Genomic DNA, 144,179 nt, shown 5'->3' with positions numbered 1-144,179 from the left:
GAAGGAGAAGAAAAAGAAATGACAGAATGCCTCTATAAGGCTCTGTGTATGCCTATTTACTCCTGTGTCCTAGCACAGCTCTCTCCAGATTTAGCCCTCCCTTTTAGTCACCCTCACGACTGGCAGTACACCATTGATGCATTTCTACCCCTCCACTTCACCTCATGAAAAGGAGGATCTGAGTGGAGTGACGTCATCATGGTAGCAAGAGTTGTGGCGACGTCACCGCGAACAAGCTTTGACCTGTAGCTGAAGACTCCGAGTTCTCTCAAGTCAGGTGTCTTGCGTCATAACACACTGTCGCATTCCTTTACAACACCAGATCGGAAAAATACAGCTTAGCTCGCAAAGTCGCTATTTTTTCTGCTGACATGTACACGTCTCCACATTTACTGTGGTCAGTACACCTTCATCGTACACATATTTCAATCAGGGTGCGGATATTTGAATTGCACTTAAGCTTTTTAGTTTTTGAGTTTATGTCAACTCCACGTTCGAATCCTTAGGAGTGGCATTTACTCTGCTCTCCTGTGGCTGAAGTACCCCCTACAAGAGTTAGCCAAGGAGGTTAGATAGACGACAGCTTAGCACACAACATGCCTAGACTCAGCTAAAGACCATCACGATTTCACCAATGCAGACACAACAACACACGTTGCTCGACTTCTACCTAAGGCAAGGGTGCCCCTAGAGGATCGTTACTCTTCTAGAACCCCACCACATCAGAATAAAGTGTCCTACAAGAGTTGGCCAAGGGAGGATAGATAGACAACAACTTAGAATACATCATGCCTAGACTCAACTAATGACCCCTAGTTCGCTAACCCATGCTCTCTCAAGTCAGACGCCCCTTCGACAGTATTTCATAAGATAACGGCATCCTATTGTCTGAAGGTGTCAGAGGACGTAACGCGTGGCTAGAGGTAAATTGCGCGTCGCGGCCATCTTGCGCAGTAGCCCCTGGGCCAGCTCCGCCTATTATTCCCTACTCAGGGCATTTGGTATTTTATGAGCCCAAGCAGAAAAGGTTTTCATATTTGTTTTGTCGCGTTTTTCACATCTTTTAAAAATATTTTCCTCTCATCTTTAGATAGGGTAGATATAGTTTACACTGTACCCGCGGATACACAACGTAAAGTGCCCTCATGTCGGAAAGAGTCGTATTTATTGTTTCTATATCCTTGTTGGATAGTTTTTATTCGTATATTCAGTAGTACGTTTCCATGCTCAACACGTTATTTTTTGTTGTCCCCTGTAGGGACGTCTTAAACAGGTTTTTCTGTCATAAATGTCATAAAATAATATTTAAACTACACAATTCACAATTCATAAAATGAACACACCCGTAAGTTCAATTAGTAAATTTTAGAAATAGTCCAACCTATTTGATGCCAAATTTTATCCAGTTCTTTAAAGGAATATGTTAGGAGGTTCCCCCAGCTGTACTCAACAACAAAATTGAATTTTGCAACAGAACCAAGGATTCTGAATTAGAGGAAAGTAACACACAAGTAACATAAGAGACATATATGCTAACATATCAATTTCTCAAACAATATATATAATAAGTGATGGGAATCCGTGTGATGATGAGTAGCAAGAGAAAGATGTGCCTCAAAGTGTTCAACAGACTTGTGCAGGCCGCAAACATGGCACGTAGTCTTCAGGATTTTCTTCCGTCACGAAGTGATGTGCCAGAATCTGTGTTAAATTCACGTGCAGTGCTTGCTGATTGCCATGAATATTCGTTTGTGTCTGGAAACTTCTAATTATAACATTAATACATATATACACAAACACTGCTTCCTACCGAAAGAGACCGGAATATACTTCTTATCTCTAACATCCTCTATTTGTTTCTCAACTTCATGACAATAATTTTAAGGCCCATCTACAGATGACATATGTGTTGTGTTTGAGTCATCAGTCCATAGATTGGTTTTATGCAGCCCTCCATGCCACCCTATCCTGTGCTAAACTTTTCATTTCTACGTAACTATTGCATCCTACATCTGCTCTAATCTGCTTGTCATATTCATACCATGGCCTACCCCTACCGTTCCTACCACCTACACTTCTGTCAAAAACCAACTGAACAAGTCCTAGGTGTCTTAAGATGTGTCCTATCATTCTATCTCTTCTTCTCGTCAAATTTAGCCAAATCGATCTCCTCTCACCAATTCGATTCAGTATCTCTTCATTCGTCATTCGATCTATCCATCTCACCTTCAGCATTCTTCTTTAACACCACATTTCAAAAGCTTCTATTCTCTTTCTTTCTGAGCTAGTTATTGTCCATGTTTCACTTCCATACAATGCCACGCTCCACACGAAAGTCTTCAAAAACATCTTTCTACTTCCGATATCAATGTTTGAAGTGAGCAAATTTCTTTTCTTAAGAAAGCTCTTCCTTGCTTGTGCTAGTCTGCATTTTATGTCCTCCTTACTTCTGCCATAGTTAGTTATTTTACTACCCAAGTAACAATATTCATCTACTTCCTTTAAGACTTCATTTCCTAATCTAATATTTCCTACATCACCTGCCTTCGTTCGACTGCACTCCATTACTTTTGTTTTGGACTTATTTATTTTCATCTTGTACTCCTTACCCAAGACTTCATCCATACCATTCAGCAACTTCTCGAGATCTTCTGCAGTCTCAGATAAAATGACAATATCATCGGCAAATCTCAAGGTTTTGATTTCCTCTCCTTGGACTGTGAATCCCTTTCCAAACTTCTCTTTGATTTCCTTTACTGCCTGTTCTATGTAAACATTGAAAAGGAGAAGGGACAAACTGCAGCCTTGCCTCACTCCTTTCTGGATTGCTGCTTCTTTTTCAAAGCCCTCGACTCTTATCACTGCAGACTGATTTTGTTACAGATTGTAGATAATTCTTCGTTCTCGTTATCTGATCCCTATCACCTTCAGAATCTGAAATAGCTTGGTCCAATCAACATTATCGAATGCCTTTTCTAGATCTACGAATGCCATGTACGTGGGCTTGTCCTTGATTCGATCCTCCAAGAGCAGTCGTAAAGTCAGGATTGCTTCACGTGTTCCTACATTTCTTCTGAAGCCAAATTGATCTTCTCCCAACTCAGCTTCAACTTGTTTTTCCATTCTTCTGTAAATAATACGTGTTAAAATTTTGCAGGCATGAGATACTAAACGAATGGTGCGATAGTTTTCACACCTGTCAGCACCGGCTTTCTTAGGAATAGGTATAACAACATTCTGCCGAATATCGGATGGGGATTCTCCTGTCTCATACCTCTTCCACACTAAATGAAAGAACCTTGCCATGCTGGTTTCACCTAAGGCAGTCAGTAATTCAGAGGAAATGTCATCAATTCCAAGTGCCTTGTTCGTATTTAGGTAATTCACAGCTCTGTCAAACTCTGACCTCAAAATTGGGTCTCCCATTTCATCAGCATCAACAGCCTCTTCATGTTCCAGAACCAAATTATCTACATCTTTACCTTGATACAACTGTTGGATATGCTCCTGCCATCTTTCTGCTTTGTCTTCTTTCCCTAGAAGTGGCTTTCCATCTGAGCTCTTAATATTCATACACCTAGATTTCCTTTCTACAAATGTTTCCTTGATTTTCCTGTATGCAGCATCTACCTTTCGCAGGATCATACAGCCTTCGACATTCTTGCACTTCTCCTTCAGCCATTCTTCCTTAGCTACTTTGCACTTTCTATCCACTTGATTCTTTAATCGCCTGTATTCTGTTCTGCCCTCTTCATTTCTAGCATTCTTGTATTTTCGTCGTTCATCAATCAGGTCTAGTATCTCCTGAGTTATCCACTGATTCTTAGTTGATCTTTTCTTCCTTCCTAAAATTTTTTCAGCAGCACTACTGACTTAATTTTTTATGACTATCCACTGTTCCTCTATAATGTTTCCTTCAGCCTTTATATTTAGTCCTTGTGCAACATGTTCCTTGAAACAATCCCTCACACTCTTTTCTTTCAACTTGTCTAGATCCCATCTTTTTGCATTCTTTCCTTTCTTCAATTTCTTCAACTTCAGATGGCATTTCATGACCAACAAGTTGTGGTCAGAGTCCACGTCTGCTCCTGGGAAAGTTTTGCAATCCAACAGCTGGTTTCTGAATTTCTGCCTAATCACAATGAAGTCTATTTGATACTTCCAGTGTCTCCAGGTCTCGTCCACGTATACAGCCATCGTTCGTGGAGTTTGAACCAAGTATTGGCAAGGACTAAATTATAATCAGTGCAGAATTCAACCAGCCGACTTCCTCTTTCGTTCCTTTGTCCCAGTCTAAATTCTCCAACTGTACTACCTTGTCTTCTTTGGCCTACCTCTGCATTCCAGTCTCCCATCACAATTAGATTCTCGTCACCTTTTACATATTGTATTAAATCTTCTATCTCGTCATATATTCTTTCGATTTCTTCATCATCCGCTGAACTAGTATGCATATAGTCCTGCATTATTGTGGTGGGCATTGGTTGGTGTCTATCTTGACGACAATAATTCTTTCACTATGGTGGTCGTAGTAGCTTAACCGTTGCCCTATTTTCTTATTCATTATTAAACCAACTCCTGCATTTCACCTTCTGTTGATAATTCGGTAGTCGCCTGACCAAAAATCTTGTTCTTCCTGCCAACGTACTTCACTTATACCAACTACATCTAACTTTAGCCTATCCATCTCCCTTTTCAGATTATCTAACCTACCACAACAATTCAAACTTCTAACATTCCACGCTTCGACTCGCAGTGTGTCAGTATCCATCTTCCTGATGATCGCCCCCTCTCGTGTAGTCCCCACCCGGAGATCCAAATGGGGGACTAGTTTACCTCCGGAATATTTTACCCGGGAGGAAGCCATCATCAGTATATCATTCATACATCTACGTTAAGTGTCCACTACAGCAATTACCTCAGTACTGGTAAGCATCATTTAACTGTGCTCTTCTTCTTCTTGTTATGCTACCAACTCCTCCACATTTCCTTCCTCTGCAGTTATCAAAGAATCCTCCCCAGAAAAGAAGTCCTCAACAGTGCAGTTTGACTACAACATTCTCCATACATCAGGAAGCAGGCCTCCTTCTTTCACTGGCAGGCAAGAGTTGAAATTGTAGTCTGCTTCACAACTTTCCAAGACTTTTGAATAAAGTGAAGCGCACCCAAGGTTGAAACTTAAAAGGGTAAGGATTTAAATATGCTTCACCAGGTTCTCGCTATAGAATGACTTAAATCCGGCTCACTTCCAGGTGGGGAGCGATTTCCATGATTGAAGAAAATGTTTAATTACTTTCGTAGAAACCATGTTACACTAAAACGAACTATAGAAGGGCCCTAAGATAAATATCTATTTGAATATAGTGTATTTAATAGTTGAAAATCCTATTTTAATTTTTCAATCCTTTACGCAAGAGGTTCCAAGAGCTTTCACACTGTGATACAGAGCTTGTGTCTCCCTAATAGTTGAGATCTGGTTTCTTTAAAATAGTAACTCATACCTAAATATTTTAGGCAGTTTACTAACAATCCTTGCATGGAAATAAATTTTATGTACTTGTAAATTGTAGATTTACAACATTTACATGTTCTTAAAGGGAATGAATTATAATAGTAACGGCATTTTCTATGTTGGCTAGCGCTTTTGAGGCATCCAATTCATATAGGCCTACCTACAATTCATAAGTGACATACACGGACGATATTATACTACATGTAATACTTACAGTATTTTCAGTCTTCACAGTGTTATATCTTTTGCAGCTGTTCATTATGATACACACAGAAGCAGATCATGTTCATCCCGATTTCGCTATATTTGTATGATTCCATTCCGAAGCACGGTCGTTTCATTGGTACGTGAACTTTCCACCCTGGCAACCATTTCCATAACAAGAGATTCTCATCAACTGACACTTTGCTATCAGGAGTATAAGCTTACAAACATTTTTTACCAGGTGGTTAAATACTGGCCTTATCTTGTATATTTGGGGAGGAATTTGTCCATTATACGCCTCATTGTCAGAGAAATGTAAAAATGTTGTGAAGGAAAATATTATAATAATAATGTTATTGGATGAAATTACCTACCTACCAGCACACTGACAGACTCACAGACATGAACAGGAAAGGCCGGCTAACTTTCTATGGGCACATACACACAGTGGATAATAACAGACTTACAAAGAAAAGCTTTGATGTGGTTCAAGCAAAAAAACAAATTCGTATCATGAAATAGCGGATGTCTTAAGGCAGGTGGAGATCAACAATAACATAATAGGAGACAGAAAATAATTTAGAAAAAATATGAGGGATACAAAATTTATAGTAAATGAGAAGAAGACAGGGATATTGAGGTCAGAACAAAGGAATTAGGAGCATAGCCAAAGGATGAAGAGATTTGGGGAAGAGAAGATGAAGAAGGGAAGGAAGTGAAAATTGTGTCATCATGAGATATTCGCGTTCAAACTCTGTCCATAAGAGCAAAAATGATATGAATGAATTGAATAATGTTATTGGCTATACGTTCCACTAACACTAGATCTACGGTTTCCTGAGACGTCAAGGTGCAGAATACGGCCTTAAAAGTGTTGTTTCGCATGCCAGTAAATTTACCAACACGAGTCTGACATAATTGAGCAACTTCAAATACCACCGGACTGAGCCAGGATCGAACCTGCGGTAAGAAGGCCGGCCAGCGTCTCAGCGCCTGAGCCACTAAGTCCAGTGAGAAAAATCTATTTGTGTCATCAGCTCATAGAAAATAAGCGTAGTCAAAAACCGATTGCGAGAAATATAATGTCCCAATTTAGGTTTCTGTAAAAACCCCTGCGGCAACGGTATGCCCACAAGAAGCTTTATTACGTACTTATTTATCCGGACCCGGTATTAATGTTGACTCCTTCATTATATCTTACTAGCCTGGGTTTTCTGTGTGATTTTTTTTTCAAGGCATCTTCTGTATGTTCAGCTATGTTCTGGTATATCTCGTCATAAAAAAATAATTAAAATATTTCACTCAGTTTGCTTTTCCGTAGAAACTCTCCCTTTACATCATGATGGAATTTTGGATAAAAGCGGGACCTTCTTCGTCTATTTTCATTCCAGGTTGACGAAGAAGTTTAATGTGATCGGTATTATCATTAACACTGTCATTGTCATGGTCGCTACAAGATCTGGTACCTAACACGTTTTGTCTGTTTTGCGACGGCGGAATATTCGCATCAGCTGGGCCCGAATCCTCCACACTCGAGCCTGCAGTACTAGTTCCAGGTAACTTCCTCTAACTTACGAATTCCCCTTCTGTAGAACTTATTTCACTAAGATCACTATCCTCCCCACTAAATTCCAACATTTCGTTTATCATGACCCGTAAATATTCTTTGTCTAATGGTGGGGACCTGTAATTAATTTTAGAAATTTTAGGGGAAGAAATATAAGAAGAAGAATAGAATAGAACCCGGTCTCTGCAGTTTGGTAGAAAGTCATTAATTGTGCCTGTATTACGGAACAAATGCGTGGGATATTAAATGCTCTGTAACTCGCTGTAAACACACTAGAGTCGTGAAGGACGAACTCAATACCAGGGATATTATATCAGACCAAAGTTCTAATGTGTCATGAGAATGGTCTGTGTAACATCATAATCTCCAGACATCCCTTCTACAGCTGTAGTATTGCTTCCAAGGGACGATTAGGCGATGACCTAAAGCTTCAGCCCGAGGCTATTAGGATTTAGGTCGTTCTTGTCTGGACGTAAGTTGCGTTCTTTTATGATGCAAGCAATACGTGGGTGACACATTGGTATTGGGAGGACATAGTTGAAAACATTCACCTCAGAGGGAAGACTTATCCAGAATACACTGCTGAAAAAGTATTAAACATCTGCAGCAAGGCAATGCAGAAAAAATACTAATTAGAATTGGCCGATATATCTACGTACCCAGCCGTGCAGGCGACTTGTAGAAACGGATCTCACCGAATCGCCCACCGAATTGGATAATAATAATACACCTGACAGGGGCATGATTCACAGACCTTTGGTCAAGACTAGTCATATAAGTCGCAGACGTAACGCTATTTTGAGAAGATATTTTTTAAGAGATAAAACAACCCTTCAAATTTTATACTTAAATCTTTCTGTAGTTACGATCTGTTGCACAACCTTTTCCTTGTCTAGCAGCAGGTACTAGTCGAGTGGGAAATGTAAACTGTTTCCAATCGGAATATGGGAGCGTTATTTAAAGCCGCATTGTGAACTTGATTGCCTACGCCGAAGGAACGAATGAAATTCATATTCCAGCATTGCTTTTCGATCGAGAAGATCTGGTTATAATTGGAGCATTTATTTAGGGTATGTGGTGCTTTTTATGTTAATAATTTACTGATAGAGAAAGAATAGTTGGTTATATAACCATGTAAAAAAACTGGCAGCCATCTGGCATATTTCTTCACACGTCATCTACACGGAGATTCACCCGAGGAGGGGAGAAACCAAGGAGAGATATTTATTAATTACGACAGATCCCACGATCGGATTTCGCACGGATATGTCTCATGTACATCAGGTGAATACTGGTCACCTAATTATCTCACTATTTTGTTTCTGTTAGGCCATATTCGAGTTTTGAGTGGGGATAGCCTCTTAGTTGTTAGAAGGTTGCAGAAGCGTCAGCCCAGACACTTGTACCTTTTGTTTCACCAGGGGCGGACGTATGCCAGGCGAGCTCCCAGTATCCCCTTGTTCTGTGAACTGTTGTTTCAAAATAGCGAATAAACTGATTAATTCGAGTGAACTGTGCGCTGTATGGATGCAAGAAACTTCAATGAATGAGTGATACAACCGTGTTGAGTTTTAGAACACTTTACGTAGCTCGTAAACTTTTATCATTATTATTACAGCCCAACTGCGGGTATCCGTGGTTGTAAATGAACTATTCCAGTAAAGACACAGGGTAACTCAGTGTTGAGTCGTGGATTCTCTTGTGCGGGCTGTATCGCAATACCTTGTATCAATATTGTTTGACTCAGGACTTGCTAACCCTTTCATCCCAATGTTGCTTTAGTTTAATATCATGTTCAGTACATACATGCACCTAGATAAAAAAGTGCCAGTGGTGTACTGCATGGTTATGGAGGATTATATCTTGTTGTTTAATTTCTACGTTTTATAAGTGAGAGTATGTTGCATTAGGAGTGTATTTATTTTGTTTGGTGTAAAAAGCTTTAAAAATACCATGTGCACCAGATAAACTTAAATTTAGAAATATTATTTTGTTATAAATAGGTTTGATGTTGTTGTTAATCTAAAGCAACATTGGGACTCAAGGGGTAAACTGTGTTACCATATCCTAACGTCAAAACAATACTGAGATAAAATTAAGCATTTTGGAAGGAAACGGAAAGAGACAGAAATTGAGTATATTCTTGAGAAGCTTGTTGACGGGACAATGTCTGACTTCGAAGATAGTGATTCGGCTGTTCGGTAGGAAGGCCATTAACTTTATTTCTACATATATATAGGTCCAGAATATAAAACAGAACGATGGAGCCAGTCGGAAAAGAAAACTGTGGAAACTGACTGTCCCCAAGCTGTGAAATAGTATAATCTGTTCATAGGAGAGTAGATCTGGCAGATATGTTGCTTGAGCTATACAGAATAGACATTAGATTGGTCAAGTGATATATGTGAATTAGTGTTGCAGTAATGAATGGTTATCTACTGTAACGTAAACATAAAATGCAGCGAGGAGAAAAATGCATGTATCCCCTTGTACAATTTCAGTTAGAAATGTCTCATGCACTGACCAAGACAGAGAAGGTTCTGAATCGGAAGCGTGGGTGACCAAATGGCGGTCCAATTTCGGAACCCAGTCGAAAAAATGTTGCTCCAAGCCCAGTCGATGATGTCAGGTATGATGCATATGGACACTGGCCTCCGTATGAAACGAAGAAAGGCCGATGTAAGTTTTGTCCTAGTGGAATTATCCAGATGACCTGCTCTAAATGCACAGTTAATTTGTGCTTGACAGGAGCCAGGAACAGGTTCATAATTGAATAAACTATATATTTTGATGCACGATGTACTGCTTTATTCGCTTTTGTGGAATTATATAATGAGACAATATTAGATATAGCTTGTTTTGTTCGCTAGATGTAATTTGCCGTACAGAAGAACACCATGTAAATTGCTCTGTGAAATATGTATGTCGCATTTCAAAGTTACCACAGGCTCCCACTGTTAACAGAGAGCAACATGCTGGATTTTCTAAATTTATGTGGGAAATTTTGATCGTTGTTTACAAACATGATCTCTGTGTTCTAAAACAACTGCTCTAAAGGAGAAAAAATTCTTCCAAAGATAATAATTTTGGACTGAAAGGGTTCTAATCAGAGAACGCGTCGCGTCATGCGCGGTGAAGCTGACGTGCGTAACGTGGGTTAAACATGTGCATACCTGGAGAGTCGTCACCAACCAAGGACAATGGAGAGTCAACCTAGCAGTCAGCGACCATCTCAGTGCTGATGGATTGGCACTAAACCTCAAGATAGCTGATGAAGGTGTCTCGAGGAATTTGAGGCTGAGTACCCCTGTCTCGAGGAATTTGAGGCTGATTACCCCATATTTTCTTATGCATGATTTTTGGAAACGGGAATTATTTTACGTAAAACTATAGCTATTGATATTAGGGATTCAATTATATTTAAACATAAATGTGCCGAAGTAGAAGAAATAATCTTTCCTTTGTAATAAAACTGAGTGTCTTTAATTGTAAATATGGGGAAAATGATATACGGAAAAAGGAATTTTATTTTCCATACCGTGTGGGGAGTTTACGGTATATTATTGTTTTATAAGATCAGTAGATTTGATAGATTCTAGGTTTAATAATGTAGGATAAGCTGGTATTGGACCGGCGTAGTTAGTTATGCATGCGTAGTGATATTATCGGAGGATAAGATATTTTGACAAGAGAAGCAACTACAAGAGATGCCCAGAGGACTGAAAACAAGCCCTCTAACAATATACTTAGCTAAGGACTGTTTCATTTTATTTGTGGCATTTTAATCGGTGCGTGTCTTGCTTTATTAACACGTGTGTTGTTTTAATTACCGTGTGTGTTGCCTTATAGACACGTGTGTTGTTTTAATTAACGTGTGTGTTGCTTAATTAATGCGTATGTGAAAGATAAATCACGTAGGCAGGTCAGAGGGAGTGTAGACCCATTTGAAAGCATCATTAATAACATTAATAATATTAACAATGACGATAATAATAGTAATAAGAAGAATATGCATACTAGAAACCGGTGTCTTGATGGTCAGAGGATCTTGTCATATTAACTACCATCGTATCAGCTGTTTATGAAATTATGTGCGGAGATGAGGTTTACAAAGTCAGGATAATTTGAAGACAGGTCTCACATGTAGAGATTTATGAATGAAGAATTGGCCTGATGATTATAGCGATATGCTGCGGTAATGTGATGTGTATTTAAAGGGACGATGTTTGTTCTTTGGTTTGAGGTTCATAGCCCCGCCCGCTGGCCTAGAGCCGAGTCTTGTGTGCTGTATTCTTTTGTTTGTGAGTACTTCGATCCAACGGGAGTCTTTTGCCTGACTGAAGTTTTGTTGATCACGTTGATAGATTTATTGGTACAGCTGTTTTAAGTCTATTCCGGTAATAAGCGACCCGGTGACCTATATTTAATATTTACTTTATTATTGTTTCTTGCATTTAAATGAAGAGTAGAGTTTTCAGATTCCCCGGCGACATTGTGGTTACTAGGTCGGTCCTGCAGCCATTCCACAGTGTTGATGTGTGTATATAAAAATGTTCGTTGTGTTCCATGCATTAATTGTATCTGTGTTTCGCGTCGACAATGGTTCTGACACATTGGTGCTGCGAAATTGTGTGTTTAAGTGAAGTTTCGATCCAAACCCAAGACGTTAGATCCTCGTACAGATTGTTTAACATTATGTTGATTTATTCCATAGGGTAACAAATTTGTAGTAGAAGTCACTCAGACTTGCTTACAATGTGTGTTTAACTTATTTTTCCCAGTGATATGGGAATAGCTTCAGTAATTTATGGTAAATGTTTCCGTACAAGTTAAGGCATACATATTTGCATTGCGAAGGGTTAGTATTCGGTCTCTTTCCTCAAAATCAAATTATTATTATTATTATTATTATTATTATTATTATTATTATTATTATTATTATTATTATTGTTACGGAGATAATCCGTGGTAGTTAGAGGTGAAAGAAGGTGCGGGGGTGAACAGGTCTCAGGCTACGAAATTAAAGTTGATTTAAAATTTAACAAGGTTATATTTTCTTTGCAAAATCAAGAAATAACAATAATGGCAGGTACAGAGTAGCAGGATAACAAATTACACTTACGGTATTTACAGGATTTGAACTTCGAGCCCCGAACTCACAATTCTTGAGCAATTAGCCCAACTTTACCCCAAAACAAGTTTTAACAGAGGGGCAGAAAACCCCATTCATGACCAGGAGCACTTGCTCCAAATTACACAGAAAAGCCTCCTTGAGGCATACAACACTCAATTTTCAAGAAAGAGCCACTCGCTCTCAACATTTAAGCCAATCAAAGGCCACACCAAACTCGACCTTCAAGCTGTCCTCTAAGGACATAACACAGGGGTAAAATACCCAACCTACTGAGGCCTATTAAGTAAGAAAAGGTTAATTACATGGCCTCTAAAATACCAATTTGAGAGGAGGCGAACTGCACTCCTAATACTTTTTGTTTAAAACCTAATCTGGCTCTAGGCCGCTAATGCAAGGGCTAATCCCATACTAAAGAGGTGACTTTAGAAAGAAACAATTTACATTACGTTCAGGAAGAATTGGTTGCGAAAAATAAGTTCACATCAAAACAATATGAGTGAGAGCTCGAGAGGGTTAAGCACTCTCTATCCCAATATGTAGCTTAAAAGAGAATAGATACTAAGTGTCTTTACATTTTAAAGAAAAGTTACATGGTGGAAAACTTCGGACCCGCCCCGAGAGTTAAACTGCTGAGCTAGCAAGAAAAGAAGTTATTAAACGGCCATTACCTTGTTGTTGAACTGCTGCCCGAAGAAAGAGGCGCTACCCGCCCCCTGCTATGTACATTACACACTGAAAGATGTTACTGAAGTGGCCCGGAGACCCTAAAATCAGCAGTTTATATACTCTCGCGGAAAGTTCGAGGCGTTTTTGGAATGAGAACACCCTCCCACAAAACTTTATTGGCTAGGGTTAAGCAATATATCCCCTTTGGGGAAGATACACCTGATTGGTTATAAATTAATTAAAGAAATTCGGGATTGGCTAAATTCAAAACAAGGGGAAAGAAAGGGTTATACAGCTAACTTAAACAATAACAGAAAGAAATTTAACAAGAAACAAACTTTTGAAATAAAAATTTCTCCAAAAAACAGTTCTTTCACTTCGCACTAGGGTGCACTATTGTAGTTCTTCAGTAGTGTCCTCTAGAAGAGAAAGTTCACATTTCTTACTACAGGTAAAACAAAAATACATCAAAACGACCCAGTTCAGAAACTTCAAAATTTCCAAGTAGTGACATCTTCTGAGAAACTTGAAAATTAACACCTTAGATAAGGTTCAGACTTCCTCCAGTAGGGGAGTTTCAACTGGCGCAAGGTTTGAATTAGCGGCGTGGAGGTGTACCGCCCGGTACAGACCTCCCCCCCCCAAAAGTCCCTCCAGGGGTGACGCATGAAATTTGTTTGAAAACAAGGTCCAAGTTATGATGTTGATATGGAGATTAATTGCAGAAGTATTTATAAAAATTTTCTAAATTTGGTCTGATCCAGTTTTCAGAATTCATTATAGTAACTGCTGATGTAATGTCTTTATGTTTGTAGAAGTAGAATTCAGAAGGAAAATTTTAGTTTTTAAAGTTGAGGAAAAATTTTCTAAGTCCACCAGGTATTGCAGTAAAATCCAAGAAAATGTAGTAATGTTGAACTGGAATGTCCATATAGCTGGATATGTACTTTAAACGATGATAATTTTGGCGGCCAGACCAGCCGCCGCTGCTTGGGTTCAGAGGAGGCCGCTCGGACCCCTCAAGTACCCTGAGATACCGCTCGCCCGCACTATGAGAGGAGTAGAGGAGTTGAAGCACGCCGCGCCCGCGGCGAACATGCAGGTCGCGGGCAAGTTGCAGGTTGTGCGCCGCACCTCAGCCTTGGCCGGGAGGAGGACTCCGACTCGCCGTACACAGGTTGGCCTCACTGGGGAAGGGCGGGCCCATACCCTTTCTCAGGAGCGGTACTGCGCCGCGCTGCTGCGGGGGCACTGAAACATTAAACCTCGGCGGCAGAATATTGTTGGACCATCATCTTTTTTGAGGGCACAGGCTTAGTGGAGAGGTTGAGGGGCCAGCGGCGTGCAGATATTCATGGCATTTATAAGCCACTGTGTGTTGTGGAGCAGGAGACGGGAGCGTGGTAATGGCCGTGGCAAGGACAGGATGGCAGTTTAACAGTGCAGGGAAGGTTTACAATGAATAATTACACACAATGAAACAGATTCCAAGAGCAGAAGGCCTTAAAAGTGAAACCCCTCAAACAAAATATAACCTTCATATTTCCTTCAAGATTATATGAAGCAATTTAACACAGAAATTACACCGGTTTCACCTGTGACAGGTGAACCCTAAATATCCTCTCGGTGGCTGGATTACTTAACAATAAGGTAACGGGAGCAAGGAAATCAAGAATGATACACGGCCCATGATATCTGGGGGCAAGCTTGCCCGCTGGAACAAAATTCTTGACCATCACCTGGTCACCTATCTTCAAATTGGTGGGTCTCCGTCTCCGTCCACGATCATATCTTTCCCTAACCTTTTCATGAGACACCTTAAGATTGGCTTTAGCCTTCTTCCAAAGATCTTTAATGTTATCTGGGTCTATTGTCTCAGGTAGAATGTCACTCAGAGACCAGAAGTTAGAGAGCGGCGTGTTGGGAACAAACTTGAACATCGGCGAAGCTGGCGTAAACTTATGAGATTCATGAACCGCCGAGTTCAAAGCAAAAGCTAACCAATGCAGGGACGTGTTCCACCGGGAATAATCTTCATGATGATAGGCAATAAGCGCGGACCTGAGATTACGATTAACCCGTTCAGCCAGAGATGGTTGAGGGTAATAAGCAGAAGTTGTCACATGAGATATGGACAGGTCAAAGCAGAATTTACGAAATAAATTAGATGTAAAAGCCTTAGCATTATCAGATACAATATATTGACACGGACCAAACGAAGCAAAGATAGAATTTAGACAAGTAATGGTGGACTGAGCGGTAGCCAGCTTAGTCGGAAATAACCAGGAAAATCTTGTAAAACCATCTACACATACAAAGATGAACTTGTTGGCATTTCCCTTCGACTGGGGGAAGGGTCCTACATAATCAATATACAGACGTTCCATAGGGCGCGACGCTTGGTGAGAAGACAACAGGCCTACCTTGGTTGACATGGTGGGTTTACTAAGCAAGCAGGATTTACAAGCCTTTACTAGTTCACGGATTTCACCGTCCATACCCTTCCAAATGAACCTTTCACGAATCTTCTCACGAGTTTTAAAGATTCCTAGATGCCCCCCTAATGGGGTCTCATGATAGTACTTGAAGATCATTGGTACAAGAACCGCTGGAACTACAACCTTCATCATCTTATCATGCCTCGAAGGGCAACATAAAACACCATTCCTCAGTACATAAGGGACGACATGTCCCCCAGAAGAAAGGGTTTCCATTATCGGAGCCAGCGTCGGATCTTCACGTTGGTATTTCTCGATATCCCTAAAGAGCATGGGAGCATCTGTTAAGATGGCATTAACGTCAAATAGTATGGACTCGGGAGGTGATGAACTATCGACCGGTTCGTGGGTCTCACCGTCGTTGGAAAACATACGGCTGAGTCCATCAGCAACAACATTTTCGGTACCTCTGATATGCCTGACATCGAATTGGAAGGCAGAAATACGGATGGCCCAACGGGCTATACGACCAGTACGACGCGGCCTACCTATAAGACCCAGCTTAAAGCTTGATTATCTGTCTCCAGGTCGAATTTGACATGTTCCAGATAGAGACGGAACTTTTCTAAGGCAAATAAGACTGCTAAACCTTCGAGCTCATAGATGGAATACTTGGCTTCTTGAGCCGACACAGTCCTAGAGGCATAGGCGATGGGTCGCCTCCCTAGTTCAGTCTCTTGAAGAAGGACTGCAGCTACCGCTGACGACGACGCGTAGGTTTGAATGATGAATTTCTTCGAGAAATCAGGCATAGCAAGGACAGGGGCATTACAGAGAGCTAATTTAAGATCTTCAAAAGCGGCTTGTTGAGAAGGTCCCCACTCGAATTTGATGCCTTTCCTACGAAGAAGGTTCAAGGGTGCTGCTCTATTAGCGAAGTTAGGAATAAACTTCCTGAAGAAATTCACCATACCAATGAACCTGGCGATACCTTTGACGTCCTTGGGAGGTTTAAAATCATGGATGGCCTGTGTTCTAGAATGATCGACTGCAACACCAGCAGGAGACACAATATGCCCTAGGAATGACATGGAGGGCTTAGCGAAGGCAACCTTGGACAACTTAACAGTTAACCCAGCCTTGCGAAGGCGATTAAGAACTTCTCGCAGATGATCTAGATGTTCTTCAAAGGTCTCCGAAAATACGACGACATCATCCAGGTAGTGATATAAGTACTCAAATTTGATGTCGGAGAAGACCCTATCTAGCAGCCTAGTGAGTACAACTGCTCCCGTGGGGAGCCCGAAAGGCACGCGGTTGTATTAATACAAATTCCAATCCGTGGCAAACGCTGTAAGATGTTTAGACTCTTCGGCAAGGGGAATTTGATTGTAGGCCTGATTCAAATCCAAGATGGTGAAGAACTTTGCCTTACGGAACCATGAAAAACAAGAATGGAGGTCGGGAAGGGGTACAGATTGTAACACCACCTTCCGATTGAGAGCCCTATAATCAATGACAGGCCTGAAGCCCCCTTGGGGTTTCTGGACTAGAAAAATAGGCGAAGAATACGCCGACTTAGAAGGCCTAATAATACCATCCTTCAACATCTGATCGATGATTTCTTTCAGAGCCTTCATTTTAGGTGGAGATAGCCTATAAGGTGGAAAACGGACAGGAATCGAATCCGTGACCTCAATTTTGTATTCAATAAGGTCAGTAACACCAAGAGTATCAGAGAACACCTCTGGAAATGACTGACACAACTTACGAATTCTATCAGCCTGCTCCTCAGGTAGATGTCTAAGGTCTAACAACATCTCATCCTGGGTAGGCGAAATAGATGAACAAGATGCAGAATTACATATCAATAATGGGATTTTACAATTAGACGCAAATTTGAAAGTGCACGACCTACTCTGAAGATCGAGCACAAGACCAGTGTGAGAAATGAAGTCAGCTCCCAATATAGTGGGGCAAGACAAGTGCTTAGCCACAAACAATTTGATTTTCCATGTAAATTTAAAAATACGAATTTTGACATGAAAAGAACCTAGAATTTCTAAAGGAGATGAATTAGCCGAAACATATTGGATCGCAGACAAACAATAGTCAGGAAGCTTACAAACGGATTTCAATTTTGAATACCATTCAGCCGAAATAATCGAACAAACACTGCCTGAATCTAATAGAGCTGTTATAGGCTCATTATTTAACTCAATTTTAAGAAAAGGTACGGGTGCGGGGGTATCCGCCGCAATCCTAAGACACTCTTTGGGGCATTCAAAAGATGAATGTGAAGACTGAACGTTCCCTGAATTTTCGACCTGTTTACCAGGGGCTGAGCCTCGGAAAGATGGATTAGTCGACTCAGCCGAAGCCGCTAGTCACTTATTATTATTGACATTGGTGGAAGTTGCACCAGAAGTTGAGCAGGAGGGGGTGCTATTTGAATTTGGGCAATTCTTGGCGATATGTGAGAAAGCCCCACATTTAAAACAGCCTTGTGATGAACCAGCTCCATTATTTTCCCTACTCGATTTGATCAATGGACACTTGTTCCGAAGATGGTCAGGCGACCCGCAAGCATAACATTTACGAGGTGTGACTGGTCGGCGGGGTGGAGGCCCAGGATTACTAAAAGGAGGGGGTTCTCTCGCGACACGCAAAGAATCGGCGTATCTAACTCCTTCCGCTGAAACAGCCAATGCTTCAAGTTCAGAGAAGGTTTGCGGGCACGCCGCGAAACATAAATATGACCTATAGGATGGTGAGATACCTTCCACAATAGCTTGTACAATTTGATCCTCAGGAAAGTGAAGAGCAAACACCCTAGTATAGAACTTAATATCTTGGATGAAGTCTGCCAAGTTTTCATCCAAGCGCTGTACACGATAATAGTACTTCTGAATAAGGGAGGACCTTGCCCTAGCCGGGATGAAGTTAGCTAGCAAGTGGGCGTGGAAGTCTTCAATAGATGATTGCTCGGCAATGGCTCTTACTATTTTGTCAGAGAGAATACCAATTGCATAGGGATAGATGATTTGCAAAATCTGACATGGAGAAAGAGAAAAAACAAGAGCATGATCCTGAAATTCAACTAAAAACCTTAAGAAAGAAATAACTTCACTGGTAGTGTTAACAGAAAACTTCGAGATACCTCTGAGTAACATTGCCAATGGATGAGGCAAGCTGCTGAACCCAGGTGACATAGTAGGTAAAGGTTTAAGTGGCAAGGACGTTAATTCAGAACGTACATTATTCAACGAGGTTCGGCGTTCAGACTCGTTGTCCAATGGGGCAGAGGTTGTTTGAGTTGCAACGGTTTTTCTATTGACGTCTCCCTTAGGAGGCTCTTCCTCGCTACCTACATTCACCGTGACGGGTTGATCAGTTTTGGGAGGAACTTCCCCAGTTAACAATTGGGTGACCTTACTAGATAATTCAGAAAGATTGTCGAGAACCATACTAGCTTCCTTCCTCTGAACGTCATTCAACTTTAGAGATAACAGGTCGTTAACTCTATTTGAAAAATGAAATAGCCTGGCCTGTACACGCTTAATTTGATTAGGCGAAGGATCATTTTCTTCAAAAAAACTAACAACAGATGCTAGCTCAGTAGCATTATCAGTGATCGTGGAAAGAGAGTCGTCTATTTCTTTCTCTCTCAAAGTGGGGATGGAAATGGGCAAATCAAGGGACTCTCTAAGCTTATTTGTGTCTACCGCAACCGTGCCTCCAGATTGCACATTTCTAATAGTTAACTCATAGATCAACTCCTCCTTGCGCAAATAGTTGAGATGGAGAACATCGCGAGGGCCGGGCATGATGACAGAACAATTTTGAAGAAGGAAAAATAAAAAAATTCTAGCAACTGAGAAAATTGTTAGAGTTCGGATTAAAGCAATGTTTAGCCGTCAACAGGGGCTTAATTGAGACCCATTCAACCACGCTCTGTTACCAATTGTTACGGAGATATTCCGTGGTAGTTAGAGGTGAAAGAAGGTGCAGGGGTGAACAGGTCTCAGGCTACGAAATTAAAGTTGATTTAAAATTTAATTTTAAATTTTAATTTAATTTTCTTTGCAAAATCAAGAAATAACAATAATGGCAGGTACAGAGTAGCAGGATAACAAATTACACTTACGGTATTTACAGGATTTGGGCTTCGAGCCCCGAACTCACAATTCTTGAGCAATTAGCCCAACTTTACCCCAAAACAAGTTTTAACAGAGGGGCAGAAAACCCCATTCATGCCCAGGAGCACTTGCTCCAAATTACACAGAAAAGCCTCCTTGAGGCATACAACACTCAATTTTCAAGAAAGAGCCACTCGCTCTCAACATTTAAGCCAATCAAAGGCCACACCAAACTCGACCTTCAAGCTGTCCTCTAAGGACATAACACAGGGGTAAAATACCCAACCTACTGAGGCCTATTAAGTAAGAAAAGGTTAATTACATGGCCTCTAAAATACCAATTTGAGAGGAGGCGAACTGCACTCCTAATACTTTTTGTTTAAAACCTAATCTGGCTCTAGGCCGCTAATGCAAGGGCTAATCCCATACTAAAGAGGTGACTTTAGAAAGAAACAATTTACATTACGTTCAGGAAGAATTGGTTGCGAAAAATAAGTTCACATCAAAACAATATGAGTGGGAGCTCGAGAGGGTTAAGCACTCTCTATCCCAATATGTAGCTTAAAAGAGAATAGATACTAAGTGTCTTTACATTTTAAGGAAAAGTTACATGGTGGAAAACTTCGGACCCGCCCCGAGAGTTAAACTGCTGAGCTAGCAAGAAAAGAAGTTATTAAACGGCCATTACCTTGTTGTTGAACTGCTGCCCGAAGAAAGAGGCGCTACCCGCCCCCTGCTATGTACATTACACACTGAAAGATGTTACTGAAGTGGCCCGGAGACCCTAAAATCAGCAGTTTATATACTCTCGCGGAAAGTTCGAGGCGTTTTTGGAATGAGAACACCCTCCCACAAAACTTTATTGGCTAGGGTTAAGCAATATATCCCCTTTGGGGAAGATACACCTGATTGGTTATAAATTAATTAAAGAAATTCGGGATTGGCTAAATTCAAAACAAGGGGAAAGAAAGGGTTATACAGCCAACTTAAACAATAACAGAAAGAAATTTAACAAGAAACAAACTTTTGAAATAAAAATTTCTCCAAAAAACAGTTCTTTCACTTCGCACTAGGGTGCACTATTGTAGTTCTTCAGTAGTGTCCTCTAGAAGAAATAGTTCACACTTCTTACTACAGGTAAAACAAAAATACATCAAAACGACCCAGTTCAGAAACTTCAAAATTTCCAAGTAGTGACATCTTCTGAGAAACTTGAAAATTAACACCTTAGATAAGGTTCAGACTTCCTCCAGTAGGGGAGTTTCAACTGGCGCAAGGTTTGAATTAGCGGCGTGGAGGTGTACCGCCCGGTACAATTATTATTATTATTATTATTATTATTATTATTATTATTATTATTATTATTATTATTATTATTATTATTATTATTACAATCTACCACAACATAGAGTCAATCCTTGTATATCATTTCTATACATGTTTCATTCCCCATAATCATCAGTATTTAATAAACTCATTCGATTTAATTTAAAATTAATAAGTATGTGTTCTCATTCTAGTTTAGTTATGCCACCCGTCTTTTCCTAACCTGTATGCCACTATGTCATATTATGTTTTACGCCCACTTGATTATAATCCGTTAGCGACCCTGTAGATTTATCGCCGGAGCCCATAGGGTAGGGGGCGGGTGCAATATATGACAAAATAATTTGTTTGTTAGGTGACTCCTTGGCAGGTAGTAACTTCACAACAGACCGACTCATCCTGTAACACAAACAGAGTTAAGTACAGGATAAAAGTCTTAAACTGACTCCAGAAATACTGTAATAAAATTCTAGCATGCGTTATTTGTGCAACAATTATCCATAACACGAAAATTGAATATATTAAGAATAATAATACCATTGATAGTAATATCCACCGAATAAGCCTGCTAGTTTCACTATGGAAAAGAAAAAATAATATTCAGTCCACTGTAAATTCAGAACTTCTCACACGGACAAGGAAGAAAGCAGATAATTATCCCTTGGGTTCAAATTGGGGGACATGTCTGAGAAACAAATTAAACTCCTTTACACCGATGTATGCCACTTTTATCACAGCCATTACATAAGATACACATTACTTAGAGAAACCAACGTTATAATATTTTGCTTCCGAGTGTAGAAGCTCCTACATTCAGCTGGAAATATATCACATGCAATATGCTTCAATGTAGTAACAAACAAATGTACTGAAATGTGGATTTGTGACAAGTAGACCTACTTTCTATAGAGTACTTGCAGTTACCACGCTAAGTCTTAAACGTATTACCACATTATAACTTCAATATTAATAGATCATGGCAGAGGTTACTTTAGTCACGTACTTCAACAGCTGAGTTGTCCTGAGTTCGGGATACAAGTTGCTACAGAATAGGTGCGGGCACCTCAACAAAATTTTGAGTTGTAGAGCTCCCTGTGAAAAGCCACTGCAGTGAGCTCAGAGTTTGATCAACGACATTCTGTGAGTAAGAATTCCTGGACCACACTATCTCTACATCGTTCGGTTTTTACATCAACTTTGCTGCATGGGAGTAAATGCTGGGTGGAACTGGGGGTATATTATTTATGAGTTACAAGTAACAAACCTGAAAGTAGTGAGAATGCCTGCTGGTACAAACAGATGGAAACAATGGCAGGAGGGTGCTCAGTATAAGGGAGTTCAAAGCCAAGAGATGAACGAACTCGCACAATGAATCCGCTAATTTAATCTGGCTTTGGTAATGGGGTCATGTGAGGCAAGTGGCGGAGAATAATGTACACTGCCATAGAGCGTAAGAGAACTAGAGGGAGGACCAATACGATGATGGTTAGTCTCAGTTCTTAACGAGTTAAGGATGAAAGTAAATAAAACACAGAGGGTTGCAGACTGAACGCAGAAGGCGTGATATTTGGAAATTAAAAAGTACTTCTAAAGACACACTTCCCGAGTCTTTGACAGTAATTTGTGTTTGTATCAAGCCTGTCCTTATTCCGAATATTCCTCCTTCCAAGATGCGCAGGGATGAAATGACGCCAGATGCCACTAGTTGCAGGAAAAGATGGCCGATACAAAACTTGGTCACGTGTCACAGCTTATACCTTCTCTCAGAATACCTGATGAATTCAGACATGTGGACAAAACAACTTTAGGAGAAAAGAACTATCTCGAAATTTATGAAGTATCTAGAGAAACATAGTGATTACAGGTGGTTAACGATCTTTTGCATTATTTTGGTTACGTAACTGTGTGTGGCCATGTGAACTATTTTCCTTTACTTATGCGATTTTCATCTCCGCGGGATGGTTGTTTCAATTCATGTACCTCGCCCGAGTTCCCCATTTCCTTTTTCCCCATTATGGGGCTCTTTCTTTTTAATGCTCGCCACCTCTTGTTATTGTTATTCGAACTTTGTATCTGAGATTCCATGTAAGATTCTTTTCCAAGTAATATGTGGCTGGTACACTGCACCTTGGCCAGTGATTCGTTTTATTAATGTTATTCCGTGTTGCTCTCTTAACTCGGTCCTCTGAATTGTGTATTTAATTCTTGGCATAAGTACATGTTATACGTTGAGTTGTTTGAAATATTTGTCTACTATCTTTTGCCAATAATGTACTTTCCTAAGAAAACCTCTGGTTGCCGAAATGCTTCCACGAACCTAGTTAATTCCTGTTATTATTGCTTTTTGTCGGTTGGTCATTAGTTTTTGTATTAATGTTCGTGAGTATTATTATCATTATAGCCAACTTGCTTGAGCTAAAGTCAACATGCCACAGATTATTAAACATTTGATACCTAACCTAACACATAACAGCCGGAACACATATCTATGTGCCCTGGTACAGCAAGTGTTCGCTTCACAACGGTCGTTTGGAGATTGTTCCTTTCCCCGGATCTCACACCTGTTGCTGTCTACATATGGGACATGCTGAAAGCATGTGTTCTCCGCTCAGTCTAATAGTATACATGAAGAATGGGTGACATAGGAATGGGATACAATTGGGGAGGGAAGATATGGGACCGTGTAAAAAGGTGGTCCAATACAACGAAGGAAAAACGAAAGGACAAAATGTACTAAATAATTCAAGAGAATGAGTAAAAATATGGCAGCAAGGACTAAAATGTTAACGAAAAAGGAGATGAGAGGAATAAAGCTGTAAGACAACAACATCCGGAAATTTGATGCATTTAATGCTATAAAGGTACGTAAGTGGCTCATTTACTAGAAGACTGTAAGGAGAAAAAGAAAGATCATAGTGAAACGTGGATGAGAGGGAGATAGGTAAAATCGAAAACGAAGCTAAACTTAACACTCTCGTTAAGGTATTAAACAGAGAATGATGACACCAGCAAAACGATGTACTATTATGATAAGAATATGGGAAAATAAATTAAAAGAAGGTTAAAACAGAGAAGATATATGCAGCTAGTAGTAAGGTTAAGCATGCGGAGGTATCCTAGACGCAATGACGTAGTTAAAGACTGGGAATTATCTCAAATACTAAGTTTATATAATGACAAGCAGATGTATCCGTGCTTCCCTACGATATTCTACATTGTGAATGGATTTCTCCGTAAATTACTGCGAAGGCAGTTAGTAAGATTATATTAAATTTCATGTCTCTTAGCGATATCTGAGAAACAAAACTGGGAGGACACCATACGTTTTTTCCGATGTAAGGTAGGCATTGGGGAAGTTTTGTTGATAATGGCAGGCCACATGTCCTACTGCCAATCACAATCCAGTTCGGTAGTTTCTACTATAATGAGAGTCTCACTTGGCAACTGCCATTCGCAGTAGAAATGGAGAGTTTTCGTTATAAAAACAAGCCCCTTTTCGTAATGCCAGTCACAGTCGAGTTGGAGAGATTTCATTATAATCGAGAAGTGCAGCGCTGGAGACACGACAATAAATCAAAGGACCAATGTTGTAGATCTATCCGAATTGAACGGCGATTGTGCTATCTGTTTTGTAATACGCCTTACCGTATAGCCACCATCTACCCAGAATTGAAGGTCTGCACGGTTCAGGAAAGAAATAACAAATAAAATCTTGGGTAAAATAAACAATACTGAAATTACAGGCAAGCTATGAACATCAAGATCATTGTGACATGAAAGGTGACCACGGAGTCACATATCTATGCACCTTGGTCCTTTGGAGACTGTTCAGTTCCCCGGATGTCAAACCTGTAGATGGGCACATATGGGGCATATTGAAGGAATTTGTTTTCCAGTCAAGACGACTCAATCTAGAAATGTACATGAATTACAAGAGAAAACTGTCTGCAGCAACCAGTATTCAGAGATGTGTCTGACAATCTACAGGAATCTTATGATCAATGCATGACGCATTAGGCCACTCATTTTGACAGACTTGCACAGCAAAGTACATACCAGCTCGTGCCAGTGCTTCAAAATTAACACATTGCGCACTGCCTACACAAACATATGAGGAAACGGAATAAGCGAAGGAGACATCAGACAGTTATCCAACGAACATTTGCGGGCGTTTTTACAATTCTCTACAAGTCTTTAGTGGAAAGCTCCCATAGATAGGATCTCAACCCCATTTTGCTAATTATCATGCTTCTCAGTGTTGCTGTCAATCTTCATACATCAACAGCGATTTCACTCAGACCGGCTACTTCATGCCAGGGAAAGGCTGAGCATTGTAAGCTTCAGTTTGTACCTGTGAGATCATGTGATTCCTATGGGAGAAGTTGAGGCACGTAGAGACAAGTGTTTATGAATATCTGTGACCAAAAGTGCTTCCTCTGTTTTCTCGTGTGAGCTGTATTGTATATGGCAACTATTTCCAGGTATTGGGGAGACTCACTTCACTTCATTACACGCCTAGGCTCTTCTCAAAATCTCTAAAATTATCATTATGAAGGATGCACACTGGTACCAGTCATGCTTAAAGGGGAGTGTTTACATATAAACCTCAACATAAAAATACTAACTATGATTACAAATAAATAATACATAACAATAGTTCGATATGGACAAGGAGAATATTTCAGTGATGTATGTAACATAAATATTACATACTTTCGTGATTTGTGTTGGTTGTGGCAGTGAATTTACAGACGAGGAGGTGACAAGAGTTAGTTTATACACTTAATGAATTATTTTACTTTGTTATACGAGTTTATTGAGTTGAGTTTTGAAAACTGACCATGTACGTCAAAAAATATTTCTTTCAATTTTGTTATACCCATTTCCTTATTTCAATTGCATTTGTGATACTTCAGAAAACGTGATACCGTAGTTAATTGTTGCAGTAAATTAAGTGAAAATTATAATCAATTCATTACGTGAATTAGAACAAAACATAAGTCATACATCCCGCAGTCTTGTACCTTAATTACTGTATCTTAATCTCCCCTATTGAGGAAACTGACAACAGACCCGCATTAATCGCTTGATGCCGACATCCATACATCATATAGGACTCCTTTTCTTCACACGCTGCCGACCTCCATACGTGGTATAGACACCTGCAGGCCTAACTTCATTTTGTTGAAGCTCCTAAAGTAATAAATGTTGTAGAGATGGAAAAGGTACATCTTTGACTTAAAGATCTCTTCCTTCCTTCCTTCCTTCCTTCCTTCCTTCCTTCCTTCCTTCCTTCCTTCTATGTATGAATCATCTCAAATCAGTGTTTCTGTCATTCTCTCCGAAGTGTTTGAAATAGTCTGACCCCTATCCTCTTTAGAGCACGAAGGCTTAAATTTCTGCTGGATTCTAGCAGATGTACGTTTCATTATGGGATGTTTCCTCATGCAGATTGATAGTAGAAATCGCCATCTCTTCACTGATATTAATGTTGACATCATCTGGTGAATTCGTATAATTTTTAAAAGCCTTGAAATCTCCTACTTGAGAAAAATATATGTTAACCAACCAATCAATACCGAAGTCAACATGGCCAATATGAGCTGATTACTTGTTATCATAATTAATTGATTCGCTGTCAATTTGAAATGACATTGCGTGGCGCAGAAGGATGGCACGGTGCTGTTTGAATGAAAGGGAAGTAATTAAGTTTTAATAAATCAGACGATGACAGCACTACACCAAACATTAACATAAGAAATGAGAGAGCATGGTGCGCGCGGCCAAGTAATGGACGACGAAACACGCCAAAATATACGCCCCCTTTCTCATGAACTAATCGACCCATTAACCGCGGATTTGTGCCAAATCAATCTTGGAACTATTGTTCTCGGTTCTCCCACTCACGTTTCCGAGACGATTACCGTAGTTTTCACTGCATTGTGAAACTCCCAGGCAAATACAAGAACGTCACTTTCATTCTGTACAAATGCGGAAGGTTCCTTCTCGATTACTGAACTATCAAGGTACATACACAGTTAATGTAAACTACATTATTTTGAGTCTCTACTGTAAACATTTGAAAATAATCTGGACTAAACTGTATAAACTTAATGATCTGTATTGTCAGTGCTGAACTGTGCAAATTATAAGCCTTGGTTTTTCCTCCTGTTCAATATGTTATTCAACCTCCTGAGGGATTACAAATTCATGTCATGTTTACTTAAAAGAACAGGCATGTTTCGGTCCTTCCTTATGGACATTTGAGGTACAGCTTGTGTTGTACTGAGTTTGAAACAATCTAGATGCACGGTGCGGTAGTATAAAAATTCACGATTATGATACACTAGCCATTCACAAATAGCGGAACGGAACTAAAAGTTTTTGATAAAACAAAAATTGCATATGGATAACAATAATTCTAAATTGAGTCTGATAGCCATGAACAGATTAAACAAACCTTAGCCATACACTAATACTTTGTCTACAGGCGGAATCATTATCATTGACAGTGCTCTATTAACTTGGATGAATCCTCCTCCACTATACTGAGGCTTTGAACCTTCAGAATGAGCATCAAGAATAATTGTCTACACGCACTCAAAAAATTGTTTATCAATAAAATCAAGTATACACGCAAGATAAAAACGTTTTATCAACCTACCGTTCTGAATAAACTGAATCTACTTTCAGAATACACAATAATTTAATATAATTTTGGCATGATGATCATATGATTTTAATATTTTTTAATGGGAACGGATACTCAGTATGTTAACAACCACTTTTACTGAATTGTGGGCTTGTGAAAATTAGGCCTACATTCTACAGAGTCCTTGCAGTTAACCTGTTACCATGGTATAAAATTTATATTAATAATAAGGATTCGTGGTGTAGGTTACTGAAGTCAGTTTGTAAATCAGGGACAACAGCTGAACGACCTGGTAAATGGAACTGAGACTCTGGATACCAGTTGCTATAGAATAGGAGTGGAAATCTCGAGAAAATTGTGAGCCACGGCCCTGCTTGTGAAAAGTTACTGCAAGTAGCTCGCAGTTGTGCTACATGGGTCTGTTTTCAGAGGAATATTGCTGCAAGGGAGTGAAATTGGTGGAAGTGCGATATCTTATTCATGAGTTTTAAGTAACAGACATGAAAAGAGTGAGAATGATTGCTGGTACAAACAGGTGGGAACAATGGCAGGCGATTATTCAGAAAGACGGGAGATCAAGGCCAAGTTATGAATGAAGTCATTCGATAAATGTGTAAACCTGCATTTTCTTAGATCCTGTGTTATCGAGGAGAGTAATGGACTCAGCCATAGAGGGTAAGAGAAGTAGCAGACCAAGACGACGATTGTTAGACTCAGTTTCCAATGAGACAAACATTAAAGGTATGAAATTTAATGAGGACACGAAGCCTTAGAGACTTACCTTACCCCTCTTTCAATTTTCACGGAGAAGAAATGGTGTGACAGGCTGCAGGAAGTGGTGGCCGATACACAGCTAGGTCACGTGTCACAGAGCTAATTGCTTCTCTCGCAATAGCTCTTGCATTCAGAAGTACGTAGAGCTGTGTATAAAGATGAACGTGTGGATCAGTCTCAACTGCTTCAGCAAAAAAGAAATAACAAGTACAGTCTGGGGTAAAACAAACAAACAATGCTGAAATTACACACAAGCTATGAACATCAAGATTTGTCATTGTAACATGAAAGGTCACATGTCTATGTCGTTTGGTACAGCACGTGTTACCTCACAATGGTCCTTTGTTCGGTAGTCCGGATCTCACGCCTGTAGACACCTACATATGGGACGAGCTGAGATAATTTGTTTCCAGTCAGACGACTCTGTCTAGGAATGCAGAGAAGACTGTCTGCAGTAATCCGTGTTCATACACATGTTCCACAATCTACAGGAATCTTAGGAACAAGGCGTGTTGCATTGCGCTGCACATTTTGACGGAGTTGCACAGCGAAGTGTGTATCAGTCCGTGCCAGTGCTTCAAAATGAAGTAACAACTGTTCAGTGCCTATCCAAACATATGAGGAGGTGGAATAAGGGAAGGAGACTTTTTTGGATACATCAGCGAGTTGTCCAACGAACAGTTAAGGGTGCTTTTACACTTCCCTGTATGCCTTTATTGGAAAGCTCCCATAGCCAGGGTCTCATCTCTACTTTGCTAATTAACATGTCTCCCAGCATTGCTGTCCATTTTGATACAGCAACAGCAACCGCGCTCAGACCACCTACACCATGCCACGGAAACTACGAGCTTTTTATGCTTCAATTTGTAACAATGAAATCATGTGATCGCTATCAGACGAGCAGAGACACAGAGAGACAAAAGCCCGTGGATAGCTCTGATCCACCATGATCCTTCTGTTTATCAGTGTAAGCTGTCATGTATAGGGGAACTATTTCCAGCGGAGATCGGTTTCATTAAATAACGAGCTTCACCTCTTCTCAAAATCTCAATGAAGCATATACACTGGTACGAGTTTGCCGACGGGAGAGTTTTTACTTATAAAAGTGTTAAGTATTGTTACATGTAAATAACACATAATATGCAAAGGAGGACATTTAATTGATACATGTTACATATATATTATATAGCTTCATAATTTGTCTTGCTTGTGGCACTGCATTTGTAGACGAGGATATGGAAAAGTAAGTTAAGACAATAAACTTCATGATTGATTGTGATTTACCATACGAGATTATTGAGTAGACTTGTAAAAACTCACAATGCTTGTCATATTAATTTAAGTTAATTTGTTTATACCCACTTCATTATTCCAAACACATTTTTGATACTGCGGGAAAGGTTAATTCATTAATTAAACTAAGTTAACGTAAACAATATAATCAATTCATTATGAAAATTACAACAAACGTTAATCACACCCAAAGTATCCACTTCCTGCCGTCTTCTTTTCTAAAACAGGATAATTCACAGTTAACTTTCAGGATTCCAAGAGGAAATACAATGAGTAAGGAGCTAAGCTCAGACAGCCTATGAACAAATGAGCAGCGCTACTCATTATAACAAGAGTAAATTATAAGCTGTGGTTCAGATTCTTCCTGTGTTGTAAAGTTATTAAAGGACAACACTCATTCTGCGCCAACTACACAAGAACTGAGATGATATGCCATATGGTGAAACACAATTCAATACAGCCAATATTTACTGGTAGGCTGAATGGCATCCTCGATCAATGTTGTGTGAAGAACACTTAAGAAGATCCCGATCATCTTCCTTCCGACGAAAGGCACAGGATAATTTACAGGCAACAAGATGAATGGGTCTATTTTATACAGCCCAATGAATATCCTAAGATTCATCACGAACAGGTCCAATATGGCGTGGCTCGAACAGTGGCAACACAAGGCTGCCAACTTAGGAATCCTTACAAGACCATTTGGCTGGATGGGTTAGGCCCAGCTGGTGAGAAAAGCTTAGGAATGACTGCTTACCAAGGCGGCTTGGGGAGGAGGGGGGAACCACAAGTTTCAAGCCGCGAAGCTGCCCCCAGGATTCTAGTACCCTACGTTACATCACCACTGGTATGGCTAGTGAAAAGACCACTAGTCTGGCTAATGACAAGACCACTGCTCTGGATAGGTAGGGTCCGGGCAGTCACCAAACCATTGGGATGGAGTCCTCCATAATTTCTGAAAATTGTCACCTGTACTTTTCAACACATGTGCCGACAATTCTGCGATGTCGTTCTACATTTGTTGTTGTTTTTGTTTGAGTCATCAGCCCACAGACTGGTTTGATGCAGACCTCCATGCCATCCTATTCTGTACCAACCTTTTAACTGTACATAACTGCTTCACCCTACTTCTGCTCTAATCTCCCTCTCATATTCACACCTTGGCCTACCCCTACTGTTCTTACCGGCTACACACGCTTAACAAGTGCTGGGTGTCTATCAGTTTCTCTCTCCCTCTCATCAAATTTAGCGAAATTGATCTCCTCTCACCAATTCGATTTAGGATGATGATGTTAGTCTCTTACGTATCTTATTGCTTTTGGTGAAGGGGGTTATAACCTTGAGAGCTGCAGATTTATGTCGGTTTCAAACAACACGTACACGGTTTTTCATTTAATAATTCTTACCATGCACCACAGAGATTCACAGCTCGGCAATTTTGGTTAAGAACCCAGTGTCTGTATCGACCTTTAAAACCCATCCCGCTGACCTACAAAGTATGCATCGTCAAATTCCCTTCCAAAGTGAAGAATAAAGCTACACTGCGAATCAAAATTGAGGCTGTCTATTGCCCTACATTGCACTTGGTGTAAGAAAATGAGAAGCAAGTCCTCAACGAGTTACCAAACAGGAATCATTCAGGAAACTGCATTTCTCTTTGTGGAATTACAAAGCTGAAATCCTTTCTTAACCTGTCAAAGCCCAATGTCACCTATAGGTGGCACCTAATATTAATAAATTTCCTGCTAGAACTTCTCTGCCTGTTGGAAGTACTCAAAGAAAGGTCTTGGAATTTGAAATGGACCATTTTTAATTCGCAGCCTGCACTGGTCAGTCAGCTCACGCTCAAGTACAAGAGGAAGCTGACTAGATTGAAATGGAGAAGCAACTGCGCGTTATTATGGCATGGGAAGCGTGTGATAAAAGGTAATTATATTTTGACGTTTATGCTTGTATATCGCTTAAATGATCAGAAATGAATGTGATACATTCTTAAACATTTGTTATTGACATGAAAGGCATGATGTTACCTGTATGTGCCATTGGTCACATAAAGTAGGCCTTTTTGTCCAGTTTCAGTTATGAATAGTATCTGATATTCATTTCATGTTCTCTCTCCCTTTTCAGTCTGACATTGGATGAGTTACTAGGTACCTATAGATGATATTACTATGTTTCTACAAAATGACAGGTATTTTACAGAAGAGAGAAGTGGCGATGAGGCAACCAATTCTGTCGATCTCAATCACCTTCCCGGTAGAATGTTGAGGTTGACAGTGGAAATAAATATATCAGCAGATGATGGTACGCTGGTACCTTGTAATGAAATGAAGCAGGCGCCTGGTTTTTCTGGGGAAAAGAAATGAGCACCTTCTAAGGAAAAGTAAAAGTTGTGGACAGCTACGGAGGAGAATTTTATTTTCCGATTGGGTGAGGGACGCGCATGAGGAACCTTCAGAATATGACGGACCGCAACTGTCTCCAGTTCAGTGTTTTGAGTTACTGTTCATTGCAGAAGAATCTCATTGTGAAAATGTCGTGCACTGGAACCATATGTTGGACATGAATTCAGATGACTTAAAAGTTTATATCACTGTACTATTTTTGACTGGCAAAACGCATCTGGAAGACATAAGAATGTTTTTCGAAAAAAAAAATCAGATGTTTAAAATAACTTAGTTTCTAAAGCATGAGAAGAAATACACTTCCAAAAATTTATCAGTATTTGTACCTTTCAGAAAATATGAAACTTCCCCTCAACAACGAACTTAGCAAGGTACAAAAATACTTGACATTTCTTAATCATAACTTTGGCAGTAATTTGAGGGAATCGGTTCAAGTGATCTTGCAGTGGATGAAGCAATGGTTTCCTATTACAGCCGTCACAGCGCCAAGCAAGGGGAAACCTCTAAGGTTGGGCCTTAAACTGTGATCAGTTCCGACGCGATTTGGTTACCTCGTAGCCTTTGAGCCTTACCAAGGATCTAAACCGGCCCAGCATCCGCGACAGTCCAATATGCGTTAGGAGCAGCAGTTGTCTTCGCAATTGAAACCAGCAGGCTGCAAACTGTAACTATACTGACCAATGTAACCTACAGGTGGCACCCCTGTATTTCATGATTTGTTTTTGTGGAATGCTTTTCCTCTAGATTTTTAGTTTTTGCTTTGTTTTTCGTAATGTAGCTAACCTAATCTAAAATGAAATACATAGATCTATTTCGTACACTGTATTTGCGCTTTGACGGGTTAACTGGGGTGTGTGTGGTAACTATCGCAGACTCAACGAGTGTACTATACCTCACACTGACTTCAGTTACTTCAAGGAAAAACAGTGTTTTTTTAATTAGACATGTGACAAGCCTTCTCCCTGACATGCTTAGCAGATGGAGATAAAGAAATCTCAGCCGCAACCACCCCTTTTGGACTATTTCCACTCAACTACATGCCGTATGGGCTTAAAAGAAATCACATTTATTGTAATATTTTGAGAAGATTGAGAACGAATATGGTAGGGGTGATGTAACAATAAAGGTGTATATTGGTTAAGATATTACTTTAACAATTCAGAATTTTTTTCTGGAATTCTTCTTTGACACTATAACACGATTGCGATGCAGAGTGCCAGAGCAGTTACCTACCCAACGCATTACAACATTTTGAATCAGTTGTTTCAGAAATAAGATAAAATAATGAAAGGTATCAGGTAGATGAAAATGAATGTTCTACTCCAACAACAAAAAGCTCTAAATACAGTTCTGGTTTATACCTGATTGATGATGCCAACGAAGTGTGGGATATAGCGATCAACCAAATGAAAGACCGATTACCACAGTCTCATATATTAAGCAGTTTCGAAATTTTGTTCCGAAAAGTTAGCTACGTTCAGAGAAATTTTACCAACGAATGTAGTCAATAATTTTTCATTAAGTTGCTGTCCATTTATCTACCAAGATAAACTGAGAAATTATTTTTCTCTTCATATTTACGCAACACTACCAACACGTAATAGGGATTACATCCCATCACGTAGGCTTGACGCCGGGAAGAGCATCAGATCGTAAAACAGAGTCAAATCCACATGTGCGACACATGTCGTACCCACTGGTGAGGTAGAACACAACAGATCCACGCCATGGTTACTGTACCGGAGGTACACCCACCCCGTGCGCCTTGTAGAAGGCCATGTAGATCATGAAATCTGAAACTCATTTTGGAAATATTGTGGAACATTTCTCGACAGATGTCACTATTATCATGTTGCGCTTCTGGGGTGGAGATAAACTACTATATTTCGAATAAATTTTGTGTGTTAAGTTTTCCTAAACTGGAGTATTTATTGTTTGTTTTGGATGTTCAAAAGTTATCAACAATTCTATCTCTTCCCACCAACTGAAGACGTTGGCCAGTGAAAATTTTTGTACATTTATTTATCGACCAATCAAAAATTTCTCATATTTAATAAATTAACCAATACGAATTGGGGGTGTCAGAGCCTTGGTCCATAGTTTCCTGGAACTTTCCTCTCCGCTATAAAAGCCGAGGCCTGGTGACCGCTCCAGTGTAGAGTGGGTACGTAACGGAGGCAGGGAGAAGGCTCCCTCGTCCATCTTCTGGATGTCCACCAGCTCAAGGTAATGGCAGTCTTGAGAGCTAGCTCGAGGGGAACGTTTCAAATATTTAGTACTGTAACTTTTATTTTCTCAAATGTTAATTTAAAACTTTAAATGTAAATTTCAAACAAGTCAAAAGAACTTAACCGAAATCAGGGAATAGAGGGTGATTAAAACTCTCTTGTATTCCCTCTCAACTTGATATTGAGATGACAATGATTTTACAACCGTTAAAATCCACCTGGCAGTTTTGTAACTTATATTTTTTCTCCATGTAGTCACCTCCGTAGCCTCTGTAACGTCGGGCCGTAATCCCAAGTAGTGTTTTAAGGAGTGCAAGTGTTCGTCTACTTTAGGCCAGTAACTTTACCAAAGGTCAGGTACGATGGGTACTTGTTACAGTTAACATCATTCATTTCATTTTTAGGCAATTAGACTGTTGAGCTGTTAGGGCAGTGACTACTGTTTAATTTTGTTAAATGTAGGTTGTGCCTGAAGCTGTGATCAAGTACGCAGGTGAGAGGGCTAAAGCACGTACGTCGGGTTTTCTTACGATCATTACGTTAGTATTTTACGTGTTTAAACGCACAACTGTGCTTGACCACCGAGTTCGCTAAAATTCGTGGATCATCAACACTTATTGCAAACAGAAACGAATCATCTGCATAAGCTAGCTTATTTATAACGATTCCTTTAACAATGCTGCTATCCTGTTTTCCTTGGAGTGCTCAAGAAAAACACCCTTTCACAGCAGTTATTGAAGGGGAGTGGAGTTATAACAGAGCCTTGACTCATCCCTTGCTTTATTTCAATAGCACAGGTTTTGGTGTTATCAACCTTAACAGATGCGGACTGATTTTAATACAGGTTGTCAACACTTCGTATGCCTTTTCTATCCAGACCAATATCATATAGTATAGTCAATTTACCATGTAAAAAAAGAAGTCTCTGGACAACTGGGAATAAAGAAACACCAAGATGAATTAGTCTCTTCTGCAGGGAAACTCCCTGTCTTTCATGAATATATATAACTTGATCATGACCAAGGGTTTCTAGTGTAATGTGGAATCCGAACCAGAGGATGCCTTCATTTCATAACTCCCAAAATCCGTGGCCAGACCTCCAACCGCAGCCAGCTCAGCGACAATGATACTAGGCTATCATGCACCCTGATCTATATCAAAATGAAACTGCCATGAAAGTGGGAATCAGGCAACGCTTGTGGCTGTCGAGTGGAATGACGTGTTCCTACAAGCTGTGGCTCAGCTTACCTCGCCTTTCCGTTATGTATAACAGAGGGAGGACTGTTTTCCACTCGGCCATGTGTACATACTTCAATCTGTACTCAACATACAACAGCCACACCCAGAAATCTCCTGGGCTCTATAGTGATTACCTTCCTCATGACGGAACTGCAACGTGTGTAACAATTAGCCAAGTCTACTCCATATCTTCGTGATGTGATGATGATGAACATGATTGTTGTAGTTCAAAGAGGCCTAGCATCTAGCTCCTCGGCCCCTAATGATACGAATTGTAAGAACAATTTATAAGTCCAACTATTCAACCTCTGACCAGAATTCATATCTCGATTGTGAATACGAAAGCGAGTTAATCAGCGGATCCAACTCACAATATTAAACATTAAAAAGAATTCCAATGATCAATCCTGCGAATACAATTATAAACACGACGGTGAACAATTATTATGAACTCAAAGCAATCAGTGCATCCGGTTCGCAATGACCCACCTTCCCAGAAGCTGACTTATAACAATGGCATATACTGACCAAGGAGCTGCTTCCAAAGCACATCCATGAATCGATGAAGCTTTTTGTCTAAAGATGTCGAAAATCTAGGTGAACGGCCCCATATAACGGTACCTATCGCTGGTAAAGAAGAACCATGGTATTTCGCAAAAGTAACGAAAACTTTCGGTGCTCCACATATAAGGGCGCAACCCATAGGCAACGCAAACCCATGGTGTTCCCCGCCTAGTGAGTACTATTCACTGGGACCCGTTCTACCCCGCGGTATTCCTGACATAGTGGATAGTAATCATAGTGACCCTACTATACCGTGGTGTTACCCACATAGTGGGTACTAATCACCGGGATCCGTATTATCCCGCGGTGTTCCTCCCACTGTGGTACTAATGAGAGGTAAAAGCGACACACGTGGTGTTCCCCACATAATGGGCACTAATGAGAAGTAAAACTCAGACCCGTAGTGTTCCTCGGAGGAAAACTCAAGTTATTCCTCACATAGTTGTAAAAATTTCAGGGAACAGTACTATCCGTGGTGTTGTTCACATAGTTGTACGCATGACAGGTAAAGCCCAGACTCGTGGTGTTCCTCGGAACGCAAACCCATTGTGATCATCACATAGTGGTACTAATCACAGGAACCCGTACTATACCGTGGTGCTCCTCCGAACAAAGCACATAGTTGTACAAATCTCAATGGACACGAACTATACCGGGATGATCCTCAAATAGTGGGCACTAATCACAGGTATATCCTAGACCAGTGGTGTTCCATGCAACGCGGACCTATGATGTTCCTCACATAGCGCAACTAATCACAGGGACCGTACTATACCGTGGTGCTCCTCGGAACGAAGCACATGGTGTTCCTCACATAGTTGTACAAATCTCAGGGACCCGTACTATCCCGTGGTGTTCCTCACATAGTTGTACAAATCTCAGGGACCCTACTATCCCGTGGTGTTCCTCACATAGTTGTACAAATCTCAGGGACCCGTACTATCCCGTGGTGTTCCTCTCATAGTGGCACTACTCATAGGAACCCGTACTATACCGTGGTGTTTCTCACATAGCGGTACTAATAATAGGGACTTGACCGAGCTCGATAGCTGCAGTCGCTTAAGTGCGGCCAGTATCCAGTAATCGGGAGATAGTGGGTTCGAGCCCCACTGTCGGCAGCCCTGAAGATGGTTTTCCGTGGTTTTCCATCTTCACACCAGGAAAATGCCAGGGCTGTACTTCAATTAAGGCCACGGCTGCTTCCTTCCACTTCCTAGGCCTCTCCTGTCCCATCGTCGCCATGAGACCTATTTGTGTCAGTGCGACGTAAAAGCAAAATAGCAAAAAAAATAGGGACCTGTATTATACCGTGGTATTCCTCACATAGTGTGTACTAATGACAGGTAAACCCCAGACCCGTGGTGTTCCTAGGAATGCAAACCCATGGTTTTCCATACAAAGTTGTGCATAACTCTGGAACCCGTACTATCCCGTGGTGTTCCTCACATTGTGGTACTAATCACAGGGACCTATACTATCCCGTGGTGTTCCTCACATAATAGTACTAATCTCAGAGACCCGTACTATCCCGTGGTGTTCATCACATAGTGGGAACTAATTACAGGGATCCGTACTATCCCGTGGTGTTCCTCACATAGTGGGTACAAATCACAAGTAAAAAATACAGACTGGTGGTGTCCCTCGGAACGCAAACCTATGGTGTTCGTCACATAGTTGTACAAGTCTCAGAGATCCATAATATCCCGTCGTGTTCCTCACATAGTGGTATTAACCACAGGGACCTGTGCTATCCCGTGGTGTTTCTCACATAGTAGGTAGTAATGGAAGGTAAACCCCAGACCAGTGGTGTTCCTGAGAACGTGAGGCCATGGTGTTCATCACATAGTTGTACAAGTGTCGGGGACCCGCACTATCCAGTAATGTTCCTCACATAGTTGGTACTAATGGCAGGTAAACCCCAGACCCGTGGTGTTCCTAGGAATGCAAACCCATGGTTTTCCATACAAAGTTGTGCATAACTCTGGAACCCGTACTATCCCGTGGTGTTCCTCACAGAGTGGAAACTAATAACAGCGACCCGTACTTTCCTGTGGTGTTCCTCACATTGTGGTACTAATCACAGGGACCTGTACTATACCGTGGTGTTCCTCGCATAGTAGTACAAATCTCAGGGACCCGTACTATCCCGTGGTGTTCATCACATATGGGAACTAATTACAGGGATCCGTACTATCCCGTGGTGTTCCTCACATAGTGGGTACAAATCACAAGTAAAAACACAGACTGGTGGTGTCTCTCGGGACGCAATCCCATGGTGTTCCTCACACAGTGGGTTCTGATGACCCGTTGTGTTCCTCGGAATGGAATCGCATGGTGTTCGTCAAATAGTTGTGTAAGCCTCATGGAACCGTACTATCTCGTGGTTTTCCTCACAGAGTGAGAATTAATTACAGGGACTCGCACTATCCCTTGGCGTTCCTCACATAGTGGGTACTAATGACAGGTAAAACTTGGACTTGTGGAGTTCCTCGGAACACAATCACATGGTGTTCGTCACATAGTTGTACAAGTCTCAGGGACCCGTACTATCCCGTGGTGTTTCCCACATAGTGGGTATTAATGACAGGTAAATCCCAGAATTCATCACATAGTGGTACTAATCACAGGGACCCGTACTAACCCGTGGTGTTCCTCACATAAGGGTACTAATGACAAGTAAAACCAGATCCGTGGTTTTCATCGGAACGCAAACCTATTGTCTTCTTCGCATAGTGGTACTAATCACAGGGACTGGTACTATCCCGTGGTGTTCCTGGGAACGAAGCACATAGTTGACACGAACTATACCGGGATGATCCTCACATAGTGGGTGCTAATCACAGGTATATCCTAGACCAGTGGTGGTCCATGCAACGCGTACCCATGATGTTCCTCACATAGTGTAACTAATCACAGGGACTGGTACTATCCCGTGGTGTTCCTCACATAGTTGTACAAATCTATGGGACTTGTACTTTCCCGTGGTGTTCCTCGGAACGCACACCCATGGTTTCCACAACCTGATGCTGAAACAACCGAGCGACGTTAGCTTCCTTTATCTCCCTGGGATCCTCTAACCGAGTCTAGGCAAAGGGTTAGCCTCCGTCATAGTGGTGGGTACTGTAAACACACAGTGATCCTCCAACAGACACATGGTATTCCTCAGTTCGTGGTGGTTAATCACAAGGATAGGGGAACTAAGCACAAGTCATTTGATACAAATTCAGCATCCCTTGGTCTCGTCCCCCACCCACAGAGATCTGTGTGTTTGGTCCGCCAGAGCTATATTATTTCGCTCATGTCGACCGGAAAGCCAGGTAAGACCCCATACACGCCACCTGGGACGCAGCACGTGGGAGTAACACCTCTCCCCATGCTACGACAGCGTAGTAGGTTCGTGGATAATCTGCTGTTATCTGATGTCGTCTACCTCACTCTGCCTTACCGCGCTTACAACTGCCAATGGCTGCCATACAGAAACATGACTAGACTCTAATTCTTCTGAACGTAAACATTTGAAATCTGTTGTTGAGGTTTACCATTTTCCACGAGCTGGTGGGCAATCTGTTTAGCTGGTACATTCGCACAACCCTCTCTAGCCTTTCTGGCTACCTTTCCTTGGATCAGTCTCCCCCATAGCTCCTGTTATTAGATATCGCTTTTAAGAAATCTTCCCCAGCTTGGACGGTATCGGATCTCTCAAAGAGATCACGATAGTTTCTCAATATTCCAATAGTTTTTTTATATAGTGTTCACCGTCAGCGAATTGGGATACGAGAAAAACTTCACGATATGTACATAATCATCACATGATTAAGGAAAAGGCTCTATATTCTGAACGTTCTCCTGCAGTGAAACCCGATCAGCCTTCTTAAAACGACATCGCCTTCGAAAAGTTACTCAGGATCTAACGATTTAAAGGTAAGATGTATTGAACTAAGACGAGGCCACAGAACTAGTTGCAAATAGAGGATTGTGGTGGCGTTTTGCAAATTCACATAGGGTCGCGGACTGAACGCTGAAAAGTCTGTAATGAAGATGTATGTATGGAAAGGAACTGTCTGCGGTCAGATTGCAGCATATATCTTGCATATAACAGGATGATGAGGGATTGTTTGCCCCACTGATTTCTTTCAAAACCGAGATATGTGTTTGCTTACGCAGATACTGTAATTTATTATCTGGATAATATCCATCCTGCATCTCGCACGGTTGAATGATACTGGAAGTTTGTTATCATGCTGTAGAATTAGATTGCACGAATCTGTCCATTCTACGCTAGCCTCTCCTCTTTCGTCGGTACCAGGGAAGCCCCATGTTGTATTATGACTGTTGATGTCACCAACCACAAACTTCACATATTGATACTGGAAGGCTCCACAAGTCTAAATACAGTACCTGGTGGCTTATTAATTGAGATCCACTGTGAGTGTCTCAATGTCATCACGGGAGATGATCTGGATGTTGGATAGCACTGAGGGTGTTCAACCACTAAAAGCATGACTTTGATTTTGGGACGGCGAAGATACTAGTCTCGGCGAGTTTCCTGAATGCATATTAGTGTCGAGCAAGTTGCAAGGCTACATATTTTGTGTTGTCTGTCAGATTCTTAGAATTATGTGAATAATAGAAATAAAATAATAATCAAAGTGCAAAATATTATTATGAAAACTTGCGTAAAATAAACCAGTAAACCCATACATACAGAGGACGACGATGAGCAGAAAATGGGAGCTGACTTAAATATAGTCTGTGTATTCCAGTAACTTCTACAACGTAGTCCGGTGTATTTTGCTATGTATAGGTCTGATTTGACCTCGCAATATTTTAGTGGAAGTTTATCACAGTTTCAGCTATTAATTTTTGTGCTGAGAAGACACAAGTAGAAATTTACGATGCTTGCGTGTGTTAGAAGTGTCGCTGTGTTATAACCGATATTTAGTCATATTTTTCTTCAGGATGGGACGTTAGATTGAGTGCATTTCTCATAAAATTTGTTCACACGTAATGCGGAATATGTTTGCAGTATAGCAGTGAAATTTAGAGTAATTGTATGTTAATTTGTGAGATATCATGTCCACAGACGTAGAATCAATTGTGTATGCAGATTGGAAATTTCTGGTCTACTTCTAATTCGTAAATATCAGTAATTACAATAATTATTTATTTGGCGTGTGGCTACATCACTAAAAGAAATAATATTTACAAATATTATCTCATACTAATAACGATAACTGATTTTATCACGCTAATAAGATGAAGACAGGGGAGAATTCGATTTTAATCTATCTCAGCAGTTTAACTAAGATACTTAGCATCTGAGGTTGCCTCAAGACATTTTCTGTGAAGCTAGTTAATCATAAAGTTCATATCAAATGCTCCGCCTTCACAAAAGGTCTCATTATTTTATCCATCAATAGGCAGGAATGAATTTAGTCCTTGGAAAACTTCATGCAATTGCATCTAAAACGAATCAAAGACTCATATTAGAAAACCCAATACATGGAAGAATCTATTCGATAATTACACAAACAAAATCTTGTAACTTTGTTGGCAAAATTACTCAGGTAAATAATTTCAAATACTTGGTGAAGTCATCCAACCATCTGCATTAAATCATGAAGCAAACAGAGAGAGATAGATTTCTATATTACAAGTAGGCCATAGAATCTCATGGAAAAAGTAGGACAAAAATCAGTATCCCGGAACGTTATATTAAAACATTATAACACCGTAATTAAGCCTCCAATGTTACACACGTCAGAAAGCTTGATCAGTGGAGAAAGATCATTATTTAAAATGATCTAAAAAAAGAAAGAGAAGTCCTCAGGGAAAACATGACCAAGTATGCATAGGAGTGTGGATGAATAGGTCTCCGGAATTATGTCACCATACTGAGAAAATATCAGATACAATATTTGCAAAAGGTGATTGAAGATTGATTGCCATATTCAAAGAATAGATGATGAACGACTCACTAAAAAGGTATTTAATAATGCCTCCTCACTAAAAGTCAGAATAACGGGATAATCGAAATTGAAAAGGATCTTCAAGGAATCAATATACCAGATGAAATTATATGGGACACGCCTAGCTTTAGAACGTTGGTGAACAAATATCACTTTGCTGAAAACACAAGATTAGAACACAGTTACACAGAAGGAAGAACAGTTGATAAACACAAAAGGGGAAGAAACTCTGGCAGGAGAAGAAAGCACAACCATCTGCAAAATAAGTATAATCGCGCTCCTTGGTTGGGCAAAACATTTTGAAATAATAATTAATGGAATGAGTAATAGTTACAATCCACGTGGTATGCTTTTTTTGAAGGGACAGTCTGTGATACATTTATCAGGAGATGATAGCTCGGGGTTGGGTCTATTGAGGTTTGGGGTCTATGTTGAAGGCAGTGTCATGCGTCTGGGGTATTGTATTTCCTAATGAAGTGAGAAACTTCGTAACTGTCCATAACTGTCGGTGGTAGATAAGTTCTATTTGTCCATGTAGTTATGAAACCATGCGATTCAGTTTGTGAGACATGCTCCTAGTAGATACTTCAGAGGTAATAGTGTAGATAATGCCCAGGTTTCTTTGTAAAAATGCTCGAGGGAAAATCATCAGGACAGCGTGTTTTGAAATATGGTAAGGTCCATTGTCTGAACACTGAACAGGATCCTATATCCAGAGGGATTCTTGGTTCATCCAATAACTCCATTAGTACCAGTGAAATGCATATCAAATTCCACAGATCCCATTAGACTTCAAATAATTCGTGATGGCAATAATGTTGACCGATAAATTCTGATGATACAAGGATTTGGACGAAGATATGTGCTGTAGTAAAAGGCCATCCGTGGCGAGATTTGTTTGCTCACTTGTAAGCCAGGGGAGAGCGACAGGTATAAACCGGTTTGACGAGATAACAGGTGTTCACATTTATGAGGCGGAACCTCTTTGGAAATAGAGGGCCGTGTTACAACATTATTGATGTTAAAATAAATCTCAAAAACATATCAGATATATGGCTTTTCCAGCGTTTGCTCTATTAACCAGCGTTTTGTCTTAGGTCTGACACTAGACTCATCAGAATGGGCTGTGTCAGACCCTACCCACTGACGCTGGGGTGTATGCAGGTGAACTTATCAGAAGCCCTTATAAGAGGCACAGCCTGATAACTGCATTTGGGAGATAAATCTCCACAATGGAAGTATAAATGGGGAGTAATTTGAATTTCAATTCTACTGCATAGGCAAATGATACAGTGGATTCTCAGTAAGATTCCCGAACACTTGACTATGTACTCTAGTTTCGAAGTTTCCATAACACAGTCATAGTTCGTATTGCCACTGAGCGTTTAAATAATTACTTTGGTGTCAGAAGGTTGTCCTTAGTTAATAAGATTTCCATTTATTCGATGGCGTGTCCTTCAGTGGAAGGCAGGATGGTGGTTGAAGTGTATGGAAGGGATTCTTGGGATTGTTTGGCCATGCTAGGATCGTGAAATTATGTAGCTAGCCAACTTCTCCTAGATGAGAGGTGAGTATTGCAGTTTGACACAAAGAGTCGGTACCACATGGTATTCCATAAGATGTAGTAGAATCCTGCCATTAATCCATGTGCTACCCATGATTTATGGCCATGTTGTTCATAAAGGAGTTGTAATATTTTGTGTTTATATTTTAGTACGACTATATAAGTGGATGTAGTTGAATTCCGTGACCTATAACATGTCAGGGTTGCACATGAGTCGAATTTATTTTGGGGTTTGACTGAAGGTTATAACTAAATGTTAACAGGATTCCTTTTCAGAGGCTTACATAAATTTATTCCAATCACTGACTTCAACCTGCTGTTTTGGTTCATGAAACATCATTCATTTAATATAAATAACACTACTTTATGTTGTGTAATTTTGCTATTATTCACTGGCACCTGAAGTCCACTTGTTTTGGAGGGTCACGTTGGTCATCACGCACGTTTCCTCAACCTTAAACATTAATATAGTGGGTGACCATGATAGCTCAGTGATGTGCATTCGAGGTTACTCAGATTCCATTGAGGGTCCAGGTATCTCATCCTATACTGATGGACAGTTAGTGGATGGCCTGAATTAAAAAGGTATGGAAAACACTTCCTGATATTTAGACGATCGAGAAATCGGAAGCATAACGCAGAGTTGTTTATGGAGCTGAGCAGGTTGAATTTCACGTTGTTTTCTAGTGAACCATAAACTGGTTTTCTGTAAATAGACCTTCAGGCTTTCTTTTGTGGTGGATATTTATTTCAACCCGAAATCGTCCAGCCGCAGCGCTATATTAATGTGACTGACCGCAGACCACTGTTTATTGCCATAATTGTAAACACACAAGTTATCATATTTCATTGTCTTTTATTGAATAAACATCGTCAGATTATGTAAGCTTTGAATTTATGTAGGCCTTCCTCGATACCAAATAGTCTTGTTTGGAAGTGAAGAAGAGCCATTAAGAACCCCTGAGACACAAGAGTCAACAATTCATGCTTAAGACCTGGAACAGGCAAACATCAGTTTGACAGGAGGAAAAGGGTTCAGTACTCAGTATGTCTCTTCAACACATGCAACGTTGAGATATAAGAGATTTTTAGTAACTTCCTTTTGGCTCCGTTAAGGAAAAGAGAGAGGCCAATTCTCTGCCACCAGGTAAACAAAAATGGAGAAAAGTATACTGCAGCTGTCGACATACGAGTCCCTACTTAAAGAGGCCCCTTGAGAATTACGTGATCTTCATTAATATCTACGGGCACTGAGGTAGAACTTTCAATTTGCATTCAGAACCGGCTAACAGACACAATGTTACCGTACAAGTGCCGAGGAAGCATGCACAGTTTTGTGCTACTGGTCTATTCATAATTAAAGGAACACTACATGCAGGAAGGGGCAGCACAGGTGTGCTCAGGTTTCAGCAACAATTTCTTCAATTGCGTCCTATTATGACTTGATTCGGCACTTATTGTCATGAATTGTTAATTGAAAAGCTTGATTACTTCTTTCCTGCGCTTCTAGTCTTTTACCACTTTTCTTTGCCATATGATGTTCATCCGGATTACTTCTTATCCTCGCATCTGGACGGCTCCCCAACGACTGGTAATGAGCAAACTTCTACTTTATTCCGAAAACAGAAAACGAGTCGTACATGGTAGAGAAAAAGCGGCAATTCATGAAATATTCTTTGATCTTTTCGCACACGGACCTGACATTCTGTTACCTGAAGATTTGCTCTCAGAGAAAATGGCACAAAGTGACGGACCGCTCCACGGTGTAAATTATGAGGTGTGCAGAAAAGGTGCCGTTCTAGCTGAAGAACTTATTACTTCTCTGCTGTGTGCGGTCGCATGTGCCTCGCTACATCTCCGGATTTGGAGAAGGTCTTGTGGAACTCCGGACACTTGTGTAGTAGTTAGTGAGACGTTAAGCAAATTAACATTATTATTAAATCACGTGCGGCTTAATCACGACGTGACGTAACGCTCGTAAGCCATCTCGCCGTGTGAGCTGACAGCGTGGTGCTGCATGCGAACGATTTGCTAAGAAACAAGGAGCAATGCAGCATCTCCACAGTGTGGTTCACACGTGCATGGTTAACTTACATGATTCTCTGAACATTTTATCGCACTACTGGGCAATCGTGTGTGTTCTGATCTGAATGGTTAGAGTGACTTTCTTGGCTGAATATTTGCCACAGACATTACATCAGTATAGCTTCTCGCCTGTGAGTCCGCATACGACGTGCTAGGTGGGATCTATTGCGGCAAACCCTGCATCAGACATTGCATTAGATTGGCTTATCGCCTGTGTAAGTACGAATGTGACCTGTTAGATGGACTTTCTGGCTGAAGGAATTCCCACAGACGTTGCAGCAGTATGGCTTCACATCTGTGTGTGTCCGCACGTGACATGCTTGGAAGGCTTTCCTGCAGAAGGATTTGCTATAGATATTGCAACTCTATGGGTTCTCGCCTGTGTGGAACCGCATATAAGTTCATGTGCCTTTCTCGATGAATTGTTTTCCACAGACTTTGCAAGAGTATGGCCTAGCGCCTGTGTGAGTAAGACTGCCATTTTGTTAGATGGACTTTTCTGCTGAAAGATTTCCCCACAGACGTTGCAACTTTATGGCTTTTCGTGTGTGTCTTTCCGCATGTGAACAGATAAGGTGCTTTTCTGGATGAATGATTTGCCACACACATTGCAGCGGTGTGGCTTCAACGTCTGTGTGATTACTGACATGGTCTCTTAAAGTAACTCCCTGGCTGAAAGGTTTTCCACTGACGTTACAGCAGTATGACTTCTCATCTTTGTGTGTGTCCGGACGTGAACAGCTACTAGGACGGATTTACTCCTGAATAACTTGTCACAGACATTGCACCAGTATGGCTTCTAGCCCGTGTGAGAACGCATGTGAATAGCATAGTAGTCTTTCCTGGTGAAGGATGCACGACAGACATTGCAACAGTATGGTCTCTCGCCTATATGGGCGAGCACATGAGAAGTTAAAGGGCCTTTCAGGATGAATGATTTCCCACATATGTTGCAACAATATGGTTTTTCCCCTGTATGAGACAGCATGTGAGAAGATAGACCGGATTTCTGGATGAATAATTTTCCACATACATTGCATAAGTACGGCTTTTCGCCCGTGTGAGAACGCATGTGAATGGCATGGTTGTTTTTACTGCTGAAGGAATCACCACAGACATTGCATTTGAATGGTTTCTCGCCTGTATGTGTCCGCATATGTGCAGTTAGAGTGCCTTTCAGTATGAATGATTTCCCACAGACATTGCAACAATGTGGCTTCTCTCCTGTGTGAGACAGCATGTGATAAGATAGACCGGGTTTCGACTTGAATGATTTGGCACAGACATTGCAACTATATGATTTCTGGCCTGTGTGAATACGCATGTGACCTGCTAGAACTTTCCGCCTGAAGGATTTTCCACAAATGTTGCACCAGTATGGCTTCTCGCCCGTGTCAGAAGGAATACCGTCTGAACTTTTCCTGAACTTTTCGTGACATGCTGAGCATTCGCCTGAAAATCCGCACAGTAGGAGCGGGTGGATCCTTAGGTGTTCCGACAAGCTGCTTCGGCTAACAAACACCCTTCCGCAGTGATCGCATTGAATGGACGATCATCCTTGTGTCTCTTCAGATGTCGCAAGAGGCCCAACTTCCCACCCAGGACTTTACTCTACACACTACACCTAAAACTAGGTGATCCGCCATCTGGAGGTTGATCTCTACAGCCCACGTCGGGTCTCGATCTGCAGTGACAAATTAAAAGCCATGTGACCAATAGTTCAACAGCCAACTCCACTACAACTCTCACACAAGGGTTTTGCTAGTGGACATTCCAATCACTGATATCCATTGCAGAGAGCTCGTTACTCATAAACATTACATTCCTGAGAGTAAACCTCATCTGAGGTCAAATTCAGAGTGTACTGTTAAATTTCAAAAGCTCTCACTTGTTACGAGAATATGTTGCGTGTTTTCATAATCATGATATCACGCACAGAAACTTGTCACGATTTAGAAATGTACGAGTTAATAGACAACCTCATTTAAGAAGTGATCCAGCCTGAAATGAGAAATACAAGCTCTTTAATCCAGCACACATTATTCTATTGAAATCCGCAGTCTGTTCTCCTACATAAAGGACGGCATATGCTTTAGAGCTGTGATCTTGTTTAACAACTCTGCGCTTTGTGGCAGGCAAGCAATAATTTTTGTAAAGGATCTTGTTCTTGAGGTTGTTTAAGAGAATGTCAGTGTTGTAGATATTAATAAAGTTGAGAACATTGTTTGCCGAAAATCAGCAAGATCTGCTGAACCATGGCTAATCTCTTATGAATGTTATTTTGTCACATAAATATACATATTGTATTTGTACATTGTTTTCATATCACTATAGCATTTTATTATGTCACTGTGTCGCTTTTCCGAAATATGTATCTTTGATGTGCAATCAAACAGAGCCAACATATATATAGGACGGTAGGTTTATACATGGACGTTCATATTTACTACCATGTACTACATCAGTCTACGTCTTAATTGCTGTATTTAACACAAGCCGTATGCAACACGGAAACCACTAATCCTGATAAAATCCTGGAAAAGTTGACGTATAACAAGTATACGACGGCTCTCTCCCTAGCATTGATACTGTCTTTTCTCCTCCAGATACTGCTGTTATAGACATTATGAAGGCCACACAGAATATGGCTTTGGTGGTAGCGTTTTATTACAATGTTCTAATATCCTGAATTTTAAACCAATCGCAATCTATCATGCCCGTGAATATTCTTACAAGTATTACTTTAACAATACGGATAGAAGGAGCATGAAAATCAAGGCTTGAGCCAAAATTCGAAATGACAAGACGTTGAATTGCACCGTAGTGGATATTGCTGCTATGTAAAGGAAGGAATGATATTCTATTTATTTCAAAAGATGACGGGCAACGTGATTACTTTTAGTGGATTGATAGCATAGTTGGGTAGCATCCAGTTCTCTGCCTGTCTTCCCTCCGCAGAGTAGCTCTACATATTCTACGAAAAGAAGGGCGGGAAATACAAATTTCTTGGTTAAAGGTGAGATCCGCTTACAACTGGCACATGGGAAAATGGATCACGCAGGCTAAAATGTATCGTTACATGAACTGGTACTTTCCAATTCATGCTGTATGCACTGAATTCACATGGCCCTGTCGAATGCATGTAGCAAACTAATGGGAGGCTCGACACCGTGTTTTAGGAGAAAATAAGTGGACAAATAAAAGGGGGATATTGATTCCAGATATGAAAGACTAAACCTCTTGATCATCTCACGAGATATTGATGTTGACACCATTAGACAACAGGAGGCACAAAATACGACACTGGGTTGTACGTCAAGCAAAAGTGCCAAAGTCTGTAACCGTTCTTCTTTACGTGAATACGTGATTCTTGTGACAAATGATTTATCAGGTTCACAATTAGTTTTTCAGTAAAATAATGTTTCATTTTGCATTGATAAATATTCTCTACGAACCAGCCACATTGCTGTAACACGTGGCGCATCCCAGGTGACGGATTCGGGTTCCCCACTGGCCTGCCGATGTACTTGAGCAAAGTATAATAGCTAACGCGTACCAAACACGTACAAAGTCTTTAATGGCAACTTTGGCGGAGATGGAGACGTTCAGTACGGAGCAGATGGCAGAAGAAGTACAGTAAATTTCTGGGAATTAATGCAGAAAAGAGGATAGCGTTTCTTCTCTAGAGGACTGGCTGCAAAAGGCATCTGTTCCCTATTACCGGAGCTGCATTACTACCTTCTGTCATGAGCTCTAAAATGCTTCAAGAAGAGCCGGCCGTAAAATAATAGCGTCACAACATTACAGAAATATGTCTCATGGTATCGGAGCCAAGGTTAGTGGAGCCTCTGGAAGGGACGCGCATTGGCAGGGCCCAGTCAGCATGAAAAGTATGCAAGGGATACCGTCGCATGCGCTGTGACGGCTAACCAAGCGAGTACCCCCATTCTGTATCCCATCATTGAATTATGCCTGGATGAAGTAGCAAATAAGCCACTGCACTTGAGAGAAGGCTTTTAGGCATCTGTGAGGTGCGGGAAAAAATGGAGTGGAAAAAAGTAATCGGAAAAGGGGTGTGGTTACTAATTGATGTACAACAGAAGCCGAAAAACAGCTCATGGTGTTGACATTGTCATATCAGCAAAATTTGACGGTTCAGTCTCCGAGGTACAGAAGTTTGACAATCGCTTGATGTAACTCGTCCGCGTTGGGAGAGAGAAGGAAATTCTAATTTTTTAGCGCAACGCTCCAAAAACTGACGTGCGCACGGAAACCAAAGATGCTGACAATCTCATCGCTGCCGATGATCTGAATGGACGTGTCGGCGAAGGAAAGAAGAACAATCAGTCCATGGCGTTCATGGACATAGAGAAGAGAACGACGATGGCCAACATATTCGAGATTATGCAGAAATTGATCATCGCAAACACACGGTTCCAAAAGAGTGATATTCATCTACTCAGTACTACAGTGGCTCCCATCCAATTCGCATTGACTACATCCTTGTGAGACGACGAAATCTCGAAGATGTTCTAGATATAACAGTTGTCCTTTATTCAGTCCTTGCGATGGAACAAAGACCAGTCATCTAAGCTGCAGATAAAGTCACCAAGAGCCCAATACTTTACAGGAAATAGACAAATTGGGATCAAATGGTGGCCCCTGAAGAATGAGACTAACGTTGTTGCAAAAGTTACAGAGCCACAAATCACCATAGTTGAAGTGAGGCGGACTAAACTGAAAGTTGCCCTTTGCACTATTCTGGAACAATTAAGTCAGGGCGACGACAACGAAGGATTAACCATGACATATGACTAAGGAAAAAAGAAGTTATATATGCAGTACGATTGAAGAAACAGCTGTACCACGAGTTTCTTGCTCGTTGGAACGCCTACAAAGCAGCCACTAGTAAAGTGAAGGAGGTCCTTGCCGTAACAAAAGCAAACCGGTAGGCAGATCTATATGTGAAACTTGACATGCGCGAATACGAGCGGAATTTTAAACGGCTAGTCCAATCGAGCCATCGCAAAAAGGCAGAAGTCCAACGTTTTTACAGCATCTATGAGAAAACAGACGATTTGCTACTGGACTGGCGGGAAGCGTGAGTACACTGGCGGAACTCTTTTAACTAAATTTCAATCATGGAATTTCCGTATCTACCAATCCTAATCACCTCCGCTGTTGAAAGTCCAATGTAGGAAAATGACGTCAGTAAAATCCAGGCTATGCTGAAGGAAATGAAACCAGGGAAAGCCATCTGTCCCGATTATCTTCCGGCAGAGTTTTGTTTCTCTCAATGTGGGAATGCAGCAGTGTGGCTAAAGCAAGCTTTTCAACCTGATCATCAAAGAAGGTCAAAAACAAACTGACTGGCAACGGAGTATCCATTCAGAAATAAGGGAAGCCCTGCCGAATTTTCTAATCACGGCCCGATCTTACTTCTGAGCCACGCAATGAGACTTAGAACAAATCTTCGACAAAAGGATTAGTGATTTAGCCAAACATATAACAAACCAAGCTGAATTTGTGTAAAATTGTGGCGCAATAGGAGAAACCCATCACAAATTTCTGAACCCTGAGAAGGCCTTCCATCGGGTACTTCATGACCTAATCAGTCAGCCATGCAAGTACATAGCATTCCAGAGCACCTTGCTGAGAGGGTATAATTGCTCTATAAAGAACAAATGAGTTGTGTTCAAGCTGCCGCAGGAGCGTCTGATGACTTTCGCATAACTGTAGGAGTCCATCAAGGCCCCGCTGTTCATTCTTGTGATGGACACAATTACCTCAAACCTGCACAGTCCAATACCATGGACACTTCTCTAAGCAAATGATATCATTTTGGCTGAAGAGAATAAGCTTGATCTGCAGCGTCAAACAGAAGACTGGAACAATCGACTAGCGCAATAAGCCCCGCGCCTCAACATTGCATTACATCGTCGAGAAGTTGGAACCATGCATGTTGACGTTGTTACGATCTCCGCTATTTCCTACCTTCGCATGCTGTTTTCTTGCGATTACGCCGCCGCTGCTTCACTCACTCTTCTGCTATGTTCAACTGTCGTCTGCCTACTCTGTTCATCACGTGACTCTGACGTAATCTTCTTCTCCGCCTGTGTGTGTGCTTGTGCTTACCTCTATTGGACACGTGATTATGACGTTTCCGGGATATGCTGGCTTTCAACTTCTCTATTCTTTTCGACGTTTCTGCACTGCTATATATTCTTGTTCCACCGCTCAAAACACTGAGTCTGCCTTCGTCTCAGAGTGGTGGAGCACCCAAACAACTGTGCTACGTTCTATATTGTCATTACCATCTGGACTGTTATTTCTTCAGGTTATTTGGTGAGCAAAATTATATCATAATGTTATTTTGACATTAAATTCTTCATTGGGCCATCTGCCCCAGTTGAACTTTACTTTCGCCAGCTTATTACGGCATCAAAATTATATATGCAAGGCATTATTTCTACTAAAACTATTCAACCACGAACTGTACTACGGACAATGAAATTTTGAAATCACATTATCTGCTTCCTTGGAACAATGCTACTTTGTGCAATAATAATAATAATAATAATAATAATTATAACAACACATTCTGCAGCGTAACTACACCCGGCGAAGAGAATACCTTCCCCAGTTCGATCCCTACTTCCATTCGCCTTTCCCTTCTTTTTGCATCTTCTTTCAGGTTGCTTCCTTTATTTCGATATTATTACTCTTCATTGTACGCTTAATACTTATTCATACGTTTTTTGATGTATTTCTAAATATCTATATTGTAAATGTGGCACATTTTCCTTGTCTTCTGAAGTTTCCTCTATATATTTCACTGTCTAGCAAACTCTTGTCTGCGATTTACTATCTTGCTGAGAAATGTTTACTATTTTATTATTTGTTAAATATATATCTTATTTACTTTGTTAAGTATGTGATTTTTCTTGTTACTGTTATTTTCTCTTGGTCTAATTCCTACTCACTGCGCGTTTCTGCCGTTATTATTATTATTATTATTATTATTATTATTATTATTATTATTATTATTATTATTATTTATCGTGCTGCTTCTTCTACCACTTGTATGCTCTAGCTATATATTCAACTATTACAGCATCGTACGTACTTACGACGACAAGCACGGGACAAAACAAGATATAGCACGAGTAGGGATATTTAAATATATTGGCTTCACAATCTATGATGATGGCTGACTTACTGATGAACTCAACTTAAGGATATATAATGCCGGACTGAATGACAACAGGCGCCCTCCCGAACTTTGGACGAAGGGCCATCTCTAAAATAAGTTCTACACAACTGATATCCATCCTGTCATTTTCTACGGCAACGAATGCTCGCCAGCTCTAGAGTACAACGCCAATTAAGCATCATGGATACGACGTTGCTTAGACAGAAGGCTGGCATAACTAGACTAGATCACATTTCAAATGATGTTATTAGAAAACGTTTTGGCACTGCACAGATCCAGAAGAAAATTTGGGAACGGCGTGTGGCAAGTGTTGCGTGCGGAGGACGATAAAGTCGGAGTATACACAGAAAGTCGGTGAAAAAAGGCGCTAGGGACGAACCAGACAGCATAGACTGATAAAGTGCACAACGGCCTGAAAGTTGGAAGACATGGCCCGAGACTGAACTAATCACAACACCGGACCCGGCCACCAGGCAGGACTAACACTAAGGAAGCAGAATAACAAGAAGCAGATTGATGGATATTCTGTTATAAAAATGGGATGCAATGGCTATTTTACACATCCTATCATTCAAATTACTTTATTGTATGCTCAAATATTCTCCCTTAAAGCCTATGTTCGATATCTATAAAAACTTATTTTCACAAAATAGTGTTTGAATGGCTGAACGCTTCTGGATTTCGTGTTTAAGTGACTCCTATAAATGCACTGTAAAGAAAAACACATAATTCAGCAAAATAAAAAATTGGGTATATCTGCGTTAAATGGGAGGGACAGTTTGAATATCCGGTGAATTTTTATGAGTACCAACAAGAGGGGAGTCCGTCAGTGTATTCTAGCCTGAATATAATTTTGCAATTCATATTTCTGTTTACATACGTCATAGACAGCAGACTATCATATTAATCAGTTTGTTATTTTCACTCCGATCACGTCTATAAATATGAAGATCATGGAGGAGTGTCACACAGTGGTCAGATCAGGGCCATGTGACACTCAACGCTCTAAAGCTGGAAGAAAAACCACATAACTAAGTGGTTAGTTCAGGACCATGTGTCTCTCCACAAATGGAAGGTAATCTCATCACTAATTGGTAAACTCAGAAATACGTGTATCTCCACAAGTCAGTAATTGGGAAATTTTATGAATCTTATAACCTTTTCTTATCTAATTCAATACCAAACTGGCATTGCACATATTTTAGATATTTTAGAGGAAGTCATTTAAGTTGCGGCATGACATTTGTAGACTGCTGAAATGAGAGTGCGGAAAAAGTAGCGCCTGAGGTGAGATATAAAACAAAGTGGGAAGTAGCAGATAAGATCCGGACGACTGAAATCTATGATGTAAAATGGACTAAGCTACGTAGACAATGGACTGTCCTCTGCCATATATGCCAAGGAAAAAGAAGACACATAAAATGCATGTTGCTTTGCCGGTCCGAGAGTGCCTCTGCACAAAATATGTTCAGAAAGTAGAAAGCTAATTTAGACTCCATCAAAAAATAGAAATATGCATTCTGTGTGTGAAAAGCATTCATAAGCAACATTTTTACTGGTGGTCATAATACAAGATTGTTCTCTAACATAGCCTACCGTGTCCTGTTACACATGAATTACAAAGAAACAGCAGGATTTAAACCTCGAAGAATTGACGTATTTGGGCGATCTTCTGTTGTGTGCATGGTTCTACTCTGACTAATAAGAGAGTATGAGCTGGTACTGGGAATTTCTGAGGACCGATATGAATATTTCTTGCCACTAGTTATGAATGTAGAGTAGGAACAAGTGAATGCATCACATAAGAGTCGAGAAGGATCTAACCACACACAAAATCAAATAAACCATTCAGAATTCGTAGTTTCCGTCACAAATCTGGTTTGAAGTCAAACCTTAGGCTATGACTAGCCATTGCATGACCTGCCGATACAAGGGCTTGGTTAAAGGCACTAAACTCAGACTATACAATCATTTCCCAGGGATTATCAAAGATCATTTCACACAGTAACCAATGAAGGTGTGACAGCAAAAAATTAATTACCAATGGCACAACTAGAGTTCAAAAAACACTATTCCATTAAATGTTTTAAAACAGGATAAACACTTGAGCTACTTTGTGAGGTCAGTGACAATAATAACAATTGTGAAAGAATATTATATCACTACGTTATTTATCCATTATTATTATTATTATTATTATTATTATTATTATTATTATTATTATTATTATTATTATTATTATTAGCATAGGGCAACAAGTTATATACATATGTACAAGTATATAACATTTACAAATAAACACAGACAATAAACATGTTTTATAGCAGTTTTTTGTCCAGTTATTTATTTATTTATTTATTTATTTATTTCATGCCTTCATTTTTGGCGAAGTTAAGGCTCACGGCCCTCTCTTACACTTAACCACATATCTAATAAACTTTATAAAACAGAATAATGAAATAATTTAACAAAATATAAATCCTAACCTCACTCATTCTTCCATTCTGTTATGTTCATGAGAGGAGGAGAGTAAATTAAACTTTGAGGATAAATACTGGGGTTTAGATTCATTCAAGAGACGAAATACGATAGTAGCAACGTGAAGATGTCGTAGTTTATCGATTTTTAACCAGGAGAGAAGTTCATAATAGGGGGAGATATGAGTTGAAAATTTAATTGAAATTATAAACCTAATGCATGCGTTCATTGCCCTCTGTGATTTTAGTGTCTGTTCCATGGTGGCATCTATCATTACAATATCACAATAATTAAGTTGGGTGATCCACTGTATGGCTTCCTCTATTGGTTCCAAAAAGCCACTCGGGCTACCTGTGTACGAACGTCGTGTACATTCACTTACAATATGGGGGATCATCTGCCGACATGCACCACAGTCGCACACTGGTGATGAGATATATTTCCACTTATGAAGGGCATCACTGCATCGTCCGTGATTTGTTCTCAACCGGTCCCAAAGCAGAAGATCATGAAGTCTTTGCTGATGAACACCAACTTGAGCCGTACAATTTCTGAAGGATAATATTGCGTGTTTTGAGCTTTTTGCACAGATTCATAAGATGTTGTTTGTAAGATAGTGTGCGATCAAGTGTAATCCCCAAATATTTGGGATAGCTGCTGTGCCGAAGTTCATGATGACAAAAACGCATGTGAAGTTTAATGCCAGCTTGGCGATTATTCAGGTGAAGACATGACACTTCTGTTTTTTTAGAGTTAGGATTCAGTTGCCATTTCTTGAAGTACGCTTCAAGTGAAATCAGGTCTCTTTGTAGCACTTCTTCTGTCACACTAAGGTCTCGATGTTGAGTGGCTAGTGTTATGATATCAGCATAACAAAAATTTTCGTGATGACGTTTCTGGGAGATCGGAGATAAACAAACTGAACAGTAGTGGAGGCAGTACCGATCCTTGAGGTAATCCATTTTTGAGCTTCTATTCTCTACTCATTTTATTTCCCATTCACACTCGAAATCTTCTGTCATTGAGCATATTGCTTATGACCTGCACGATGGTCTTACAGGGGACAATTCGGAGAAGCTTGTAAATTAATCCTTCCCTCCCGACTTCGTCAAATGCTGCTGTAAGATCAATGAATGCAGCTGAGGTCTTGAGTTGTTTCTGGAAACCTGCTTCCATGTGGAATGTCAGTGAAAGCACTTGATCGCAGCAGCTGCGATTGGGCCTGAATCCGGCTTGATCAACTGGAATATGCTGGAAAATAGTTGCGCTGATTCCGTTGTAGATTAGCCTCTCAAAAAGAAGGGCAATTGGTCTATAACTGCTTGGGTCATTGACAGGCTTACCTGGTTTCAAGATGCAAATCACTTTCGTTCGTTTGAATTCTGCCGGGAGTTGTCTGTTCTGTAGAACGTCGGTAAAAAACTTGCCAGCCAACTTCTTGCATTCTTCCCTAAATGAATGCGAAATTCTGGATGAATGTCATCAAAACCTGGAGCTTTATTTGGTTTAACGTCTTTGAGTGCAACATTGATGTCTTGCATCGTAAGCTGTTGTGAATACCTTGATGAGCGTGGTGTTCTTGATTTCAGAGTTTGGAGCTGGCGCCGTTTGTATTTGGTATGTTTCTTTTCTGGTGGAGCTTGGGAAGTTGTGACGATGTGAGATGCTACTTCATCCGGAATAACTCCAGACTGTTGCTTCACCAAAGGTGTCCTTCCTCCAAGTTTCCTGAGGAGACCCTAAGCTCTTCTACTGTAATGAGTTAAGTCGACATTCTCCACTGTTTCAATTCACCGTTCTCTCCGGGTAGTACCCATGCTGGAAAGAAGTGCTTCAGCTATGTCTTCATCACCAGTCTGCAAATATTCGTTATAGAGCGCATCAGTCTCAACATTCCAACCAGGGATGTATTCTTTTTTTTATGGCCTCCAGGCATACTCTTCTTAGCCGCCATCCTAACTGCACCTACGAAACGCTTGTAATTGTTGTGCTTGGGAGCAAACCACCGAACGCATTTATCCCGTTCAGTGGTGAATGATGACCAATTTGCTTTTCTGAAGTTCCACTGAGCATGTGGTATTGACCGTACAACAGGAATGTTGATGCCAATATCCACTACAATGGGGCCATGTTGACTGTGTTGACACTTTACGACTGGTATGTAAGGGCTGTCCTCCCTCATTGCAGCTAACAAAACACAGGTCAAGATTGGAATCCCTGTTCCATGCAGCTGATTGGAGAGTACCAAGATCTTTTGGGTCAAAAATCAGATGGAGATTGTTCATTTCTGTCCATTCTACGAGTTTCGTTCCATATTCACTGTTACTCCAGTACTTCCATAGTTCGTAATGGCTGTTGAAGTTGCCTATATACACTGCAGGATGTTGAGCTGTAGGTAGAACGGTACTTGGAAACTGTGCCTTTGGGGGTTTATAAATGTTAAAAATAGTAACATCTGCCACTCGCACAGCAACACAATGGATGTCTTCGTGTTTATTTTTAAAGAGCAGTGAGGCATCTTGGATATTATTAAGAACATAAGTAGCTATACCATGTGCACTGTGATATGTTGCACCAAGACTGTGTAACCACTAATGCGGCCCCTTTTCAGAAACTCTTCTTCATTGGCTGTATGGGTTTCCTGTATAGCCACAACATCTAGCTTATTATCCAGGATAACTTTGGATAGGTAGTCAGATTTTGTTCTGCCGATGCTCCCTACATAAAGCTGGAAGACAGGGATGAAAGGTCCAATGTTTCTTGTCTGGTAGCTCTGAGAAGAGCTATTTCCATGAAATACTTTTGTCATTGCTGGGAGATTTTTAAAAAGATATGTCCAGCAGCCACAATTATTGCTTTCTTAGTACCACTCGGGGGTCACGTGTAGGGCACTTTGAAGTTAAACCTACGGACGAGAAGCAATACTGTACCCCCTATTTATCTGCTTTTACGATATAATAAATTCACTTACTTAAAGAATTCTGACGTTTTTTTAGGCAACTTGCACAAATTTAAAACTCCACTTGCAGCTGTCCATTTTACTAGTTTATATTAACTGTGTAAGTATGTTTGCAATCAACACACTACATGCACCTGAGTGACAATGAACACTAAAATGAATCAGCAAGTGTGACCACAACACTGGAACGAACATAAATTCAATACCACAAAATTTTATACGCTTTCAACAATAAAGATGTTTTATTTGAAAACAATGATATCGAAGATGTAGCATTACTGATGTGAACGTTTCATTTCTACAACACACTGTCTGCTTTGGCGTCCACAAATGGAGGAATCTGACTTAACACACAAGATAACAGAAATAATAAAAATAAAAAATGAATCTAACCAAATAATTTAAAAATGACATTCTCTGAGTCATCACATTATTGAACTCAGCCATCATTATATTGATTAATGAAACTGATTATGTTAGTTAGACATAATTTTATTGTTTACATTGTACATAAAGATTAAGAATTTTGAATTTGTAGATTTAATTTATAATCTACAAACATCGCTTTTTCTGTGTGTCACTGTTGGCATTAACATATAAGATAACTTACTCAGAATATCTGGAGGCAATAGTTCCAGATGGCATTCAGATGATAATGTGATGAACAAATGATGCAGAGACAGCGAAAGAAAGTACAATTTTTTCCATACTTGCTTAAAGGTTTGTAAACAAATATACTTCAAGATATCTAGCTTTAACAGAGATTCCTTTTGTGGATATATATTGAATAAAACTACGAGTACATGATGGAACATTAAATATGATCTTAAAGTTCCTGAATATTTTAGATAATTTTAACCAATAGAATTTTACGATATTTGCGTTTAAATGTAACCTTGTAAAGAAAGGATTAAACAGATGAAAATGGCCAGTTTTTGGTGATAAACCAACCACTACTGAACACAGCTGTGAATAAGTACAAGATATTCCATATTGTATAGGATTTGTGGTGTACGTACTTTGTTTCTTCTTTGATGTACGGCAAGAGCTGATCATCAGTTTGTTCCTCTATGAATATTTCCTCCTTAGTATCTTCGGAAGGCTGTCAGTAAGAAATAAGAAAAGCAGAATATAGAAGTAAGGGAATACAAATATATAGGCCTAAACAAGCAACAGCTGAAAAAATAAATTCCATAGTGGAAAAATAAGAGCATAATTAATTTATCTCCCATTTAAAAATATATATACGGTAATGGAAAGGAACAATCAAATCAAAATCACTTCAAATGCATGAGAGGTGTCTACCATGGTGGCAAATGGTACACAAAAATACATTATTATCAAGCACTAAATTTTAAAAGAAGAACGAAGAATACAATTTCAAAAATACAGTATTACACAATTTATGCAATTTTTTTCTATTAAGCACACAGCTCAACCTTAATAAATGTATATAATTTACAAAATTTAACTCACAATATCTTCTGTATTACAAACATAATCAACTCATATACAACTTGTGCAACTACTTCAAATAATACTATACAACTTCTATTAGATTAAAATTTACATTGCATTTATTTATTTTATTTTTTATCCCTTTTTGGAACCTAACTTGCATAATAATTGCTGCATTTTAACCCGAGTCGCTATTGCCACTGCTTTTCAGACAACTGATAAGAGAGATAAGAACATGAAAAGCAACACTGTTGGATAGCAGTAGACATGGTAGCATAAAAAATGAGGAACATTTGTAAATGTGTAAATTTAAAATCACCTACATATTTGTGAATATTCAGCAGAGTATATGTACACATACATGTGTGGTTGAAGGCACTTCCGTGTATGTGTACATGTACAATTTATGGAAAATAAATAATAATAATAATAATAATAATAATAATAATAATAATAAATAATAAACTCTATCTCCAAATCATAACCCAATACCATTCCTTGCTTCTGTTTCTCTTTCTGTTGACCCCTAACTCCACAATGACTTGCTAATTTCTTCATCCTCTTATATGCACATTCGCCTGTTTCCATTTTTCTACACATGACTTGACCTGTCACTTCTTTGTTCATTTCCATGTTCCTATACACTTTCTTTCCAAAAACACTTCACTGTAATATAAAATAATCCCACAGTATTCCACCACTTTCCCAACAAGTGGACAATGATTAAATCATAAGCATAGAAATATCCATTATCAATCTCTGTACAACACATTAAGACCAAAAAACGTAAATCAGTCAATGTCCCAATCAATGAATTAATCAATCAAACAACAGCATTTAGGTCTGTTGGTTGTTTATGTAGAAAAAGAGTGTGGAAATATATGAAACAACTCCCATGGTAAATTATTTCAATCACTAAATCAACTTCCTATAAGTGAACATTTGGCAAAAAATTTCTCCCCATGAATTCCAACTTATCTTCATGTTGTGACTTTACCCACAGTTAAAGAACATGACTTAAATGTATTCATCAACTAATGTCATTCCAAGCCCATCTCTCTAATGACATCTCAGAATATACTGCTTAATCAAACAGATTGTCTCCTTTCTCCAAGTCTTCCCAGCTGAAACTTTGCAACATCTCTGTAACACAACTCTTTTGTTAGAAATCACCCACAAGAAATGGAGCTATTTCTGTGGATTATTTCCTGTTTTCTGCTCAAGTAATACTCATACTCTCATTGCTGTTTTGCTGGAGATGTACATGCTCTCTCCTTTACAACCCCTAAATAACCTCATAATCATATTATGAGACCTGTAAATTTTATTTTCAATATGTTTATATGATTACGACAATGAAGATATACACTTATTATGAATAACTAAGTACTTACAGAGATCGCCATGAAGAACTTTCATCCCATCAACACAATAATTAAACCAGAGAGGACTCTTTCATTTTGTGAAACACAGAACCTGACTTTACCAATGTCCATCTTACAATATTGTCAAGGTCTTCTTGCAGTTACTCACATTCCTGAAACTTATTTATTACACAGAGCCTCATCACAATTTTCAGTTCATTATTCGTATAGATTAAAGCTTCACCTAGTCTAATGCTCTGAGTTCTATTTTCTAGAAATACACCAGACGTGGCATTCTGTAAGTTACATACATTATTGATACTATTCACGAGTTCAGCTGATATTTCTTAAGAGTGGTTCTACGGAACTGTCAAATTTTGAGGTTATGGGGAGACGAAAGGACCTTTTACCAAGAAAGGCATTGTCAGAGAGATACGTGTTGAGAAACGTTATTCACAGCAAGAGACAGATTCTAGATTTCAAATATCACAGCAATCTGTAAGTAGAATTTTATAATGTGAAGGTAAGGGGAAGATAAAATGTCAACAACGTGTCGGAAACTGTGGGCGAAAGAAGGAACTAACCCCAAAGAGGAAACAAAACTGATTAATTTGTCAGTAAAGAACCGCAAGTTTACTAGTTTGGATTTACGTAAGAAATCGGAAGAGTATGGGCCATTGGTACCAGACAGGACTGTGAGGCGAGAGCTGTTTAATGCTAGAATGAGAGCAAGACGACCTTAAAAAAACTACGATTACTTCTACTATGGCCGCAAAGAGGTTCCAGTGGGTCAAGACTCTCCAGAATTGGTCATCTGATGAATGGAAACAGGCAAGTCCATGACAATTGCTGTAATTCCTAAATTATCATTCATTATTCCATTATAACCCAATCTAAGTGATGTAACCGTACAGTAGAGTATATGTATGAAATTTTTCTTTTATTCCGCTTTTAATCAATCTAATAACCATACAGTACAATACAAGTATGATTTTATTTAAACTGTACAGCATATTGCATTTAATGCTAGGCTTATTTGTTCTTATTTATTTATTTCAGGTTTGTTTTAGTGACGAATCGGTATTTCCTGTCGAAGGAGAGACAAGTCAATGTGTCAGAAGAAAAGGAGGAGAAACATTCCATCCAGACTGAGTGAAGCATCCAACTTCAGTGATGGTCTGGAGTGTGTTTTCTTGGTACGGATGTGGACGATTATACATTGTAGAAGGAACTATGAGACGTGAACAATATAGCATTAAGAACCGGTTTTATAGCTCAGGTGCAAGAGTGGTTTGGCCAAAGTGAATTTATTTTTATGCAAGATGGGCCTCCTTGCGACAAATCCTAGAAAATGTCCAGACATCAACCCCATAGAACATCCTTGGGCGATATAAAAGAAAAGTCCGAAAATTGAATATAACGACAAAAATTGGCCTTATTGAGAAGCTCGTTCAGATCTGGCGTCATGATGACGATTTAGAGAGTCAGTGTGAACTACTGATTGAGGGTATGCCCAGTCTAAGCAAGTCACACATGAAAGCTAAGGGTAACATCTTATGTTTTCAATTCTCAATTTTTTAATGCTTAATAATTTGGCCACGTCTTTATAGTCACCCATTTAGCCACTATTTTATCTATCCTGACCACACTAATTTTTGTCAGTAGTTTACCGAGATCTACCCTATGAAAATCCTTAGATATGTCAATCGTGACACATCTGACCACGTGAATCTATTATATCTCCTATATCCTGCTGGAATCTATAAGATGAGCTTCAGTGGAATAATGTTTCTGAAACCTGAACTACCTTCTATCGAACCAGTTGGTAATTTCGCAAATGTGTATAATATAATAAGAAAGAATGCATTCCCAGAGCTTGCATGCAACACCAGTCAAGACGACTAATGTGTAGTTATTGGCTTCAAGTTTAGTACATATTCTTTACACAAAGGGTGCTAATACACCAATTATTCATTCATCTGGTATAGCTGCTTCACACATACACTAATCAATAACTCAAAGAATTGACTTTCGTATGTGCCCAGAAATTTTACCAATCCCAGCAGCGTTTCTAGTTGTAAAAATTTTTGTATATTATTTTAATGCCTTTTTAGAGTAGGTCCACGTGGACATTGCAAAGTAATTTCAAAAGTTTGGATGAAATTGCCAACTGCGTCAGGTGCTGCAAAAGGACACGAACATACATTGGTGACACATCCTATGCGATGGCTACGATGCTCATCTGCTGGTGAACGGTGTCTTTTTCTTACGTGGTGCAGAACTGCAATGCCCATCGACTAAAGGCGTATACACATTTCCATGTTGTGTAATTGCTACTCCATACCTTTCTCAGTCTGTCGAGATTCAACACAGTACACAGCAACACGACGTAGTAACATGCAGTATATTCTGGACTTCAGACGTAGTGTAATCCATCAGTCACAGAGTGTGCCTTGACTTCCCTTCATCTCATCCATGCTGCCTTTATCATAATTCGCACTTCAACAACTACCCCACTACCAGTCTGTAGGTAAGATCCTAGGTACCTGAAACAATTTGGACAGAGACATTGGATGGTTCGGATGACTCCAAATATTCACTCTTCCTTTTGTTTCTTCTGAGGTTGTATTGTGAAAAACAGGTATTCAATCTTCAACTTGATGCCGCAGTCCCATTCTGGGTTTATCAGCAAGTGCAACATCATCTGCATATAAGAGAGTCCTACAAACGCACCTTTGCAGGTCCCATGTGGTGGTGTCCATGCTGAGGACAAAGGGCAATGGGGACAGAGTGATATGTTGTTGTACATACCAATTTCCACTGAGAAGCTCTCCGAGACGTTGACAGCGCAACATACATAACCTCTGGTATTCGTGTGTAGCATCTTGATCCAAATTATAAGCATTTCTGGTACATCATGGTCACGAGTGCAGACCAGATCACACGGTGAGGAACACGGTCGAAAGTTATTTCAGTATCAAGGAAGGGCAATGTACACTGCCTGCTGATGCTCTCAGTGCTTTTCAATGAGCATTCTGGCAGTGAAAATTGCATGAGTTGTTCCAGCACCCTTAATGAAGATGCACTGGTTAGCAATAATGCCGACGATTTCACCTAGTCAATAATGAAGGACACTCTCAAAGATGTTCTCATGTACAATTGGTGATAATTTGGACGGTAATTTGCACATTCTGCTGAATCGTCATTTTGCTTCAAAGTAGGCACAAAGATGTATGCAGCCCAATGACTGGGAACAGAGCCAGAGTCAACTCTTTCAATGAACAAGCTTATCAGCCAGTTGATAATGAGTGCTTTAAATTGCTATAATTTCCAGAAGTTTGTTGGAAAGTCATCTGGTCCTGGCGCTTTTTGGGTCTTCACATTCCTAAAGGTACTCTCCACTTCCTTTGATATGATGCATAAGATGGGACTTACCATGATGTATAGGGTGATGTGGTAATTCAATGCAGGAAATATCTACAAATTTTGTTGCCAATGTTTGAGGATTTCGTCTTTGTCCAGTAATCCCTGGTCATCTTTGCCTCTAATGCAAACAGAGTGCTCAGTACTTGTGTCAATTTTGGTCAGCTGGAAAATAGTTACTTTCTCCTTCCTTTGAGCTCAGTGGTGTACAGTGATTATCAGAACTATACCGATAAATATTCAAGGATGCTCTTCGTGTTATGTTTAGAACAATGGTTCAGTCAGACTGGCGGGGAAAATTATACTTTTTGAGAAAATAGTTTTAAATTGTTACTTCCGGGTGCGTGATTCAAACTGATGAGCTGCTGCCATGTTTCAGGGAAGACAGGGGTAGGGAGGAGTTGTGGAGTGCATGATGCAGACAAAGATAATACTTCATGCGTATGCAAAAAATCATCATACGACCAACAGGATTGTCTCTAACAGGCAATATCCACAGTTCATTTATTAAATAGCCGTAACCGCGCACACAGTTAAAGAACACACTGTATTTAAGACACACATGTTAGTCAAGGAAAGCACCAGAGTGTTTCTCTTCTCGTCTGTTTGTCGCAGTAATATTCTATACTGATTAACATGCTCGAAGATGCGTCGCAGCTGTGTATTCGTTCACTCACAACAATGTAAATTCAATGAAATACTAAACGCAGGAATCAACACGCCCAACGGTTTGATTACAGTAGACGTTCTGTATGGCCCCCTCCTAGTTTGGTGCATAGTTCACAATAGTGCAGTAGTGAGTGCCCTTTGGACTCTGCCCAGGATGTGAAGTGCGTGGCGAAGGGTTTATAAAGCTGCCTGTATTCTTGGTACAAGTTTGCCTTCGCTTTCTATGGAGATCACATAGTAGTCAATTTGTGTAGAATAAACTGTACACTGCCTACTGGAGTCGGAAGCGACTATGCGAAATGAACGACAAACTTGTGAATTCGCACCGAGCATTACTTATGCCTCCCACTTTTCACTTCCAATCCCTTCCCGATTCTGACGCACAGCAACGGGCAGCGGCTTGTAGCGGTATAATTTTTGAAGTCACCGCTACGCCGGAATAATGCAATATTACTGTGGGCAATTGCTTCGCCACTGGACTTTCATTGAACGTTATTGTCTATGAGCTCGTTAGTTGGTAGCTCTGCTGCTTGATTGTCAACTGTTCTGCACGGCGCCATCTAGCGGCCGTTATTCCAAACGAGCTGTTCTGCTTGTGTGGACGTCATGTCGCTTGGCATGCTGGTATTCGCTATGGCGGGCAAAAACGACTGGAAACCACCATAGTATGATTGTGAAAGGAAGGCTTGGGCCTGTGTATATTCTTTAACGTTTGGTTCAGTTTTTTTTTTTTTGGTGGTGCAATTTAAACTTGTTAGTTAATGTGGAACGTAACCTCTATGCATGTTTCCGAGTGCCTGCAGCTGACTATTATATCATCCCTGGGAATATTTTCAAAGAAATAAGTGAGTACTTCAGGATTATTATCAACAGTCTGGTAAGTGATCGTCTGGTTTAATATTAACTACGAAGGACCTTCCATGTGAACTACTGGGGATTATCCTGCAGTAAGAAAGACGACAACATGGCTCCCTTATCCCATGATATGAATTAATATTATTTCTGGGGAGCCGTCTTGTGATCCACAACTTCAACATACTACTTGCCGGAAAGCAACGTTTATGTGCCAAATTATGTCCTGAAAGGATTTCCGTGTGTATCCCTTCGCAAAACTAGTATTTTGAAATACGTTAATAATGATAATAATAAAAGCCTTTCTGTCAAGTAGCCTACTCATACAATTTAGTTGAGAATATTGTACTGGTTCGGTAAATATTCTTATGGGTTTCTACTTCCAAAACTGCTACGGTTAATATTTATATCGTGCTACATCTTGGTGACGTGATAAAGATGGGTTTCAAGGCATTAATAAAATATAATATTTTTAAAGATACTTCATGAATATAATAGCTGTTGGACACTCCTATATTTATATTTGTTAAGGTGATATTGTAGGTAGATTCATTATATTTTCTTTCTTCTGAAGTATACGGAAGTTGCTAATGTTCTAACTATTATTGGTCTGGTATACATTGTTATATTAATCTTGTGAACGTTAGGTTGTATTAATCCTGATCTTATCTGTGTTCTCGGTCGCATCTTCCATTATTGAATTCCGCCAATCTAAATATGGCCTACCAATTATGTTATACTTAAACAACTGAATTATTTTCTATTGATGCACATACTTATGCGTCACGGGAACAGTGTGGTTTAAAATGATCTGCTCTTTTAACTGGAGCTGTGACAGGTGAAGGCGTGTGTAGTCTATTGTGTCTTTAGCCTCGTAGAGGCGACTAAAATTGTAAAATTATTTTAAAACCTAGTGAATACTGAAGCGTGTTTCGGATCGAACTGTATCTAATTCCATTTTCTGGTTTAAATTAATTTTCTTCTATTATTATTATTACTATTATTAATATTATTTTATTAAATTTTTCTTGCTTAAAATTTGATTCTATGTTTCGGTTTGAACCTTCGCCCCATTTCTATTCCATTGTTGTCACGGTATGTTCCGTCTTTTGTTTTCTGATAACGGCGTGCTTCAGTTGCATTGTCGCCAAGTGAGTCTGCCAACAATACTCGTGGTGTGCAGACGTTCGTTGTTGCATGGCGTGCCTATGTTGTTAATGTACGGGCTGGGTCACAAGATGAGCGTTAATTGTATCTGCATTATTGTACTACATTATTATTAATCTCCTTCTATCATTTTCTTTTGAAGTGGGTTCTTTTTTTTACCTTAATGTTCCTAGAGGACATCGCCCGTCCATTGGATGTTGTAATTCGAAACGCTTTCGGTGTTCACTGGGAAATATCAAACCTTTTTTTTTAATTTAGGGTAAATTGTAAGGTCGCGCGCGACTTTTTCAGGTGCACCTAAAATATGAATAACTGAAAATAATTACTAATGGTTTTCCTTAAAGAAAACTGGTTTCGAGCTCGAAAAGACAAAATGTAATAAACAGTAAACTGTAATGAATTTTCAAAAAATCTACTGAAGTTAATGGTGTTTGGGAAATAATGTGGAATTTCTTCTAAAAGAAAAAAAATTAATTGTAACTATTGGTTATGGTGACCGCGAGTGGTGATTTTGGTATAAATGAGCCTTGTCATCAGTTTTCCCTTTTCTTAAAAGATGATGTTTTGTTCTTTCATTTTCCTTTTTTAAATGCACCACCCATCTTTATTATTCTTTTGAGTATATTATATTTTGGTCTTTTTTAAGTGTTACGGAGTGTGTCATTATTGTGAATTGCTCTACCCAATTCTCCTTCCACCCTCTGTTATGGTTGTTAACCTATTGGCCTCGCCCAGATTTCCATCGCTTCCCATTCCCTGTGTTTATGTTCTATTGAGGCCCTTCTCTACGTTGCTGGCGTGATAGCGCTGGGAAGAGCCTATTATCTCTTTGGTGGTTGCGCTACCAATCGCGGACTTGGGCTGCGGTGTTGCGCCGCCTGTTGATTTGTTGTCCTCGTCTGCGATTGATGGTGTGCCACAGGCTGACTCTCTGGTATAGAAAATGCAGCAAATATTTCATTTCCTAAAAAAGAAACATTTCCCCGGCAATCCAACTGCACCATCATCCTCAACATTACACGAAGAGCATCCCTGATTTCTTTGTCAGTTCAGTTCTGATACACCTTGTACACAGGTCATTAGAGTGAGTGCGCCTCGAATCAGTGACAGATTTCTTAGCCACACATTCGCCAAAGACAATTCCTTCCCTGTGTTCTGGAGTCTTTTTTGAAAGCCAATTTATATAGAGTATGTCTTTGTCTTTTTAGACACCTCTTCTTGGACTGGAATCATCCATGAGAACGTTTGATTTTCAATACAGTAGGAACTAGGTTATGTCGCACCCAAGTTTACTGCGATGGTTGCAGTGAAATATCTGCAGAATGTGTCAACAAGTAGTCAATTGCATTCAGATCAACGAGAGAAAAATTTATGCTGTCTGCTAGGGTCTCCTTCTAGTCTTTAAGCTTCCACCATTTGATCTTCTTGAGAGCATTTATCCCTCCGCCTCTACTATGCATAGAGATCCTTAAATCCGCTATGCCTACCTTATGCAGAGGTGGTACACAGTCAGATGATATGACATTCACATCCCTTGTTAGTCCGAGATCACAGTGCTAAACAACGATAAGGTCAATTTGTTTGCTGCAGTCACCACAAGTGAAACCTAAAATATGAGTTCCATCATAATATCACACACCGAAGGTATTACCACCATGGCAGCTATAAAAATTCTTAATGTGACCAACATGCGCATTAAGGTCACCAGAGATAAATGGAAACTCATCTTCAGGACACGCTGCAACATGATCTCGTAGCTCCTGCCAACGTTGTTCCTTATCGAGGTCATCCCAGCCAGATTGTGACAGAGAAAACACAAGTTCGAGAGGATGCAATGTCGAGTGTAATTAACAAAAGGCTGTCTGAATAGCGCTGAACCTCAGCAACTCAATCTTGTAGGCTTGAGCACACAATGATGTCAATATCATTTTTGCCGAATGTAACCTGGTAGATATGATCACATACATCTTTGATGTCATGAGATTTCTGGCCTTTCCGAAGCAAGCAACTTACTATCTACTTAACATAGCTAATCTTCAATTCTAAACCGGACTTACATTATCCTAATTACAACAGGTTAACAGGAAAAATTTTCAGTGAGAACTGAATTTCTTAGGAGAAATCTCCCCTACAATGAAAAATTTAGTAATAATAAAGCAAGAATGATATTTAATAATAAAATAAATATTGTATAATAATTCTAAGCCACACTTAGATGTATCCTAATTACAATAGTTTAACTGAAGCAACAAATATTCTTAAACTATGAATCTATGGAACTTATGAGAATGTAACTTTTCATTGACAACGTACATAACATTTAGTTTCCTTGGTTTATGAAAGAGACAAAACGTGAAAAGTTTGACTGTAATTATCAGTCAAAGAACAGTGGCCAGTTATAATCATAACTTTAAGCCTTATTAATGAACGTTAATTGAACATAACCTACGGGATTTTGTTTATTTGATGGTTTCTACCATTTCCCTTTCACACCGACAGAGATAGGCCGTGTGGCGATTATGAGGTAAAAAAGGGCTAGGAGTGGGAAGGAAGCAACTGTGGCCTTAGTTAAGGTACAGCCGCAACATTTGTTTGCTGTAAAATGTGAAACCATGGAAAACATGCACTTCAGGGCTGTCGACAGTGGGTTCGAAATGCAGGCCGATAGCTAAATAGTACCACAAAGAAGCAATTGCTTGAATTCCTTCTCTTCCAATACTTATTGTGAGAGTATCTTAATATGTAATATCAAACAATATGTTAAAACTAAGTTTCTATTTAACAAAATCGGTGTTTACAGTTCCCCATATTAGATGCACATTTCGACATAAGTTTCCATATACATGTCCAAAATTTTACGATACATGAGGTTACCTTGGAAAACTAAAGAGCAAAGTAGAACCCCAAGTGCACACCTTTCAAAATTCTATACCGAGCATGCTTTCCTCCCTTGAAGTCAAGATGGGCTGGCTACCTATGTTCTTCGTTTCTAGGATAGAGCTAGCACTCACTTCGTAGCAGCATCGCTGTATGCCATTCACCAAGAATCCCTTTACGAGACTTATCAAGCATATCGGCATCGTAATTACGATAGACCATGCTTCCACGTTTATGCTTATATTCTTGCAGCACAGTCCGAAGAAAACCGCATGAAAGAACTCTACTAAGAAAAACTGCCAAAGACATTATTCTTGAGGTGATCAAACTAACGTAAGTTGAACCTAACAGACTTCAGTTAGAGTGAAACACTCAAAAACAATTCACTTCAACTAATATTTCTTGACAATGTGAACATTCAGTACTACACGATACAACAAACAAATTCTCCCTCTGAGGTACAGAGAAAAAGAGACAACAATCAAGAGATAGATTTATTACAATAGTTCTATGAACTCTGACTGTCCTATATCACCACAGATCTAGCCTTATTAAGAAACAATGTACACACTTGTTTGAAGATAAACCGTCGTCCAGAATTATTCCATGGAATATTTGGAAGCTAACACTCAGCGAAGTGTAAGAAAACACTAGTAAATTGCAGGGTATATGCTGTAAACGGGAATCATGGTTCAAATGTATCTAGGCACAGAGGAACGCTCATGGGTCATTTTATCTCCAAAGGGAAGAGATTGGGTTGGATCAAAAACATTTCAATGACACTTGGGTGAATTATCAATCAACAAATAGTAAATGAAGTGATTATCACTATTTCACTGTAAAACCAGTTACAGTATTAAATTTAACAGGTAAAAGATAGCTGGGCATCTCAGAAAACTGTTAATAATGTAGAATGACAGTGCGTAAGCACTGTACAAATCTACAGATAGTTTCACTTTAAAGTTCTACAGAACAATTTAATCCAAAACTGCAATTATCACATCACACATAGGATTTCTACACAATATCAAAATATCAAAATAATACACTTTTAATACTTCTATATAATTTATACAGTAGTATATACTGTGGAAAGAAATCCTTCATCTACAACATATTGTATCCGAATATGGCATAATTACATTAACATTGAGACTGCCACAAAAGCCTAATTTCATTTCGTCATTGCGCCATTTATACCAGCTGTGGTGAAGGCCAGGATCTGATAACCTTAGAGCAAGTCTCCTTTAAGCTCATTAGCTGCATGACCGCGTGGCGATCCGTTCCTTTTCTCGTACTGGTCAGGAGCTTAGCATGCGACAGATATGAATAACTAACATTTTCAAGGCTAGCACTGCACAGCAAGTTTTCAGAACTCTTCACAAGACCAGTTTCAAACCATGATTTTTAAAGAAGACGTGAAGAAATTCAATGATTGGTTTCCAACTAATCACACGTTCTAGGCTGGGAACAGTTAACGGCAGTGTGTAATCGATGATCAACTTACTCGGCTCTTACTGTACTGCTTTCATACTGCTCTACTTTAGACAACAACTTCGCTTTGCTTTCCCACTACAATCCTATATTCTACGCCAACAGACATTTATTAGCCATTATGTCTTACAAAGGGAACACTTTATTTCGTCTTCTGCAAGACATAACCACTACAATATTAATTCCGGAACACGTGTGGTATGCTTAAATCATCTGAACCCGCAAGTTAAGTGTCGACTGACATTTAAATAGGCGTGGTTGGAGCACCTATTAATGTGCTGTTTTAGTTTCAGTGTGTGTGAGGGTGTATGTGCATGTGTGTGAGGAAGCCTACTGTTAAAGGAAGCCTGCCAGACAAGGTACAAGGGGAATCATCATACTGTTGGCAACAGAAATCTCTACATTCATCATGGTGCACTTTGCAAGGGATATTCCTTCCGGAATGTGCTACTAAAAGGGGAGATTCCACCACAACCTGAAGGGTGGTAAAGGGACCAATCATGAGACGTTGCCAGCCAGGTCTGAATCAACTTCCATCATAAAAATGTAAATACCATTTTTAAATATTAAATTCCTTTTCAGAAGGACTTCATTCTTGAAGTAATGTTTTCTATTATTTTGTGTTGTTACAGATTCTTATCGCTTCTCATCTACTTATTGGTGTTAGTAAATTTTGTGAGTGACTGAAATACACTCATGTCCTTAATATCCAGAAAAGCTTGAAAGACTAAGGACAGGAAGTTTATATTCACAAGACATGTGGAGTAGTATGTTCTGAAGAAATGATTAGCATTTGAACCACGTCGAACCTCAGGTACAAGGTCCACATCGATATATGTGTGCACCACCACTGACTGGTAAATTTTGCCTGCGGCTCTCATTGTCGCAGTAAACCGAAGGTACTGGATCAGTGTGACTTGAGCAAATGTGCAGGATGCCTCGCAGACGTATGCAAGAAAAGTACTGTCAGATGAGTGATTTTAAAAGAGGTATGAGAGAACGTGATGCATTTATCTGGGAAATTGTAGCTCGTATACGAAGAAGTGTGTCGGCAGTGCAACAAGTGTGTACAGAACGTTCACAGAAGGCTATAGAACACGACCAGATGGGTCTGGTCGCACCACCTAGAACCCTCCCCAAACCCCAAGAAGATCGAAACCTAATGCGAATGGCATTGCAGCACAGATACGCGTCCTCCTCAGCTCTGGCACAACAGTGGAACAGTGTAACATATCGTACTTTCAGGAGTGACAGTCCGTCCCAGTTTATTACGAATTGGGTTACCGGCGCATCGTCCACGCCTCCCCCTACCTTTGACTAATGTGCATAAACATGCTAAACTGCAATGGTGTATGGAGCGACGTCTCTGGGGACAGCAATGGCAGCAGAGAGTGTTTTCGGACGAATCCAGGTTCTGTCTGTTTGAAAATGATGGCCGCAATCTCGTTCGCCGCAGACTGGGGTGAGACATCACACTGACTGCATTCACACAAGACATACAGCGCCAACTCAAAGCATTATGGTGTGGGGTGCTATTGGGTACAACCACAAATCACAGTTGGTGCGTGTCCAGGTCACTGTTACCAGTTTGACCTACGTGAATGACATACCCTTTCTGCACGACATCCCAGACACCTTTTTTCTGGAGGACACATATCGCTGCACGAACAGGTGCTTTCTTGTTTTGACAGAATGTCAGACTGTTGCCCTGGCCCACCTTATCATTGGACTTGTCGCCAACTGAAAACGTGTGGGGTATGGTGAAAGGACGGGTGCCTCGCTGTGACTTGATGCCAGCCACCACAGATGAGCTATGGAACGAGGTGAATGCAGCATGGATGGCTATACCCCAGGACGCCATTCGCGCCTTATACCTGTCGATGCCATCACACATGGAATAAGTTATCAGTGCCCTTGGAGGACCCAGTGCCTACTAGGCAACGGGACATATGCCGACTCTGGGTGACTGAAACGCTAATCATTTCAGCAGAACATACTAATGGACATGTCTTGTGAATAAGAACTTCCTGTTCTAGTCTTTCAAGGTGTTCTGCTTTGTACGAACATGAGTGTAGTTCTATAAGATAAAATGAGTTGAAATTGTAAGACATCAATTATTTGAATTTCATTAACAGTGTAGTGCACTAGCAATCAAGTGTTAAAAATCATAAACCAATTTGTTTAACTTAGAACCTAAAAGACTAATTGGGATGGATACGATGTGTTTATTTGTGAATGTTTATAGAATATGACACCTCATTTTGCATAATTTCATCAATGAAGTATAAATTGTCACCTAAATTTTATTCATGTACATTAAGGACTAAACTTATGATATAAAAATAAGTTATGTTGAAAGTAGCAACCGTGGATGTAAATGATCGAGTGTTAATAATAGGCCTTAATGACCTAGGATGCTCTATTTATGAAGGCAGATCGTGCTCAATGTAAATAGCCTAGCCTCGTCAAGTGACAGAATGGTGCCATAGCTCATATTTATGTTCACTGAGGAAGTAGCAACGAATACTGCATTATGGAGAGTATATTATTATAATTGAATTTCCCATTGCAAACCCTATTTTACAAGTAGCATATTAGGGCTATAGATAGTGAGACTAAGTTAATACATGACAATTGAATTAAAATAGATGACTTATAAATGAGATGGAGAAATTTAACAACAGCATCTTCTCTGAAATACCATAGTGAGAGGTGCTTGGTATTCTATATTACACATGTTTAAATGCATTAATAATCTATATCTACTCCTGTTAAAAATCGGACACTCAAATAAAAGATGAGGAACGGGTTGTTGCATTTCACAGGTACAGCTGTAGGGCTTCAGAATACTGATTCCAAACCTCTTGAAGTATGATCCAAACTTTCCATGTCCTGTCAAAAACTGAGTTATAATATGTTCATGTTGCAAAAACCTACTTTGTAGTCTGTCTTGAATATTTGGAAAGAACAACTCCCTTGTTAGCCGGCCATTAGTGCTGGTGATCCATTGGTTGTTCCACATATCTTGTGTATACCCCCTCAGTTCCTTTTGTACATGAGACGTAGGGGACTTTTCATATATCAACAAGGCGGCAGAAGAAGAAGTAGCTGCTTTGGCAAGTTCATCAGCTCTCTCATTTCCTTCTACTCCGTCATGACCTCGGGCCCATTTCATGCATATATGGTTACTGTAGCCTAATATGTGTGATCTTATATTAACAGCTACCGTATGAAAGTTATATTTTTCTTGGATTGCTCTCAAAGCTGCCTGAGAGTCACTCAATATTTGCGCATCACAACTGTGTTTTTTAATCCACATAATTGTCTGTTGTATAGTGCACAATTCGGCTTGAAAGACTGAACATGAAGGAGATAAGAAGATGTACAATATTATAGGGAAGGATCCACCTTTCAATACTTTAAATGAAGGAGATAGTCTAAATTTTTCAGCATGCACGTCACTGTTATTCTGTAACATTACAAAAGCACATCCTACACGCCAGCCAACTTTTTCTTTGCTAATCCGGGTTCCATTCGTATAAATATTGTGATGATGTTGTGTGTTGCACACTTCTTGCACAAGTTTATTGGCAAATTTACTTGGGTGACCTGCTGTCATTGCATTAGCTTGCAGTTCAGGAGTGACCGTTAATATCCTATCAGGATACAAAACATCTTTTTTTTTGTTAATGTGAGCTCATCTTTGGCAATGGCTGTTAAATACAGAGGTGGGATTCCCGCCACAACAAGGGCTGTTTCCGTGGATAGTGTGCGGTACGCACGAATAATTCTGAGTACAAAACCTCTTTGAATTTGGGCTAGTTTGGCTTGAACCCACTTCCTTTTCAATACATTACGATAAGCAGATGAGCCATACAATAATAATGGTTCCACTGCTCCATGATACATTGTCATTAATAGTTCTGGATTAAGACCCCATGTCAGTCCGGTAGCAATAGTGAAGCCAGATAGCAACTTGCTAGCTTTGGTAGACAGAGCATTGAAATGAGCTCTAAGTGTTAGTTACCTACGTATGACATTTGGTCCACCAATTTTATAACTTGTCCATTCATGTGTACTACAGGTGTTTCTTCCTCGTAATGAACATGCCGCTCGTTTTTCGAGGGTTGAACTCCAATTTATTTTCAAATCCCCAGTTGTAAATTATATTCAGCGCTGTATTAGCTCGAAAAGCCAAATTAGGAACATCATCACTGTTAAGTAAGAGAATTATGTGACAGTCAGTAGGTAATTCCAAAGTCAGTAAATCAAAATCCTGGACTACATGCAGAACCTTGAGGACAGCCTTTTGTGACAGTTTTGGTAAATGTAGTACTGCCCCCTGTGAGCTTTGCCATTCGATTATTAAAGTAGTTTCTGATTATTATATACAAGTTTCTAGGACAGGATTTTTTCTTCAATTGATATAATATTTTTGGCCACCAGGCATTGTCAAACGCTCCTGAAATATCTAGCGAGATCAGCAGAGCGGTCTTATTTTCTGCAAACACCTCTTCTATCCATTTGACTACCAGTCGTATTGCATCCTCTGTTGACTTCTGTGCTGTGAACCCAAACTGGTTGTCCTTTAAAAGATTGTTACTGTGGAGGTGGAACATAACTCGATCAATTAATAGTTTTTCTATTATTTTTCCTAACACTGAGCATATGTGGCAACACCAGCAGTTTAACATAATAATCACTCTCAGTGTTCACACAACCACCCCGACCTTTTCTAATTAAAGAATGTATCTAATTAAAGCAAATTTTAATGTGTCTTCTATAATGTGTGAAGATAGATTAAAAATGTCCTAAAGTGATCGTTCTTCTAGTTATTCGATCATGATTCTTATAGTGAGAGTGACATAAGATCTCGAATGTTCATGAAGTTAAAGTTTTAAATAAATGATGAAGATATATAATGCAATAATTATACCTAAATAAATGATTAACCTCACATGATCTTACATTGGAGGGGGGCAATTTGAAAGTAGGACTTCGCCAAGAGTGCAAGCTTAACCTAACGGGCACGGATTCGACACGGGGCCTAACATCGGGCCCTGAATTCAACCCTAGGCTTAACCTTACAAGGCCATTAGCTTTACAGACAAGTTTGATGTCCAATAGTACTGGCTGAAGCTATCAGGCACGGATTTGTTGCCCGGTTTAACCTTACAAGGGCGGTATAGACTCGAGTTTGAGATTCGATCCCAGGCTTAACCTAGCTAGACGAGATGAGATATGGTCCATGGGCTTCAGGAGCTGAGCTTGGAACTGGATGGCGGCCATACACATTATTTTAATAGGACAAGGAAGATGGTGTAAAGCTTAATAGATGTGCTTTATTCATAGGGGCATAACGCTGTAAGGTGACATTAGGTCATGGAACTGAGTGACTCCACAAGGCCAAAAGCGCAAAAAAGATAACAGATCAACATGGCAAAATGACAAATGTGCAAAAGTGTTAAATGGCTAAAGGGCTAAAACTAAAGGGCAAAAGAGAATGAGCTATGGTCTAAGGCTCAGAGCTGAACGTGAAACAAGATGCTGGTATGGGACTACGGAGATGGTGAAAGGTTTAATGCACGTGCATTATTGACAGGGACATACCTTTATAAAGCTACTTCAAGGTCCTTAAGCTGAGCGGCTGCAGAGTCAAAGATGCTAGCGTGTGAGCTGATGCGTAATGTGCTGTTGGTATTTAGTGCTTGGAACCCTAATTTTTATTGTAACGATTCGAGCTCAGATATTTGAATTCTAGAGAATTAAAGCAGCTTATAATACTGTTGATATCACTCAACAGATTAAAATTTATATGTTCAGAAGTGAAAAAAATATTCGCACAACACGTGACTGGGAATGGAAACCAGGGCACATTCCTTTGGACTGCTTAGTATTAAGCTAAGTAAATGACTGCACGTTGAAAGTATGCATTTAATTCAAACACCTAACGTTTGAGCTGCGAGAAATCAAAAGATCCCCACACTTACTGGGAATAGAACTCGGCACCCTTTCCATTGGACTGCTGACTGCCATAGTACCTAAATGATTGCGCGATAAACTCGAAAACACCCAAACATTGAGGTACAAGAAATGAAAATTTCGCTTCCCCGACCCGGGAAGCAAACAGGCATGCTAACTAAATGACTGTACATTAGAAGTTTGTGTGTTACAAGATTCAATCACCGACAGAACTGGGATTTGAACCTGGAGCTTGTTTGGACCCAAATCTAAAATGCTATTCAAATATCTAACAGCAAAAATTCAAACTTCTAATGCTGAGCAAAGAAAACCATCTCTGATTTGGGGTCTCAAAACTGGAGCTCACTTGGACTCAGAATTAAAGGTATTAAGTTCATAAGATAAAAAAATTCAAAATCCTCAACCCGACCCGGGATCAATGACAAGCTTTCCTTTCACTGAAGACTAAGTGTAAACGATTAGCACAAACTATGTTAACTGAATGTGGAGAGAGAATGCAACAAATTTAGTATAAACTAAGGTCGTGACATATGTTCATCTCAGAAAAAAATGACTACAGGAACATGCTGATTAGACTTGGAAGTATATGCTATGACATGAAATGCAAAGTTCATAATTTTTGCAATTAGCCTAGTATGCACATCTCAGCAAAAGAATATTGCCGGTACAAACAAGTTGACTAGGCTGGAAGTAACTTATTTGCTAAGAGAGGGAATACAAAGTTTATTGTTAACGCATTGAGCTCTAAGCTACAGATTTGAACCCTGGAGGCGAGTAATTGCCTGCTGTAATGTTTACATCACTTGGCACCTAACATTAAAGCTGCGATCAAATAACAATCCCCAGGCCGCCTGGGAATCAAACTCGGCAAACTTTCCCTTGGACTGCTGACTATCATAATAACTAAAGGATTGTACGTAAAATTCAAAACACACAACCATCAAGCTAAAAGAAATTTTAAAATCACCGACCAGACTAGGAATCGAAATGGTGGCTTCTTTACATGGGCAAGAAACAAGCATGCTAACTAAATGACTGCACATTAAAATCTTGTGTGCTTAACTGAAACACATTAAGTTTGGCATCCTTTCGAGTTGGGGACAATAATAATATTCGCTTTACGTCTTACTAACTACACTCGAACGTTTTAAAAGTTCGCAGTAATAATTTTGAAGATCCAAGCTGCGTTCGTGTTGAATACTCAACATTCATGCATAATAAGAAAGATAAGGCCAGCACTTTAACCGCCAGAGCTACTCACCTCGGCAATTAATTTGCTAAGTTGCTAAGTGCAGAAATATCAACCCATGCTTCAAACAGTTTTTGAAGATGCCGACGAGTCAGAATTTAGTCCTGCAAGTTTTCTTTTATGTGCCAGTAAATCTAACGACACAAGGCTGACGTATTAGAAAACCTTCAAATACCATCGGGCTGAGCCTTACCCGTCTGAGCTACTCAGCCCGACAATTCAACTATTAAGTGCCATAAACCCACACACTAATAATGATGATAACTATAATAACACAGAGGATCCAACCCACTTTCGTACTGAATAGTCAACATGCATACCTAATAAGAAAAAGAAATCTGGTGCCGGCATTAAGTCCCCAAGGAGTTCACGTCTTATCAGAGTTAAACAATAAAACACCAACCTAACTGGGAACTACAAAATCTAGAATATTTAAATCAGCCTGGATTACATCTAGATGCACATTATTGCTGTAATATTCAATCGTTACCAAGCAAAGTGCTGGTCCTGAACCATAGACGTGTTCCACACTCAGTTGTCAGAGACCAAAGGGGTTACTCTATTGTAGTTTCTAACAACTAGGCTCACAATAATAGTGCTGGCAAGTAAACAGTAAAGTTCGTGTTATTGCATTCTTTGGACCCCGCAAGCTAGATGTGCGCAAAATCATCTGAACTTTTACAGCTTGTCAGCATTATTATTGCGACCCTAGCAGTTAGAAACTACAAAGAGAAAGCCCTTTGCTCTCTGGCAACTGAGTGTGGAACACGTCCATGCTTCAGGACTAATACTTTGCTTTTTAACAATTACGGAAATAATGTGCATGTAGGTGTATTCCAGACTGATTTAAATATTCTAGGTTTTGTAATTCCCGGCAGAGTCGGTGATTTTACTCTTTACTGAGTAATTCTGATAAGACGCTAACTCAAGAGGGACTAAATTCTGGCACCAGAGTACTTTTCCTTATTGGGTAAGCATGTACAGTATTCAGTACGAAGGTGGGTTGGATCCTCCAAATTATTATCACTATTATTATCATTATTAATTTGTCGGCCTCCGCAGCGTAATGGTTACTGTTAATAGCTGCCGTTCTCGTACACCCGGGTTCAATTCCTGGTACTGCCACAAATTACAGAATGGCAGGCGGGCTGGTATGTGGTTAAAATGGTGCATGCAGCTCACCTCCATTGGGGGTGTGCCTGAAAATAGCTGCACAACCTCAGGATAAGGACACGAGTTTACTTATTATTAGTGTGTGTTTTCAGCACTTAATAGTCGAACTGTCAGGCTGAGTAGCTCAGACGGTCAAAGTACTGCTCTTTTCTTTGTATGTTGAGTATTCGGATTAAAGCAGCCTGGATCTTCAAAATTACAATTATTATTATTCACGAACATTTCAAACGTTGGAGAGTAGTTAATAGGGCGTTATGTGAATAATATTATTGTCCCCACCTCCAAATGAAGACGAACTAGAAATGATTCGATTGAGCACAAGGTCTTTAATGTACAGTCATTTACTTAGCATACATGTTTGCTTCCCGTGTAAAAGACTCACGGTTCGATTCCTAGTTGGGCCGGCGATGTATTTAATTTCTTGTACCTCGGCGGTTGGGTGTCTTTGAATTTAATGCACAAACATTTTTAACCATAATAGTCAGCAGTCCAAGAGAAAGAGTGCCGAATTCGATTCCCTGTCGGGGTGGTATTATTTAATTTCTCGCAGCTCAAACATCATGTGTTTCGAATTAAATGGATACTTTTAATGCGCAGTCATTTCCTTACCATGATACTCAGCAGTGAGAAAAAGAAGAGCCCTGGGTTCCATTCCAAGTCATGTGCAGCGCGAAGTTTTTTCGAGTCTCAACACAAAGTTTTATTCCCTGATTGATGTCAACAATATTGCAAGCTACTATAAGTCACGCAGAGTTCAAAACTATAAGCTCGAAATGTTACAAAAAAATTCAGAGTTCCAAACACTAAAAACCAAGAGCGTGTTATGCTTCAGCTCACATGCCTGCATCTTTGACTCTGCAACTTCTCGGCTTCAAGACTCCAAGTTCATTCCATTTAGCCCTTTTGCCCTTCAGCCATTTAGCCCTTTTGTCTTCTAGGTATTTAACCCTTTGTCCCTTTTGCAGTTTCTCAGTTCCATGACCTAAGACTACCTTTCAATATTATGGCCCTATGAATAAAGCATATACATAAAGCCTTATGCCATTTCCATAGTCCTAACAACCAATGTGTGTAGCCGCTATTTTATTCCAACAACAGATCCAAAAGCCACTGTACCTTGTCTCATCTTGTATGGATAGGTTAAGTCTGGGATCAAAACTAAAACTCGAGTCTGTAATGCCCTTGTAATGTCCCTAATCACATTGGCAGTTGGGTTTAGCTAGCACTCTTGGGCATCAAACTTGAGTCTGTAAAGCTAACGCCATTGTAAGGTTAAGCCTACGGTTGAATCCACGGCATATGAATTAGGTATAAATTCGAATCTGTCCCTGTTATGTTAAGCATGCACTCTTCTGTGTGGGGAGGCCTCTCCCAGGGACGTGTGGTGGCAGTGGCCAACAAACCTGTGAATAGTATCTACTAATATCTTCATCTTTGAGTGTTACATAAACCATGTTCCATACCTTCCAAGGACAGTGAAGAATATCTCCAAAGTACTGTATACTTATATTGTAAACATTTGTGTATTTTTGATTCAGAAAGACTTTAATATTGAACAATATCAAGAAGCTTTAATTTTGTTCATTCTTATGATTTCTGAGCAGTTATGTTCTAAAATAAGTATGGTTTCCTGTTGCACTTTACTTGATTTGCCAGACATGTTCCAAGTACTGCCACATCTAAACATGCCTGAAATATTCCTAATAACTTCCTCGAAACTACTCTGCACCCAATTGATGAACACAGGGAATCCAGAGGTGGACCATTTGTATCGGTAGATCTTTGATACTGCAGGTTACAGTTAAAAGTCACTACTTTTAAGAACTTGCAGGATTACTCTCTTCAGTGATAATCCTAACAGTTTCCATTGCATTTGGTCTGGTCCAACCCAAGCAGTTCCTTGTCAGATTACCACACGGATAGGGACGTCCTCGTATGTACTGATTAGTACAAAATTTTTATATAGTTAAGATAACTCCCTCAATTCATAACAGATAAGCCTGAAAGAACAACTTGCACAAGATTCACACTACTGTCCTAGCAAGCAGCCACTGCTTGAAATGGGCAATTCCTGCAATATACCTCAAGTAGCAATGATACCAACTGCCATAAGTTATGTATATTGCAAAGAATCTTGGAACTGTATCAGCTGCTGAATGGCCTTGGAACAAAGCCAGATGTCACACAACACCTAGCAGCGCACTACAGTACTCTGCGGATGACATAGGAATACATGAAGAAAATGAGAATATTCATATAAAAACTACGTTTCCAAGGAACTTCAGTTTAAATGCTTAAAAATAAGGAGTGTGATAGTAGAGATGAATGATTTTTAAGGGAAGTACAACTAATAACCATCCTCTAAAAGAAGGGGTGTCTCAATGACTTTTACTATATTAAAAATGCTTTGGGGATCTTTAAGACTTACTGTAGGCAAAAATGGTAACCTCCAAAAATCCAATAATTAATATTAATGGAACTGAAGCAAAGTATTATTTAAATCAACAGAAATGATCAATATGGCTAAGGTCTGGCTTCCAAAAATAAAATTAGGAGGTTTTGATGGAGATATAATACGTGAGGACTCTTTTACTGATTCATCCATTCTCACTTTTGAAAATATGATCACTAAATCTTAAGGCTTAATTGTAATAGAAAAGTTTCAATATATCACCTTGTCCCTGAAAGTTTAGAGAAATAAAACCATAAAAACACATTGCCATGATCGAATCCAGTGTCACCATACTATACAACTGAATTAATAACCACTACCACTGCTCTAAGCCGATTGCATCGGAGTGTGTCAGGCACATACTCGAATCCACGAATGAGCTGTGCTCTACCTGTAGCGTTATAATGAATTCACAAAATATTGTCTTCATCAGGACAAGTTCATTAAGGCTCTCCTCTACCCCGTTTACCCTCCCACTCGACTTAGATTTAATTTCCATTTGCTAGTAACTTATAAAATATGGACTGTATATGTCCGAAACTTTGTGTATTAATTCATCTCATTTAGTAGTCACTGACAACATTTAAAAGTATTTTTTGCTTGCTGACTACTCTGCCTGTTCAATAAATTACATACATGATAAATGTGTCGAATGGACCCATCCATTAATTTCAATGCCGCCCTACCTACGGGTCACTAAGAAACGATGTTCGACTACCTCCACGACAAGGGAGTGCTGCAGTAGGGAACGTAATAATCTGTTCATTGTTTTCGTGTTCAAATATGGCTGGTCATCACTGGTTATGTGAGAAATCTATACAAAATATATTGTATGAAATTAGTGAGAGTGAAGATATAGAGAAAGCTGATGACACACTGGCTGATCCTGATTTCGTGTGTCCTGAATAAACTTATGATGAGGATCAAGTTTGTCTCGAGGGAGAAGAAAATGAGAAGCTCCAAGTATCTGATAATGAACTACAAAATGAGGTTAACTCTGTACAACAAGTGTACATATCTCAAAATGGGATGGAATGGAGAAAACAACACTACTGACAATCACATGTAAGGTACATTCAACATATACAGTACAACCACTATTTAACGTTTTTTCGGGCATCTTATATTTTCACCTTAAATGAGGGTTTGTCTGAAATCGATGTCTCAGTAGGAAGCACAAATTTCCAGAGATCTTTGCCTGTATTAACATAAATTGTAGCATCATACTTAATTACACCAATGACAGCAAAAAACAAGGAGATAACTACCCTACACACTGTACTGTAGTTACAGTTTGTTATTCATTTTGACAAATTTTTGTCAGTGAATGCAAATCGTTTCACTTTAAGGGTTTTTTATAATGTTATACATGATTTTCCATAAACTTCAGGAAAGATAACAAACTTGTATAAAAACACATTAAAAGTGACATGAAACGGCAATTGGTTTGTTTAAACATTTTTGCGTATCTTTTCCAAAAGTCAGCTTACTCAATAACACATATTTTCTAATTCCAATAATCTGAACACGCATATTCCGTTTCATTTTGAAGAACTGTAATAGCATCAACGCAGAGGATTGTGGCAAATATTTCCATTTTCTTATTTCAAACAGCGTCTCCTAACCTATGCTTACCGTGCACATAGTATTAAAACATATTTCAGGCTCCCTATAGAATAATGATAATTTTATTATAAATTTACATGGGAAGAGCTTTCCTGAAATTTAACAAGACGCGAAAGTACACAACCAAAACTCTGTAATTAGTTATGCACACTGCTGTATGATGAGAAGGAGAAGTATCACATTCCTATTTTATTTCTGTACAAAGTATTAACATTAAGCAATCATTTTCTTGAGCTTTTATTTTGAAGGAGTCAATAACTGCTGCCATTGCACTAATTGCAGAAACATGTATCCCGATGTTTAGTACACCAGTCGGAGTTGTGAGAAGACTCCAGCCTTGCTTAATGTCCATTCGCTCCTGCGTAGCGAGGAATCGATGCCTAATATGATCCATCCCATTCAATATAAATGCTGAAGCAGTATTGTATCTGTGTGGAATTGAGCGAAGGGGTGTGGCAGAGGAGAGGAGATGGGCGGAGCCTTGAGTTTATGCGCTGTTGGCTGTAGGAGGTTGGTAGGGGCGGACACTGAGGGAGTTACCTTTAATGGAATGGTGGGAGCTTTTGTGGATGTTAGTTTTAGATTTTTAAGAACTTTAATTTTGATTTAAATTTAGCAACTCTCCCTACCGCTCTACCCTCTCCCCTCATAGTAAGTGGTGTGAGCCCAAGACGACCACAAAGCAGTACACAACGAGCTCTTACACAAAATGCAAACTCAACCATGCCAACAATAGTAAATACATATTTGAATTAGCACACACAATCCTTAGACATTCCTTCAATATAAAATATCACTCACAACTCAGTCATTTCTTCCACAGATACCCTAACACCAACGCACAGCTACAGATGGAAAAGGAGCAATAACCTTGCGACTAATGCCACTCAAATTTTATCAACGTCACAGTACAATATGATTCCCTTTTAACATAAAACAACAAGATTCAACACTCAAGAGAGCTGTATACATACATTTTATCCTAGTTGTAACTACATGCCTGGAACTCATTATTAAATTTTAGAAATGTGTTATTCTATGCACATATTTGAAGATAAAAATCTTTTATATAAATAATAGGACGAGTTTACAAGCGAATCATATTATTTGAGTTCAAAGCTTCAATCAAATGCACAACCATGACAAAAGACTCTAAATGATGAACTGGGTATATGCAAGATACAAACGTTTATGTGCATGAAGTGTTTATATCTATCTATATATATACACTGACTGACAGTGACAATGCAACACCAAGGAGGAGTGGTTCGAAAAGGATGAAAGTTGGGGAAAAAACAGAGACGGCACGGATGAATAATTGATGTTTATTTCAAACCGATATGCAGGTTACACAATGCGCACGGCATCGACTCAGTAGGATGTAGGACCACCGCGAGCGGCGATGCACGCAGAAACACATCGAGGTACAGAGACAATAAGAGTGCGGATGGTGTCCTGAGGGATGGTTCTCCATTCTCTGTCAACCATTTGCCACAGTTGGTCGTCCGTACGAGGCTGAGGCAGAGTTTGCAAACGCCGTCCAATGAGATCCCACACGTGTTCGATTGGTGAGAGATCCGGAGAGTACGCTGGCCACGGAAGCATCTGTACACCTCGTAGAGCCTGTTGGGAGATGCGAGCAGTGTGTGGGCGGGCATTATCCTGCTGAAACAGAGCATTGGGCAGCCCCTGAAGGTACGGGAGTGCCACCGGCCGCAGCACATGCTGCACGTAGCGGTGGGCATTTAACATGCCTTGAATACGCACTAGAGGACACGTGGAATCATACGCAATAGCGCCCCAAACCATGATGCCGCGTTGTCTAGCGGTAGGGCGCTCCACAGTTACTGCCGGATTTGACCTTTCTCCACGCCGACGCCACACTCCTCTGCGGTGACTATCACTGACAGAACAGAAGCGTGACTCATCGGAGAACACGACGTTCCGCCATTCCCTCATCCAAGTCGCTCTAGCCCGGCACCATGCCAGGCGTGCACGTCTATGCTGTGGAGTCAATGGTAGTCTTCTGAGCGGAGGCCGGGAGTGCAGGCCTCCTTCAACCAATCGACAGGAAATTGTTCCGGTCGATATTGGAACAGCCAGGGTGTCTTGCACATGCCGAAGAATGGCGGTTGACGTGGCGTGCGGGGCTGCCACCGCTTGGCGGCGGATGCGCCGATCCTCGCGTGCTGACGTCACTTGGGCTGCGCCTGGACCCCTCGCACGTGCCACATGTCCCTGCGCCAACCATCTTCGCCACAGGCGCTGCACCGTGGACACATCCCTATGGGTATTGGCTGCGATTTGACGAAGCGACCAACCTGCCCTTCTCAGCCCGATCACCATACCCCTCGTAAAGTCGTCTGTCTGCTGGAAATGCCTCCGTTGACGGCGGCCTGGCATTCTTAGCTATACACGTGTCCTGTGGCACAAGACAACACGTTCTACAATGACTGTCGGCTGAGAAATCACGGTACGAAGTGGGCCATTCGCCAACGCCGTGTCCCATTTATCGTTCGCTACGTGCGCAGCACAGCGGCGCATTTCACATCATGAGCATACCTCAGTGACGTCAGTCTACCCTGCAATTGGCATAAAGTTCTGACCACTCCTACTTGGTGTTGAATTTGCTCTGTCAGTCAGTGTATATATATATATATATTGTTTCTAGCCATACATATTTATAAATTAGCTTTAAATCAGGAAGTGGTGTACAAACCAATTTTAAGTTAAAAATATGTTATTATAGACATATACTTGCAGTGTCACACATAGTGACGCACATGTCAGTTCCCGATTTGACATGCCCCACTTGGACGTATGCAATCATTTGTTATCACATGGCATTCCCCAGACAAATTAATATCAATCATTGCTTGATGTACTGTACGCCGAGTGTTGGGCGGCGGAAAATAACCTGACTCCCCACAAGAGCCAACGGCTTCGGGTGGATGAGCTCTTGTGGGAGGGTAATGGGCCCTCAGCAGAGGAAATGCTGCTGAAATACCATTGAGCTGCAGCGTCTGTACCCCAGAGGGGCGGCTGCAAAAGGCGTCTGTTCTCCAGGTTAGGGGCGGCCTAATTATATGCTGGCAGTAGCTATAAAATGCCCTCAATGACAGACGAAGCGACCCGTCGGTTGAGGAATCATTTGTCGCATCTATGGCTACGTCTCTTCTAAATTCGGAACATACTAGGGCGTCCCCTCAAAGCGACGCGCGCCACTTACGCCCGAGTGACGTGATAAATGAGCAAGGGTTACCTACTCATGGACGGGGTAGGCTAAAGAAGCTAGTTCAACCCAAACAACTACTGAGATTTGCTACTCTCAATATTGGTACGTTGACAGGCCGACATCGTGAACTAGCAGAAATGCTTAAAAACAGACGTGTCAACATTGCCTGCATCCAGGAAACCAAGTGGAAAGGTTCAAAGGCAAAAGAAATCAGAGATGGCTACAAACTCATCTATCATGGTACCAGTACACGAAATGGTGTAGCAATAGTCGTCGACCACAACTACTGCAACAATGTCACCAGTGTCAACAGGGTGTCAGATAGGCTTATGTCTATCAAGATTGACTCAACTTCCATCACTGCCCACATTGTATCTTGCTATGCACCTCAAACTGGATGCACTGAGGATGAGAAGGATGAATTTTGGAACAGTCTGGATGCCCTCCTTCGAGCAATTCCCCAGGATGAGTCCATTATTCTTGGAGGAGATTTAAATGGACATGTCGGGTCTCACAAAGAAGGATATATGCGATGCCATGGAGGACATGGGTTTGGTGTGCGAAACGATGACGGATGTCGGATACTCGATTGCGCAGAGGCTCATGATCTGATTGTTACCAACACATATTTTAAAAAGAGGCCAACACATCTGGCTACTTATACAAGCGGTGGTCATGCTACTCAGATTGATTATTGGCTAATCCGTCAACAAGATTTTAAGCTGGTAACGGACACTAAAGTAATTCCGAAAGACAGCATTGCCCCTCAACACCGATTGCTTGTCCTCGATATTCGTAGCAATGTTACACAACCCAAACCTAAACCTAAGACTGGGCCTGACCGAATTAAGTGGTGGCGGATGAATGCCCAACGAAACGAGTTGATGACAGCCTTGGCAAACTTCTCCGTGAAGTCCGATCAATCGGTTCAAGACATGTGGAAAGATGCTGTGGAACAAATACATCAGGCGGCGACAAAAACGTTGGGAAAAACCATACCCGGACGAAAATATATTGATAAACAAACCTGGTGGTGGACAGACGAAGTCAAGCAAGCAATCAAGGAGAAAAAGATAGCCTACAAGACTTGGTGGAACTCACGTCTTGATACTGATCTTCAGCAATATCGCGACCTGAAATCTGCAGCAAAAAGAGCTGTAGCTGCAGCAAAGGACCATTATTACCAGTCACTATACGACCAGCTTGACACACCATCAGGAGAAAACAATATATATCGTCTTGCTAAGTCCCGTCACCGTTCAACTCAGGACATTGGACACGTAATGCACATCAAGGGAGCCGACGCCAAACTGCTACGAGATCAACAATCCATTCTCCAGCGTTGGGCAGATTACTTTAATAACATCAGCAACAAAGAATTTACGCATCCACCAATTTCTAGTCCTGATCATATCGTAGGCCCTGTTCCCTCAATTACATCTGAGGAAGTAATGCTTGCCATTAGCAAAATGAAAAATGGAAAAGCAACTGGTCCAGATGACTTACCAGCGGAAATCTGGAAAATGCTCGGAAAGCCTGCTTCAGAGTTCCTTGTCTCACTCTTCAACCAAATCATCGCCGAGAAACAGCTTCCACACTCATGGACAACTAGCACAACAGTTCCAATCTGGAAGGGAAAAGGAGATGTGAGTGATTGCTCGACCTATCGCCCTATACGACTCCTCTGTCATACTTTCAAGATCTTTGAACGTGTACTTGACAGCAGACTCAGATGTATTGTCTCTGTAACACCAAACCAGTGTGGATTTGTTAAGGGATGCAGTACCATCGATGCAATCCATGCCACACGCCTCTTGATGGAAAAGCACAGAGAGAGACAGAAGAGCGTACACATGGCATTTCTAGACCTAGAAAAGGCTTTTGACCGTATCCCACACGAACTTATTTGGCGAGCTTTCGCTGTCATGGCGTCCCTGAAGAGTATGTAAGCTGGGTTCAACTTCTGTATCGCAATTCCACAAGTGTTGTCCGGAGTCCTGCTGGAATCTCTCCGCCTTTCGATATCACTGTGGGTGTTCATCAAGGTTCTGCCCTTTCACCATTGCTATTCATCCTCTGCATGGATACGGCAACAGCTGACATACAGACTTCACATCCCTGGACCCTTCTTTATGCCGATGATGTGGTACTTGCACAAGAAACCCGTCCTGAACTCCAGCATCAGGTTCAAACGTGGAAGGACAGACTGGCTGAAAATGGACTGCACCTCAATATCCAGAAGACAGAATACCTGGAATGTGGCCCCCAAACCAGAGGTACCATAAGTATCAGTGAAGAAGACCTGCAGAAGACCATGCAATTTAAGTACTTAGGATCCGTCGTCACCTCAAACTGTGACACCACTCCTGATACTCGGATGAGGGTAAATTCAGCTTGGCTCAAGTGGAGACAGGTCACTGGAGTCCTCTGTGATAAAAAGATGCCTTAATATCTAAAGGCAAAAGTTTATAAGAGTGTGGTACGGCCAGCAGCGATCTATGGGACTGAATGTCGCCCCATGACGAAACAACAGGAGGAAATGTTGACAACCATGGAGATGAAGATGCTTCGATGGTCCATGGGGCTGACCCGATGTGACCACATAAGGAACACGGACGTCCGGCAAAGGTTTGGTGTCGCGCCCATCATAGACAAAGTGAGGGAAGCCCGTCTCCGCTGGTACGGCCACGTCATGAGAAAACAGGACGACTCAGTTGCCAAAACAGCGCTCCACATCAACCCAGAGGGAACAAGACCACGAGGAAGACCGGCAAAGAGATGGACTGACAACATCAGGGCAGACATGCACAGTGTTGGCTTAACACCAGAAGATGTCAACGACAGACAGAAATGGAGGAGATGTAGCAAAGCAGCAGACCCCGCAAGTCGGGATTAATGCTAAGAAAGAGAGATTGCTTGATGTACTGTACGCGATTGTATTGTTCAGCAGAGGATGACCCAAAATTGGGGGTCGAGACTGGTACTGTAGTATAATGAAATGAAATGGTGTATGCTTTTAGTGCCGGGAGCGTCCAAGGACAAGTACAGCTCGTTAGGTGCAGGTCTCTTTGAATTGACTCCCGCAGGCGACCTGCGCGTTGTGATGAGGATGAAATGATGAAGATGACACATACACCCAGCACCAGTGCCAGTAAATTTAACCAATTATGGTTTAAATTCCTGACTCTATCGGGAATTGAACTGTTGTATAATGAGTATAATAAACAAGTATTGATAAGGTTGAATTCCTTTCCTATTTATAATTGTGTAGTTTGTCAATACGGATGTGAAGATTATAGATTGTTACTGTGATCACTAAAATGTTAATGTATCCATTGACTTCGTCCTCCTTTGCGAACTCTATATTTTGGTCGAGGTTGTTCAAAAAATCTAAAATTTCATTACTATTGTTAAGCAATTATCGATTATTGCAAAAGTATTGTCTACGTACCTAAGCCACATGCTGAGTCCCTTTATTTTTGATGTTATTTTATGGTGTTCTAATAAATCCATGTATATATCAGCCAAGATGCCTCACAATGGATCACGCATTGCTAGGCCATAATGGTGATAAATTTTGCTGTTGAAAGTAAAATAGTTGTTCTTTGATACAAAGTTCAGAAATTTAGTGAACTCATCTATATCAAACGTACTATGATTACCTGCTGGAAAGGTTGTCCTTGATGTTTACTGTTGGTTCTGTCGGCACATTAGAATACATGTTTGTTATGTCAAAGGAGCACATAATGTGGTTGTGTAGTAAGGTAAATTTCTTTAAGATATCACTACAGTCAACCAATTTTTTTAATGGGGATTTGTTATTAAATGCAGTTAATGCAGTTTGAGAAAATAGTGAATGTATTATATTCTGGGCTATTTCTGCAATTGATGATGGGACGCATGGGTCTGTCTTTCTTGTGTAGTTTAGGTAAGCCTCTGGCTGTGGCGGTAATAGGGTTCATGTGGATGAGTTTTTGCTGCTCTTGCTCACTGAATAAGAAAGTTGAATTCTTTATTAGTGTTTTTAAATTTTGTTGAATTCTGGTTGTGGGTTCCTTGTTGACTATTGAAAATGTCGCATCTGCAAAAAAAATTTGGTTTTTGTAATATATTCATTGCGGTCTAATATAATGGTGGTCCCTCCTTTGTCTGCTTTAGTTACTATGATGTTATTGTCATTAATTTTTAATTTTAATCCTTGAATTAGATTTGTGTGGTTGGAATCAGAAGTTTTATTTAATTTCTCTGTGACTGTCCAAAATTCTTGAAACAGCTAGTGCATGAAGTTCGGACATTGATCAGAAGATGTCACTACTAAATAACAGAGTAATATGTTATTTTAAACTTTCCGAAACCGACTGGATTTCTTTGTTTTGTTTTGGTGTATATCAAGAAGTTCTCTTTTTTCTCCATAGATGTCTCTACTAAAAGACTGAGGTCATGCACTCTGGTGCAAGGTGGAATAATTAGTGACTGGGAGATGTTTTGTTTTTATAGGTTTTCTCAACTGAATTGACTTTCATTTATTCTAATACTTCAAGGTTTGCAACAATTCCTTCTCATCCTGCCTGCATTGGTCTTTAATCAAGCATAAATTTTTTGTATTTCTTTTTCAGCCAGTCAAACGTTCCTTGTACCTATTTTATCTGCCAATAAAAATGAGAGGGTGTGTCCGGATATAGAACCCTCCTCTCAGGTATAAAAGATGCAGCTTTTTCAAGTTACCTTGTTTTATAGATTGTTGTATTACTGAGTGTGTGTGTTAAGGCAGGAGGCGGGGGCTTCATTCTTTGGCAGGCAGAACATCAGCTAAGGTAATGGCCACAAGTTTTCTATCTCTGTAGCTATCTCCGCAAGCTGACCCAAGGGGAAGATTCTAATTCTTAACTATGTAACCATCTGTTTTTTAAAACGTAAACTTTATTCTTGCTAATGTAAAATTTCATAAAGGCTTAAACGGTAATTCGGGGATAGAGAGTGCGTTACCCTCCCGAATTCCCCTTCAATTTATCTCGAGGTGACTACGATTTTGTAACTGTTTTCTTCTTGTAAATCATTAAGTAACTTGTCCTTCTAGTCACCTCAGTAGTGTGGGATTAGCCTCTCCTTCATCGGGCCACAAGCCCATGTAGGGTTCGAAAACTTGGTTTTCAAGGAGTGCAAGTGTACGCCTGCAGACATTTTTGAGTTTGGGCCAGTAATTTAACCTGTTCTTCTTTTCACGAAGGCCCAGTAGTATGGGTACTATATACCCCTGTGTTAACTACATTGTAAATTGTAGGTTGGGCCTAGAGAGGCCAGAAATCTTAAGGTATTATGTAAAGTTGCCTTGTGTAGGCTGTAAGAGTTTGGGGGCACAGTCTCCTTAGGAGTAATTTTAGGAGGTTTTCTGAAGTTCTGTAACAGCTTTCTGGGTAATATTGTGACAGATTCGACAGACCAGATGGCTCGAATATAAGAGGCTGAGTGGTATATCTTGGAGTTAGTGCTCTTTGCATTCATATGGATTTCACTGACTGACTTAGTACTCTTCTAATTATTTGTTAGGTCATAATTTAGCCATAAGACTTCACACTGGTGTCAGCAGTTTAGTAATGAACCTATTGGAGAAAGAAATAAAGAAGGAAAGAAAGAAAGAAAGAAGGAAAGAAAGGAAAAAGAAAGATATAGAAACTTGCCTCGTGAATTTACGATAAACATGAAGACTCTCACCGGGTATTCCAACTTAACAAATGACTAGTGATATGATTGAATTGCGTGCTGGAAAGGCAATGTGTATTCCAATAATAATAATAATAATAATAATAATAATAATAATAATAAACCCTAGATAAAGTAATCCGTGAATTTGGAGTTAAAACTAAATTGGCAAACCTAATTCGTGAAACACTTACAGACACTATCTCGAAAGTAAAATTTATGGGTGAAATATCTCAACCTTTCAAAATAAATACAGGTGTCAGGCAGAGCGATGGTCTATCTCCACTCCTTTTCAATTGTGCCATGGAGAAAATTGTAAGAATTTGGAATGAAAAACTGAAAGAATCCAAAATATTGCTACTCATGCTGGGGAGGAAGAACAAAGGTGTTGCAGTAAATTGCCTAGCATTTGCAGATGACTTTGCCATACTTTCAGAAAGCCTTACAGATGCAGCAATGCAAGTCAATCTCCTTGAAAAGACAGCCAACATGACAGGCTTGAGAATCTCTGCCGAGAAAACAAAATTTTTGACGAATATAAAAATTGCCCCTAAGTTTTTAGTAACGGATATTGGTCAAATAGAAAGGGTAAAGAAATTCAAATATTTGGGTGAGACAATTCAAGAAAATGGTTTAGAAAAATCTGCTATAGAGGAGAGGATACAAAAGATGGAAAGAGAGTATGGTATAACCAAGAATACTTACAACAAAAAGTGCTTATCAAAAAAACTTAAAATAAAGCACTACAACACAATAGTGAAACCAGAAACCATTTCAGCCCACACCTTCTTTCAATGAACTACAAGTTTGATAAATTAGAAATATTAGAAGAAGGAAAATATTAGGTCCTCTAAGAATTGCAGAGCTTTGGAAATGACGAAGCAACAAAGAAATTTACCAGGACGTAGAAAACATATCAGAAACAATAAGAAAAAGGGGATTGCTATTTCTTGGACACATATACAGGATGGATGACAAGAGACAAACTAAACAAATCTTCAAGTACCTTTGGGAAAAGAAATCAACTACCGTCTGGATTCAAGAAGTCAAGAAAGACCTGGAAAGGAACAACATACGAGAAGAAGAATTATTGGAAAGAAAGATTTTTAGGAAGAAAGTCTTACAAATGGAAGGATTCCAAGCGTGGAAGGAAAAGAAAACAGGCACAAAGTGGACTGAAGACATGAAAAAGAAGCACAGTGAAACGATGAAAGAATACTGGAAGAAAAGGAAAGAACAACTAAGGAGGAAGAATTGAAATTGTAACATGGTCCTCAGAAGGCCGAAACGCAAGAATAATAATAATAATAATAATAATAATATTAACAATAATATTTCTGATTATTTACTTGCAAGTAAAACAAATATGGGATAATATTGAGTGGTACATTTGGAAGGCCACCAATTGTAACTTTTGGAGCATGTGCTCTTGAAAATTGTGTCTTGGGAGATATCTCTCCTTAGCTAACTAAACGCAACATTTGCGATATTGTAATCTTGTAAATTTGAAACTTGAAGCTCAAAAAACTTGTAAATTACCTATCCTTAGGTTTTCTATTTTTGGTTTAAAAATTGCTATATTACCTAAAATTTCGTTATTTCACAAGTGAAGAATTTTGTTTGTTAACATTTAATTTTCTGAAAAGAAATATAATCATTATTACAAAGTTTTAAATTTATCGTTGACTTTCACAGACAGAACCATTCCAGCCCACACCTTCTTTTACATCTGTCTGTTCCATGGAAAATCCATAACAAATATAATCAATAAGATTACAAAGGTGTTTCATTAGGAAACAACTAGTAAAATACCCTGTAATATGTATCTTAGAGCTACATTGCATTAGAAAATATTTACAAAGTCAAAAGTATTAGTAGGAATGATAAGAGCTCCCAAATGAGGTGTTTGGAGCAATCCTAACTGCTGCACAATTCATATCGCAAGATCGAGAAACAACTTGACGGAAAAATGAACATTAGGTAAGTAAAGAATCTCATTTAAAAAAATTTGTTTTCCATAGTACCAACAATAGCGTGCACTGACATAAAGGGTCAAACACTGACATCTGTTGAGCCATTTTCTAACCATTTTTATTACCTGACGAGGGCTTATCAAATTATGTACATTACCTCAAGAGACTTTTCCTGTGTTGACCTTGGCTCTGTTAACTCTGATTTAATTTCGGCTTTCAGAGTTATCACTTCTGATACATATTCAGTATTTTCCTGAGGAAAATAAGATATATTAGGTACGATCATAACACATAGCTACAAAAATAGTCACAAACAAATGAGCATGTTAATACATTAAATGCCAGTATTACAGTTACTTTCCAAATTTCACTAATATTTAAGGAAGATTACTGCAAGCAGAGGATTATTATAACCAAAGGCTGCACTGAGAATGTTACTATTCTTCCTCACTCCTTATGTGAGATAATGAATGAGACTGAGAACAAAATATAAAATGAGAAATATTTTTTAGCCATACCAGAAGATATACTACCAGGGATGGAATTGTTGCCTTCTGACACAGAATTTGGAAGGAAGCAGCCACAGGCATAAACACTAAATTATATGAACAGTTTTCATATGTACAATCATACCAATCAAATCTTAACAGTTGTTTGAATCAATTACAAGTGTCACAACTGTTCTAAATCATTTTTTTGTTCTCAATTAGAGTTTGTTAACAGACAAATTAAAATACCTTAAAATATTGGAATCACATTCTCTACTCTGGTTTTGCCGAGCTCACAGGGGCTACATAAAGCATTAGGACAGCTCTGTTTCAAACAGAATATTTAAATGCTTCCAAGTGTAAAATAAAAAAATAGACATGAAAGAAGAAGGCTTATCACAGTCATATAGCAGCAAAAGATGTAATGTAGCCCAAACTCAAAGCAACCACAAATGAAATATTTTACTACTACAATCATGTTATGTAGCGTTCTGTGAAGAACTGTGGGGATTAGGACACTGTCAGTGGAGAGTCAGCAGTGTTGGAGTGTATATCTTCAGTTTCAGAAGATCTTGGTACTACGAGACCTTTAAATTTCTCACTTGGATTCATAAAACCTTGTCAGAACTAAAGGGGAGGGACTGTGATCAAAAGCTTATGTTCTAATATAAGTTAACCTATTAATAAAAGTAAATTAAGGTATAAAGTTCTAGAATATACTGAATTGACCCATTCAATATAGAACCAAATTAACCCATTCAATATAGAAGAGAACAGTAACTGAACTAAGGAATGGATGAAAAGGATACATAAAAAAGGAGAGGGAAATAATGACAAAGAGGAGAGAAAAGCTTGTTTAATGTGCCTTAAGTTGTCAAACTGTCAGAGCCGACTAAGAAGGGGCATATTAAAGAAAATATTCTCAGAATCATGTATTGTAAAGCCCTTAGACAAGGTTCTCTATATACTGTAACATAGAGCCTGACCTGTATTCGTGAAACAAAATGAGCTAAACAGTATTCTCTTTTTCTTAATGGATTCAATGTCTGAACAAAATAATTATTTTGAGAGAACGTACATTCAGATTTTGAGCTATATTATATCTTGGACGCCATAGGCAAATCTGCTCTTTCCTTAACACACATTGTTCCAACACACTGGGGATGTGAGGGTAACCCAGAGTAATCACACCAGTATTGACATTTTGTTTAACAGACTGGAGTATCCAGTCTCAAAAACACTGATGAAAGATTTGTTATTTAACTTCTTCTACAGTAATTACAATAGCATTAATAATTTTTAACTTGTGGTTCCAATGTTGGTGGAGTAGTGTTGGAAGATATTAGTTTCAAAAAAGTTCAATGGGCCAACCATCCTCTAGTATAATCAAAAGAAAAAAAATTGAAGAGGTGCAACCCCTAAACCAAATTAATTTAGATACTGACATTAAAACGTACAGACTAATTCAACCCCAACCTTAACATACTCACTAACAGTTTCTGTTATTGGCAAACATTTCTTTAACATAATTCTCATATCTGTACAAGTTTGAAGCAGTAGCATTATAAGAAATATTAAACCTAGAGTTCTTGATCAGGAGTGCACTCATATGCCAAGTTCAAATCTGACATAACAAGAAATACCAAAGGTAGAGATCTTGAACAACAGTACACTCACATCTTGGATATGTTCAGACAACATTCTCTTCTGTAGTGCCTGTAACTCAGAACTCAAAAATCACATATTTATTCTGAGAATAGCATTCATTAATTGCAGAATTTTAGCTTTAAGTAACTACTGGGCTATATCTCATCTATAAATTAGCACTTCACAGTGCTTGCAATATATTTTATCACTGTCAGGTCACAGTTATTCATTGAACATCCCACTTTAAACTGTCAAGGTTTTCAAAGACCCTGAAGTGCCAGAGTGATGTGCACGAATACATTTTCATGCCAGTAAAACTACAGACATATGCTGGAGTAATTCAGCTTCTTCAAATACCGCTAGACCGAACCCGAATCACACTCGCAGACATAAAATTAGCATGTCATCAGTTTACCCCCTGAGCTATCAGGTGAAGAGCCATTGAACTGAAAGCCACACACACAGAAGATGTCAATGGACTGTGATTAGAGCAGCAACAGACAGAGCAAGGAAAAATGATGAAAATATCTTGCATCTTCTCCAAAATTTTCCACTGCATCTCCACATTCATTAGGGTGTTTGCTTTTGACTCTACTCGAAGTAAACTTCCAAGGCAGAATTTTACTAAGTGCCCACCCAACATTCATGTCACTGTAAAGAAGTTTAAATGATAAAGGTCTGACCTGGAATTTCTTTTGGAGGAAAAAATATGTTCTCCATGAGAGCAAGTGGCCTACTGACCATAACCTAATTCAATCTAGCACCCACAATTTTCAATTACGTCAGCAACTACTAGCACTGCAGTAGGCTGATATGATAGGAAATGATGTCAATTCCACAGAGATTCCATTACAGACAATGCAGAATAAGGAAATGACATCACACCCTCCAGAAATCCATTTCAAACACCAACAGAGGTAATCAATTAAGAACAGTCAGTCATATAGTATTTAACACTTGAAATGCCCTGAAGCCTCAAACTTGAGACACTGCTAATCACAAATTTGTCACTAGGTGGACCTAACCAAGGCTCCTTCAACTTCAAGCCTGAAACATTCATTCAACTTCATTCCTCTATCAAACATAGAATGCACTGCCATCTCCCTAGTAAATGCTAGAGGCCAACTGTCCACTCGGTGGCCCTTATCTGTTGGCTTATACCACCAGAACACCTTTCCTTGCCCTATGTATGTGGTTTCTGTCACGTTTGACCCATATGTGTGCATCAATAGTTTGGTTTGTAGTTCCTAAGGGTTGGCAGCTTATTGTAGCATGCTGTGGTGTATTCCCAGACAAGCAAAAAAAAAAAAAAAAAACAGTCATACAACGCATAGATGCTCATGCAGCAAATGGTGACTGCTGGTGTTATTATTGAGGAAGCACATAGTAAATTATGCCCCTGCCAAACTTATTCAGCTACTAAGGGCTAATTAATGACCTCTGTACAGGTATCTGGAATGAGACTTACAAGTGATGCAGTTGTTCCTTCAAGCCAGGCTGGTTCCTCTTTGATCTTTACCTCCATGTTCATTTCACACTGCAACTGAAGTAGTCAGAAGGTACTGGGATTGTTGATTACTTCCAATGACCTTACACTGAAACATAAGCCAGAAAAGTATATTATCTTCTTGCTGTCATTGCTATTTGTCAACATACAAAACAACAAGCTTCTAATTTTATATGACCATCAATATTATGATCATACTGAAAACACTTGAAATTTTACATGACGGTTGATATTGTGATCATATCTATAGGACCTCAAGTTTTCTATGCCTGATACTACGATCATAGCTAAAGACCTCCAGTTTTACATGACACCTTATATCGTACTATTATATAACATACAGTTTTATACAGAACTGAAACCGCAACAAGAAGACCATTCTTGTTAAAATGTGCATCGCTTGTGAACCAAAAGCACAAAACTTCTTGAAAATTCAACGACTATTTTGTTTGCATATCACTCTGAACACCCTGGTCCATATCTTGGAATCTTCCTACCATTTTTATCCTTCCCAATTAGCTTCAAAACTAACTGCACAAGTTCACAGTGCTTTGAGATCTGTTCTATCGAAATCTTCCTTCTCAGGATCAAATTCGCTCAAAACATTCTCCTCTCATCAAGCTGATTCACTATCTCTTTATTTGAGATATGTTCTATCCATCTGATCTTCAACAACTTCTGATAAAACAGCATTTCAAAGGCTTCAACTCTGTTTTTCTCAGCACTGGTTATTATCTATGTTTTACTTCCATATTATGTCGTACTCCATAGTTAGTGTAAATATAATTTTTCATTTTTTTAATCTGCTGAACCTAAAGGATATGATGGAGAACAGATGGGAGTTTAGGCAGGATTCAGTGATGAGATACATCAATTTTCAGAAGGCATATGTCAGTTTACCACAGCAAGTAGTCTTGGATGCATTGATAAAAAACAAGTCAGGGAGAGGAGAAGAACCAGTTGTGTGTTTGAGTCATCAGTCTTGGTTTGATGCAGTGCTCCATGCCACCCTATCCTGTGCTAACCTTTTCATTTCTACGTAACTATTGCATCCTACATCTGCTCTAATCTGCCTGTCATATTCATACCTTGGTCTACTTCTACCGTTCATACCACCTACACTTCCTTCAAAAACCAACTGAACAAGTCCTGAGTGTCTTAAGACATGTCCTATCATTCTCTCTCTTCTTCTCGTAAAATTTAGCCAAATCGATCTCCTCTCGCCAATTCGATTCGGTATCTCTTCATTCGTGATCCGATCTATCCATTTCATCTTCAGCATTCTTCTGTAACACCACATTTCAAAAGCTTTTATTCTCTTTCTTTCTGAGCTAGTTATCGTCCATGTTTCACTTCCATACAATGCCACGCTCCACACGAAAGTCTTCAATAACATCTTTCTAATTCCTATATCAATGTTTGAAGTGAGCAATTTACTTTTCTTAAGAAGGCTCTTTCTTGCTTGTGCTAATCTGCATTTTATTTCCTCATTACTTCTGCCATCGTTAGTTATTTTACTACCCAAGTAAGAATATTCATTTACTTCCTTTTAGACTTCCCTTCCTAATTTAATATCACCTGCATCACCTGCCTTCGTTCGACTGCACTCCGTTACTTTTCTTTCGGACTTATTTATTTTCATCTTGTACTCCTTACCCCAGACTTTGTCCATACCATTCAGCAGCTTCTCAAGATCTTCTGCAGTCTCAGATAAAATAACAATATCATCGGCAAATCTCAAGGTTTTGATTTCCTCTCCTTGGATTGAGATTCCCTTTTAAAATTCCTCTTTGATTTCCTTTACTGCCTCTTCTATGTAAACACTGAAAAAGAAGGGGACAAACTGCAGCCTTGCACACTCCTTTCTGGATTGCTGCTTCTTTTTCAAAGCCCTCGATTCTTATTACTGCAGACTGATTTTTATACAGATTGCAGATAATTCTTCGTTCCCGGTATCTGATCCCAATCACCTTCAGAATCTTAAGTAGCTTGGTCCAATCAACATTATCGAAGGCCTTTTCTAGATATACAAATGACATGTACGTGGGCTTGTCCTCCTTGATTTGATCCTCTGAGATCAGACGTAAAGTCAGGATTGCTTCACGTGTTCCTACATTTCTTCTGAAGCCAAATTGATCTCCTCCCAACTCAGCTTCAACTTTTCTATTCTTCAGTAAATAATACGTGTTAAAATTTTGCAGGCATGAGATACTAAACTGATGCTGCGGTAGTTTTCACACCTGTCAGCACCGGCTTTCTTGGGAATAGGTATAACAACATTCTGACGAAACTCGGATGGGACTTCTCCTGTCTCATACATCTTACACACTAAATGGAATAACCTTGTCATGCTGGTTTCTCCTAAGTCAGTCAGTAATTCAGAGGGAACAATTCCAGGTGCCTTGTTCATGTTTAGATCGCTAACAGCTCTGTCAAACTCTAACCTCAAAATTGGATCTCCCATTTCATCAGCATCAACAGCCTCTTCTTGTTCCAGAACCAAATTATCTACTTGTTTACCTTGATATAACTCTTGGATATGTTCCTGCCATCTTTCTGCTTTGTCTTCTTTCCTTAGAAGTGGCTTTCCACCTGAGCTCTTAATATTCACACACCTAGATTTCCTTTCTCCAAAGGTTTCCTTGATTTTCCTGTATGCAGCATCTACCTTCCCTAGAACCATACAACCTTCGACATCCTTGCACTTTTCCTTCAGCCATTTTTCCTTAGCTACCTTGCACTTTCTATCCACTCCATTCTTTAATCGCCTGTATTCTTTCCTGCCCTCTTCATTTCCAGCATTCTTGTATTTTCTTCGTTCATCAATCAGGTCTAGTATCTCCTGAGTTATCTACTGATTCTTAGTTGATCTTTTCTTCCTTCCTAACATTTCTTCAGCAGCCCTACTGACTTCATTTTTCATGACTATCCAAGCTTCTTTATTGTGTTTCCTTCAGACTCTTAATTTAGTCCTTGTGCAACATGTTCCTTGAAACAATCCCTCACACTCTTTTTTTCTACTTGTCTAAATCCCATCTTTTTGCATTCTTTCCTTTCTTCAATTTCTTCAGCTTCAGATGGCATTTCATGACCAACAAGTTGTGGTCAGAGTTCACGTCTGCTCCTGGGAATGTTTTGCAATCCAACACCTGGTTTCTGAATCTCTGCCTAATCATAATTAAGTCTATTTGATACCTTCCAGTGTCTCCAGGTCTCGTCCACGTATACAGCCGTCGTTCGTGGTGTTTGAACCAAGTATTGGCAAGGACTAAATTATGATAAGTGCAGAATTCAACCAGCCGACTTCCTCTTTCGTTCCTTTGTCCCAATCCGAATTTTTCTACTGTATTACCTCCTCTTCCTTGGCCTACCACTGCATTCCAGTCTCCCATCACAATTAGATTATCGTTACCTTTTACATATTGTATTAAATCTTCTATCTCTTCATATATTCTTTCGACTTCCTCATCATCCGCTGAGCTAGTACGCATATAAACCTGCACTATTGTGGTGGGCATTGATTTGGTGTCTATCTTGACGACAATAATTCTTTCACTATGCTGGTCGTAGTAGCTTACCCGCTGCCATATTTTCTTATTCATTTTAAACCAGCTCCTGCATTTCCCCTGTTTGATTTTGTGTTGATAATTCGGTAGTCGCCTGACTAAAAGTCGTGCTCTTTCTGCCAACGTACTTCTCTAATCTACCACAACGATTCAAACTTCTAACATTCCACGCTCCGACTCGCAGAATGTCAGTATCCACCTTCCTGATGATCGCCCCCTCTCGTGTAGTCCCCACCCGGAGATCCGAATGGGGGACTAGTTTACCTCCGGAATATTTTACCCGAGAGGAAGCCATCATCAGTACATCATTCATACAGAGAGAGCTGCATATCCTCAGGAGTTAGTTACGGCTGTAGTTTCCCGTTGCTTTCAGCCGTGTAGCAGTATCAACACAGCTAAGCCATGTTGAGTATTATTATACGGCCATATCAGTCAATCATCTAAACTGCCGCCCTTTCAACTTCCGAAAGGCTACTACCCCCGTTTCGATGAACCATTCCTTAGTCTGGTCTCTCAACAGATACCCATCCGATATGGTGGCACCTGCGGCTCGTCTACCTGCATCATTGGGACACGCAAGCCTCCCCACCGCGGCAGGGTCACATGGTTCACAGGGGAGAAAGAACCAGTTATAAAAGCCATAAATGGAAAGTAAGTAGTATGAAGACTATGATAGGACAAACAAACTGGTTCAAAGTAGAAACAGGACTTAAACAAGTATGTGTATTATTATCCCCTCTCCTCTTCATTACAACCATGGATGAAATCTACAAAAGTATACAACAAGAAAGGGGAAGCAAGGAGGCAAAGGCCTTGCTTTTTGCAGATGACACAGTAATATGGGGAGAAGATGAAATGGAAGTACAAGAACAAGATACTGTATGGAATCAGGAGATAGAGGAATATGGAATGAAAACAAGCGTGGAAAAGTGTACAATAGTAGTGGTGACAAGAAATAGAGAAGGAAGGGGGAATATTGAAGGAAATTGAAGACCATTAGGAGTTGTGGAAAGCTTCAGTATTTAGCGAGAATAACTGCAGAAGATGGGAAAATAAATTTAGAAATTAGAAAGAGAATTGAACAAGCCAATGGGTTTTGCCAATGCGTGAGAAGTATAGTCTGTAACTGGGACGCCCCAAAAGAATGCAAGAAAATTGTGCATCCAATGTATTACACACCAATTTTGACATATCCTTCAGGGACATGGACAACAAAAAAACATGATGAAAGCAGAATGCAAGATGCCAAGATGAAATTTCACAGAGAAGTAATAGGGAGGGCATGAAGGGCTAAAATCAGAAACATAGAAATCCGGGAGTGAATTGGATTCCCTGAGCTGGAAGGCAAGATAGAGGCCAGTAAGGGGAAATGGTATGGACACATGATGAGAATGGAAGAGGACAGACTTCCAATGTATTTACAGAGAAAGTCATAAGAGAAAAACATCAGGGAATGCCCAGAAAGGGGTGAATGTATATAAGGAAAGAAAGTACAGAGAAGAGTGGAGTAAAAGTAGAAAAAATATTCGAGGAAGGGAGTGGTGGATAGAGAAATGCTGAAGAGCATTGTGCCCCCATGTTCGAAAAGGGCAAGCAGATAATTTCCCAGCGGCTCAATTTCTTCTCAGGGTATCCATTTCTCAAGCAAAATCTGAAGATTTTACACTAGGTCATGCTTAACGTGAGTTCGAAGAGAATGCCGGTCCACTGAGGATGTAATACCAAATAATTAATTCACCTGACTAAAGTACCAACGATGTAAGTCCATGATAAATTCCAATCAGGCATCAACGCAGTCAATTACGTTCTTAGCTTACCAACTAGCTTATCAACTACGTAAAAGGGAAAGAATTCATAACACAAAAATTCTAGAAAACATAATAATAATATTTATTTGAATAAAAGATTGCCCTAGGAAAAAGTAATACGATTTAGGGTAGTATTTGCTTTGCTACTATGTACAAATAATAATTCAGAGTCACCGGTGGCTCGTAGAAAAGAAAAAATGCAATGTTAAGCTATTTACAACAATTCCGAAATGAAGTAAAAAATGGATATTACTATTTACAATTAATCACTGGACATCCACATTCTTTACTGAAAACAAGTCATTAAGTTGACGCATATATCGTTATGATGTTTAGATTGCTCATTATCATCAAAATCAGGCTAATTAGATTTGAATAAAATGTATGGTTTAGCAGAATGAAACGTAAAATAAACAAATAGATCTGAGTTTGAATATGAATATAAATATAAATCTGATCATAAATCTGAACATAAATTTGAACATAAATCTGAACTCATTTAATTTGCTTTCTTCTTAGATGTGCTTCGGTAACGACTTACGGGCTAAGGCATATTTCCCTAATGCCTGTTAAATCTAGCTCCTAGCCTACCATTTCCCTATCCATTATTCTCATAAAGAATGTAAATTCAAATAAACTCTGTGTCAGAATAAATAAGTTATCTATCTAGCTTTCCACATAATTTTTGATTCACATACACATCTATTTCAGGCTCTATGGGCTCTCCCTTCTTCATATTCCATAATATTTCTCTTCTTCGCAAGTTACTCAATTCATTTGGGCAGTTAGAATATAAATACTACGCGTTTATGCTCGGAAATATATTACCGCAATTATGAATATCATATTTGCATTTGGCCATGAACACCGTTATAAATAAATCATAATATTCTTGTACTTGAAATACAGCATCTACTATTGTCATATAATTCCATCAAAATCTCAATTCTACTTCAATGTATATCACTCATACCTTAGTTTAGGTCATTCCCGCGGTGTGCTCAGTTTCACGTATATGTATCATTTCACTCAAATCCTTACCTCTTATAAATGTGACATGGCATTTCCTTAGATACAGGCAATCCTTGCCTTCTCCGTAACACATAATTAAACATCCGTATTTGATTATACATTGACTTATCTCGCCGAGTTACCAATACTGTAACATGATTTCAACATTCAACTAACAACTTCATTATCATAACCTCCACTACAACATGTCGCGATCACTCTTATATTACCATGCCAAATATGTCACAATTGCCTTTCTTGTAAACACATCTCAATAACGTTATATATCATAACCACAAACTGAGTTCAATACTCTTATGTCGCGGAGCAAAGAGTACGTAATTCTACACATTCATCTCAGACGCGCGGACCAAACATGACGTAAACATTTAGTATAACCAATACGAGATTTATCGAAATTCCACAATGTGTTAAATCATTGCTATCAGCTGTTGTAAAAGACACTTCCTTCAAATTCTCGTAACTCACTAGTTATTCTGACCAAAAATACGGTGGCATATATGTAATGTACTAGAATCTTATTCTACACTGCTTGGTCGTATTACTATAGACTTAAATATCTCACACTTCACTTCCATTATTCACTTGCACTCTTAATTAAATGGTTTTTATCACCAACTTATCAGCACATACCACAAGTAAATGTATACGCGAATCAAAAACTACGTAATTAAAAATGTAAAGACTTAGCTCGCTAGTCGTTACATCTGGTCCAGTTGTTCCTCCTCCACTCGGATGTCGTTAGCTCTGCGGTCAGGATGTGGGTTGGTCATCTGGTTGGCCGTTGCCTTCCTCATCATGGGTTGGTCATCTGGTTGGCCGTTGCCTTCCTCATCATGGGTTGGTCATCTGGTTGGCCGTCGCCTTCCTCATCATGGGCTGGTCATCTGGTTAGCCGTTGCCTTCCTCATCTTGGGTTGGTCATCTGGTTAGCCGTTGCCTTCCTCATCATGGGTTGTCATCTGGTTGGCCGTTGCCTTCAGCATTATGGGTTGGTCATCTGGTTGGGATGTACCGCTCCCCGGTTTGGGCCATCATGCATGTTTAGCAGGCACACATCGTATTACTTCTGCTGGCAACAAAAATATACATTTCGGAGCAGAAAATTGTCATAATATAATCCATCTGACAATAATAATTCCCCAGTTGTTATTCCTTTTTCTTGCTCTCTGAGATATAACTTTGATCTCGTCGGGATTAAGTTCTCCGTATATACATATATATCTATATCGGCTCTTTCTGGGGAAATCTCTAAAATTTATTCTTCATCTTTCTTGAATTAGACCAAGGTGGTCTTCTTGCCGTGTGAAAGTATTTCTCTTGGGTTTCAATTGGTCGCACCTTACAGAATGCGACGCGATTGCTCTTGGGATCCTTCTAGGCGTATATCACCGTATCTTGGTTATTTTTTATTTATATTTCAATTAACTCTGGTTCGTCGGCCGGTGAATTATACTATTTGTTTTACAACTACGATCCCTTTTCTTCAAGAATCTCTTCTAAATTCTTCTATCTTCTTTCAGTATATAGCTCGTTTACCGGTTACGTCCTCACTCTTGCGATGCAGATTTTTAAATGAAGTTTTTTTTAACAATCCCTTCGCTTCTATTTTTTTGTAAAACAATTCACTTGACTCTCTACTGTCCCGTAGTGCCTTCAATATTTGTCCGTTCCAGACATGCAAGGCCTTCTATAATATCGCACTACATATGTATTCCTTGTATCTCATAGATCGGATGGGACATACCTTCCTTCGGCGCCATTTTGAAAGCTGTCTACGAGATGTAAACGGGCACAGCATACTTGCCAACTTTCAAAAAGAGATATCCGGAAAATACTTGAGCGGCAATTCTTTAACACGCGCATGCGTAACAATGCTGTGACATATTGAAAAAGGACGGCAAGGAGGGGGAGAGATTATAAACAATACACAACACAATCGAACCTCGATTCATCGTTCTCGGAACTCTCGTTTTTCCGTATTCATCGTTGAATTTATTCGGTCCCAAAAATGTTCCATATAAACCAATGTTAAATTTCCCCGCATCTATCGTTTCTCGAACTATCGTTTTATCTCATTGATCGTCGAAAAAAAATATTTGTCCTCGGTCAAAATTTTCCTGCATTGATCGATCGTACGTAAGAAAAATATACGCAAACGCTTTTTTGAATTTAGGGGGACTGCCATCTATTGGCACAGGCCAGAGTAAATTGTAGCTTTCACCGATGTCCCAGTCGCATCCATGGCTGTGACAATATGGAAGCTGCTGGGGTATGGGTGCTGTCGAGAAATGATATTCAGAGCACGACTAGTGCATCTGAGTGTTATGAAAGGTGCTGCTCATAGGGTCAGTCGTTCTGTAATAGCACTTTCTGACCCAGCGAGGAAAGCAATGGCAAACTACTCCACTCCTCACCTTGCCTAGTACGCCTCATTTTGGTGCTGCCATTGGTTTTTGCGGTTTCCTTATAACTGCATAACATTTGGTGGTGCTATTTGAGTATCCAAGCAGCCTCTGGGCTGATGACCTGACAGACAGACAGTTCAACACTCTTAGCATATAGTAGCAGTAACCTGTTACGCGATAATGTACGTGCGATTCGGAATTGGTAGTCTTGAACAAGGGTATTGTAGGCCGGAGTGCGGTGCGCAGGTCATTCACGAGCAACCTCACTACGAGACTCCTGGTACCAACGCTTCTCCTCTGCCCACTAATCGCCCCCTAGAAGTATTCTTGTTTACAAGAATTAAAACGTAGACAACGTAAAACTCAAATATGTCACGATTTTCTCTGTTGGTATAGGCTGGCTAGGGCTGCAAACGTCGTCTAAAAAAAGAGAAAACCGCGCAGTGCGCCAGATACGTTTTAATTAGTCACAGGGTGATTAATCGCATCGTATCTTGTGGAGTATGTGGAATTCTAGAGGCCTGATGAGCGCTTTGTTGCCCTCTGCCCAACAGTTTTGAAAACCCGACCTAACCAAGCCAAACCAATAATCTTTTATCTTGTAAGTAGTTCCTAAGTAGGCAGCTTCGCACAAGCCGCTCTGACATCATTCGTGATGAGTCGCGTTGAATTTCTAACATCTGTGCAATCGTCTGAGCTGAGCTGCGGGAGCCGCGCCGTGTTGGGTATCCAACCTATGGTTCGGAAAGGGTCTACGGAATCTTTTCCTAAATGTAGGTTATCCACGCGTATCTTTAATTTGCAATAAGAGAACTGAACTTAAAGGTTTTCCATTATTACGAAATGTTTAAGGAAATGGGAAACGAAACGGCGCAAAAGTCACCCTTTTTATTTTCATCTCGTAGGCTTATATCATGGCTGCAATATTTTCATACCGGTATGAGCTAAATGGTTAGCACGTGTTGGTCTTTGGTTGAAGGGGTCTGGATTGGTTCGAGGATTTTAATTTTCCTCGGTTAATTCCAACGGTTCGGGGGTTGTCTCTTTGCCGAATGAAACATTAGAATTCATCTTAGGTAGGGCCACATTTTCATATGCGCGTAGATCGCCCATCGCGCGACAACTCGAAAGACCTGTACCCGGCTCCGGAGGCCACGCGCCTTTATTGTTGTTGTTTTAATAATAATAATAATAATAATAATAATATATTTACATAACGAAAAATATCCCAATACAGTACCCATATTTTATTATTTTGCTTTCCCCCTATTTTTAAGTTGTCCGTATTTATAGTTTTCCCGCATCCGTCGTCATTTTCCCCCTGCACCCTGAAAAAAGATGCATCGAGTTTTTATTGTATGTTATAATCACCCCTGAAATTAAATACTTGCACATAATTACATCTTGGTGAGTGCTTATCTCTTTACACTGGGAACAATTTCCTTGATCGTATAAAAGAAGGAAATTAAGCAGAATATGCCTCCTGAAAAGTGTATTAATATCGTTTCTTAGTTGAACTCATTTCGAACATTAATATCTCGCTTACAAATTCGTCACACAATTCCACGAGTTTCAGAACTATTGTCGATGTCACACACGCACACAAACAAAGCCCTTCAGCTGCTACGAAGCACGACGCAGTTACTAAAGTTGTTTTTTATAAATTCACAGCCTGCTACTTTTCACGGATTTCTTTTCTCCAAAATAGTAGCCTGCTACTTGTTTGAGAACATCTCATTGAACGATGCAACAGTTGAGGTCGAACAGGTGACAAAAGCAAATACAGTAGACAATACGCGACACTTCCGGATTTAGCCTTATTAAAATGGGAGACAAGTTGCAAGTGGCGCGACCCGAAATTTCGCGCTAAATTCAAATATCAATTGAAATGTATATACAGAAATGGACAAATAAATTACGTCTAGAAAGAAAGTGTTACTAAGATACTAATTTCAAAGTTGCTAAAGCAATTCTGGATAAATGAATGAAGAATTATTTAACAGGCTATTATTTAAAAACTGAAATTAGACATATAATCAAGATGTGAAATGGACTGCTGTCAAAAGGGCTTGATCCTTCACTTATGCATTACTTTTTTTAGCTTTAGCATTCCTACCTGAACGTTTACAGCTAGATATGTCTTTTTTCCCATTTAAAAGCATTGTATCATCACATTAAAACACTTATCAAGAAAAATATCGGTACATTCCTTACAGACATGATTCAATGAATTTACATTTAAGAGCTGCACAATTTTCCTTTTAACCTGAAGCGTATTAACAGAAAGAAACTCTATAAATTTAGCTTCAAAAACATTCAAACTTTCCCTATAAGCAATACTTGCCATAATGCCATTACATTAGGGTAAGGCACATTTGCATCATCATCTTGTGTGAACAAAATATGTACATTTCTTAAATCACCCATATTTTCTTCAGTGCTTGACAACGCATTACTGTATTCCAAATGGTGTAACTTGGAATACAACCAGCCACACACATATGCGTATGTATTTTCTTGAATCAAATCAAACCCACAGATCACACTTACAACAACACATCGGTATTGAAGGTTAACTGCCAATTATACAAAAAAATATGCTTATTATATTATAAGCCAGTTAAAATGTGGGTCGCGCAGGTCAGAAGTTTAGGAAGTACTATAAAAATATATTTGTAACTGGAAGAATATATATTCATACAATCACATTTTTTACTTACATTTTCTTGTCATGAGGGAAACGGAAGAAAGACCGCGAATCATTCTGCACTACATAGTTATTGCAGCCAAACACAGCATGTATCTTCCCACTCATATTGAGAGGAGAAATAAAGGTATGACACACGCTATAATTTACTTATGCCAACTTAATGCAAACGCATAAATAACGTCAAAAACTTCACAAACAAATACACGTGCTCTTATGACAGAATCAGTAAACCTCAGGTCACTCCGCTAGATAGAGCCTTAATGGCTGTCCCTCGATATCTCGCGGAGTGTCGCGTATTGTCTCTGCTGTGTTTGAAAAAAGCACGGTGATAATCGATAATGTGATTTTCGATACATATACCGCTCGCATTTCAAACACTGCATCTTGTATTACCAGCTACTGTCAAAAATCAAACAAATCCGATTTGACCGCAGAAAACGAAACCAAGCGCGGATATTCAAAATCCGTACAATAACGTTGTTCATCCGTAAAACCGTAATACTCACTCAAAATCTGTACATTTGACGAAAAAACCGGAATACATGGCAGGTATGGAGGGGGTTCTTGATTCACTTTTCAACCCAGAAGACTGGAAATGGAAAACGAAGAAGAATCTGTTGAACTGAAGACAAAAATTTACACAATACTGCTATCAGCTTATTTCATCGAACAATGCCGCCAACCTTTACTTCAGTGCCTTTTCTTTATTTTTCTGTGCATGTCATGTCTAATGACACAACCGAGTGGTGTTCAACAGAGCGCCCCTTGAAGGGAGTTCTGTGTCAAACAATTGGTTTAAATGTTTAGCAGTTTTTATTGTTCCCCAGGTGGTAAGAATATTGTCTATATTGAATACCTCGAGTATTGTCTCAGTGAATTCATTTCAGCCAATAGCAGTGTTCGTTAGTCACCTTGTGATACTTTACTGTAAAAGTAAACTTAGTGCACTAACAATGAATACTACAATTTCTCCTACAGGTAATACAAGCTTCGTTCCTGTGGCTAATTGAGTCGACTCTTATGCATTGCCAGGGAACAGATTTCTATATAAACACATATCTATTCAGGAAACTATGCTCAATTATAATCTGTATATTTCAACGTAGGGGACAATACTTAAGTGTGCCGTGTTTACTTGTTCCGGCCATCACAGGTTATTCTATTAATATATTATTGGTTTTACTTTCAAGTAACTACCTTTTACAGTTTCCACAGCCAGAATTTATTCCTGAAGATTGTTCTTCCATTCCTGCTAACAGTTTAATTTTGCACTAGGCCTAACAAGTACAAGGGAAATGGAAGATTAGGTGTGCAGCGGCATTAATTAAGGTTAATTAATCATAAAATACGGAAACCACGGAAATGTTTTTCAGGGCTGCCGATCCTGGGATTCGACACCATGATAACTCACCGCCACTCGCCCCTGAAGATCTTTTACACACTAATAAATCAGAGAGTTACCTAAATCATCAAGAATAAATACCGGATATAGCTGCTGTGGGGTAATGATGTGATACAGAAGAATCTCCACAACAACACTGATATAACAAGATACAGATATCCCAAATGGAAAACTCTCAAGACTTCAAAACCTACTATCATATGTCAATCAATCAATCACTGCTGATCTGCATTTAGGGCAGTCGCCCAGGTGGCAGATTCCCTATCCGTTGTTTTCCTAGCGTTTTCTTAAATGATTACAAAGAAATTGGAAATTTGTTGGACATCTCCCTTGGTAAGATATTCCAATCCCTAACTCCCCTTCTTATAAACAAATATTTTCCCTATTTGTCCTCTTGAACTCCAACTTAATCTTCATATTTATTGAGATCTTTCCTACATTTAAAGACACCATCCAAACTTATTCGTCTACTGATGTCCTCCCACGCCATATCTCCACTGACAGCTCGGAACATACCACTTAGTCGAGCAGCTCATCTCCTTTCTCCCAATTCTTCCCAGCCCAAACTTTGCAACATTTTTGTAACGCTACTCTGTTGTCGGAAATCACCCAGAACAAGTCGAGCTGCTTTCCTTTGGATTTTTTCCAGTTCCTGAAGCAAGTAATCCTGGTAAGGGTCCCATACATTGGAACCATACTCTAGTTGGGGTCTCACCAGAGACAAATATGCTCTCTCCTTTACATCCTTACTGCAACCCGTAAATACTCTAATAACCATGTGCAGAGATCTGTACCCTTTATTTACAATCCCATTTATGTGATTACCCCAATGAAGATCTTTCCTTATATTAATACCTACGTATTTACAATGATCCCGAAAGGAAACTTTCACCCCATCAACGCAGTAATTAAAACTGAGAGGACTTTTCCTATCTGTGAAACTCACAACCCGACTTTTATCCCCGTTTATCATCATACCATTGCCTACTGTCCATCTCACAGCATTATAGAGGTCATTTTGCAATTGCTCACTATCTTGTAACTTATTTATTACTCTGTACAGAATAACATCATCTGCGAAAAGCCTTATCTCTGATTCCACTTCTTTACGCATATCATTGATATATATAAGAAAACATAAAGGTCCAATAATACTGCCTTGAGGAATTCCCCTCTTAATTTTTGCAGCATACAGTGTAAAGAACAACTCAACATTCACAGCGTCACTATCAATTGCACACTGAGGCAAATAACACAGCAAAACAATAATTAAAATTGTATGCTACATATTGTAATTTCTTTCTGAAATTATCATCCGCATTTTTTCATCTGCGTAGCTCTTCCGAAAAAAATCCTCATTCCACTAAATTTAGAAACGGTACTGGTATACGATATATTGTTATTATATACACACGACTTGCCGGCACTTGCAACGCAAAGGTTGGGAGTTTTCAAAAAGCAAGCTAGTTATATGCGTATATATTTTTTATGCTTCATTAAAAAATAAAATTTAAGAAAATTAAAAACATTAAATATTAACAATCTGTAGAAGCCTGAAACTGAGAACGATTAGTGTTAATTTCTTACCGTTCTCAAGTGAGATCTATAAATTTCGCAAAAGTAGTTAATTGAACTGGAAAATTACCGGCAATATGGTACAGATTGTGGACACATTGTAAAATGATAGAAATAACAATTCCTCATAGAAGAAAATCCGTAACTCACTCAACGGAATAAGCTGTAGAACTGGCTAACACGCTACTTGTATAACGACATACAGCCACTTCGACACAAAACCGTATTGTTTGAAAGTTGTTTAAACACTTCAACGAACACTTGAAGAACAAATTTGATTTGTAACAGTCAGTAGAACAGGCTGAATTTAGGAAAGGGTGTATTACTAGCGACAACTACAGAGCATACAACACTTGCTGAAAAGAGCACTGGCGGCACTGGGTGCAATGTCCCGCTATGTCTGGCTCAAAGGATGTATAGACATCGTACGCATGGCGATATTTTACCTGCTGGCGCTCCTAGCGGCAACTCGCACAGAGCATTCATGTGACGAGTATGTGTAGTGGCTTGTGCGGGAGAATCAAGTGTGACAGTGAAGGAAGCTATTTAAAGCTGAGATTTGTGTGGGCTTTCAGAATATTCATTGGGATAAGTCATATTTCAGTAATCACATATTCCAGGTGAAAGAAAAATTGGGAGAAGATATATCCAGCTTCTGTTTGAGAGAAACAAGCATTAATAACCGCCTTATTATTTTTGCAGCATAAATCACATGTATAAATAGACTATTAATTTCAAACATAACTTTATGATACAGTACATATTTTCCGTGTCCATCGCCGTTATAAATTATTTTTTCATTAATTAATGTTAGTCTTGTTTTAATATTTAACAGATCGACTGCAACAGGACTGAACAGGAACAGCCGAGTGTGAATAAAAAGCAGGCCTTTCCAAATTCTGTAAGCACATTGCTGCGCTTTGGATTTATATCAATACAGAAAGAGATTCTTCGAAGATTTTCTTTCTGCAATAATGGGAAAAACCTAAGAATGTTGCCGTGGAATATTCTAAAGGTGAACAATTAGGAGAAATGTTCCAGGACAGATTAAGTAAGCGGCCAGTTTGTAGCGTATTGGAAAGGGAGGGATTTGAAACATTCAGCGAAACTGAACTATATGAGAAAATTAAAATTATAGACTGTGCTTTTACAAGAATTTTGAAGGCCGCGTGTGAACGTGAATCCTTAATTATCTCCAATTTCATTGTTGATGATGCTGTAGAACAGAGCGAAACAAGACTTTTACTTCAGTGTCTTCAGGAATTAGACCTTCAAAACGTCAATAACCTCTTTAGATGCTATGGAATAAATTACTTTACCGGGCGAGTTGGCCGTGCGCGTAGAGGCGCGCGGCTGTGAGTTTGCATCCGGGAGATAGTAGGTTCGAATCCCACTATCGGCAGCTCTGAAAATGGTTTTCCGTGGTTTCCCATTTTCACACCAGGCAAATGCTGGGGCTGTACCTTAATTAAGGCCACAGCCGCTTCCTTCCAACTCCTAAGCCTTTCCTATCCCATCGTCGCTATAAGACCTATCTGTGTCGGTGCGTCGTAAAGCCCCTAGCAAAAAAAAATAATAAGTTACTTGCCAAGTGGCAAGATATCAATAGTGCCAAACAATTATTATGAGTGCACGTTGCCAAGTGACGTCCTGAATTTTTATTATGACAACGTAAAAGTCACAAAATCGTAGACGTATGCTATTGCGATTGAGACTAGGGCTCAGTCTAAAAATCCTGCGTGGTTCGATCAAAGAAAATTACACATATCTGCCAGCCAGAGTGTACACAAGATCATGACTCTGCAGAGTGGAGGTTTAAAAAACTGGCAACTCAGGTCCTTATTTCTAAGGACATAAACAGTCTTGCAGTGCAATATGGTAGAGATAATGAGCAGAGGGCACTTCAGGGGTTCTGTTTATCGTCTCAATGTTGCGTGTCACAGCTGGGTTTGTTAATAAAAGAAGAGCAACCCTAGTAGCCCGGATGGGATAGTGCTGGGTAAAGCCCGTGATTGATGAGAACATGTGTAATGTTCCATATTTGTGTATTGACATTGATGCTGATATCAAGTTAAAGGAAACTCACGTATATTACACCCAGGTACAAGTACCATTATATATTTTGAACCACAACTCCTGTGACTTTTTTTGTATATTCTCCAAAGAAAAGTGTGAAAATGGGTGTCTCCAGAAATGAAGAATTCCTTTCAAATATTATTCTCACGGCAGGGAGGTTTTATTTCAAACATTACCTTCCACTAATTTTCAAGCGTTACCGGTATACAAAATGTTACATTGTTACCATACTCATACATAGAATTTACCACCATTCAGATATATCAAACATGATATAATTTCTACTCGAGTTAGAAAAGAATTAAAAACTGTGAACTAAATTGATGTAGCCTAATCATGTACAATTTAGTAATTATATAATCATGTTAAAGTTGTTTTTTGCTATTTGCTTTACGTCGCACCGACACAGATATGTCTTACGGCGACGATGGGATAGGAAAGGCCTAGGAAGTGGAAGGAAGCGACCGTGGCCTTAATTAAGGTGCAGCCCCGGCATTTGCCTGGTGTGAAAATGGGAAACCACGGGAAACCATCTTCAGGGCTGCCGACAGTGGGGCTCGAACCCACGATCTCCCGATTATTGTATACTGGCCGCAATTAAGCGACTGCAGCTATCGAGCTCGGTATGTTTAAGTTTAGGCCATACCTAAAAGATACTAGTCATCTGCTTTAATGATCGGAGGACAGAAGTTCACTAAGACACCTATGAGATGAACAATTTTGTCTAAACGAGTTACCAAATGTGTTGCTTATTCTTTGGGAATACGAAGAACTTTCTAGTCTATAGGAATGGCTACATCCAACCACAGAACAATTTGTTCTACTCTTTGTAGAACTTTCTTCCATCTCGAACTTGATTTCGTATCTCAACAAACCCAGCCTGTTTCACTTCCCTGACGAGAGCTAGTCACATGAACTATTCGAGCAACTTGCCGCCAGAGCGCAGCAACATCCATGCGCACGAGGTCTATAAGAGAGAAGGATCATCTCCGGGCGAGGAAAAAAAAAGGATACGAAAGCAGGTCCATAAGTCTTAACGTATGTGGCAGCCATGGAAGGAGGGATCAACTCACTGAACTTCACGATCCAATTCTTCGCATACTAACGGAGATAAAATCAATCAATCAATCAATCAATCTGTTGTTTTCCTAGCCTTTTCCTAAATGATTGCAAAGAAATTGGAAATTTATTGAACATCTCCCTTGGTAGGTAGGCAGGGGCGGCTCGTTTGGGAGGCGCTAAGGCGCGCGCCCCCCCAATGGGTTCCATTAAATTAGGGAATTTTAATCTGAAATGTTAACAAGGGATATATTTTACTATTATTATCAAGGGCGCGAGTTGTACTGTACTGCGGCCCGATGCGCTGCTGGCCCGGCGCAGGAGGGCGCTCTCTCAGAGCGGACCAAATACTCCGAGTCTCGCTCGACTGGCCTTGAGGGAGGCAATCAGAGGCACAGTAGATATGTGCTGTTCTAACGGAGATTCAGGCGCATTTCTGCCGCGGCCCATGGTTGCAGCCAACCTACCCGAAACATTGCTGATTTGATTTCTATTTAACAGGGTTCAGTTTGTGCCATTTCTCTCCTAAAACTAGGAACTATTTTACTGAGGCACTTACCTGAGTTAAATGTGCCGGTATATATTTAAAATAGTCTTGTAGTTTTTAGGATTATTAACTAACGAAACGAGTAACGACTGTAACTACTGTCTCCTCGCACTTGACTCATGGTGGCCATACTCACTGGAGAGCGCGATGTTTAGCTGTGTGATCTCGTGAGGTGACTGTGACAAGGTGAAATTAGGAGAAAGGTTGTGATTTATATGTAGGCGTAGTGTTATGTTTGCATTTCGTACAGTATGATTACCATCGAACATATTAAAGAACTAACGTTTTCCTCTCTTTCTATCGAGAAGAAAGTCGAACTGAAGGAGTGTGGTAGGCCGACAACAGACTTCTCGTTGAAAAGACCGGAGACCAAGGAAAATGAAAATAGAGCTTTCCAAAGACAAAGTAATTCTCCTGACGTATATAACAAGAACGCGCGGATATGTGGAAGTGATATCTCAGAAACCTTTTACTGCATTCCTTGCCTGATATTCTCCCGTTCTAGGAAAGGAGATAAATGGATCACCACAGGGATGATATCAATAGTACCATGGACTTTGAAATGCTTGGTAAAGTCAATGTCGTGTCTTGTTTGAGTGATCACTGCAGCGAAACTATTCGTAAACATAATTCGATCGTGGGCAAGAACCGGCAAATGTTAATAATAATAATAACAATAATAATACAAACAAAAGCGGACATGAAGAACGCACAAATTCAACCCGAAGACATTTTGAATCGAAACATATATAGAAAGAAAATTGACACGTGGGAAGTTACTCCAGAGAATGAAGTACCAAAAAGAGCAGGTACCAAGTGGACGTAAGAAAGGAAGAGCATCTTTAGTCAACAGATGAAAGCATATCATAAATAAAGCTTCGTGTGTTCCAAAAGGGACCATTCACGCATAATAATAATAATAATAATTGCATATGCATTGCACCGTATAGTGTTCGAAGTGTGTATCTTGATGACATGGTTTGAAGAACTTGAGATATATTATGGAATTATGAAACTAAGGCGCGTCCCCCACTGCTCATATCCACGAGCCGCCACTGTAGGTAGGCCTAAGTTATTCCAATCCCTAACTCTCCTTCCTATAAATGAATATTTGCCCCAGTTTGTTCTCTTGAATTCCAACTTTATCTTCATATTGTGATCATTCCTACATTTATAAACGCCACTCAAACGTATTCGTCTGCTAATGTCATTCCACGACAACTCTCCACTGACAGCTCGGAACATACCACTTATTTTTTATTTTTTATTTTTTGCTATTTGCTTTACGTCGCACCGACACAGATAGGTCTTATGGCGACGAAGGGACAGGGAAGGGCTAGGAGTGGGAAGCGGCCGTGGCCTTAATTAAGGTACAGCCCCAGCATTTGCCTGGTGTGCAAACGGGAAACCACGGAAAACCATCTCCAAGGCTGCCGACAGTGGGATTCGAACCTACTATCTCCCGAAAATTGGATACTAGCCGCACTTAAGCGACTGCAGCTATCGAGCTCGGTCATACCACTTAGTCAAGCAGCTCTTCTTCTTTCTCTCAATTCTTCCCAGCCCAAACTTTGCAACATTTTTGTAACACTACTCTTTTGTCGGAAATCACGCAGAACAAATCGAGCTGCTTTTCTTTGGATTTCATCCAGTTCTTGAATCAGGTAATCCTGGTAAGGGTCCCATACACAGGAACCATACTCTAGTTGGGGTCTTACCAGAGACTTATATGCCCTCTCCTTTACATCCTTGCTAAAACCCCTAAACCCCCTCATAACCATGTGCAGAGATTTGTACTCATTATTTACAATCCCATTTATATGATTACCCCGATGAAGATCATTCCTTATATTAACACCTAGATACTTACAATGATCCCCAAAAGGAACTTTCACCCCATCAACTCTGTAATTAAAACTGAGAGGACTTTTCCTATTTGTGAAACTCACAACGTGACTGTTAATCCCGTTTATCAACATACCACTGCCTGCTGTCCATCTCGACACATTTTCGAGGTCACGTTGCGGTTGCTCACAATCTTGTAACTTATTTATTACTCTATAGAGAATAACATTATCCGCAAAATGCCTTACCTCTGATTCCACTCCTTTACCCGTATCATTTATATATATAAGAAAACATAAAGGTCCGATAATACTGCCTTGAGGAATTCCCCTCTTAATTATTACAGGGTGAGATAAAGCTTCACCTACTCTAATTCTCTGAGACCTGTTTTCTAGAAATATAGCAACCCATTCAGTCACTCTTTTGTCTAGTCCAATAACACTCATTTTTGACAGTAGTCTCCCATGATCCACCCTATCAAATGCTTCAGACAGGTCAATCGCCATACAGTCCATTTGACCTCCTGAATCCAAGGTATCTGCTATATCTTGCTGGAATCCTACAAGTTGAGCTTCAGTGGAATAACCTTTCCTAAAACCGAACTGCCTTTCTATCGAACGAGTTATTAATTTCAAAAACATGTCTAATATAATCAGAAAGAATGCCTTCCCAAAGCTTACATACAATGCATGTCAAACTTACTGGCCTGTAATTTTCAGCCTTATGCCTATCACCCTTTCCTTTATACACAGGGGCTACTATAGCAACTCTCCATTCATCTGGTATAGCTCCTCAGATATGGTACTATATCGCAACCCATTGTCTTTAGTATATCCCCAGAAATCAATTCCAGCTACTTTTCTAGTTTTCAACTTTTGTATCTTATTCTAAATTTTATTGTTATCATATGTAAATTTGAATACTTCTTAGCCTTAGTCTTCTCCTCTATCTGGACATTATCCTTGTAACCAACAATCTTTACATACTGCTGACTGAATACTTCTGCCTTTTGAAAATCCTCACATACCCTCTCCCCTTATTCATTCATTATTCCTGGAATATCCTTCTTGGAACCTGTTTCTGCCTTAAAATACCTAGACATACCCTTCCACTTTTCACTAAAATTTGTATGACTGCCAATTATGCTTGCCATCATGTTATCCTTAGCTGCCTTCTTTGTAAGATTCAATTTTCTAGAAATTTCCTTCAATTTCTCCTTACTTCCACAACCATTTCTAATTCTATTTCTTTCCAGTCTGCACCTCCTTTTTAGTCTCTTTATTTCTCTATTATATTAAGGTGGGTCTTTACCATTCTTACCTCCCTTAAAAGTAAAAACCTGTTTTCGCATTCCTCAAAAATTTCGCTAAACCCATCCCAGAGTCTGTTTACATTTGTATTTACCGTCTTTCACCGGTCATAGTTACTTTTTAGAAACTGCCTCATGTCTGCTTTATCAGCTATATGGTACTGCCTAATAGTCCTACTTTCGAGACCTTCCTTTCTATCACATTTATTTTTAACGACGGCAAAACAGCTTCATGATCACTAATACCATCTATTACTTCAGTTTCTCTATAGAGCTCATCTGGTTTTATCAGCACCACATCCAAGATATTTTTTCTCTCTGGTTGGTTCCATCACTTTCTGAATCAGCTGTCCTTCCCATATGAACTTATTTGCCATTTGTTGGTCATGCTTCCTGTCGTTCGCATTTCCTTCCCAATTGGCATCTGGTAAATTCAGATCTCCCGCTACAATCACATTAAATGTCTTTCCGTGTCGTTTCCTACATAGCTGATTATCTTATCAAATAATTCTGAATCCGTGTCAGTGCTACCCTTTCCCGGTCTGTACACTCCAAATATATCAAGTTGCCTATTATCTTTAGAAATGAGCCTTACACCTAGAATTTCATGTTTCACTTTTTCGTAGCTTACAAATTCTTCTTTCACCAGAATGAATACTCCCCCTCCCACCATTCCTATCCTATCTCTACGATACACACTCCAGTTCCTTGAGAAAATTTCTGCGTCCATTATATCATTTCTCAGCCATGATTCAACTCCTATTACAATATCTGGTAAATATATATCTATTAAATTACTCAATTCTATTCCTTCCTTTACGATACTTCTACAGTTCAACACTAACAATTTTATGTCATCCCTACTTGATTTCCAGTTCCCTGTTCCCTTATCACGGCTCACTAGGCCACCCCGTTTCCCTGAATGTACCTCCCTATTACCCTTCCAAACAAATTTCCTAACTTACACGTACCACTGCGAGTTAAGTGAAGGCCATTTGAGCGCAGATCCCTATCTCCTACCCACCCATTAGGATCTAGAAATTTCACTCCCAGTTTCCTACATAGTTTCCATAGTCACATTTAAATCCCCAATCACCCTCCAGTCAGTATCCCTATTACACAGTATTCCACTGATAACAATCTCCTCTTTCTTAAACATCACCCGTGCTGCATTTAACAGATCCCACACATCTCCAACTATGTTGGTACATATATCAGTTTGCCCTACGTTGTTGGTACCAACATGAAACACTACCACCTTTTCCTTCTCCTCCTCCCTCTCTTCTACCTTCCTCAATATCTGCCTCAACCTAATTCCTGGATAACATTCTACCCTGGTTCCCTTTCCTCCACACACTTTCCCCACGTGTCTAACGATGGAATCCCCCATGACCAGAGCCTCAACCCTACCCACCTCATTTGATCCCCTCCCCTCCTGGTCAGCCCTGTCTTTCCTGATAGCTGCAGAAGCTACTTCCTCCTCCCTTTTCTCCTTCCTATGACCCTGTTCGTAGGTAAGTTACGGTTTTTTAATACATATATAGGCTACGGTACATGCATTATCATTCCTTGCAGCGTTCAGTCTACAAGCCTCTCTACCGGCACGTGGCCACGATCCCCTCTATTTGCAACTAGTGCTGTGGCCTCATTTAGTTCTCTACCTCTTATCCTTAAATCGTTCTAACCATCATCGTCTACTTCTCTTATCCTCCATAACTGAGGCCATTATTCTCTTAGGTAACCTCTTCTCCTCTATTCGTCTCATATGACCCCACCACCGAAGCAGGTTTATACGTACAGCTTCATCCAATGAGTTAATTCCTTAGTAATTTAGCCTTTATTTCCTCATTCCGAGTACCGTCCTGCCATTGTTCCCACATGTTTGTACCAGCAATCATTCTCTCTACTTTCATGCCTGTCACTTCTAACTTATGAATAAGGTATCCTGAGTGCACGCAGCTTTCGCTCCGGTACCTAAAACAAAGTTGGTCTGAAAACAGACTTATGTAAAGATGGTTTCGTCTCGGAGCTGACTTCCTTCTTACAGAACGCTGTTGATTGCAACTGCGAACTCACTGCATTAGCTTTATGACACCTTGATTCGATCACACTTACTATATTACCATCCTGGGAGAACACACAACCTAAATACTTAAAATTATCTACCTGATCCATCTTTGTATAACCAATCCGACATTCAATTCTGTTTAATTTCTTACCTCCTGACATCAATTTACTCTTCGAGAGGCTAAATTTTCATACCATACACATTGCACTATTTTCAAGTTCCAAGATATTACAGTAGACTGCAGGTTTTCGGCACAATCCGCCATTAAGACAAAGTCGTCAGCGTGGGCCGGACTGCGTAGTACATTTCAACCTAACTGAATCCCTCCCTGCCACTTTATACCATTCAGCACATGATCCATGTAAACTACGCACAGCAAAGGTGAAAGATTACAGCCTTATCTAACCGCTGTAAGTACCCCGAACCAAGAACTCATTCGACCATCAATTCTCACCGCAGCACAATTGTCAACATAAATGCCTTTCATTGATTTTTATAATCTACCCTTAATACCGTAGTTTCCCAGTATGGCGAACATCTTTTGCCTGGGTACCCTGTCATATGCTTTCTCTAGATCGACGAATCATGAAAACAACTGTCTTCATCTCGTAACATTTTTCATTTACTAGTGCATACTGAAAATCGGATCCTGACAGCCCCTCTGTGGTGTGTAACAACACTGGTTTTCATCCAACGTCCTCTCAACGCACCCTCCCTTCCAAGATGCCAGTGAATACTTTGCGTGGTATACTAATCAATGATATACCTCGATAGTTGTTGCAATCCTTCCGGTTCCCTTGCTTATAGGTGCGATTATTGATTTTCTCCGATCTGGAGGTACCTTACGAACACCCCATTCTAATCTTATTACTCTATGAAGCCATTTCATCCCTACCTTCCCACTATATTTCACCGTTTCAGGTCTAATTTCATCTGTTCTTGCTGCCTTATGACAAAGAAGTTTATTTACCGTCCTTTCCACTTCCTGGAGCGTTATTTCACCAAAATCACTTTCTTCCTGCCCATGAGCTTGATGTTCGCGACACCACCAGGGAGATTTCCTTTACATTGAGAATATTTTCAAAATATTCCCTTCACCTGCCCAGTGATACTCTGGGATCTATTATGAGTTCGCCTCAATTACACAAAAAACTGTTCACTTCCATTTTCTTTACTTCCTAAGGTTCTCTGTTACTGCCAGAAAGGTTTCGCTGCTGCTTGACCTAGCCTTTCCAGGTTATTACCAAAATCTTCCCACGACTTCTTTTTGGATTCAACAACTATTTGTTTCGCTCTGTTTCATTCATTTACGTACAATTCCCTGTCTGCATCAGCCCTTGTTTGGAGCCATTTCTGACAAGCCTTCTTTTTACGTTTACAAGCTGCTGTCACTTCATCATTCCACCATGATATTCGCTTTTCCTCACCTTCAGACACAGTCGTTCCTAGGCATTCCTTTACTATTTCTATTAAAGCACCCCTGTAGGCCACCTATTCTCTTTCTGTATCCTGAACCTGCTTACTGTCTACTGTTCGAAACTTCTCACTAATCATATCCATGTACTTCTGTCTAATTTCCTCTTCCTGGAGATTTTCTATTCTTATTCGTCTGCAGAAAGATTTCAGTTTCTCTAGCCTAGTCCTAGAGATACTTAGTTCACTGCACATCAGATAGAGGTGTGTATCACCGAAAAGTCCCTGAAAAACTCATACATTCCTCAGACTTCCTGACTTCTAGACTTCCTGTTAAGATCCAACCTACTTTATGGATCTGATACCCCTAGCCCCAAATGTTAATAGCCTTATGATTGAAGAATGTATTCGTAACTGCTAAACACAAACTAGCACAGAAGTGCAGCAAACGCTTCCCATTCCCTTTAGCTTCCATGTCATCCCCTCATTAACAATCACCCTATCGAATACTTCAGTTCTATTTGCAACTCTCGTATTGATGTCGCTCATTAGCACTGTCCTATCCTTGCTGTTGACCCTCACTACGATATCACTCAATGTTTCATAAAATTTGTCAACTGCATCCTCATCTGCACCCTCACATGGTAAATACACTGAGACAATTCTGGTCCTAAATCCTTCAACAGCCAAATATACCCACATCGTTCGCTCACTTACGTTCCTAACGGAAACTATGCTGTGTACAATAATATTCCTGATTGACAGTCTTACCTCATACTCTGCCCTTCGCTTTTTAACACCCGTCAAGTACCCTCTTTGCTGAATCATCCACTTCTACTTTCTTTCTTCCAAAGGCCCTATTAATATTGATAGCTCCCCATCGAATTCCATTTTTTTCGCAAGTTGTTTCCAGGAGTCCCTGACCTGTCAAATGAGAGTGGGACTCCATTATTCCCATAGGTCCGAGGTTTGCTTAAAACGTTCTGAACTCGGTAAATTCATGAAGCAGGATGCTGCCCTACTTACACATATTCCAAGTGAGGATCTCTCCTCTAACGTGTGAGGGACCAACGGTAGATTTTGTAGTCCTAGCCGTCTGAGCACAAGAAGGGCCATTAAACAGAATATGTCCGAAAACCCATTCCCGTTCCATAGCAACTGGTATCCCGAACATCAGGACTACTTACTAGGCCACTGAGCCGTTGCCCATGGTTCACGAACTAGAACGTGACTAGAGTAACTCACACCATGAACCATCAATTATTATTATTATTATTATTATTATTATTATTATTATTATTATTATTATTATTATTATTATTATTATTATTATTATTATTATTATTATTCCGGAAATATCGTGGATCACAGAGGTGTAAGAAGGTGCTGGGCTGAATGGATGGACAAGGATTTGACAAGAGGATAATTTAATGCATAATATTTTTAAATAGTTTCCTTCATTCTTGTTTCTCTTCTTTATAATTTGGTAAACTGAATATCTCAATAAGTAATAATATAATAATGAACACGTTAGCTCCAACAACAACGACATAACATCCAAAATTAGGGACAATTGTAGAGAGAATTATCAGAATGATATTATACGAGGGATAAGAATTTTCAGCTCTGAAACAGGTACACAAATTATAAGAGCAAGTTTGCTCCATTAACTTCAATAGCCTAAGTGTATGAGCTCCAAACTCTAATACAGTCCAGTTTCTCAGAGGCATACATTACTTATAGCGCACAAGGTTATACAATGGCAATCTTCGAATGAGGTATTTACAGTCACTTCTGCTCAATTATTTTCATATTCTTTTCCGGAAACATAAAGAGGGGCAATGAGTGCCCATACTAAATGGTCATAATACAAGAAGGGAAAGGTTGAAACGATCGGCCAATAACAAAATACAGGGAGGCGAAAAACCTGCATTCCTTCTAGAAAACTCGTAAAAACCTTAAGTAGGCTCATAGCCCCAAGATACATAGGCTAAGGCTAATCTGCTCCAGGGCGGCTAAATTAGTAACATTAAATACCAAAACCTGTTAGTAATTTCGGCGGATAAGAAACTATAGTCACCCTATACCGATTTGAATGGTAGTCCGTTCATCTCGACCCCTCCAATGACCAACAACTTTGTCATTACTAATGCAGCCATCATAATTGAAATCAGACTGACCTGCTGTCTGACTCTGCCTCTACCGTGCCAACGACCTATCGTCGGCCGGTTCAATTCTATTGAAATCCCCATGTCAGCACTCACTCACGATTGATGTAACCTAAATACAACCCACAGTGGCAGAATGCCTCTTTATTCAAACTTGCTTATACAAAAGTGTATCTAGTAAGATACTAAGGAAAGAAATTTAATTAAGTCAGATACACCATCACTTGGTGGCTTATAATGGAAGAGCAAAAGCCTTCACACAAGTTTTGCTTGACACAGGTGGACACCTAAAATCCTTTCTTTTCTCGGGTTACTCAATAAAAGGGTGACAAGAGTAACGAAATCAAGTATAATACAAGGTCCATGAAATCTTGGGCAAGATTGCCCGCGGGAACAAAATATTTTACCATAACCTGTTCTCCAATTTCTTTAAATTGGTGGGTCTTTGTCCAATGTTATGCCCCATTTTTACTCTCTGATGAGAGGCCTTAAGGTTATTTCTAGCTTTTTCCACAAATACCGGATATTCTCTGATCTATTGTCTCTCGCAAAAGCTCATTGATCGACTGAAAATTTGACAAAAGCTTATTTGGGACAAACTTAAAATAAGAGAAATTGGTGAAAACTTTTGGGACTCATGAACGGCCGAGTTAAAGGTAAGGAAGTGTCCCAACGAGAATGATCTCCTTGGGGGATATCAATAAGGGCAGTTCGAGAATTATGATTAACCCGCTCAGCTAGAGATGGTTGTGGGTGGTACGCAGACGTCGTGACATGTGAGACAGAGAGATCAAAACAGAACTTACGAAATAAATTATAGGGAAACGCTTTAGCGTTAATAGACACAATATATTGGCGGGGTCCAAGAGGTGAAGTAATAGTGTTAACACAATAAATTGTCGACTGAGCAGTGGCAATCCTAGTCGGATACAGCCAGGGAACCGTGTAAAACCATTCACACACACAACAATAAATGTATTTCCATTCCGTTTAGATTGAGAGAAGGGTCCCACGTAATCGATGCACAAGGGCTAATCAAACAAGACTTACATGCTTTAACAAGTTCCTTAATATCACTGTCCTTACCCTTCCAGATAAGCATTTCCCGTGTCTTCTCTCCAGTTTTGAAGATGCTTGGATGTCCCCCTAATAGGGTCTCATGGTAACACTTGAAAATCATAGGCACTAGAACATCTGGAACCACAATTTCCATCTTCTGATCGTGGCCCGAAGGGCAACACAGAACCCCATTCATCAAAACATAAGGTACAACATGTTCCCCAGAAGAAAGGGTTTCCATAATAGGAACCAACGCCGGATCTTCACGCTGATATTTCGCTATGTCATGAAATAACTAAGGGGCTTCCGTTAGAATAGCTCTTATAGTAGGAGGTGTGGAAAAAGACGGCAAAGGGCCGAATCACCGGAAAACATTCGGCTTAATCCATCTGCGACCACATTTTCAGATCACCGGATTGCACGCGTAAAACTGAAACGCTCAAATCCGAATCGCCCGACGGGCGATTCGCCCGATACGACGGGGACTAGCCAAAACCCAGCTCATATCATGATTGTCGGTCTCTGATTGAAATTTAACACGCTCAAGGTAAAGATGGAATGTTTCTAAGTGGAATAAACGGCCAGTCCTTCCAACTCGTATGTAGAGTACTTGGCCTCTTGAGGTGACAAGGTTCTAGAAGCTTAGGCGATTGGCCGCCTTCCTAGTTCAGATTCCTGAAGAAGAACCGCAGCGACCGCGGATGAAGAGGCGTCTGTGTGTACAATTAATATCTTAGATAAATATGGCGTAGCCGAGACCGGGGCGTTACACAGAACCAATTTCAAATCCTCTAATGCTGCTCGCTGCGACGGCCCCCATCCAAACTTCACAGCTTTCCTGCGGAGAAGGGTTTGGGGTGCCACCCTATTCGCGAAGTTTGAGAAGAATTTCCTAAAGAAATCTAGCAACCCCTTTAACATCCTTAGAAGGCCTGAATTTAGTGATTGCATGCGTCCCGTAATGATCGACCGAAACTCCATCAGGTGGCACAATATGCACAAAGCAGGACATAGATGGTTTACAAAAGATACCTTTTACAACTTGGCTGTCAATCCAGTTTTACGAAGGCATTTTGAGCATCCTCTGGATGAGCTAAGTGTTCTTCAAAGATCTCAGAGAAAACAACTATATCATCTAAATAATGGTACAACATAAGGGACAACATGTTCCCCAGAAGAAAGGGTTTCCATAATAGGAACCAACGCCGGATCTTCACGCTGGTGAATTTAATATCGCAGGAAACCCTATCTAGCAGCGTAGTAAGAACCGCCAGTGGGTTGTATTCATACAGATTCCAGTCGGTAGCGAAGGCAGTCAGATATTTTGATTCTTCTACCACACATAATCACAACAAACTAACCTGAATGTAAGCATCGATAATGAACGTTCTATTACCGCAGTGTAAGATAAAAGTTAGGATAAAATAAATCAAGATATTCATAATTAATCCGGTTCCCACGCTCAATGAGGAAGTAAGGAAATAAACAGACTTTCTCACTCTCACTCAAATTAATGTTACATATTTCTGCCCTTATTAACGATGCAATTTATGTAATAAATCTTTGAAGTGTGATTTACGAAAGTTCCGGAAATTACGTAGTGCCTTTCCTTTCTTTTGTGCGAACGTCAATCAATCAATCAATCAATCAATCAACCAATCAATCAATCACTGCTGATCTGCATTTCGGGCAGTCGCCCAGGTGGCAAATTCCCTATCTGTTGTTTTGCTAGCTTTTTTAAAATGATTGCAAAGAAATTGGAAATATATTGAACATCTCCCTTGGTAATTTATTCTAATCCCTAACTGGCCATACTATAAACGAAAATTTGCCCAAATTTGTCCTCTTGAATTCCAACTTTATCTTCGAAATGTGACCTTTCCTACTTTTAAAGACACCACTGGAACTTATTCGTCTACTGATATCATTCCACTCCATCCCTCCACTGACAACTCCTAACATACCACTTAGTCGAGCAGCTCGTCTCCTTTCTCTCGAGTGTTCCCAGCCCAAACTTTGCAACATTTTTGTAACGCTATTCTTTTGTCGGATATCACCCAGAACAAATCAAGCTGCTTCTCCTTCTACTTTTCTCTTTTTCTTTCTATCTTCAATAACCAGTAAAAGAGATTTTGGGCATGTTTTCAGTTTGCCGGCTGGTTATACCTTGAAGCTTATCCAGGAAACATATAGGAGAACTAATGTGCTATGTTATGTGAACGGAAATTAGGTCGGCTTTCAAGCTCACTACTGAATTCAGATTAATAATGTTATTAGTTCTACTAACTACATCTATGGTATCCGCAAACGCTGAGATGCCAGAATTTCGTCCAGCAGGAGTCCTTTTACGTAGCGGTAGGTCCAGAGACATGAGACTGGCGTATTTGAGTACCTTCAAATACCGCCGGATTCGAGCCCACAAACCTGAGCATGTTATACATTCTCTCCTTCACCAGCTTAAATTAAATTAAATTTAAATATTTCTTGCCTTTATTTTGATGTACGCATTACTATAACCGTGTCCCTAAAGGGAGGAGGAAGGGAGAGAGAAAGAGAGGGATCTAGATTGTACACTGACTGACAGTGACAATGCAACACCATGGAGGAGTGGTTCAAAAGGGATGAAAGTTAGGGAAAAAACAGAGACGGCACGGATGAATAATTTATATTTATTTCAAACCGATATGCAGGTTACACAATGCGCACGGCATCGACTCAGTAGGATGTAGGACCACCGCGAGCGGCGATGCACGCAGAAACACGTCGAGGTACAGAGTCAATAAGAGTGCGGATGGTGTCCTGAGGGATGGTTCTCCATTCTCTGTCAACCATTTGCCACAGTTGGTCGTCCGTACGAGGCTGGGGCAGAGTTTGCAAACGGCGTCCAATGAGATCCCACACGTGTTCGATTGGTGAGAGATCCGGAGAGTACGCTGGCCACGGAAGCATCTGTACACCTCGTGGAGCCTGTTGGGAGATGCGAGCAGTGTGTGGGCGGGCATTATCCTGCTGAAACAGAGCATTGGGCAGCCCCTGAAGGTACGGGAGTGCCACCGGCCGCAGCACATGCTGCACGTAGCGGTGGGCATTTAACGTGCCTTGAATACGCACTAGAGGTGATGTGGAATCATACGCAATAGCGCCCCAAACCATGATGCCGCGTTGTCTAGCGGTAGGGAATTCCACAGTTACTGCCGGATTTGACCTTTCTCCACGCCGACGCCACACTCGTCTGCGGTGACTATCACTGACAGAACAGAAGCGTGACTCATCGGAGAACACGACGTTCCGCCATTCCCTCATCCAAGTCGCTCTAGCCCGGCACCATGCCAGGCGTGCACGTCTATGCTGTGGAGTCAATGGTAGTCTTCTGAGCGGACGCCGGGAGTGCAGGCCTCCTTCAACCAATCGACGGGAAATTGTTCTGGTCGATACTGGAACAGCCAGGGTGTCTTGCACATGCTGAAGAATGGCGGTTGACGTGGCGTGCGGGGCTGCCACCGCTTGGCGGCGGATGCGCCGATCCTCGCGTGCTGACGTCACTCGGGCTGCGCCTGGACCCCTCGCATGTGCCACATGTCCCTGCGCCAACCATCTTCGCCACAAGCGCTGCACCGTGGACACATCCCTATGGGTATCGGCTGCGATTTGACGAAGCGACCAACCTGCCCTTCTCAGCCCGATCACCATACCCCTCGTAAAGTCGTCTGTCTGCTGGAAATGCCTCCGTTGACGGCTGCCTGGCATTCTTAGCTATACACGTGTCCTGTGGCACACGACAACAAGTTCTACAATGACTGTCGGCTGAGAAATCACGGTACGAAGTGGGCCATTCGCCAACGCCGTGTCCCATTTATCATTCGCTACGTGCGCAGCATAGCGGCGCATTTCACATCATGAGCATACCTCAGTGACGTCAGTCTACCCTGCAATTGGCATAAAGTTCTGACCACTCCTTCTTGGTGTTGCATTTGCTCTGTCAGTCAGTGTACATTTGACTGCAATTTCAAAAAGTTCGAGGACTTACTACGTCCTTCTCTTTGCTTGGATATTGTTTTATTCTTTTTCTTTCTTCAATAAGCAATAGGGAATGGGGCCATTTTAAACATATTTTTCTTTCAAGTTGGTGTCTCTCAAGCTTACCACATTGGGGAAACCCAGGAAATCTACAGGGGCACTAATGAGTCAAAGAACATGACCAGATTTTTATACACAGGGTGAACAAAAATGGCGCACTTTGAGGTCGGCATGCGATTCCTCATCCCATTGCAATACAAAAGTTGCTCTAGCCAAATCGGATCTGGTGCTGTTGGAAAACAAGACGAAAACGGGAAACTGGCAACACTGTCACATCCTGCAGCACATCGGAATGTAATAGAGAAACGTGCATCATCCCGCTCTACCGTATCCGCCGTCGCAGCTCAGTGAGTAGTCTGCTGGGTTATCAAACCCACATGCACCATGGAGCTACGGCTCGAATCTACGTCAGGTTCTTTTTTGTGTGTGACGTCAGGTCCCTAGTTCCCGTCGTGTAACTGCATTTGTAAGCAGACATCCTGTTGTCATATGACAATATCGAACACATGACAGTGTGATCCATTGAAATGAATGCATGAGTCGACTAACCACGCAGTGCACAACCAAAACTGGTCTGTCAAGTGCATGTGGGACGACTTACTGATGGAGTACACAAACGACGAATATGTCGATATGATTTTAGTGTTGGGTGCATCCGATAACCAAGCTTCTGCTGCTGCTGCTCGTGAGTATGCAGCACGGTACCCTCAAAGCCGCCATCTCGATAAGAATGTTTTTCGTCGCCTTGATCAACGCCTGCCGGAAACCGGTAATCTTCGTCCACAAGTAGTGGTCGTCCAAGGACTAGACGTACTCCACAAACAGAGGACGAAATTCTTGAAGCCGTTCACCAATAACCTCGGCAAAGTACCCGTGATATTGCAAGGCAGTTCAAGGTATCTTAAACACTGGTTGTTGACGTGTTGCACGACGAAAAACTGCATCCATATCATTACAAGTTAACTCAACACCAGCGGCCGGAAGACTGCATTCAACGAGTACAGTTCTGTGAATGGCTTTTGACAAGTTGAAGGTAACGAACATTTTATAAAGAATGTGATATGGAGTGTCGAATGTAGCTTCACTCGGGGAGGTATTTTCAACCATCACAATAGCCATTATTGGTCTGCTCATAACCCACGTGTCACCCGTGAACGTGGCTTTCAGGCACGCTTTGGCATAAACCTGCGGGATGGAATCGTGGGAGGAGTGCTTTTAGGCCCTTGCCTATTGCCGGACAAGTTGAATGCGGCCCGCTATCGTACGTTTCTGGTCAATACTTGGCCTGATGCTTTAGAGAACGTCCCACTTGGTGTTCGGCGATAGCTATGGATTCAGCATGATGGTGCACCGCCACACCTGATTGTGCGTAACTGGTTAAATGAAGCGTTTCTAGTGAAATGGATTGGTCGTGGAGGTCCAATGCTCTGGCCTCCACTTTCCCTAGACCTGAATCCACTAATTTTTTATTTGTGGGGCACTTAAAGGAACATGTTTATAGTACTCCACCCATGGATGTACAAGACCTAATAGCTCGCGTGCATTCTGCATCTCCAATGGTGAATGCAGGTGTGTTGCGTAGGGTCCGGCAAAGTATGCTGCAGCGAGTGGCGAAGTGTTTGCGAATGTAAGATGGTCGCTTTGAACATCTGCTGTGAAGTGAACGTGGTTCGTAAGTATACGTACCGGCTCTGTGAAGATAAGACTGCACGTCACACGAACACTATGGAATTATTGTGCGTAGCATATTGGGTAATCTAGTGTAGCCGACCTACTGTACTGTATTGTGTTCCCTTGTACCGAATTCGATAGAGACGATTTTACTGTATCCACTATTATGTTCTACGTATTGGCTTTATTTGTGCCATGGACGATACAAAGTGGTCGTTTACGTCTGTAAGAAGTTCATGTTGTGTTTGAATGTTTAAATAAAGGTAACTGTAACGGTAAGACAGAACATAGTGTATTGCATAGTGGAGGTGTACACTGGATATAATTTGATACATGAACTGAAAAAATCGGCGCGAACGCGACTCGAACATCGGCGCGTCCGCACAACCTGTATTTATGACACTACCTCCTCTCAATGAGGTAATGAGACAGCTCCGACAGAGCGCCGAGTTCATGTGAGCTGCACGTCGTTACAGCGTTGCCAGAGCCTCGTCTCTGACTCGCATTACTACTAAACCTATTGGTGGGACTAGGTTTTGCAAAATAAACTTTTGTCGTGAATTTCGACGAGGAACCTCTTGCCGACCTCCATGTGCGGCATTTCTTTGTTCACCCTGTATTTTGTCTTAAATCACACTGATTAAAGACAGGTTGCAAGGCAAGAATGGGATGGTAAAGAGGGCTAGAACTTCAGTGAAATGAAGCAATCTTTGTCTTAATACAGGTACAGCCATGGAATTAGCCTGAAGTGAAAATGAGGGAACCACGCAAAAACAAAACTTCAGATCTGCCAACTGTGGGTTTCGAATCCACCACCTCCCGAAAGCATGCTGAGAGCAATGTGATCGAACTGCACAGTTCCTTGTGACGCGCAATAACACACGGGCTGACTCTCTCCAAAATTACACAGTTTGGATTTCTACCATATAAGCTGTATATGGAACTTCAGTTCTTCAATTATACCTATGTGTAAGAACATTATGTACCGTTATAAAGACTTCCCTAGTCAATAGTCTGATTGGTGCAGGTATAACAAGTCTAATGATGATAATGATGCTTGTTGTTTAAAGGGGCCTAACATCCAGGTCATCAGTCCCTAATGGTACGAAATGAGACGAAATGTAATGAAAATTTATAAGTTCAAAATTATCCACTGACCAGAATAAAAAACGCGATGATGAAGAATAAATGGGTGGATATGAATTTAAAGCAATCGGTGGATCCGACTCAAAAACTATCATAATCGATAGTATTACTGACCAAGGGACAGCTTCTAAAGCACAATCCTGAATCGAGGATGCTTGTTGCCTAAAGGGGTCCAAAATCCCGGTCAACGGCCCCTCATAAGGATACTAATCGCTACGAAAGTAAAATAATGGTATTTGTCATGTTGCGGTACTAATCAAAAATAGCGTAGACTCACCATGTTCCACCCATTATGGTACTACTCAAGGTAATGTACTTCGCAGAGCTAACGCAGACCAATGGTGTTTCTCACATTATGGCGCTACTCATAGGAAACTCAAACTCATGGTTTTCCTCACCTAGGTGTACTTATCAGCGACGCTGCTATTCCCATTTTGTTCTTCATATAGACCCGTGCTGTTTCTCACAATAGTACTGATCAGTCCCTAATGGGACCCATACAGACTCACAGACTCACTTTATGTTGCTACTAATCCTAAACCTATTGTGTACCTAACATAGTGGTACTACTCGCAAGTAAAGGCGACCCATGGTGTTCCCCGCATGATAGTACTAATCACAAGTAGTTTCATGGTTCTAACACTATCATCCCTTGGTCGTCCCTTTTAGTCGCCTCTTACAACAGGCAGGGTATTCCGTGTGTGTATTCTTCGCCTGCGTCCCTCACCCACAGGGGTTGCATAACAAATCTATTTGGGAAGAGATACATTTATACTGTATATACATCATAAAGCAGTCATGTTGTCACAGCAATAACAATATGCAAAGAAATATATGAATCCAAAGAGATAAGCACAATTTACCATATTAAATATTAGTTTACTTACATTTTAACGGATATGTAGTAATAATATAACACAAACAAAAGTTTGCAATAAGAAATAAATATACGGCAATTTAAAACATCAAGAGTCATTCCATAGCCACTGCATTACAAAGCAGGGAGCATGAATAAGCAAACATAATAAACATGAGTACTGGTATTTACAAAGCAAAAAAGCTAAGTCATCTCCTTCCAAGCCACGAGGGCCATTGGAATGGTGAAAGGTAAAGGTTTCCACTATCCATAACCTTGGCACTTGGTGGGGTAGAGTGGTTAGCTCTACATTCAGCATGAACATTAAAACTTGCTCACTGACTTGTAGCTCGCTGACCCCAAGTTCTTCCCGCCAGGTGACATTGAGTTGTTAATAGGCGCAGAACATTTCTTTTCATTATTGATACTTGGCCACAGAACTCGATCACCGGATTACCCTATTCTTCAAACCCCTGAACTAGGATGGATTATTGCTGGACACTACCATCAGAGGGAAGAGAATAATGTCTTACTCTAATCATATGTTCCACAAAGTCAGATGACAGGTTAGACACCCAGCTACAGCAGTTCTGGGAAATAGAAGAGCTTATGTCCCCAGTCATGGTAAGGTGAGAGAGAGCCACTGAAAGTCACTTAACAGAGAATACCACTAGGGAAGCTACAGTTAGATTTATAGTTCACTTATCCCTCAAGCAGAAACCTGAAGTTCTGGGAAACTCATTCAGTCAAGCAATGTCAAGAATAACTCAACTAGAACGGCGTTTCAGTAGGCAGTCCCCACAAAGCACGAGTACTGTAACATTTTTGACGAGTATGAGGTCATGGGGCATATAGATAAGGTCAGGGCATGAAGGTGGAAGCTATTGTCTATGTCATCATCTAGTTTTTATGCTTAGTAGCTCAACTACAAAAACTAGGGTTGTATATGATGTACCTGGTAAAACTTCTAACAGTAGGTATTTCATTGAAGGATATATTAATGGTTGTAGCGGCAATACAAGAGGATTTTGTACTAAGATTTAGAATGCATACCTTTGCCTTCACTGCAGCTATTGCTGAAATGTAGCAGTAAGTCATGGTTCATGCAGATGACAGGAACGTTCAGCGGATTATCTAGAGGGAATCACCTAGGGATCCACGCTGTCCCTATTAACTGACAACTGTAACATATGGTACAGCAGCAGCAGCCTTCCAAGCTACCAAATCTCAGAAGCAACTTGCTGAAGATGAAGAATCAGGTTCCCCAGAGACGCACAATTTGTTCGCAGAGATTTGTATGCTGATGGCCTATAATCGGCTGTGACAATAGACAGAACGCTCTTCAGTTGCAGTTTGAAACTATTAATTTACTAGAGAGTGGAGGATTTCACCTCTGAAAATGGTGTGCAAACCACCCAGCATTACTGGAAGCATTTAGGACAGTCGCCCAGGTGGCAGATGTTACCTAGTAAACACAATAGAAATCTAAACGAAACCTCGCTGTAATAATACACATGAGCAAGTATATTACATACACATACGGCGTGAGTCAATAAGCATACACAAAGGCTGGGTCTGCAAACCGAATCGAAGTCGAGTCAACACATGTTTAGGTCAGGTTAGGTTCATAACGAAATATTTTTCCATTTCAACTGATTCTCATGTCAGAAACTTGTCACAGAAGTAAAGTTTAAAATACCAGTTGCCCTAATTAATTGTGATACTCTTGCCATAAGGACATATCACAAAGAGTGACAACTCATCGCCTTCCTATTTCAATACCCCGTAGCAATGTCTGAAGTGATTTTTGTGAACGAGGTAACGTTGCTTTCATTTCGTAGGAGTCTTTGATGACATTTCGTGCTCCTTAGATATCATAATTGAATTCTGTACGTAAGTATTTGACGAAATAAAACCAAAATTAATAAAATACTGCGTTCGTCATTTGTCATAAACTATGTTATCAAATACCACCTCGTATTAGCCAAACAGATTTACAATTATACCCGCAAATATAAGAATAGTGACTGCAGTGGCAATACGTAATTGTGGCAATTCACGAAATAAATCCTGACTGTATAGTACCACCGTGCCGGACATCGTATCGGAGAGGAGGGTTCCTAAACTGTATGGTTAGCGACACTAAATAGAAATCCAACAGTTAGAAAAGTAACTATAAATCACTACCTTTACATTACAGGGGAGGAAGAGTCAGGTTGCACCCTTAGTGTACGGCCTTGCGTGCTGAAAAGTACAACAATGGTCATGTTGCAGCCAATGGCCAGAGATGAAAGTGAAGAAGTGAATGACACTAGTGAAACGGTCCAGATTTTCTGCCCGTGTAAGTGGAAAGCTCAACTGAAGACGATGTTTATGTTTTCCATCACGTTTCTCGCCAGAAGAATGCTGTTCTCAGGTTGAAAACAACGGACAGAAAAATCTTATACCACTTTAGAGCCAGAGTAATGGAACCACTTAGAGACTGTCGAGCAGAGTGTAAAGAGAGACTTCGTGAAGACGTACGAGAAAGATTTTTGAAAGAGTATTCGTCTCTTGGTAGCAGAGATAAGAGAACACCACGTATTGATACAGAACAGGTGATCCTGATAAGGGGACATTTAGAATTGTGTCATATGTTTTATATCTTAAGACAGATATAGTATGAGTAAAAGTGTGCAGGGGATGTTTTATGAACACAAGTGCTTCCACATGTGGGATAACACAAGAAGAAAACAGAGAAAAATCCACAGTTATAGGCCTGCAGGCAAGCAACTCACTGCTGAAAACATCCCAGAGATATGAGCCACGAATTTTAAGTAAACAAGGTATAATGAACTATGAGGATGTGTTCTATGTTTATTCCCAAAATTTGCTATCCTTTATTTAATCATCTTTACCCGGTCGATTATATTAGTAGTTTGCCCTTTTCTACCACTACGAGCGCTGATAAGAGTCTATACAGAGTTTTACTTAAGACTTCGGTGAGATTATCTTTCAAGAAAATCAAAAATCCCCGAGCGTATTGAACCAAGGAACGCATTACAGAAAGAATAATTTGGCTAGGATTTGAATAGGAAAGATAACGCGTAATGAACCAAGAGATTTTAGGCATTTGGACTGGAAGTGATTTTCGAAATTTGCCTTTTTAGTTTGACAGAGCTCTCCAGTACTCAACTCTCGGCACAATTGAGGAAATTGCCTACTTTTATGGTTTTCGCAGTATCGGGACCCTGCGTTGTCAGATAAGAAATGTTTTCAACATGAAAGTCACCTGGTGATGCGATGTGTGGCTGAGGTTCGCTCGTTTGAACCTCATGAAGCAACAAGAAGTGGATTGTTTGAACACCATGAATTCCCTGTGAGTCGCACTCTATATTCTGGGGAATATCCTTCAGTCATGTCACAAGTGTGGAACTCTACAAATGAAATTATTATTTTATTTATTTATTTAGCGTATGATGCTTCATTTGACAATCGTTTGAAATGTATTTTACATGTAAGTGTTATTAGAAAAATATGAACATATTTAAATACATGGATATAGAGTATTAACTAGGAGGTAAACACACACACACAACTACAGTTTCTGAGATTTCATCACAAGCTAATGTCAAGTCTTTCCAGCCAAGTGAGTGCCGTGGGGGTTACTTGATGTAGCTCCTCCATAGGCCCAGTGAATGCTCGGAGAGGACATTGTTTGACGATATGGCTGATAGTTTCACTTCAGCACCACATTTGCAGGAAGGAGACTCCAACCACCCCCATTGGTGTAGTGCAGAAGCAATTCTTCCAACACCGCAGCGTATCCTGTTTAATCTAGTCCAGATGGTGCATGGGAGGTTGAAGCCAGGGGGTTTTGCTGTTGGGTCATCAATGTTGATTAGACCATTTGGGTGTAATCTGGCCCATTCTTGCTTCCATGCTTCGTCAGGTCTGAAAGGAATGTCAGTTAGTTCCGTGGCCGTCTTCCAGGCAGGTTTCCGGGATTTCAGTCTCGCAACGGCGTTTTCTTCTGCATCCTGGTGGATGGGAAGTGAGCTGTTCATTATCACCTTAGTCCACAATCTGACAAGAGCATTTTGTCGTCTGATGTGAGGAGGTTGAATGTGGCTCAGTACCACTGTACAGGAGTGGAGTGCAGGGTGCCAGATATGATTCACATTGTGTGGCGCAGCTGGACATCGACCAGGCGAGTATGGGAACTATTCAGCCATACAGCAGAAGAGTATTTAGCTGAAGAATATACTAGTTCTAACGCAGTTGTTCGCAGTGAATTCGCATCTGCACCCCATTATGTTCCAGCTAGTCTACCCAGAAGGTTGTTACGACTTTTCAGTTTAGCTGCCAGTTTCTGAAGGTAATGGCGGTTGGTTAGGGATCTATCTAAAGGTACACCGAGATTTTTGGGGGTAGCATTACACCGCAGTGTGTCATTTCGGAACCTGATTGTCGGTTGGTAGTTTGCATTCCTGTTACTGAGGTGAAACGTAGCTAATTCTGTCTTTAGAGGGCTAGGTGTCAATCGCCACTTCGTGAAATAAACGTCCATCTTCTCAAGGTCCTGGGATAGGATTTCTTCAGCTTCACTGAAGTCTGCTCTTTGTATGTTGATGTCATCTGCATAGATGAACTTGCGAGATGTGGTTCCTGGAAGGTCGTTTATGTATAAGTTGAACAGAATTGGAGACAGCACTGAACCCTGTGGCAAACCATTGTTGAGTTTGTGGAAACGACTGCGGACATGTTCTGTATGAACCTGGAAAATGTAATTCCCTGCATATTTTTTTATTAGAGTGAAGATCTTGAGACATGGTATTGCTCTGCTAAGTTTCAGGATGAGGCTTTCTTTCCAGACTGTGTCATAGGCTGCGCTAAGATCGAGGAACACAGAGACACTTTTCTTCTTCCTCTCAAATCCATTTTCTATAAAGGAAGTCAGAGGGAGCGACTGATCGCTGCAGTCACGGCCTTGACGAAAACCAGCTTGCTCAATCGGAATGAGGCGTTCAATCGTAGGAGCTATCCTGTTAAGAATCAATCTTTCCAGAAGCTTGTAAGTTACGCTTAGTAGGGCTATCGGTCTATAGCTTTGGGGCAATTTGGGATCCTTGTCTGGTTTCAAGATAGCGATAATTTTAGTTTTCTTCAACAGCTGATGCTGTCGGCCAGACTGCATAACATTACTAAAGAAAGAGGCAAGCCAGCGCTTGGTTGCAGGACCACAGTCCCTCAAACGTTCTGGGAATATGCCATAAAGTCCGGCAACTTTACCACTACGAAGGGAGTCTAGACCATTTTGTATCTCTTCTGAGGAAAACGGACTTGAATATTGGTCATTTGGTTGGATTTCCTGTTTTCTCTGTCTTAGTTCCGACTTAACTTGCTTTGTGAATTTCTTATTCCCCGGAGCCCGTGATACAGAGACCAGGTGGTTTGCTATGGTTTCCATATTTATGGAGGTCTGCATCCTCAGTGGTGTGGAAGTTGGATCTAGTTTACGGATGAGTGACCACGCTTTTCTACTAGAGTGTGTGAAGTTGAGATCTTGTATTGCTGTTATCCACTTCTCTCTTCTAGCATTATCTAGAGATTTCAGAAGTTCAGTTGCTTTCTCCTGACTGTTTTCTTCTAAGTATTCAGCAAACAAGCGACTTGTTTCCTCGTTCCAACTAGGTATGTAATCCTTCCGATAGCCACGAGGAATGGTTCTTTCTGCAGCTGATTTTATTAGCCCAACAAACCTCCAATAATTTTCTGGCGTTGTAGCTATCCACCTAATGTTGGCATCTGTGTGCAAAGCATATGACTTCCAGTCAGCTTTATGGAAGTTCCATCTGGGTATGGGTACAGACCTAATAACAGGGATCTGCAGACCAACTCTAAAGATTATGGGTCTGTGTTGGCTCCGAGGGAAATTGTTCAGTAACAGTCATAAGGTTATGAGAGGCAAAACAGAGATCTAGCGAATAGTCTTTTTTTCCAACGACCAGAGTGGAAAGTTCCTTTGTCCTTGGCATCGAACATTAGCTCAAGATCGCTTGCATCCAACCATTTAAATAGCCTGTCTCCATTTTCATAGCACTCATCGTATCCCTACAGCGTGTGGTGGCTGTTGAAGTCTCCAAGAATGATGCTGTTTTCTGGAGGTACCAATATTCTGTGCTCTGGCGAGCTGACGCTAGGTGGCTTATATACGTTAGTAATCACGACATTATCTACCTTTATAGATGAGGTGAAGAATGCTTCGTTTGCAACGTGTTCCATTGCTTCACAGTTTGCTTTATCGTTCTTGAAAAAGGTGGCTATGCCATACTTAGGATCATTCACTGCTACCGTTAGTTGGTATCCTAGAATTTTACCCCTATGTTTCAACTGCTGGTCATCTTCAGTGTGAGTTTCTTGGAGTACTACCACATCCACGGAGAGTTCATGAAGGATCTTGGATAAATATTCACTTTTGCCTTACTAATGCCTTCTATGTTAAGTTGGCAGATGGTTAATACAGAGCCGAAAGTTCGGGTGTGTGAATGTGAATGTGAGTGCTAGAAGGACTATTATTTAAGTTCATTGCACGCGTGTAGGGTACGTTAAGGTTAAAACCTACGGACGTTGAGCAACGCTGCCCCCCGTATACACCAATTATGACGTGTGATGTGAAAACAGCCGGTTTGTGTTTCGACACGTACAGTATTTCATCACACAATTATTAAGTATAATCAACACGTTTGAATCTCATTGACAAACTGCAGCTTTGTATTTTGGTAAGATAAGTAATATTTTTTTAATTTGGCGATGGTTAAACCATTTCTTACAATCTAAACCGCTAATTGATAACTAGATAGTCCATATGTTCGTTTCAATGCATATTTTAACACTTTCTACTACATATTTGTATGCATATTTTGGCATTTTAAGTGTAAAATTTTCCGAAGTCTGACTATTACCATTGGAAAGCAGCCTGGAAGCACGGATCAACGAACGGAGACCGAACCCAGGATCTTCAAATCACTGGCCAGCGCAGCCGTTATGGAGCTCTTAATAACTTCCTGGACCTCCCTAAGGCTCGAATGATTTAATACAAACCAACATGTTTATTAAGTAGCTAGTGAATGCGGAGTTGCTTTCTTTTTGAAAAATATACATAATGTAATGTAGATTTAACATTGGCCAGATCCTGGCTTACACAAGTTGCGTTATACATTGTTTTATTTAGTAGAGATATTTTCTTGGTAGCTTTAAATAGTGTATTTTTATTAAGCCTTAACATGTTTATTTTGGGAATAATGGTGTGTTTCAAGGAGGGGATAATTTAGCTAGATACATCCTAAAGTTTGAGAGTGCTTCAGATGGGAGGAAACGAGCCAGCCCTGTTAACATTGTCTCACTAGAGAGCTTTAAGGGTGATTTATTTCGCTATGTAATGCATGCGGATAGTGTCTTCGATAACGCACGCATCCGGACGTGTAGAATTGATGGAAAACGAGGGCACTGGAGCATAGTTTAATTGGTTGTACAAGTGCTGTCCGACGTGCCATGGACTCGACCCCAGACCTCCTACTAGCTAGAGTTCTCGATGAGTAGACGATATGTCTTGCGCTGAAGGGATCGGGTATGCTGATAACAGAATCGCTAACAGCAACGAGAAAGGACATACTAAACGCCGCGCGTGACCACTTCGGTCAGAAATCTGTATGGACTAAGGATGGACGTATCATTATTCTAAGCACTGATGGGAAGAAAATTCAAGTGACCACACGAGCTGACCTTAACAGTGTTATTCAAACAGCTAGGGACTGAAACAGTGTGAAGTGACGACAATGTGGATTAGTTTAAGTTTGTATTATAGTGTTTTATTATTGAGTGTGAATGTGATTGAGTGCCTGAAAGGCCGGCGCGATATCAGAGGAAATACGCAGGTAAGAAGCATGTATTCTTCTTGGTATTTTGCGTTGTGTGATGAGTACTGTTATAACCACTGCCAGCTGTGGACCTGACTGTCCCCCTACCCCTAACCTCTCCTATCCGAGAACGGAAATACCCCGCTGCCAGAGCTCACTAGTGAAAGTGTTTCAGGCCAACGCACGTTCATTGAACTGCATTCATTTAAATTCTCAATCCCTACCTGCTCACCATGAGGAGCTAACAGCTCTCCTTGAAAACAGTAATGTACACGTAGCTTGTATCAGTGAGAGCTGGTTACGTGCAACAATCCCTAGTAATATGGTACACATTACGGGCTATAATATTTACAGCCATGAGCGAATAGATAAAAGAGGTGGAGGAGTAGCCTTGTACTGTACAAATGATATTAAATGTAAAATAGTATGCACATCTGCCCACTGTGCTGACCCGAGACCTGAGTTCATTTTTGCCGAGATCACTGTGACAACAGTTAAAGCCCTAATAGGAGTTTTTTTATCGGCCACCACGGGTAGGTCACCTCTCAGACATTGAAGACATCCTGCAGAGACTAGCACCTGCTTATGAACATATTTTAATATTTGGAGACTTCAGGTACTAATTTACTGGAACAGGCTGGAGATACAAAGCAACTCTTAAGTATTTTCCAGACGTGTGACATGACAATACTTCCACTAAAATCGACAAATCATACCTCATTTTCACATACACTAATTGACTTGATGGTCACTAACAAACCATAGAAAATAGTATCACATGGACAAATTCCTACCCCTAGCATATCGACACATGACTTAATATACTTGTCTTACTCGCTCAAAGTACCGAAGTATAAGTCCAGATACATCACATTCAGGGACATTAAACATATAAACTTACATCATGTGAGAGTTGACGCCTTGAATAATCCTTGGGATGAGGTAAAAAATATAAACGGTATCGATAAGAAAGTTGAAACTTTAAGTTCACTTATACTTGGTCTCCTTGATAAACATGCACCTAAGCGTACGGCCAAAGTCTCCCGACCTCCTTCCCCATGGCTGACCGATGACATTAAACAAATGATTTCTCACCGTGACGCGTTACACTGGATCTATAGACGCACTCTTCCAGTGCGCTTGAACAGTATCGGACACTTCGGAATAGAATTAAAGTAATAATTCGAAATAAGAAATTTTCTTTTTACAATCACCTGGCTGGAAATTTGAATGTGTTAAACACTTGGAAACAACTTCGTTCCATTGGAATTGGGAAAGCTTTGCCCCAGCCATGTAATCCAGACATCCCTCTAGAGAGATTGAATGCTCATTTTTCTGAAATAAAAATTAAACCGGAAATACACACAATATCACAGGCTATAAAATCTCTTCTGAACCAGCCACCACCAAATAGGCCATTCTTTGAATTTCGCGAAGTCACAGAAATTGATGTGAAACGCGAGGTATTATCAATCACATCATCTGCTGTAGGACCTGATGAAATACCCACACTCATAATACAACACATCATTGACATTATTCTTCCTGCCATTACTCATATATACAACACGTGCCTCACAAGTGGCCTCTTTCCAAGAATGTGGAAAAATGCTATTATAAATCCTGTTCCCAAAACTTCCTCACCTGTACTTATAACAGATTATCGACCCGTTTGCATACTTTCAATCCCTCTCCAAGCCTCTTGAATGCATAGTACACGTGCAATTAACAGAATATTTAA

At 40.1% G+C, this 144,179-nt stretch overlaps 1 protein-coding gene across 1 annotated transcript; it reads right to left on the bottom strand.

Moving 5' to 3' along the window:
* Positions 1–47,341: 47,341 nt before the first annotated feature.
* Positions 47,342–113,396, bottom strand: LOC137502380 (uncharacterized). Its single transcript, XM_068229431.1, has 5 exons — positions 113,259–113,396; positions 98,707–98,833; positions 95,261–95,356; positions 59,429–59,511; positions 47,342–47,443 (listed from the first exon to the last, which is right to left on the bottom strand). Exons 2-5 carry the CDS (start codon positions 98,767–98,769, stop codon positions 47,371–47,373), a joined length of 315 nt encoding a protein of 104 aa, XP_068085532.1. The 5' UTR covers positions 98,770–98,833; positions 113,259–113,396; the 3' UTR covers positions 47,342–47,370.
* Positions 113,397–144,179: the final 30,783 nt, after the last annotated feature.

This window comes from Anabrus simplex, chromosome 10 (genome assembly GCF_040414725.1).
Source record: "Anabrus simplex isolate iqAnaSimp1 chromosome 10, ASM4041472v1, whole genome shotgun sequence".
Taxonomy (NCBI): domain Eukaryota; kingdom Metazoa; phylum Arthropoda; class Insecta; order Orthoptera; family Tettigoniidae; genus Anabrus; species Anabrus simplex.
This window is presented reverse-complemented; position numbering and strand designations above follow the sequence as displayed.

Bases quoted from the DNA above. Each gene is read 5' to 3' on its own strand.
- LOC137502380 (XM_068229431.1), bottom strand. From the start codon at position 98,769: ATGAACATGGAGGTAAAGATCAAAGAGGAACCAGCCTGGCTTGAAGGA. The intron at 95,357-98,706 runs GTAAGTCTCATT...TATTTTCCTCAG, and splicing joins AAGGAACAACTGCATCACTT to GAAAATACTGAATATGTATC. The intron at 59,512-95,260 runs GTAATGTACATA...TCTTACTGACAG, and splicing joins CACAGGAAAAGTCTCTTGAG to CCTTCCGAAGATACTAAGGA.